This window comes from Microtus pennsylvanicus, chromosome 3, assembly GCF_037038515.1.
Source record: "Microtus pennsylvanicus isolate mMicPen1 chromosome 3, mMicPen1.hap1, whole genome shotgun sequence".
Lineage (NCBI taxonomy): Eukaryota > Metazoa > Chordata > Mammalia > Rodentia > Cricetidae > Microtus > Microtus pennsylvanicus.
In genome coordinates, this window is record NC_134581.1 from 24055518 (window position 1) to 24162819 (window position 107302).

At 40.1% G+C, this 107302-nt stretch overlaps 2 protein-coding genes across 4 annotated transcripts in view; one reads left to right on the top strand and one right to left on the bottom strand.

Annotated features, from left to right (window-relative positions):
• Positions 1-3901, bottom strand: part of Dbr1 (debranching RNA lariats 1) — an 11038-nt gene extending 7137 nt beyond the window's left edge. The window contains exons 1-3 of the mRNA XM_075964888.1: positions 3555-3901; positions 2944-3068; positions 1300-1380 (exon numbers count right to left, since the gene is read on the bottom strand). Of these exons, the coding sequence (XP_075821003.1) occupies positions 1300-1380; positions 2944-3068; positions 3555-3751 (403 nt within the window). The 5' untranslated portion in view covers positions 3752-3901. The remainder of the gene's footprint in view (positions 1-1299; positions 1381-2943; positions 3069-3554) is intronic.
• Positions 3902-12514: 8613 nt separating this feature from the next.
• Armc8 (armadillo repeat containing 8) lies at positions 12515-105606 on the top strand. Of its 3 annotated transcripts, XM_075964886.1 has the most exons (23): positions 12515-12638; positions 30763-30839; positions 44001-44072; positions 45172-45314; positions 45557-45654; positions 48724-48816; positions 52008-52088; positions 55375-55450; positions 55548-55638; positions 57097-57157; positions 59216-59416; positions 62856-62951; positions 77055-77137; positions 77434-77515; positions 80277-80363; positions 82109-82201; positions 84995-85144; positions 86061-86156; positions 93781-93876; positions 97617-97689; positions 99313-99406; positions 103115-103167; positions 105320-105606. In XM_075964886.1, exons 1-22 carry the CDS (start codon positions 12594-12596, stop codon positions 103146-103148), a joined length of 2022 nt encoding a protein of 673 aa, XP_075821001.1. In that variant the 5' UTR covers positions 12515-12593; the 3' UTR covers positions 103149-103167; positions 105320-105606. The 3 variants fall into 3 exon arrangements, with proteins under 3 accessions (XP_075821001.1, XP_075821000.1, XP_075821002.1); XM_075964885.1 differs by having other exon boundaries at positions 103115-105606; XM_075964887.1 differs by lacking the exons at positions 82109-82201; positions 105320-105606 and having other exon boundaries at positions 103115-103278.
• The last annotated feature ends 1696 nt before the right edge of the window (positions 105607-107302 follow it).

Sequence of the window (107302 nt, forward strand, 5' to 3'; positions counted from 1 at the left end):
TAACAAATAAACAAATTATAGATAACAAGACATGGCTTTCAAAAACATGTTAAACCTGGACCAACCTTGGCCTTCTACATACACGTGACAGTTGTGTAGCTTGATCTATCTGTGGGACTCCTAGCAGTGAGATCAGAACCTGTCCCTAATGCTTGAGCTGGCTTTTGGGAACCCATTCCCCATACTGTGTTGCCTCTCCCAGTTTTAAAAGGGAGAAGTTTAGTCCTACTTCAACTTGAGATGCTTTGTGGACATCCATGGGAGGCCGTCCCCTTTCTGAATAGAAAGAGAGGAGTAGACGGTGGGGGAAATGGGATGAGAGGAGGGAGGAAAAACTGTGGTTGGGAAGAAAAATAAATTTTATTGGAATGAACCTTGTAGCATGGGTTAGTTCAAAAAAGAAGGCACTCCAAGATGAAATTTTAGGGCCTATGTGGCAGCAGGAAGATCCAGCCTCTCTGATGAACTGAACCCCAAACAACCATACAAAGGTGTGTTTACTGATTGTTAAACAAAGTATTTGCTCATACCAAGGTCCCTAATCTAATGTATACGTCTTACTGAAGGGGAGTATCACATGCCCCCATTACTCCAGTTCTTTATTATGTATCATTTGCAATACACAATAATACAAGAGCCTCAGGCACACCCAAGGCATCTTGTGACCAAAGTCATGGGATGGCTGCAATGACCCTTCAGCAAAACAATCATTGTTTTCTACAAGGGTTCTTCAAGATTAAAGCACCTCTAAAAAGCAGCTGTTTACCCTAATGTCTACCCCAGATACAGGGACTGCTAAATTCCTACAACAAAAATCTAATTAATTAATTAATTAATAAATAATGCTAAAACACATTAAACCAGGAAGCAAGAAAAAAATGCAAGCAATAAGCTACATGTACACAGTGTAAAACACATTAAAACTCCTGCATATTCAGCAGTGACATGAAACCATCAAGTGAATGCTAAACACCCACTCGGAACAGCAATTCCCTGGCTACTGGAAGAGGGAAAGAAGAGCAGCATTGATAGTCAGGTCAACAGTGAACTTCAGTTTGATCTATATTGTTGTATTTCTTAAAAATCAAAATTAAAATTAGCAAATTGATAAAACTAGATCATGAACATAAGGATACGCTATATAGTATCTACAATTTCATGTGCATAAAATACTGAACTACAAAATTAAGAATAGCATCATTTATACAAGAAACCTGACAAGTCAAACTATAAATTTTGCTTATTTATTTTATTCATTTCAAGCTCTAATATATAAAAGTTGTTCACTCAAAACAATACCTTTTCGATAGTCATGAGATTTGAAGATGCCAGAGATCCCACCAATCCTTACACCTCGGTATTTTACTACACCAGCCAAACCTGAAAAATTATGCAATTCTGTAAAATGTTATAGGCCAAAGGAATCTACTAGGAGAATAAACCATTTAGAAGCCTGGAATTCCATATAGTCCTCAAAATATTTGAAACTATTTGCCATAATAAGGTTACTCTTCACACAGCTTTAATATGCTGATGATACACAAGACAGAGAAAGTCTGAAGTCAATCAGCCAAGAGACTCAGTGGATTCTAAAAGTTTGAATGAGGTAGGATATTAAAACCAAATAGAAGCACATGGTACCTAGCTGAACATCCAGTAAGTGGCAGGAATTGGAGAGAGGAGAAAAATGTCCTCTGGTGGAGAATTACACAGTAGGAATCAAGTCAACAGGTATGATGTATAAAGAATATGCAGTTTCTACATTTCACTTTTGACTCCTCTGAAAATTCACCTTTTCTTTTTGTTTGTTTGATTCAGGCCTCACTATGGAGCTATGGATTGCCTGGAATTCACAGGCTGGCCTCAAACTCCTAGAGATCTGCCTTGCTTCTGCCTTCAGAGTGCTGGGATTAAAAGCATGTGCCAGCATGCCTGGACCAACTTCATCTTTTCATAATACTGAGGTTGTTGGAAGATGATAAATCAGTAATAAAATAGAGAAACAAAACTCCCAAAGTTATGATTTCATCACTGGAAAAGCCTGAAAATTACCTAGAAACCACCTACGTTTAAGTAAAGAGGTGAAAGGATTGCAAACTTTAAAGATGGAAAATGAAGAGAATAAAAGGAACATTACAAATGATATCATAAGGAATCCATTCAGCTAAATCCAGAATGCAGGAGATGCCACAAGACAGTCTTTCATTTTCTGCAAAAGAAAAACTACATGGCAAAAAGAAAGAAAGAAAAGAGAACCCACTAGAGGTTAGAATAACTTACTTTGTTAGGTATAAAATGGTACTGCATGTGTTTTTTTAAAAAAAAAAACACTCAAAATTCACACACTTAAAAGATACAAACGAATGGCACATGCCTTTAATCCCGGCACTCCAGAGGCAGAGACAGGCAGATCTCTGTGAGTTTGAGGCCAGCCTGGTCTACAAAGCGAGTTCCAAGACAGTCTCCAAAGCTACAGAGAAACCCTGTCTCTAAAAACCAAAAAAGAAAAAAAAATCTACAAATAAAATAATCTAGTGGGTAGGATTTGCTATAAATCTTCCAGTCCTCTCCCACAGGAAAAGTTTAAACTATACTGAATAACTAAATACAGGGGAATAAGGTATAACAGAGTAATAGTTGCCAAAGCTAACAAGTGATGAAATTTACTATACTACCTGGTATTTTTGTGGATGTTGAATATTTTCCATTATAAAATCTGATTCAAAAAGAAAAAACACTGCAAATAGCAAAACCTTCGTAATCATACTATTATTTAAACCATTAGAAGAAAGATGGATATATGTTCATGACTGGCCATTGAATATTTTAACACAATTCTCATGATTATATAAGTTAATGGCATCCCCCAAATCCATGTCTTCTAGACGTTGCCCAATGGGTACAAATTCCGACAGGACAAAAAAAGTGTACATAAACACATACCTAAATAGTAAATATTTGGTGCTACCCAGCCACCATAGGGTAACTCTTGCAAATGGTTTGAGGCTTCATGGTTTCCTCCGATGAAGAGTGTGAGAACTGGGGCCTTTTTCTCTCCAGAGTAGTATCTACAACATAAGGGTAAAGCTGTCAGGAGTCAAATTAGCAGCAGCAGAAAAAGCAAAAGAGGATCTGAAGGAAAAGGCTGAGCTCAAAAACCGTCAAACGGACCCCAGTACCCATCCCTGACCTTATGAATGAATGAAATCTTGAGCTCACGCCAGTCTACACCCATTAAGGTCAACAACTTTGTGAAGTGCACGGCAGACTATTTATTCTGGGCGTCTAGAACTCACCAAGTCCAGTAAAAACTGGATCATTAAATTAACTAATCCTAGAGTTATAGCAATTACAAAGTGAGTATCTAAAACTGCTGGCGTCTCTCCGATCCCTGGGAAGAAGGTATCTACGGAAAGGAGGAAAGGGACATTTCCTAAGTGCCAAGTCCTCCAGGCACGGGGGTCAGCGGCAGGAGGAAGCTCACGCGAGGCCGCTCCTGCTGGCCGTCTAGGCTGCGCGCCGAGGGCTCCGAGGCCCGGCCGCGCGCTCCTTACCTGTAGAAGGTCTGCATGTGACGGTACTTGGGAGGCACCGCCATGCAGCGCAGGTCGGCCTCGTTGCGCACCGCTTGGAAGTCGCCGCAGCACAGAAGGACATCCACCGGACCCGGGCCGCGCCGCTCCGCCAGGGCCAGGGTCTCGTAGATCTTGTCCAGTTCGCCATGACAGCAGCCGGCCACAGCCACCCGCATCGTGCCGACGGGCCGCGGAACTCCACCGCGACGCCCTCGATCACCAGCAGCCCGGACCCGATGGCCGAGAACACCGGACAGGTCCCACCCGGACGGCTCCCGCCAACTTTAACACAGCCGCGGCGAGTTCGGAGTCGTTGTGTAACTTCCGGTTTTCAAGTCTCGCGAGAGAGGGGGTGCGAACGACCCGGCGGGTACAGAAAAGAAACTTTACCCTTGTCTTAACATAGGCGTTGTCTGGCTTCTGGAGATCGTTGAGTCCCATCAGTCTGATGAGTTTGATAGTTTAAAACTAGAAAAGGACATAACCAGCAAGGATAATCACCTTAAAAATAAATTAGAAAGTAAAAAAGATTTTTTTCCGTGATGACATTAAAAAATTTTAAATGCAACTTCGAAACTTAATGATTATTTTAAAACTATACCCCCTTGGAATTTCTAAAATTATTGTTATTATTATTGCTAAGGGGAACGGGAATTTTTATGCCAAATTGTTGTTTGTCCTATGATGCAAGATGAATGAAAGCAGGTATCTCGGAACTTCTGGAGAGAAAAGATGGCAACTAATCAACGGAGGATGAATAGCAAAGAAGGAAACCAGTAAAGAAAACAACCGAAAATTAATCAAGAAAAGAAAATCAAGGTGATACAGAGACTTACATGTCTAAACAACTGAAAAACTTAATCAAGAACATAGGTCAGGCTGTAGTGGCACACACCTTTAGTCCCAGCACTAAGGAGGCAGAAACAGGCCTATCTCTGTAAATTTGTGGCCAGCCTGATCTACAGAGTGAATTCCAGGATGACCAGGATTGTTACTCAAACCCAATCTCATAAAACAAGACAACAGCCACCCCCCCCCAACAACAACAACAACAACAAAATCCACAGAGAAATTGTCTCAAAAAAGAAAGAAAAGACTATTCAATCAAGGTTATACAGAGATTTATAAATCTATCTCTACTTCTTTTTCCTGTGTCTGCTCTCTTTGTTTGTTTGATACAGAGTCTTTCTATGTATTTCTGGCTGACCTGGATCTATGTAGATCGGATTGGCCTGGACCTCAGGAATCTGCTTGCCTCTGCAAGTCACCCATTTCGGGAGGCAGAGGCAGGTGGATCTCTGTGAGTTCGAGACCAGCCTGGTCTACAGAGCTAGTTCCAGGACAGGCTCCAAAGCCACAGAGAAACCCTGTCTCGAAAAAACCAAAAAAAACAAAACAAAAAACAAAACAAAAAAAAAGTGTAAGCTGCCATGAGTGGCTGTCTGCTCATTTAAAAACAAAGCAAAACAAAACAAAACAATGTCCTAGGAAGAAAGACACCAAAGTTAATTCTAAATAAAGCAAGACATGTAAGCCACCGAGGATAGTTGAAAGGTTCTGGAGTGACGTCCAAGACTAAATACAGGAAGCCAGAGAGGCTGCTGGTTAGAGGTGGTTTTTATGTTGTTGGTTTTTTGTTTGTTTGTTTGTTTTTAATATTATTCACCATCCTGGGTATTGGGTAGATCTCCAAATAAGTTAGGATGCCACTTTGGAGGGCAGAGGGTTGGAATGTCTGAAAGAGAAGGGCAGTGAGATGCTGTTGCGGGAATTCCTCCCCCGACAAGCCGACAGTAAGCACCCACATGCAGAAAGTCACTGAAACCAGCACCAATGCTATAGCTTTGTTAAGTTATTTTGTTTTTGTTTTTTGTTTTGCACTGCAATAGGCCCAAAGCAACTTCTTTATTAACCGATGGTACTCACAGCGTGCAGAGGGGAATCCCACACCTACTTTCTCCCAGCGTTCAGTTTCGTTTTCTCGCCTAGCTCTATTCTGCCCTATCACAAGCCAAAGTAGCTTCTTTATTCATTAATCAATAAAAGCAACACATATACAAAAGGACTTCCCACATCATATTGGCTGATTCCAATTTTCACTGTTTTCTGGAAGGGAACACCATAGCAGTGCCTACATTTAATCATATCTTTGGGCACAAGCCCAGGGGAGCAGTCCTCATGTAAAAAGAAATTATGCAAGCAGGGCAGTAGTAGTACACATCATTAATACCAGCACTCAGGAGGCAGAGGCAGGAGGATTTCGGAGTTTGAGGCCAGCCTTGTCTACAGAACAAGTTCGAGGACAGCCAGGGCTACACAAAGAAACCCTGTCTCAACTATACAAACCACACATACACACTTTGGAGGTGGCCACCTTAGACTATATAGTGAGACTCTGTCTCCCTGGGGAAGACTATTTCTCCCATTCTCGACATTTCTTAGTTGCTTGTCATCTTTTGTCTAGGTTAGAGATCCTGTGGGATTTTCCTCTTCCATGTTATCATATTCATTGTTTTGTGTTTGTTTTTGTTTTGTTTTCTGAAATATTATTTTCTTGTGTAGCCCTGGCTGTCCTGGAACTCAGTGTATAGACCAGGCTGGCCTCAAGCACACAGAGATTTGCCTGTCTCTGCCTCCTACATGCTAAGATTAAAGGTGTGCACAGCCACTGTCCAGCATGTGCCTTGTTTTGTCAGCCAGGTCAGTGAGATTTCATGGGTGTAGCTTCTCTGACATTTCCAGGAGATGCAATCGCACAGCACAATTCCTCTGGTTCTTTAGTCTTTCTCCCTTTTCCACCTGAGCCAGGGCTGTTACACAGAGAAACCCTATCTTGAAACACCAACGTTAGTAATGATGATGATGATGATGATGATGATGATGATGATGATGGTGGTGGTGGTGATGAAGTCAGGAGGTGACTCCTGAGCCTTAGTTGAAGAGGCTCTGCTATGGTCCTGAGTGAATTTGTATTATTGGCATGAACATGGCCATGTCAAGGATCCCAGTGTCTTCGACCCATGTAAATGACAAAGCCTTCCCCTGGTCCAAGTATGAGGAAAGATTGCCCTTTAGCTAAAAGTTGTGTATGCAGGAACTATCAAGTCTTAAAGGACAGGCTCACAACCAAAAATATGAGGTTGTTTTCTATTTTTGTTCAAAGGTGTTCTAATTTCGAAAGATATTGCAATGGCTATGTAGATTGCTTTTGGTAGGACATCCATTTTTACAATACTAATTTTTCCAATCATTTAGCCTAGAAGTCTTTCCACCTTTGTCTTCCTTAATTTCTTTCTTCAAGGTTTTAAATTTTTCATCATAGAAGTCTTTCACTTCCTTCCTTAGATTTATCTGATTTTTAAGGCTATTGTGCCTGACATTATTTCATTATTTTCTTTCTCAGTATATTTATGTATCATTGGTGTACAGGAAAACCACTAATTTTATGTTAATTTATTATTATTATTACCATTATTATTATCGTTGGTTTTTCGAGACAGAATTTCTTTGTGTAACAGCTCTGGCTGACATGGAAATCACTTTGTAGACCAGGCTGGCCTCAAACTCAGAGATTTGTCTGTCTCTTGCTGGAATTAAAGGTGTACTCCATCATGCTTTTAAGTTAATTTTAAATTCTGACACTTTACTGAAAGTGTTAATTACCTCTAAAGTTTTCTGTTGGAGTATTTACGGTCTCTAATGTATAGAATCCTGTTATCTGCAAGAGGCACATTTTGACTTCTTTCCTTTTTAAGATTGCATTGTACTTTTTTTAAATTAATTTATTTATTTACTATGTATATAGTATTCTGTCTGAGTGTATGCCTGCAGGCCAGAAGAGGGCACCAGACCTCATTACAGGTGGTTGTGAGCCACATTACAGGTGGTTGTGAGCCACCATGTGGTTGCTGGGAATTGAACTCAGGACCATTGGAAGAGCAGGCAATGCTCTTAACCGCTGAGTTTTTTCAGACAGGTTTTTTTCTGTATAGTCTTGACCATCCTAGAACTCAAAAAGAGATGGCCTACCTCTGCCTACCCAGTGCTGGGATTAAGGGTGTGTGCACCAAGCCTCAGTCTATGGCCTTGAACTCACTGAGATTCACTTACCTCTCCTAGTGAGTAAGTAAAGGTAAGTGCCACTATGTCCATTTTTGTTATTCAATTTTTTACATTATTCATTCTTTTATTTTATTTATGATTTGTGTGCATGTATACCTTCGGAGGTCTGAAGAGGGTGTTGGATCTTCTGGAATTTGATAACTACAGATGTTCGGGAACTACCATGGAAGAGCTGGGAATCAAACCCAGGTCTCTGCAAAAGCTACAAGTGCTATGATGATTGATGAGCCATCTTTCCAACATCTTTTATTATGTTTATTTATTTATTATTTATTGTGTTGTTCTCTCTCTCTCTCTCTCTCTCTCTCTCTCTCTCTCTCTGTGTGTGTGTGTGTGTGTGTGTACTCACACACACGTGCATGCAATAATTCATGTGTGAGATCAGAGGACAACTTGTTAGAATTGGTTCTCTCCTTCAACCTTTTTTGGGATGGAACTCAGGTTGTTGGGCCTGATGAAAAGTACCTTCACTTTCTAGGCCATCTCGCCTGCCTGAATTCTACTTTAAAAAGTCTAGTGGGAAGATCTACTTCCAATCAAGATCTTTGAAGTAGGGAGATATAGCATTAATCTAGACCTTTTGATCTTGGAAAATCCACCTCTAATTTGGGCCACACTTTCTGCTTGAAGCTTATATAGTAAGGACATGGAAGAAGGAACCTTTTGCTCTTTGCTTGCTTGCTCTTGCCTCACTACTGTGGTAATATTTTGTTTGTGCTTTAATAAATAAAGCGAAGATCAGAGTGTGGAGCTAGCCACACAGGTTCGTCACAGAGGCAAGGCAGTGGTGGCACACAACTTTAATCCTAGCACTCAGAAGACAGAGGAAGGCAGATCTCTGTGAGTTCAAGGCCACCCTGGGGTACAAGAGATTAAATCAGTCTAAAAAAGAAACAGAGACAAGTGGTGGTTGCTCATAGATAATGGTGGAAGTCACAAAATAATCCCACACTAGTTCAGAGTTATGAATAATAAAGGGTTATTTATTTAGGGGAGACTTACAGATCACTGTCCTAGATAACAGTCCTCTGCATGAACAGGGAACAAGAAGAGAGTAGCAAGAAGCCAGAGTGGAAAGCAAGAGAGCGAGCCTTTACAGCTGCATTTATAGTATAAAAGAACATGCCCAAGTGGGTTGGTATGTTAAAGGCTATTGGCTGAAGGAGTGGAAGGAGCTCCCATAGCACACACCTTTAATCCCAGCACTAGGGAGGTGGAGATGGGAAGGGATATGGCTGCGCAGAGAGAGGAATATAAAGTGGGAGGACACAGGAGCTCTCAGGATTTAGTCTGAGGTTTTGAAGGGATGGCAGTCAGTCTGAGGAGTTGTAGAGACAGGATACCTCATTTGGTCTGAGGATTTCATAAATGTAAGAACTAGTGGCTGGCTGCTCTGCTTCTCTGATCTTTCACCCCCTAATATCTGACTCTGGGTTTATATGATTAAGACCAATTAGAATTTGCACAACACACTGCCAAGTCTTATCTTTAACTGGCATTAGAGCCTACTTCTTTGGATTCTGGCATATACTGAAGACCAGTTGAGACAAGTAGCCTCATGGACTGAACAATTACTGGACTCTTGGACATTTATAGCTAGCCATTGAGCCATTTTTTGATTAGCTGGACCTCAATCTGTAAGTCATTCTAATAATGCCCCCCATTCTCATTCATTCTCTCTCTCTCTCTCTCTCTCTCTCTCTCTCTCTCTCTCTCTCTCTCTCTCACACACACACACACACACACACACACACACACACACACATAAGCAGCACCCCTTCATGGCTCTGCATCAGCTCCTGCCTGCAGGTTCCTGCCCTGGTTGAGTTCATGTCCTAACTTCCTTTGATGATGAACTATGTTGTGGAAGTAAAAGCCAAATAAACCATTTCCTCCTAAAGTTACTTTGCTAATGGTTTTTTTGTTGTTGTTACAGCAATAAAAACCTTAAGACAAATATTATTATTTTTTTTTGGATATAGGGAGAAGTGTCATTCTTGTTTGTAGAAGTTCTGAAATGTTCCTTGGGCTTAACATGGCCTTTGCTGTCTTAAATCTATAACAGCTTCATTACTAACAGGAGATGTTCACACTAACATTCCCTTTTGCAGGGAATGGAGGGCTCATGAGGTGCTTGAGACAGCGCAGAAGTGTCTTACAAGGCTGGTTCCTTGAGTAAATATAGACAGTTAGCAAGTGTTGAGAGGGCTTTGTGAGTGGCTGTCCTCTGAGCCAAGCAATTGACATCTTAGGCATTATGGTGGCCAGGTTGCAAAAGATCATCCCAGCTGGGTTGCTGAGGACACACACACACACAAACACACACACACACATACACACACACACACGGTGGGGGGCACAGAGAGAGGTAGTCCAGAAGGCAGAAAACTAATAGGATTTTCCTGGGGAAATCCTCAACTAACATAGTGGTGAACACTTGTTCCAGCCTCACAATGGATAATCCAGAGGCATTCTGTGTATTTTCTCAGAGGGGCTTGAGGAATAAACAAGGATCTCAATAGCAGACTCTAATGCTGGCTTTGGTTTTCTTTCTTTTCTCTTTTTGACTCGGGGATTCTGTTCTCTGGAAGTACTTCCAAATTAAACTACCTATACTCATATCTTATCCCAGGATGAAACAAAGCCAAAAATGTGTATTTAATAAACATTTAACACATGCCTATTGTAGGCAACAAGATAAAAGACTAAGAAGATAACATTTTTGGAGTGAATAGTATAAAGTTACTTCTCTCAAACATCTATAATCAATATACATAACAATTTCTCTAACAATATATTGTATTATATATAACAATATGTAGGATATATTGTTAATAACAGTATATCGGACATATTGTTATATATAATACATATTGTTATATTTTTGAATATATATAGAGAGTATATTGCTAGATATATTATGTTACAGGAAAGAAACAACTGGTACCTGAAGTTAAAGGATGATGCAGGCTGGGGAGATGCGCCAAGTACTCTTGCCACTGAGCCTGATGATCTGACCTTGATCCCTGGAACCCTGGATAAAAGGAGAGAATCAGCTTCCCAAACTGTTCTCTGGCCGGCATGTGCACGCACACACACACACACACACCCCAAAATGTAAAATTATTATTATTTTTTAATATTTATTTGCTTATTATGTATACAATATTCTCTGTGTATGCCTGAAGACCAGAAGAGGGCACCAGACCTCATTACAGATGGTTGTGAGCCACCATGTTGTTGCTGGGAATTGAACTCAGGACCTTTGGAAGAGCAGGCAATGCTCTTAACCGCTGAGCCATCTCTCCAACCCTGTAAAATTATTTTTTAAGAAAAGAGGTAAGGAATGAAGTGTAGATCACATAGCTATAGAGACCATGTGCCCAGTTACAATCTGCCTGGTTGTAACAGGCATCCTAGGACATGATTCTAGGTGCTAGGTGGATGGACATTTAAATAATTTTGTATTTATGAGCCGGGCGATGGTGGCGCACGCCTTTAATCCCAGCACTCGGGAGGCAGAGGCAGGCAGATCTCTGTGAGTTCGAGACCAGCCTGGTCTACAGAGCTATTTCCAGGACAGGCTCCAAAGCCACAGAAAAACCCTGTCTCGAAAAACCAAAAAAAAAAATTGTATTTATGAATGAATAAAAAGGAACACAACAAACTTGATTTCACCGATTATGGTTTAGGAAAAAGTTAAAAAATTTAAATTTAAAACTAAATTGAAATGACATTATTGGATGAATAATACCCGGGCAAAGACTGGCAAAGATTGTGTAGTTAGGATGAAGATTACAGAATTTAGGATAGAATATATTGTTACAGCAGGAAGGTTCTCTTAAACTTCCAGCCTTCCAGAAGTGCAACATTTGTAACAGACCTATAAGCAAGGGTGATGAGTGATACAAAGAACTTAGAAAGTACAGGAGGAAATGAGGAGCAGTGAGAAAGAAACGCTTTTGCTTTAACAGCTTATGGCTTTATCCAGAGGAGCGGTAACAACCTGAATTAGGTATGACTTCTCTTCTCGGACTGTTTTAGTATGAAATATTCAGATGACCTTCCCCCATATGACTCAGAGGCTGGAAGAAGTCTAATATATAGGCAGCACAATGCTTTCCACATTGCAGGCATGTTATTTTGTTTATTGGTTCATTTATTCTCATTAGCCCTTATTTTACAGTCAGGAGAACGGAAATATAAGGAGACCAAGCAACCTGTTCAAGATAATGGTGCTAACTAAAGTAGCAAGGATTAAATCCAGGCGTCTTACTAGAGTGCCCATTCTTAACGCACTATACCAGAATAAGTAGGTCGGACACACAAGGTTAAAGCAGGTTGAGCGTTGAAGCATGAACCGACCGTTCTTATTGGTGGCATGACCCGGTTTTGAGACCAGTTTCTCCAGCCTTAAGATGGAGATAGTACCGAAACTAGGAGTTTGGTGTAGAGTGAGATAGTGAATGTGAAAGTGAACTTCAAACTACGTAGGTAACTCCACCTACTAGCATTTAGGAAAGAGAACCTGTAAACTGAAATTTACGAGCGCCGACAGCTCGTACTGCCCGGGTGAGGCTCCGCCCCCAGCCGGGGGAAGGTGGGGCAGGCAGGCCTTTGCGCATGCGGAGGCCGCTGCCCGCGCCCACCTCTGACCCCAGCGAGAGTAGCTGCTGTTTCTGAGAGGACGATTCGTAAGCTGGGGGGTCCGGCGCGGTTAACCATTCTCCTCTCTTCTGCCCAGTCCTTCAGTGCTCGAGCGACGCCCGGAGCTTGGTCGGTTCTGAGAAGCTTATCTGGCTTTCTCCAGAGGATCCGTCTGCTGGCCCCATCTGTGGCTGTCGAAAGTGCCGGCCTCGCGCCGGCGCCGGCAGCAGCCGGGTGGGAAGGCTCAAGATGGCGTGCCTGTTGGAGACCCCAATCCGCATGAGTGTCCTCTCGGTGAGTGACCCGCTCTGCGCAGGCCAACCCGGGCCCTGCCCACAGCATTACCCCGGTGCCGTGAGCTTCCCTAGCACCACGCCCTGCGGTGGCCTTATGTGGGGTACAGGCCACCCGGGCCGAGCCGGAGGCGTCTCCCACTCGCGAGCTCCCATCGGTGCGGATTCCCAGGACGACGTCCGGCAGGCGGGGAGGTCGGGCTCTAGGCAGCCGGCCCATGGGCGCGGCTTGGGCTTGGCCGAGCATTTCCCCTGCCTCCCTCTCTGCTCGGTTGCTTCTCTGGACCCAGCTCGCTGCCGGCGGCTGTTCAGGGCAGGCCTGGGACCGAGCGTCCACTCCATTCTACCGGGCTGTGGCTAGAAGAGGTGTGAGCCGTCCAGCTGCCACAGCACGGAGGTGCCAGGCTAGGCGTCTTCTGTCACGTCCCTACACCCAGGCACCTGCCAGAGCCGCTTGCTTTTTGGCAATGGGGGTTTCCGATCAGCTGCAACTCTTGCTATAGTGTGTGGTTATTTAGACCCCCTTTTCTCTGTTCTGCTCCTGCGGTCGCGGCTCTGACACTAGAGAAACTATGTTTCTATTGCCCGGTGTTCGTTTTTCTTTAGGGAGGGCAAAACATTTTAGAAGGAGGAATCAAAGGAGGGGAATAAAAAGAAAAAAAAAGACTAGCTTTCCACATCTTGATATGCCAAGAAGCCATACTATTTCGTTTTTTTTTTTAAGTTAAAAAGAACAACAACAAACCAAGGAGAAGACATTCACCTTGCACTATATTGTCCTTAAAAGAACAGGACCAGCAATGGAGTGAACAGGAATGAAAGTTGCTGGGGGCTAACTTTGGAGGGTTTTGCAACAGATTTTAGCTGTTGGTCTCCAATGATTCATTTGTTGTTGTTGGAAATAAAGGAGTATGCAGGCAGAGTGATTGATCATCTAGTAGACTTGTTGAAACCTATTGAGATGATAGTTGAATTCTAGATGACTTAAGATACCTACAGTCTTGCAACTCCAGCCGGTACCTTTTCTCTTCTCTGAACTCTTACACAAACACACTCGCGTGTCCAGAGGCACCTAGTTCTTCACTCCACTCAGGTTTAGAGCCACGCAGTAGCGTGCTATCTAGAAAATACTCAGGTTACAGTACAGTGCAGAATGTAATTTTGGGAGTTGGTCAACAGCTCTATCCCTGTACATGATATGCTGACCTGTTTACTTTAACTGCAACTAAAGAAGTACTGTTCACCCAGTTGTTGCGCACATTAATCTGTTACTCCACTGACCATGTCCACGGATGTTTTGTGGGAGAGCAGACCAACGACTTCTCTCACTGTATTAAAAGGCAAAAAGGATGTATCGTAACGGTTCAGTTCCCCTTTGATTGTGTCATTCAGTTGCAGTTTTCCATTAGTTCATCTGAAAAACTTTTGGTTGCCCCCGCCCCACTAGTGATTGACCCCAACCCTTTGCGCACACTTGGTAAAGTGCTCTTCGAATACACCTAGCTCCACCTGTGACTTCTTTACTTTTTGTACATTACCAGCTTCTATAGTATATATATAATTGAAGCTTCATTTGTCTCACTTTTCCAGTAAATGCTTATGCTCTGTTTATTTCACTCAAAAACTTCTTGAAGAATATTTTCCGTTTTGAGTTAGAATTTTCTTTAGCAAAATCTAGTCTCATTTGGGAGCCTAAACTCACTCTAGTTTTCCAGTTCTTCAGTCATAGGGCCTTAGGAAAGCAGAACTTTGGACAAATGCTTTCAAATGTCTGAACTTACTGATCTTCCATGCTAAAGGAAAGGTGTTCCCTTTCAAACAGCTAACTAAAGCACCGTTTCCATATTATTCATTAGAAGCTATCGGGATTGAGGAACTGGCTCAGTGGGTAAATTCCTTGCTTCACAAGCATGAGGATTTGAGTTAGGATCTCCAGTACTTACATAAGAAGCCACACATTGCAGTCCATGTCTGTGACATCAGTACTGGGGGCAGAGCCTGGAGGCTTTCTGGCCAGTTGGTCTAGTCTGAACACGGAGCTTTAGGTTTAGTGAAAGACCCTGTCTCAAAAAGTACAATAGAAGCAGGAAGATATCAGATGTTGATCTCTGACCTACACACACACACACATACACACACACACACACACCAACCACACCACACTTGGGTGAATCCCTATATGCCAGTGAAGTACAAAGCCCTGTGTTGTGTACTTTAGCAAATGCAAGGGTTTCCAAAATGCTCTGAAGGCGCTCATAGTCCTGATGACTGGAGTGTGGTAACTAAGTTGACTAATGGGAAATCAAATTGTTTTAAATGATTTCCATCTATAGTCCATTATACTTTCTTCCTGAGAGACCTCAGTTGCATGCTTAATCTTAACTACTCAATCCACACATCTACATTATCATCTTGACTTTCCGCCCACATCTAGTCTCAAATCTTTGTGTGGATGTCATCCATAACATCTAACGAGGCATGTTCTTTTTTCTGAGAAGACTTAGTCATGACTTCCCAGTTTGAGACTGTCTTTCACTCGTCATTCTGTTAAACTTCGCCGAATCATCTTCGTCTCTTTTTTCCCTCATACTTCTGTTTGTTATTAGTGTTGCTCACATCTTTTTGAATGAGGGCCCTCATTCAGGACACATTGCTTTGTGTATTCACTATCACAGTGTCTTTAATTATATTTATTTATCATGTGTCTGTGGGGGGGAGTGAGGTACATGTGTGCCACCGAGCGTATATGGAAGTCAGAGACAACTTGAAGGAGTGTGGTGCTCTCATCATGTGGGCTCAGGATCAATTTCAGGTTATCCGGCTTGGTATTCTGCCAGCCTTTGGTTATTTCTTGAGAGAACTGTCTTGTAATATTGCCGGTCTTGAACTTATAGGCTCCATCTGTCCTCCTGCCTCAGCCTCCTGGATAGCTGAATTACAGATGCACCTGCTGCATCCTTCTTCAGTAATTTTTCTGCCTCAGTTCAAGCCCATTTCTGCGTGGATTTCATAAAGAATACTTTGGAGACCACTCCTTAGTTTGAATTCTTCAGAGGGCTCTGGCTTTGGAAGGGGTGATGTTCATAGATAATTCTGAACTTTAACATTGTTTATCTCCCATAGGAACTATCCATTTCATAGAAGTGGATTTCTTAGGTTGAAGTTGATCATTAATTCTTCCAAATTCCAGTAACATTGTGCACTCATTGTATGTAATTGAAACTTTGTATATATTTTTGTTGTTGTTTGTTCTTTTCTTATTTATTTTGAGAGACAGTCTTATTGTGAAAGACTGGCCTTGAATTCAAGGTCCTTTTGTTGGAGCTGAAGAGATGGCTCAGCCATTAAGAGCACTTGTTGTCCTTGCAGAGGACACAGGCTTGATCCCCAGCACCCACATGGCAACTCAGCTCCAATTCCAAGGGGTCTGACACTCTCTTCTGACCTGTAGACACCAGGCATGCACATAGACACACATGCAAGCAAAACACACACACATAAAAAACACCTTAAAACAACAATAGCATTGTTTTGTTTCAGCCTCCAAAAGTACTTTACAGATTTTTTCATGTAATGTGTTTTGATCTTCTGACATTTGCTAAGTACGGCATTAAGTTAGGGAAAGCAGTGGTGAGCTACACGTACCTGTCTGTGTATTTGGAGGTTTTAGTTCAATAATAACACAGAATCATGGAAAGTTTTTCTGGAGACACTGAGCTGAGAGTTCAAGAATGAGTTAGAACTAACTAGGAAAAGACGACAGAATAGCAAAACAGTCAATAGATCCCCTCAATTATTATTCTGCAGTAAGTTTTTAAAGAGTAAATTAGTTCAAAGATAAGTGCTTGACTTTTTTTTTCTCAATCCTATTGTTAGGACTTTTTTTTTTTTAAGTACAAGGTACTTAATAAATGCTTGTTGAAGGAGGTGGATAGATTCAGCTCTCTTTGTACTGTACCATGGTCATTCCTGTTTAACCTTGGCCCTTCAACCTATTTCCCATGTTTTAAATTTTTTTCTTTTTTTCTCCTTCCTTCCTTCCTTCCTTTCTTCCTTCCTTTCTTTTTCTTTTGAGACAGGATTTCTTTGTGTAATCCTGGCTGTCCTGGATCAGGTGTCTTTGAACTCAGAGGTCAGCTCAGCCTGCCTCTGTCTCCTGAGTGCTGGGATTAAAGGTGTGGGCCACTACCTCTCAGCCATAAATTGTTTTGTATTTTTTGTGTTTATTTTTATTTATTCATTTATTTATTATGTATACAATATTCTGTCTGTGTATATGCCTGTAAGCCAGAAGAGGGCACCAGACCTCATTAAAGATGGTTATGAGCCACCATGTGGTTGCTGGGAATTGAACTCAGGACCTGTGGAAGAGCAGGCAGTGCTCTTAACCTCTGAGCCTTCTCTCCAGCCCTTGTTTTTATTTTTGAAATAAGTATAGGCTCACTGGAAGTTGCAGAGACGTCGTGTGTAACTCTAACTCTGGTTACCCATTGGTTATATTTTACATAATTACAGAGCCAGGAAATTGGTATAGGTATGTGGATATTTTTGTAGCATTTTATTACTGCTGCTGTTAAGATACAATAGTATCCATCACCATGAAGATTTCCTTCATCTACATCTTTAAAGTCACACTCCCATCCTTAATTTCTGGTGGCAACTACTTACCTTTTTTCCATTAACAATTTTGTAAGTTTTCTTCATTGTTACGTGAGCAGAAACATACATTCGTGGCCTATTGGGATTGAGTTTTGTCACTCAGCATTATGCTTTTGAGAGTCATCCAAATTATTGCATATATCTGTAGTTCGTTTCCTCTTGCCAAATAGTATCCTGTGAGTGGATGTCCAAGCATTTATTTATAATCAGTCATCTATTGAAAATTTTTGTTTCTAGATTTTGGCTATTATGACCTATTGTGGACAGTCTCTGACAGGTTCTTTATGTGGATATGACTGAAAGAAATACCTAGAAGTGTAGTTGCTAAAAGTATCATTTTACATATGATAAATGTGTGTTTAGTTTGTCAGGAAACTGATGAGCTTTTCAGGTTACCATTTTATATTTCTGTCAGTAATGTATGAGAGAGTAATGTAATGTATGTCAGTAATGTCAGTAATTTCTCAGTCCTTATCCATCGTTACTGTTAGCTTGCATTATAGCTTCTCTAATAGCTGTGTACTGATACTGTACTATGTTCTTAATTTGTGTTTATTTCCTTAATGAATAACAATGTTGAAATCTTTTCATGGAGTATAGGGAAATGTTTGTGTCTTTTTAAAAAAATGTTCTCTAATTAGACTGCTTGCTTTTTGGTTATTGAATTTATATGTTTATTAGGTGGGTATTTACAAGTACTTTATGTGGTCTTTTCTTCCTTTAGCTATAAGTGAAAAATGAACCTTGGGGCTGGTGCTTGTCTCTCAAAAGAACTTTGGTCTTAATCTCATGCCTTACACAAAAAGTAACTCAAAGAAGAGGTTTATTGTAAAAAATTAAAGAAACAAAACAAAACCAGCCAACGAAAGCCAATGCTTTACAATATAAAGCAGGAGGGCTGGAGAGGGCTCGGTAGTTAAAAACTAGACTCACAATCAAAAATAGAATAAAACAGGAAAAAATTCATGGAATCTTGTATTTGGTGAAGAATTTTAGACCTGTTGAAACAGTTGATAAGTTAGACTTAACAAAATGAAAATTGGCAAAGACCTTGTTGAGAAGGTGATTGCTGCAGGCGGTGGTGGTGCACATCTTTAATCCCAGCACGAAGAGGCAGGCGGATCTCTGAGTTTGAGACCAGCCTGGTCTACAGAGCTAGTTCCAATACAGCCAAAGCTACACAAAGAATCAATCTCTCTCTCTCTCTCTCTCTCTCTCTCTCTCTCTCTCTCTCTCAGAAAAAAAAAATGATTGTATTTGGTTTGGTCACTTTATAATTGTTTGAGGGAGGCGTGGTAATAAAATGCCTTTGAATTTGCATATCTGGTATAGACAGCTCAGGAAATTGTTGGCTTTAATTGGTTCCTTTACAGTCTTTCCCAGAGGTCAGTGCGTCCTTTTTAGATGGGCATCTTTCTTTCATTATATAGAGTTTTCAAAGTCTATAGATACCGTTCTGTTTTTGTCTGTTCAGTTCTTGACAGTTTTCTGTTTGGTGTTGCCTATTGCTGCCTATTGATCTGCTCTCTTTTGTGAGCAGTTGGCAGTAATAAAAAACTCTGTGATGTTAAACCCAGCTGACCTCTAAGCATAACTTCGTCTTCCTTTGGTTTGAGTAATAAACACAAAAAATGAAATCCGTTCATGTTTGCAGAGTTAGTGTATAAAACACCTCAGGGTTTGTAGGGTTTGTCAGCAGAGGTCCTAAAGGATATTGTTGATATGAACGTCTTACTCTTTAGTGGCAATGGGTGGCATATGAGGGCTGCTTATTTCATGTTTCAGGGCATTTTGTGGCCACCTGAATTCAGACACTTGTTGCTCAGTAAATCTTCTAACCTATGAAGACTCAGAAACTTCTTAATACAGTCTTCAGTTGTATCTGGGAAACTAGCCTTTGGATTGATTCTTGGATTTTGGCTCCCTGCCCTCCAGCCCCCAGTCCAGGGTTGTGTGCATGTACTGTCACTGAAGTTCATCCTCTATTTTGATTTTTTTTTCCCTTTCTGGTTTTTCAAGACAGGGTTTCTCTTGTGTAACAGTCCTGGCTGTCCTGGCCTGTTCTAGAGCAGGCTGGCTCATAAACTCATTGAGATCTACCTGCCTCTGCCTCCCGAATGCTGGGATTAAAGACGTGTGCTTTAACCACTGCCCAGCTACATTTTGATTTTTGATTTAATAGTTGCTTTACAGTAAATACTATCTACCAGGTTGATTTGTGGGTAAACATTCTTATTTGGCGTTATGTCTGTTCCCTTCTCATTCACTGAGTATCGGTGCTGTGATCCCTGAAGCATGGTGGGGGGTTTTAGCTTCTTAAGGATTAGTATTACCCACCCTCTTCACAGAAGATCATGCATATGCCTAAAGAATCACACGGTTTCTAGGGGTTCGAGGTTTCTCTGAAGCCTGCATGTTGGTCCTGAGTTAACTCCTTTACCTGTCCCAGTGTCAGACACCAAAATGTGCTATTCAAAAGCCATTTTAATTAGTTTGGAATGGTAAGAGTAAAATTAACAGTGTTTAAAACTCAGTTAAGGTTTCATGTTTGGGACATGAATCTGAGGAATCTTAACTTTTTTGGTCCAGATTTTGTCAGTGAACTCTCTCCCAAAGTGAACTCTGGCCACCGTAAGGGTTTCGTGTAGGAGATGGTATAATGGACTTTGGAATGCAAAGCTAGGTTAACTGGAGAGTCACTCTAGAAGAAAGTAAGATAATTGAGGGTTTCAGCACAGGCAAAAATGGAAAAACACATAAGAAGTATCTCATGGTATTGACATAATTTTTACAGGCTACAATGTAGATAACAGACAGGTAGATCCAGGGAGAAAATATAATGGAAAAGCTCTTGCCTACTGTAGACGTGAGGGCTGAGTGTAAATAAGCACCATGGATAGCTCCATGACAAGGCCACTTCTGCCTCTGAGAGGGGAGGCAGCCTGTGCACAGCAGTACTTTTGAGGTGCACCGAGAAAGACTATACCCAGGATCTTGAAGTCACTACACTGTTGCAATCTTGAATAACTTAAAAACTATTGTATGGTACAAGGCAACATCTATTTGTGTCTAAGTAGCTCACTTTTTTTTCAAAGCCCATCATCTCCGAAGTAAATTGGTACTACCTTGAGCAGATGTGTCTCATTTTTATTAAAAGCCCTATGTTAGCAAAACATTATATTTGTCATTCTGTAGGTCTTTGAAGTGTTTGAAGATCACCTATCTAAAATATATCTATTTCTGTTTGACCTTGAAAACATATATAACGCGTACAAGTTTGATTGTTATAGGTGACTATTAACCTGCATTTCTTCTTCTTTTTTTTTCCCCTCAAGACAAGACAAGGTTTCTTTGTAGCTTTGGTAAATGTCCTGGAACTAGCTATTGTAGACCAGGCTGGCCTTGAACTCACAGAGATCCGCCTGCCTCTGCTTCCAGAGTGCTGGGATTAAAGGCCTGCGCCACTACTGCCTGGCCCCTGCATTTCTTTTTTTTTCCTTTTTCTTTTTGCTTTTATTGAGCTATATATTTTTCTCTGCTCCCTTTTCTCCCCCCCTCTTCCTCCCCCACTTTCTACCCTCTCCCATGATCCCCATGCTCCAAATTTACTCAGGATAGCTCACTTTTTTATGTCAGGATTGAGATATAGGCATTTGCTATATCTTAGACGATTGCATTGGCTGTCTTATTGGTGGCATGTGAATAACTTAGCCAATCCAGAAAGTATCTCTGTCTTTGTGATACTCACAGTCCTTTTAGCCTCTGGTGCTATCAGAGACAGTCTTTATTCTTTGAATTGCCACGTTATGGTGTTTTGCACCACAGGTCTGTGTAGCTTGTTCACTCTGTCTAGGGGCATCACCTAACACCTAATTTTTTTTTTTCTTAAAAAAGGTGAAGGAGCATTCAAGATCAAATAGACCTATATGACTTTTTGTGACTTGGATTTAAAAGGATAGACATCATAGTGTTTGGTTTAGAAGTACGGATGCTACTTTTTTTTTTTTTTTTGGTTCTTGTGAGCACTAAAGCAGTTGTTAATAGTGTATATCAGGGCTGTAAAAATATATTATTAAATTAGAAACTCACTACAGAAAAAAAAAGGTGCTCCTCATATGACCTTTATTCTAACTGTGCACTGGCTTTTCTATTGTGAGAAGTTCTGTTGTGTATGAGTAATAGAGAATATTTTACCTGGAAAGACGCAGACAATCTTTAGTTCATTCTTGTCAACTTTTATTGGGGAAAAACTGAGAACTGGATGTATTAACTTTTTCACTGTGGTATGCTGAGTGCCCAGCTCAGCTCTCCAAATTCCTACATTTTAAAGTATGAAATTGGGGCAATGAGCTGGTTCAGGGAAGAGGCCCCTGCTACTAGGCCTGACAGTGTGGAGTTTAATCTCTGGGAATGACTCCTGCAAGTTGCCTTTTGATCTTACACATGCACCATCATGTGTACTGTGGTATATGTATGTGCCCCTCCATAAATAAATGAAAAAGCCCAAAATTGTGTTCTTGGATTTATAGTTTAGGAGTTTTTTTTCTTTTTTTTTTTTATTGAGAAAAGGAAAAAAAATAGTTTAGGAGTTTATGTCCACATTTTATGAACACTTACTGAGATACTTCTCATAAACTCTGTTGATGTATAAAGCCTGGTTTTCTGTATTCATTGTGAGATCAGGGTTCCAACATAAAAGATCAAAGTTATGTATTTGGTATTTCCATGGTGATGTTTTGAATTAAAGCAAATCATATTTTAGTGGTCTCAATTGCTAGACAGATGGGGCCCAGCTCAACTGCCAAGTGTCGTTTTAGAAACTGTCCGTTACTTAAGGTTTTAGGAAAGTGGAGTTTTGATTAATCTGGAAGGAAAGGATGTTGTGAAACTTTAGAAATAACAAAGAATAATCTTGTAAGAAAAAAGCCTAAGGATAAAAATAGCTGCAAATGTATTATGTGATCAGGAGGCAGAGGCAGGCAGATCTCTGTGAGTTCGAGACCAGCCTGGTGTACAGAGCTAGTTCCAGGACAGGCTCCAAAGCCACAGAGAAACCCTGTCTCGAAAAACCAAAAAAAAAAAAAAAAGTATTATGTGAAGTGTCTGAAAAGAATATTATGAGTTTGGTTGGGTCCTAATGGACCAGAAAAGCATAAAGCAAGACAAACATAAAACAAAACACAAAGCCTTGGACTTAAGTAGTATGGGGCGGGGCAGCATTTTTTTTTCCCTCCTTTTGGAAGTGAGTTAGAACTTTGAAATATATAGTAAGAGCAGGATAGTGATCTACACATGAAATGTCTATCTTTGTTAATAATGTACTTTTTTGGTAGTATTTCAGAAGAGTCTAAGTTATTCTCTCAAAATTAGGGAAGACTTATTTAGCATTTAGTTTTGTCTGCTGATCTGATAATTTTTTTTGTCTGAAATTAACTATTGGGCAGAGAGATACTTATTTTCCCATAACTCTTCAAATGATAGTGAGGAATGAAGTAGTATTAAGGTTTTTAAGTCTTTTATGTTCTTAAAAGAACACAACTTTGTTGTAAGAGCCTTCTTGTTTGATTCTGGCTGCCCAGCAACTCAGCCCGGAAATAATCACACAGAAACTATATTATTTAAATCACTGCTTGTCTCATTAGCTCTAGTTTCTTATTGGCTAACTCTTACATCTTATTTTAACCCATCTCCATTAATCTGTGCATCACCACGAGGTCGTGGACTACCAGCAAAGTTTCAGTCCTCAGTCTCCAGCAGCAGCTCCGTGGCTTCTCCCTGACTCTGCCTTTCTCCCTGCATTCATTTTAAGGCCCTCCACCCCCAGCTCTGTTCTCTCCTCAGGCCAAGTCAGTTTCTTTATTAACCTATGGTATTCACAGCATACAGAGGGGAATCCTACATCACAACCCAAACCAGGAGAGAAGTGTATAATTTGAAAAGAGGCATAGTTTAGTAAAACACCGCTCTCAGTATTGGTTTTCAGTATTATTGAGTATTGAATTCCTGGTTTCTCCAGGGACAAACATAAGCACAGTAAGTCCAGGGCTTTAAAATGAATAACTGAGAATATTTGACTGATCTAAATAGAATTTCTTTGATATTCCAGGATATTGATGTAGTGACAGAAGGGTGTTAGTTGTTTTTGTTGTTTTTCTCAGATGTTTTTGGAGACACTGGAAACTCATTTTACACTGTCTGGGGGATGGAAATGTGTTTCTGGGGTTCCCTCTTTGACTGGGTGGGTCATTACAAGCCATGGCAATTAGTTGTTCCCAGCCTTACCAAACTCACTTTGTAGTGATAGATGTTTACATACTGATACCTTTTGTTTGTAAATGAAAGTGTTAGCTGTATTCGTGTATAACTTGAAAGTTGGCATAATAGCCTCACTCTAGTAAATGAAAAAGAAAACTGATTTAGGATGCCATGTAAAATTGTAAATATGCAGGTGTATTTATACCAAGAATAATTGTTTCCAAATGTGCTTATTAACTACTTATGTGACAGGCACACTATAGACTGATAAAGGCTTTAAGATTACTTAAATGGAATCCTTAGTGATTTTTATGTAGCCTCTGTAATGTCTGAATTTTTGGTAAAAGGTCCTAATAAGACAAAGTATGACCTTTATAAAGGTGCTGCAGTGATTGTACATTAAGGTAAAACAAAATATACTTTAGGTTTATATGTAGGATGGAATTTGATTCTAAGTTCAGATAATTAAGACTTTTTTTGTTTTATCTTGGTAAATGGATAGTGTGGATGTGGGGAGGTGGGATATAGGTGATGAGCCTGCTATCTCATGGCATATACCATCCTTAGTCCTTGTCAATTAGATGTCAGGTGTGTTTTTACAGATTTATAAAATACAGCCTAAGGAGTAGTTTTACTTTGGAACTACTAGGCTTTCCAAATGGTGTATATAGCTTTTTGGCTCTAATTCCCATTGCTTCCAGCTTGTCACAGTGTAGTTACAATAGAGGGACATGAAAATAGAAGTGTATGTAATCTTGAAGACATAGGTAGGTACTGTTATCTTTTTTCTACTCCATCTTCCCGATTGTCTGAAGAACCATTTAAATCTTTGTTGTAACTTCAAAAATTGTTTTTTTTTTTTTTTGGGGGAACAAATAAATGGGAACACAAAACAAGTATTAAAACATTTTAATACTAAATTGTATTTTCTTTCCTAAACATACCTTGTGTGTTATTTCCCCCTCTTCATCTGATAAGTTAATATTAGTCTTTTAGATTAATTGCCCTAAATATTATCTTTCAACCCTCTCCCCTTTTTAAAATCGTGGGGGTTTTTTTGTTTTGTTTTGTTTTGTTTTGTTTTTTAAGAGAGTTGCTTGGTTTTGGTTTTCAAACTGTCTCAATATTAGTTCTCATTGGCCTGGAACTTACTGTGTAATCTACCTTGGCCTTGAGATCACAGAAATCCTCCTGAGTTCTGGGCTTACAGGTTTGGGCACCACACCCAGCTTCTGTTGACTTTTACATTGACAGTCTCTCTTGCTACAAGTCAGCTTGTATTTCACTCACTTGTGCTGGGACTGCATTGTGGGTAGGAAAGCCTGTTTTATCTCTCTTCCCAGCTTCCAGCACAAGGCCTGGGAAATTAGTGATAGGAATGGATTTCAAACTGCAGTAAGTTTAAAATGGAATTCTCTTCAGAGTTCAGATATCATGGGTTTTAGTTTGTATTTTTTGTGTCTTTCTATAAACGTGTCTTCCTCTGAAATGATAAACATTGTGAACAATTTGAAGTTTCTATCATTTTTTTTATTAACTGCTGTTAAATTTTGCTTAGTTGTCATTGGTTTAAACTTTCATTTTTTTATGGGATCAGAATTCCACAATGAGGGGGAGGGCGCTGGAGTGATTAAGAGCACTAGCTGCTCTTCCAAAGGACCTGGGTTCAATTCCCAGCACCTTCATGGTGGATCACAGCTGTATGTAACTCCAGTTCCAAGGGTTCCAAGGGATCTGACACTCTCAGTGCGGGCAAAACACCAATGCTCATAAAATAAATATAAATAAATCTTTAACAATTCTTTTTTAAATTTATGTATGTATGTATGTATTTATTTATTTATTATCTATACAGCTAGCCAGAAGAGGGCACCAGACCTCATTACATGTGGTTGCTGGGAATTGAACTCAGGACCTTTGGAAGAGCAGGCAATGCTCTTAACCATTGAGCCATCTCTCCAGCCCAATCTTTTTTTTTAATATTTATTTATTATGTATACAATATTCTGTTTGTGTGTCTTCCTGCAGGCCAGAATAGAGCATCAGATCTCATTTCAGATGGTTGTGAGCCACCATGTGGTTGCTGGGAATTGAACTCAGGACCCTTGGAAGAGCAGGCAATGCTCTTAACCGCTGAGCCATCTCTCCAGCCCCTGCAGCCCAATCTTTAACAATTCTACAGTAGAATCTTTTTTTAAAAAAAGTCTTACATTCCTGAAGACCATATGAATTAGAAGTTCAATAAGAAAATGTGTTTTAAACTGTAACATACTAAAAATGTGTTTATTTTTTGCCAATTATGTAGGTTCTGAGATTCAGCTGCTGTTACTTGAGGACAGGTGTCCTTGCCTGAAGTTTGACTTTAATCATGAGTATGAGCAACTATAGGGCATTAGTAGACTTAGCCAGTTGTTCATTTTCTTTTCATAATACACACAAGAAAATAGAATTCTTTAGAAATGAGTAGTATACATTCACCGTGTATAGGGGATTTTTGTATATTATCTTATTTAAGCTATACTCTTAGCTCTGTGTAGCTATTTTATAGTAGATACAGTCACAAAATTTATTTTTTTGTCTGCCAAATTATCTAATCTTTTTATTATTATTCCTTGTTTTTTGTAATTGATTTTTGTTGAACTCTACCACAAAATTTAATTTTGTACACACTTACATAGTGGTAAAGCTAGGGCTCAAATAAATCTTTGTTTTTTTCTACTCCATGGCATAAATAATATTATATTAACATAATTGTAGAAATAAAAAAACCTAAACAGCAGGAGAATAAACTAAAGAATGGGCAGTATATTGAGCAGATATTCCTTAAAAATGAAGCACAAATGACCAGTAAATACATGAAAGAAATGTTCACCATCAGGGAGAGGCAAATAAAAATGACATTAAGGTCCCATTTTAAGCCAATCAGAGTAACTATCATTAAAAAAAACATAAATATTGATAAGTGTGGGAAAAAGAATGACTGTCACCAAGAAAATGCAGATATTTATGTGTGGGAAACAGGAACCCTTATACACTGTAAGTTATTCCACCTACTGTGGAAATGGGTAGGGAGGATCCTCAAAGAATTAAAAATAGAATTACTATATGATTCAACTATACCGCTCCCAAGTGTGTATTCCAGGGAGTCAAAGCTGTCTTTCTGTAGAGATACAGGCATACTCAGGTTGTGTTGCAGACTAGGAACACACTGACAGCATGGGTAAAGACAGTGTAGAATACACACACACACACACACACACACACACACACACCTATTTTTTTATTCAGCCATAAAGAACAAAACTTGTTATTTACAGGAAGATGGGTGTAACTGGAGATCATTCTGTCAGGTGAGATAAGCAAATTCATAAAGCAGAAAAAAAAACCCATGAAAATAAAAAGGGAACCGTTACAAGCGAGAAAGGGAAAAGAAGCGGGTTTAAGAGAAGATAATAGAGATGGGGTCTAGATCAAGGTATCTGGTAGGAAAGTGTCACAGTGAGACTCGTTGCTCGTACAGTTGTGTGCCCCAGTGAAAAGTAAAGAGGCTAAAAGTAAAACAACACATACGAAAGCAGTAATAAACTAGAATAACTTTGATATCTTACTAGCTATAAACATCTTTCATTCTCTGGTAAACTAATAGTTTAGCTTATTTAGCTCAAAACTCAAGTTGGATACTTCTCTTCATTTATAAGTTGCCTTTATTTATAGCAAGTCTGGGCTTTAGCAAACTGTCATTTCAGACTTTTCCTGAAGAGTTTTATTTATTTATTTTTAATTGATTTTTAAGAGAGAATGACTTGAATTTCTCTTGTTCGTGGGTGGCTCAAGAGGTGCACTTAGAGCCTGTTCTGGTTTGCCTGTTAAAATCTCTGACCAGTTTTCTGAGCTATTGAGGAGATGCTTCTCTTTTATTGCTACTAAAGAAGTCTAAAACCTGGGTGATTGCACAGGCCAGGTTGTCTCCAGTACTCTCAATTTGTTTGTGTTCTGTGCTGATTATTAATTTCTTTTTTACCTGTAAGCAAGTCATTCTGATTTAAATGATACATCAGTACATTTAAATATCTGTTTGTGTGTTTTTGTGTTTGTGTTAGATATGTGCCAAAATTTAGCTGCTTAAAAACAATATTGATTGTCTCTGAGTTCCTCACTTGGGCTGTTTTATAGGGATTCTCAATCCTAGTATATCTGAAGCCAAAACTTTTATTTGTGATAGCAAGTCTTGGAAGTAGTGTGCACTTTATATAGTGCAGAAATAATTATTAGAAATACTTGGTTTTTATTTCAGTTTCCCAAAATTTACAACTGAAAGGGGAGACTCACATGCCTACAGGGAACTCCAAATATTCTGGAAAGTTTCCTAATAATGGTTTTAAACTTTTTAAAAACTTTTAATTAGTTTTAAAATTGATAAAATTCTGTTTCTGTCCATATTTCATATGATAAAAACAGCCATGGGAGGCTGGTGACCGCCACGCTGACACAGCAGTTCTTGCCCAACATCTGTGTAGTGGATCCCCTCTCCACTGCTTTCTCCTTTGCTCATTCTGCTCCAGCTATAGTGGCCTCCTGTTCTTTCATTGTGACAGACACAGTTGTTTAGAGCCTTGTGTTTGTTTCTCTCTTTGTAAGGACCTGCTCTTCTTTAGGCCTGTACTCAAATACCACCTTCTTATCATTACTTGGTACCTGGCCTCATTATCTTCATTCTTCTCTCTTCATTCCCAGACTGCTTCCTAAAGCAACAAGAACTATGTGGTGAGGGGACCCATCTACCGAGAAAAGCAGTGAAATGCAAGAATTGCTCCATCAGGCAAGGGCATGAATATGTAGGAAGTACTCATGTCCTCTGTTTGCTTTCTGTCATGTTGGCTTAGGGGATTATCTTTTTGTGTACATGGTTGACTACTTACTATTGGAAGCTTCTTAGAAGGCTCTTCATTCAGTGTCTTTGGCATCTTCTTTGCCATGGAACAGAACTTTCAGCAGAAGGCAATGTGAAATGCTCAGTGAGAGCCACATCTCAGCTACCCTTTGTCATTTATAGGCTGCAGTCTTCTCTAGCCTCTCTGTTCTTGCTCAGTACCAGCAGCTTGACAGGCTACTTGTCAGTGTTGGCTTTCTAGGTTCTGTGACTGTGATCCTGACAGTGACTGTCTTCCCATGTATCCTCTCTGCTGCACAGCACTCTTTTTCTAAGACAGTCCTTCCAGTGTGTTACATAAACTTCTCTTTTCTATTTCTAGTAGAAAACACAAAACTGTAAACCGTGGACATGAGTTCTTCATCTTTATTGTGTTCCTCACTACTGTGCTTGGTGTGTTGAATGAACCAGGCACAGAACAGGAAAGAGTTGCTCTTACAGGAGGGAATTTTGAATAGCCCAACAATTTTGGAAAAGAATTACACAGTTGGCCAGGGAAAAGGGCACACTCAAAACTTTATCATTTAAAAACTTACTAGAAAGCTGTGGTAATCAACACTGGTACTGACACAAGACTGTAGATTAGTGAAAATGAAAAACAGAAATAAATCAACTTGTGGGCTTCCCTCAGACCCTGTAAATAGGATTTTTGATCAGGACACCAAGACAGTCAATGGATAAATAGTGTCTTTCCCCAAGAGGTACTGGGACAACCAAATATTCACACTTTTTTAAAAGTGTGAGGAACTCATTTGAGTTAAGATATATCACCTATGTACCATAGCTTTTCCTTCAGTTGGTTTTAAACATATTGAGAAGCAACAGAAGACGCACAGCTGTGGAGTAAAGGGGTGAACTGTAAAACCATATGTCTGCCTCCTGGTAGGAGAGTCTCAGAGTTGGAGAAATCCGGAAGAGCTCACTCTTGGAAAGCCAGGAAATGGGTGGGAGATGGGGAGGTGGCTTAGTTGGCAAAGTATTCACTTCAAGAATGAGGGCCTGAGTTCACTGAAGTAGTGGGCATGGTGGCATACGCTTTAATTCTAGCACTGGGGAAGTGGATCAGGAGGCCCTGAAATTGGTAGCCTCCAGGTTCAGTTAGAGACTCTCTCTAACTTAAATGGTGTGGCATAACTTGTATGTTTGTTTTATAGATTTGCGTAGTTTACCCTAGCTTAGAATTCTTTTGTCATGTCTGTGTGTCTGTCTATTTCTGTTTTATGTGTACAAATGTTTTTCCTGCATGTATGTCTGTTCATCACATACATGCCTGGTACCCACAGAGGTCAGAAGAGGGTGTCTGATCTCTTAAAACTGGAGTTACAGCTGGTTATGAGCCATAATGTGGGTGCTGGGAAGTGAACCCCAACAAGTGAAAGTGCTCTTAACTGCTGAGCCATCTTCCCAGCCTTGTGTTTGTCATCTTGGTCAGCTTGGTAGCAGTGATGTTTCCTGTGTCTGTCTGAGGGATTTCCTTGGAGCTCTGACCAGGAGCTGTTCTCCTATAGTGGGTACTAGACAGAAGAACGGGCCCTCAGTGTCACTCACAGACATATGCAGCACCCAGCTGTCAGTGGAGCGCATGCTTTCGTGCTGACAGAGCTGGTGGGACTCGGGTTAGTTTCTAGTGGAGCCAAGTGTTCTCTTTCTCCCCTAACCTACAGGTTTTTCTCAGAGAGATTTAACAGACTAATTACAAAAAATAGTATCCTCCTTTAGTTCTAACTTTTAAATGAACCAAGTTACCCTGTTGATTCCTCAAACTTCTTTACCAGTTTCAGTACCAAGCTTAAGAGTGTTTCATGTCATGGACTTTGTTATTGTTTTTTTTCTTTAAATTGGGTGGGGTCTTAAAAATGTGATTGACTGGGCTGGAGAGATGGCTCAGAGGGTAAGAGCACTGGCTGCTTTTCCAGAGGTCCTAAGTTCAATTCCCAGCAACCACATGGTGGCTCACAACCATCTGTAATGTAATGAGACCTGGTGCCTTCCTTGCCAGCAGTACATTGTATGCTTAATAAATAAATAAATCTTTAAAAAAATGTAATTGATCACTGGCATCTTGAGCTGAATACTGTAGTTTCTAGTTATTTTGATAACTAAGAGAAAAAAAATTCCCTGCTAACATAGCATTTTAGGGAGCAAATAAAATGTGTTCTGGAAGGAGCCCCATTCACTTCCTTGAGGTAGACTATTCAGCTATTTGGTGTTGTGGGTTAATTGCTCTATGATTTGTGATTTGCTTGGCTTCAGATGTCATTATTTTTCCCCTACTTTCTAGGAAGTAACAGCTAGCAGTCGCCACTATGTTGACAGGCTATTTGACCCTGATCCCCAGAAAGTTCTCCAAGGTGTCATGTAAGTAGTATGCATTTAAGACTTTATCAAAAAGTCTTGTTTGTCTTCATGTTTTGATCTGTCAAATAATATAATTATGAAAATGCAGGTATAACTTCTTTCATTTGGCTTTATTTATGTGATGGATTGCTTGATGTTCATGACAATATTTTATTATATAGATTGATCTGTTGATAGTTATTAACTAACATGATTGACTTCATTTTTCTTCTAGAACCCTTGTTTTCTGTTTTAAAATCTTTCCTTTGGGTAATGCTTTTACTTTTAATATCTATGAAAGCAAGGTAAAAATTGATAGCTAATAGTTGGAAAGCAGTGGGAAAATAGGTTAGTATGATTTTGTTGTTTTGTTTTTTTTAAATTCATCAACTGTCATCAGAATTTCCAAGTGATAAAAAAGCTAAATATCAACATTTAGAAAGCAGTCCTTAGAAAATTTAAGCTCTTGATAACAGAGAGCATGGATAACCTTCTTTAATGAGGGGAAACATTTTTAATCAACACACTGATTAAAGTTGGACAAATGGAATAAGATTTCAGGTAACTGAAAAGTGAAATTTTTGCCCTTTTGAGGTTCATAGGCTTTTCCTTTTAACACATTAGTTCTGAGCAAGGAGCCTTAGGCTGCTTGTGGAGTTGGGAAGCACAGGACTTACAGACCTCTGCAAGGCTCAAGGCTCAAAAGAGGGTTAGGATGAAAATGCCTTTGGGGTAGCCATCAGGCCACAAGCAGATAACTGTCCTTCCTTTCTTCTCCCTTACTGATATTTTCAGTCAGATGGTACTTTCAGCTTTATTCTTGCTCAGCCATGTAAGCTGAAATGCTTTGCTTATTTTGATTATAATTCTTTTTTAAAAATAGCGACATCTGGCTGGGTGGTGGTGATGCATGCTGTAGTACTCTGGAGGCAGAGGCAGCCAGATCTGTGTGAGTTCAAGGCCAGCCTAGTCTACCAAACAAGATCTTAGACAGCCAGGGCTACACAGAGAAACCCTGTCTTGAAAAACAAAAATTACATGTATGTGTGTGTGTGTGCCTGAGTATATATATGTGCATTTTATGTATGCAAGTACCTGCAGAAGCCAGAAGAAGGTCCCTGAAATTGGAGTTATTGGTAGTTGTGAGCCACCCAATGTGGGCTCTGGGAACTGAACCCCAGGCCTCTGCAAGAGCAGCAAGTGCTTTTAACTGCTGAGCCATCTCCCCAGCCCTTTGACTATAATTTTTATTCAAAGCTAGGGAAGCTGGCTAGTGAGTTTTAAGAACTCACTTAAAATTCTTGACAGTATTTTTGCCCTTTGTTTTAGAGAAACAAGAAGAGACGATACCCCTCTGCCCATGTTAACTTTGCTTTTGTCCCCTTAACTTAGAGAATCTATGACAATTTAATCAGCTCTTTTAAAGACTAGTTTGAATGTTCCCAGAAAAAGTGGTATAAAAGCCTCCATTGAGTTTTGGTTATGACTATATAGGAAAATTAGTTAAGATGGACATTTAAATACCATAGCTTTGTAGGCAAGACAGACACTCCATGAAATAGACAGCTCTGTAGATAGAGAATACTAAATATTGCTTAGGATTCTTCAGTTTAGTTTAAAATGCTCATTGAGTATTTAGTATATATTAGAAGATGATACTTTCATTATTATTACTGCTTGTTAAGAGAAAGCTAGATTTACTAGTCAGTGATCTTACCTGATAAACTTGTATTCTGGGTCCTCTCTGATGTGAGTAATTAAACTCAGGTGCTACTTGTCACTTCAGGAAAATTTTAGTTTACTAAAGACCACTATAGCTTTCGAAAAGTTGACAGGTCAGAGAGTCAGAGCGATGAAAGGACAAGGGAGCACTGCATTGTAGCCCGGCAGCTTAGGTGTAATGTGATAGATAGCCTCAGTGCCTCTTGGAAAGCTGGCGAGGCTCAGACACGACTAGCTCTCAGGTTAGGCAGACAAAGGGTATTTGTTTATATGAGGGGATGGATTGAGCATGAGCATTGGAGTTGACCAACTGTAGGTTAAATCCCTGATTGGGACATTTCCTGGTGGGGTTCTTTCCAATCTCTATGTTTGGGCCAATTACTCAATTTCCTTGAACCTTTATTTTGTCATCTTAAAGAGAAAATAACCACCTGCCAAGTTGTTGTGAGAAGTATCTCAGAAAAATAAATTTCAGTGCCTGGTGTTGTGGTTACGACCCATTGTCATTTAAGTGGTCAGCTTTTACTGGCCTAGTTAAAATAACTTTAAAAACCGGGCGGTGGTGGCGCACGCCTTTAATCCCAGCACTTTGGGAGGCAGAGGCAGGCGGATCTCTGTGAGTTCGAGACCAGCCTGGTCTACAAGAGCTAGTTCCAGGACAGGCTCCAAAACCACAGAGAAACCCTGTCTCGAAAAACCAAAAAAAAAAAAAAAAACTTTAAAAATGGTGTGAAGGGGCACTGACGTCCCTAGTCTCCCCTCTGCTTCTTGGAGGTTTTTTCTCTCTGTGTGTTTGCTATATGTGTGTTTCCTCATTCCTAATAAAAGCCTTTCTTCAACTGATGAGAAAAAAAGATATGAGTCTCTTCAGAAAAGAGAAAGGAAAGTTCAAGTTTTAAAAAAATCAGAAACAGTACAGTTTGAACTGAAGAGAAGAGGGAGAGGAGCTAGAGGACCTGATCGGGTGAGAGTGCTCCCGTGCCAGAGGTGGCTGCTCACATCTGCTTACAGCCTGGAAGGAACATGTCACCAGCCATTGTTTGCCACTCTGTTTCAAAGTGAAGCTAGTCTTACAGAGGCATATTCACTGAGGTTTTAATAAAGCTTTTTCTCTACGTACAAATATTTATTTTTCCTGAACAATGTTACTGTCTGAAAATTATAACAAATTATAGAGTAAAAAGTGAATTATAGTTTTAACATTTTATTTTTAGATACATTTGTTCAGTACAATATTGATAGAGAAAAAGGAAACCACAGTGATATTTAGGAAAAGGTGCTCATTTTTATAACATTATATATGGAGTCATATTGTATACAGTAGATATCTATAGGAAAATATCTAGAATAGAACCAACCAAAGAGAACCTTTTAGTTTTAGGTGAGGAACAGAAACTGAAGTAAATGCTTATATATGCAGAATCCAAATGGAGAAACAGAAAAGACTGATAAGAACTATAGCTTAATCTACAATTCAACAAAGTTTTATTTTTATAGCTCCATTAAATTTGTTTTTCTCACAAAAGATTATGAATATAAATAACATAGGAAAAACAAAGTTGAGGAAATTAAACGTAAGCTGCTCGTAGATAATGCAGAGCATGAAGGAGCATGTTACCTAGTTGGTGATTGCAGCCGTATTGGAAAAGTTATAGTAAGAATTGGTACTACTTGACAGTTGTTAAAGAATGAATCTTTTTTATTTTATTTTATTTTGAGTTTCTCTGTGTAGCCCTGGCTGTCCCAGAACTAGATCTATAAACCAGGCTGGCCTTGAACTCAAAGAGATCCTCCACCTCTGCTGGGACTCAAGGTGTGCACCACTGCCGGCTACATCTTAAAGTCTAATGTATATTACTTGGTTTGTTTTGTTTTTAGAGACAGGGTTTCTCTGTGTAGCTGTGGTCTCCGGAACTTACTCTGTAGACCAGGCTGGCCTTGAACTCAGAGATGAACGGACAGTTATCTAATGTAACTTTTCCTTAATAGTATAACATTCAGAATAAATTTGAATGATCCTACTGTATCAAAGACTTGAATACAGAACCCAGTCCTTTTTTTCCCCCTAAAGAGCCAGTTTCAAATGCATAACTGAACAGAAGTTAGGTGTGGCATGAGATGTGCAGGTGGGATGGTACTCCTGTAGGCCATGAGTTATGGTGGAATTTACAGCTGTAGAGGAAGCAGGCATACCAGACAAACTAGACTACATTGCAAATACTGAGCTTTCTTTAGTATGGAGATCAGTATATGACTAAACAATTGTAGCTATAGAACACAGAAGTAATGAGTACCCATAATTCTAGTGCACAGGGGCAGAGGCAGGAAGAACTTGAGTTGGAAGCCAGCTTTGGCTTTAAAAGAAGTTCAAGGCCAACCTGGACTGTGTGATCCCCTGCTTCAAAACAACAGCAGTAAACAAAAGACAGTTGCAGTACAGTTTTTGGCAAGGTTATTGTGGTATTGGTTCAGATTATCTTAAACTCATAGTTGAAGTGTTCAAAATTTTGTAGATCATGAATCAAAACTATTTAAATGTTCCCCTTTCTTCCCCGATTTACCATGTGTTCAGAACATGTAAATTAGACTCCTGATCTGGTTTTATTGTCATGGTTCTTTAAAAGAAGATCAGTTGATACTCCATGTGACCCTGCATTTATATTCCTATGTTGAAAGGCAAAGGTGATCCGAACAAACATGGCTGGCTCTGTAGTTTCAAGGTTGAGTAGAATCAGATCTGGCCTAGATTCCTCAAGGAATTCACAGGTAATTGTCAATGCCATAGTGTGATTTGTGAGGTTCTCACTAAGATCCAGTTTCTGAAGTGCTTTCTAAAGTATTTTAGTGTACGACTGAGATGAGATGGTTTTGGTAATGATTACTGTTTTCTGGCTCCAGAGAACAATGTCTCTGCTTTTGATATAGACAGGGTCTTCTTTTATTTGCTAAAGGAACCAGAATTAGTAGTTCACATAAAAATTAAGTATTTGCTTCTTGAGAATTTTTAAGGTTACAATGTTAACTTTTTGGTCAATAAATATATAAAGCAATAGTATACTAGAAGAGCAGTGTGCTAGAATAATCCTGAGTCTTAAAAGTGGTGTTCTAAACGGAACTTAGCCTGGGAGTTACAGCCGACAGTGGGATTGCCATAGTGCCTTAGCTCAATTTGACATCATCTTTGCTAGCTATAGAAAGACCTCTTTCTATGTGTATATGTGTAAGGCTGACTGTGAAGGCCTGCTATGTACTTGTTTATATCTAATACATCTTTTCATATGTACAAGGTACCTGTTTGCTGCCACATTATTCTGTAATGTATTAATATACTCTTTGATGTTCTTTGGAATGGTTGAATTTAAAATGTTAATATATTTCAAAATGTCGAACATTTGTTGCAAAATTATTATTATGTTGTATACTTTTGTTTTTTGGAGAAAGTAAGGTGATTTGCAGTCATGTTGGTAGAACAGAGTTAGATCCAGTAAATAGTCTAATTTCTGAGGCAAATATTTTTCAGAATTGTTCATTCATTAGGGAGAAATATGATCAAGATATATTGTATACATGTATAAGATTATCAAAGATAAAAGAAATTCTAAAAATACTTATTTGCTACTAATGATTTCTAATGCTGTAGAAAATTATATATTTACTATAAAATATTTTATGTAAGTTTTTAAGAAATTACATTTTAAATATCTGCATCACAAAGTAATTTATAAGGATGAGCAAAATTACTGCCAGTTTTCAGGCCTATTCTGTTTGCAAATATGGTAGGAATATGGTTTGTGTTTAAGTTGACTTGAGCTGAGCTTCCTATGAAAAGTTTACTGTCTTGACCTGAGGATGCAGCTTGGTGGTAGAGGGAAATTGTTTAGCATCCACAAGACCCAGTTTTATCCAAGAACTGGAAAAATAAATTGATTCCTGATTCAAACTTACAATTTCATAGTGCTAAATCATCATTGAGCTCATTTTAAAATTGTCTTTGGTGCTGAGGGCTGATTCTAGTTGAGCACTCTCCCTCGTCCCTGAATTCTAACTAGCATGGCAGCTACAAATGGCTAGTTGTTAATCTGAAATATAAATATTGTTTAATTGGGATGTCAGTGTATGCACCTCATTTTCTAACCATGCTTAGAAATTGAAAGCTCAGCCAGGCACGGTGGTGCACGCCATCAGTCCCAGCACTTAGGAGACAGAGACAGGTGGATCTCTGAGTTTGAGGCCAGCCTAGTCTACAGAGTGAATTCTAGAACAGGCAGGGCCACACAGAGAAACCAACACACACACACACAAAACCCAAACAAACAAAAAGCAAAAAAGGGGGAAGAAGTTGAAAACTCATCTTGGATAATGTAATAAGATATATTATATTGCCTTTTTTTGAAGATTATTGTAGGTGGAGCGCGGGGGCTGTGTGCCGCCTGGCTAGCTTAGCCCCCCCGAAATAACAACACAAACTGTATTAATTGAAACACTGCCTGGCCCATTATATCAAGCCTCTTCTTGGCTAACTCTCACATCTTGATTCAACCCATTTCTAATAATGTGTATGTCACCATGAGGTTGTGGCTTATCGGGGAAGATTCAGCATGTCTGACCTGGCAGCTTCATGGCGGGCGGCTCTCTGACTCTGCTTTTCTTCCCAGCACCCAGTTCTGTCTTCCCCACCTACCTAAGTTTCTGCCCTATCAAAATGCCAAGGCAGTCTCTATTCAACCAATGAAAGCAACACATCCTACACCAGAAGATATTGTTTTATTCTTAGCTATCCACAAATATGTGGCATTTTTCCTTCTGAATTTACAGCTTATTGTCTTTAATATGTCTCCATATCGAAGTGGGCCAAATTTTATACCAGAGTGTAGTTTATAGTACCCAGGCTGTTATTCGGCTGTTTCTTACCATTTAGAACAAAAATGATTAGAAAATAGTATTTTCTTCTAAGCGAGAGCTGTCTCAGTAACTGAGATATAACACTGGTTCAGAATGAAACTGGTGTAGCTGATCTTTCATCTGGAATGCCAACTTTAAATTACTTTATTTTTAGATGATGATAGGTTCAACTTTGCGCTATTTAGAAATAAATATAGGCTTATTCCCGATTGAAACTTTGTTTCTTCAGCCGCTCTAGATTCCAATTACTTTTTTTCTTTCTTTTTTGACACTATTTTAACAGCAAGGTGTGTGTATGTGTGTATATATATATATATATATATATATATATATATATATATATACTGTTTATCGTCTCTCTGTGTTCTGTTTAAATGTCTGCTTGGTAGGCACCATACATTGTGTTTAATATTTGAGCCCTTTATCTCTAATCTTTTTCAGAACAAAGAAAAAGGAAATGAAAGTAAAAAGTTTGATCTCCATGTAATACTCTGTGTTTCCTAAAACCATCCATTGCTGTGCAAAATTGAGATTGTTCCTGAACTCTTTACCTGGCAAGTGCATTAAGGTGCATTTGTAGTATTTTATTTTATTATTTTTTAAAATTTATTTATTTATTATGTATACAGTGTTCTTTCTGTCTGTTTGTCTGTATGCTTGCTGGTCAGAAGAGAGCACCAGATCTCATTAAAGATGGCTGTGAGCCACCATGTGGTTGCTGGGAATTGAATTCAGGACCTCTGGAAGAGCAGTCAGTGCTCCTAACCTCTGAGCCGTCTCTCCAGTCCCCGTGTAGTATTTTATTACCGACTCCTCCCATCTCCCCAAATGGGGTATTTCCAAAACATGTGGTTTAAACTTTTCTACCTGAGTGTTCTTCTGTTTTCCTTTTGTTTGTTTTGGTTTTGTAAATATTTATTTTTGACAGTTTGTATGTAAACAACTTACCTTGATCATACCCCATGCCTAGATATTCTTATTTTAACTTTAACTTAGTATGTCTGAAGTCAGAGTAGACCTTTGTTTTCTGAGGGATTTCTTCTTTAGATTCTTATGTTTTATTATCCCCAAACATGAAAGAGTTTGTGTACCTGCCAAGTGCCAGACACTATGTTGTGAGTGTACATAATAGTGAATATAGCTTCTGTCTAGAGGATTCAGAAGCCTAACAGAGTCAAGTAACTACAGACACAATCAGTCTCCCTTTTACCTGATCATAAAGTCCCACGATGACGACTGGTGTCATTCACTTAGTTGCCCCTCTGGACTTCTGGCTTCTCAGTGCACCAACCTATCTACCTTTAACTTACCTTCCTTAGGCACTGCATTCTTCATGCCACTTCTGTGATCACTTTATACAGAACACTGTATACATAATAAATAAAAAGTCACAGTTCCTCCCTAGTCCTCCGCTAGTCTCTCTCTTCTCCCTGTCACTTTGGTTTCACGCCACCCTAAAGTGAGCCTTCTTTTTTCAGATTATGTTTCTGCTGTCTTCACTCCCATCATAATCTGCCAATAGGCTTTTCTTTTGCTCTTGCCAACTGCTTGCCCAAGTTCTGACCATTTTCTACAGTTCAAGTTAGCTCCTCCCATTGCCTCAAAAATCTTTCAAGTTTAGCATCTCTTTTTAAACCTATACTATAAATACTAAATTTATAATTTGGCTGACCTGACACTGTTAGTAATATTTTTTGTTTCTCCAGGGAGATTTTAGCTCTTCAAAACAGGCATTGCATTGTGTGATATTTTGTAACTTCCAGAACACCTAGTACAGCACTGAACTTGAGAACTGGTTGTTGACTTTTAGAAGAATATAATCAGGCATACCCTTCTCCCAAGCATCAATAGATAAGATAGGCAAGAAATTATTTTCTTTTGATCTCCTGGGAAAAAGATGTCTGACTAAAAGTTAAAAATGCTTTTATTTTGTATATAGACATAGAAAAATAAAAAGAAAGATACCAAATTTAGTTTTTCATCAGGTTGCTATAAACTCCTTATGTGTAGAAGGAAATGGAAAAAGCAGTCATCTGCCATAGAAGACATGAATTGATTCTTTTGTTTAGTTTTTGTTTTCATAACAGTTCTCCCTGAGTAGTCCAGACTAGTCTGAACTTACTATGTCGTCTAGACTGGTTTTAAACTCATGATCTCCCTGTTTCAGTCTCTTCAGGTGTAAGCCCCAACCCTGTTGTCACCCTTGGATCTGTCCTTTAATATGGGGTTCTTAAAAATAAGCAAATACACAAATCTGAGTTTCATCTTTCTTGTGGGGTTACTCTTATTCATGGCTGCCATGAAGACGAAACAGAACAGTAGGTGTGGAGTGCTATGTAAACTTGGAAGGTAGATGGGGTGGGGAGGTAGAGGTAGGTGGAGGTAGATCTTGCATAGCTTTGTTATTCTGAAATCTTCATTGGGTTTGCTTTTTATGAAAGTATTTCTCTGGCATACATTTTAAAGAATTATTATAAGTAATGATCCTTATAGTAACATCTCTGATATTTCCAGGTCAGACTTACATTCTTGTCTGTAAAAGGGAATCATAACAGAGTGAAGAGTGTTCTTTAATTAAAGGCTCCCAAAGAAACACCTACCCAAACCTGGAGCTGTCAGGTCATCCTGTAGGGAGTGACAGTGACCTCAATATTAGAGCAGAAGACTGAGGACAGGGATGAGTAGATGATGACAGGCAGACTGACAGACACTACTGTCCATAAATGAGGTGATTGTCATGTCTGTCCTGACAGTTTCATGAACCTGCTAGGTTACTAGAGTAACAACTGAATGTATTTAATTTTCTGGCTGTTAACATTTCTGTGCAACATGGATATATTTACTTACTGAAGCTAAAGCAAAAATCCCTTTTTTCTTAAACATTGATAACAGACTAGTAAGAGAATTAGAAAATTGGTTTTGCTAGTTTGTTTGTTTTGTCTTTTGTCTGTAATGCACTTTACTTTGGTTTTGGATATTTGGGATGTCTCTACAGACTAATATAGGGATAGACATCTCATTTTTTGCTTAGTTTGGGAAGGGGAAACAAGGAACAAGGATTGAGAGTTCTATAGTAGAAAACCTAAGTAACACCTGGCATGACAGAGACTGAGCAGGTGGGTTCTGGGTCGGCGAGTGTGCTGCACTTAGCATAGACTGAAAGAAAACACCAAGGGATTTGATGAAAGTGTGTGACCAACTGGTGGGTTAGTGTGGCAGTGATTCAGAACTGTCTCTAAGGAGAAAACAGTAGGCTTTGATCAGGAAGTAGGAGCCCAAGTGTACAGTCTTCACTAATTGTTCTTTATTGAGGCTTTAGTATTCTACTGTTGTATAACTGTATGTCAGAATTTGGTTTAAAAAAAAACCTTAATGAATAGCGTTAAGCCTAATAGCCTCATAGTGAATAGTTAATTATCTGTTTTAAATCATCCAGAAGATCTGAGGGAAAGTTTATAGATAGGGTTAGATCAGTCTTTGTAAGACTTACCCTCAGATATTGAGCTAATGGAAAAGCGAGGAGTTTCAGTGTTTGCCTCAAAACATAAAACTATCAGAAATGTGTGGTGACATTAGCTTTCAGTTCATCTCTAAACATAAACGATCCCCTCGTGATAGCTGAAGGATTGCAGAAGAAGGCTAGTTAACCCTTGATGTGTCTTCATTAAGGCCTTGGGCAGGTTAGGCAAGCTGTCTGCCATAGAGCCATACTCCCAGCCAATAAATGTGGTTGGTGTTGGAAATACATATTTGTTGATTTTTTTTAAAGGTTGCTTTCACCTCCCCTTTCCCCCATTTTACTACCAGATCATGTTTTGCTAACCGTACAACTTTTTCTAGGATGGTAACTTTCAAGGTTACAAAATATTCTTATATATAATAGACCTCTGCTATCTAAAACAGGGACAAAGTGTCTGGGAGAGCTTATTTTGTGAAACAAAAGAGATGAGTGAACTGCAAACCTGAGCGCTACTAACAGTGGTCTTAACTTCCTGATCTAATTTCCCCTCATTATTTGGGAACTGTTATACTATCTTTTAGACTCACAGTATCAGCACCAACTTAATACACTTAATCCCCAGAAGAATGTAACACCTTCCCTGCTTATAGAGGTAAGATGATTTATAGTATAGTATAGTATAGTATAGTATAGTATAGAATATATGCTTAGGTCTACTGCAGAAACCTGAGGTAGTTGATTGCAAGAACTTCTAGGGTGTCCTGAGACAGCTTGTTTCTTGTGTTGATGACTCAAATACAGTGAGGTATTCCTGGACTGGTTCTAACTTCCCAAAATGCTGAACTTTTTTTTTCTTTGTATTTAACTCATTTAACTAGCAGAAGGACTGTGATCGACATAGAATAGACTTTTGTACATTATTCTGCTTTGTGCCCTGTTCCCATAGCAGTTTGCTTACTCTCCTGAGGAGAAGGGATACTTCTGCCTGCCTAATGAATGCCAGGGGCAAAATGCTTGCTTTCTTTACTTTAGCATAGTCAAGGACGTAATGAAACAGCTCTAAGACTCTCTGCCCTCTGAGCATACCCGGGCAAAGTGATGAGAACTCCTTAGTGTATCATCGGTGCTTCTCTGTCCCAGCTTTGAGTCCTGAGCTATTCTGGAGTAAAAACCTCCCAGAAGCCCAGTAAAGGGCTCTTGAGAAGTATGACCAACAGTCCCCTGGGTCTGGTGAATCTCAAATTCTTCTTCAGTTCCTCAGCACTGGCCACTGGAAGGTCATGCTGAAATAGGTTTAATAGATACAAAACAAGTTTCTTGTATGTACAGATGGAGCTCAGTTATACTCCAGAGAACAGCCATCTGTTGTTTCTGTTGATAAGGAAATAGTCTCTGCACCATTTTAAGGTTAGGTGGTTCAAAGACAGTGAAAGGGGAGATAGGAGACATGTGTACACAGTCAGATGGCCCACAAGTTTTTACCTCAAATGCTTAACTTTCGACTAAAAAAGAATTCTCTTTTATGTATGTGACATATACACTCCTGGAGGGAAAATGTCATTTGCTTTAAATCTGTACAAAAAGGGGTTTCCACTCATTTGTGGAAATGACTGGGAGTCTCCCTGGACATCCTTGTAAGAGTCTGAGTGCCCTTGGGTGTAGTAGCGCTCCTTCCCCACTGCAGAGCATTGCTCTTTAGGAAACTGCCCTCTTGTACTCTGTACCAGACAGTTCTTAGCAATTAAGGCAAGTACTTTAAAAGCATTTGATTGGTAATTTTGAGATTGTTTTGCCATATTTATATTTTCTGTACATATTCTTTGGGGCCATCCAAGAATATAAATTTATAGAAGTACTCTTATTTTGGAATACAATTTTACTTTGAAGTAAAGAACTTGGCTTTGTGTGGCTAGAATAAAAGCAAATATAAAAATATACAAAAATTAATGTTTTATCTTCTTAAAAGATAATTGGATACCTAAGCAAAAATACCAATACTATGTAGTGTGTTGTTTCTAACCAACATACTGCAAAATGTATGACCACAGCAGTACACAGAAAGGATGGAGACGGAAATGTATTCACCAGTCTTTTCTGATGTTTAATGGGATATCATATGAAGAAAAAATGTAGGAAGTGAAATATTGCATTGGAAATTTTAAAGAAGCCATCAAAAAACAAAATCAAACCCAAAAGGGATACAACTAATAAATTAATCAGGCAGATAAAATGAAATCAGAAGAAATGTTCAGGGCCTAGAGTGATTTAGAATGCTTGCTACTTTTCCAGAGGACTTAAGTTTGATGCCCAGCACCCTTGTTGGGCAGTTCATAACTACCTGTAATGCCAGCTCCAGGAGATGAGATACCCTCTTTTGGCCTCTGTGGGCACCTGTACTCACACACACACACACACACACACAGAGAGAGAGAGAGAGAGAGAGAGAGAGAGAGAGAGAGAGAGAGAGAGAGAGAGAGAGAGAGAGAGGAGAGAGAGAGAGAGAGAGAGAGAGAGAGAGAAGAATTACCACATTGAAACATCAATCAATATAACATATTCAAATAACTATTCCCCAAATCCTTGCCCTCCACCACTCATGATCATCTCCTTTATTCTAAGAATCTTCCTGTTTCCTAAGTAAACGCATGCTACACACACACTCACATGTGCACACACACACAGATATGAATGAAGAGAGGGAGGTGGAACAGAGTGCTCCTTACTACAAAGTTAGGTAGGTTCTATCGGCTGGTGGTTTGTCTTCTACTCCCAGAGCTGTATTAAAGGTGGCCTAACATACTCTTGTATTCAAAGGATTGTTGCCCATGTTAGAAGAAGCCATCTTGTTTTTAGTGGAAGTCTTTACCAGGACCGAGGATTTAGTATCCTTGCTGCCTCCTGTTGTACAGTCCTGTAGCCAATTAACGACTTACTCTGTCTCCTCTTTAGCGCTGTAGGTGGCAAGGGTGAGGGGTTGAGGTTTGTCACTCACTTCTGGACTTGCATAATCCAAGATGTTGCATGATAAAGTGAATGAGTTGGTTTAATAATTTCCTATGCTGTCTCAGCATATTTGTTTTTTTTTCTTCTGAATTCAGAGACATGAAAAATGCTGTAATTGGAAACAATAAACAGAAAGCCAACCTCATTGTTTTAGGAGCTGTTCCAAGGTATGTTTACTAACTTACTTTTCTTCCATTCATACCAAGTTTGTAATGTACTTCTTCAATTATAAGATGCCCCCTTACTTATATTCTTTCTTGTTTTTTTTAAATGCATTTTTTAAAATAAATGTTTTAAAATACAGAGTCATCTCTAAGGAAGCACATACACATAAACACAAGTGTGTGTGTGTCTGTGTTTAGGGAGCATCAGGGTTCATAGAATAAGGAAGCTAGTCATAAGTGGTGGAGGTTGAGGATTTGGGGAGTAGTTCCTTGGCAAGCTGACCTCAACTGGAATAGGATAATTGGGAAGAGAAGAAAGCTTTCCATTCATGAAGAACTTCACAAGGACTCTGAACATTTTCGTTACAAAAATTAGTAAGAAGTCATCTTAGAACTACTGCTCTGAATTCAGGGTCCATTTCTACTTTGCATTTAAGATTCAATAGAACTTGGCATTGGTCATATTCTGACCCACTAGTAAGTGGCAGATACCATGGAGCATGGTGCCGTTTCTGTAGAGACCACTTGCTTACAACTTTCAGGCTTATAGTTTGGTAAACTGAGATATTTATCTTGTATAAAATAAGTCAGTTTCAAGGCAAAGACAGGCGGATCTCTGTCAGTTCAAGGTCAGCCTGGTCTACAAGAGCTAGTGCTAGGACAGGAACCAAAGCTGCAGAGAAACTCTGTCTTGAAAAAATTTCTTACTTGCCTGTATTTCTTTATCTAGGTTAAAGCCTTGTGAGATTTCCCTGTCCATGCTAACTTGTCTATTGGTGTTATCCATGTTTAGTGCATCATGTGGTGAGACCTTATGATGTAGATCTGACATTCCTAGGAAACACAGTCTCACAAGAGCCTCTCTGTTCCTCTGGCTCTTACAGTTACAGTCTCTCTGCCTACTCTTGTGCAGTGTTCCCTGAGCCCTGGGTGCATGGGTTGCTGTAAAAATATCAGTTGGGAGTGTGCTTTACAACTCTGCCTTTTGATTGCTTGTGTCCACCATATTTTTTATTATGTGGGATATATTTCCCACACTGCGTTGTTACATTAGTTACCTTTGTTTTTCAGTTTGTTTACCAAGTCCCCCTTATTTTTTTAGATTGTTGTATTTGCTTCAACAAGAACCCTCAAGCACAGAGCTGAAAACTGAATGTGCAGTGGTGTTAGGGAGTCTTGCAATGGGCACAGAGAACAATGTCAAGTCTCTACTAGACTGCCATATTATCCCTGCCTTACTACAAGGTAAGTAGAGAACCAGTTTCTCCAATATTATATTTACACTACTTTAAATGCTGGGTGAAAGATGTGTCTCATGCTGGGCAGTGGTGGCGCACGTCTTATATTCCAGCACTCAAGAGACAGAGTTCAAGGCCAGCCTGGTCTACAGAGCAAGTTCCAGCATTGCCAGGGCTGCACAGAAAAACCCTATCTCAAAAAAACAAAACAAAACAAAAATGTGTCTCACATGTAGTTTCTTTTAATAGGACTACTATCCCCAGACCTGAAGTTCATTGAAGCTTGCCTCCGATGCCTACGGACAATCTTCACCAGCCCTGTCACTCCAGAGGAGCTATTGTATACAGTGAGTTTGGGGTATTTCTGAGTCATAGTTTGATTTCTTTGTCAATTTATTTTGAATTTGCCTAATGTCTCCTAATTCACTATGACTGTTAGATGTGGAATTATCAGCAAGTATTTGACTTTCTGCTTATTTGGAATGTTAAATGTTCTTGACTTTGTAAATAAGCAAATGACAGTTTACACACTTTGAGAACTCTTGTTTTTAAGTTGTTTTTATTGAGCTATATATTTTTATTCACTCCTTTTCCTTCCTCCCCCTCCTCTCCACCCTCTCCCATGATCCCCATGCTCCCAATTTACTCAGGAGATCTTGTCCTTTTCTACTTCCCTTATAGATTGAATCCATGTATGACTCTAGAGTTCTTTGTTGTCTAGATTCTCTGGGGTTGTGAATTGTAGGCTGGGTTTTTTTCTTCTTTATGTCTAAAAGCCACGTATGAGTGAGTACGTATTATATTTGTCTTTCTGGGTCTAAGTTACTTCACTCAATATGATGTTTTCTAGATCCATTTGCCAACAAATTTCAAGATGTCATTTATTTTTTATTACACTGTGTAAATGTACCACATTTTCTTTATCCATTCTTAGGTCGAGGTGCATTAAAGTTGTTTCCAGTTTCTAGCTATTACAAATAATGCTGCTATGAACATAGTTGAGCACATGTTCTTGTGGTATGATTGAGCATCCTTTGGGTATATATCCAAAAGGAATATTGCTGGGTCTTGAGGAAGGCTATTTCCTAATTTTCTGAGAAATTACCATACTGATTTCCAAAGCAGCTGTACCAGTTTGCACTCCCACCTGCAATGAAGGAGTGTTCCTTTTACCCCACATCCTCTCCAGCATAAGTTGTCATCAGTATTTTTGATCTTCGCCATTCTGACAGTTGTAAGATGGAATCTCAGAGATGTTTTGATTTGCATTTCTCTGATAGCGAAGGATGTTGAGCATTTTCTTAAGTGTCTTTCATCCATTTTAGATTCATTTGTTGAGAGTTCTCTGTTTAGGTCTGTACCCCATTTATTTTATTGGATTATTTGTTCTTTTGATTACCAATTTCTTGAATTCTTTATATATTTTGGAGATCAGACCTCTGATGTGTGTTTGGTAAAGATCTTTTCCCATTCTGTAGGTTGCCATTTTTGTCTTGTTGACTGTGTCCTTTTTGCTTCTCAATTTCAGGAGGTCCTATTTGTTAATTGCATGCTGTTTTTAAAGGCTCATGTCTGTGTTGATTAAATGTAAATTAAGGGAGAATGTTTTTCTAAATTAGGAAACATTTTGATTTTATGTCTTGGAGATTTTCTATCATAGAGACAATAGAGAATTCAAAAGTGTTAAATGTCAGGCAGCAGTGGGGTGTGGTGTGGGCAGCAGCAGAGCTGTTCAGTGTGCTTAGCTGCTGGATCATGGAGAGGTCAGCTGTCAGAACTGCTCAGGCATTAAATAGACGCCAGTCCAGTGAGGAAGAGTGGGGTTTCTACTTTGGAATCCTATTTATTGAACAGGTAACAGAGGCAGTTATGTAACTTTCTTTATCATCTGTGAACTACAGTACAGAAATTCAGTTGGCAGAGAGGAACACATGTGAGGAAATGGATTGGGGGTTGTTGGACGACATTGGGGAATCAGAGCAGTAGAAGAAAGGAAAGAGGGAGAAGCAGGTTAGAAGTGAGCAGAGTTTTGGAATCTGCCTCCTGCTCAGCATCTCTTCCATCTGCTCATTCTCAGCCTCTGGGCTCTTCTGGCTATTTTGAGGTTTTAAGTTTTTTTATTTTGTTCTTATCTACTCACAACAACACAATCGATCATACTAAGAGTGCTGGTCAAGGGCTAAAATTCTACTTTTAGGGAAATTACAGCCTGTTTCCCTACTTAGCCCGTTTATATCTTGGGTGTTCTTTCTTCCTCACCTTCTGGTTTTGTCTATAGAGCAGCATAATTTCTTTGAGAAATTAATTAGGTTGCAGCCTCTTACGTCCCTCCTCCACGCTTACAGAATCAGAATCCGTTATGGAGAACATCCTTTGGAAATTTGTGTGCACATTTGTCCATGAATATGGCTCAGGAATGTGGTCCACTTTTCCTAGAAAGCTTGAGCCAACTTTCCTTTTTTTTTTTTTATCTGGTTCAGTGTAAAAATACCCTTTCATTTTGTGATTCCCTTTGCATTACAAAAAAAAGGAGTCTTGGAAAGCTTTAAAGCAGGATTCTCTTTTCCTTTGCCACCATGTGTCAACAATAAATAAGCTAGCAGGCTTTTAAACTATTTTTATATGTGTCTGTTTTTGCCTGTGGAGTTCGTGTGTGTGTGTGTGTGTGTGTGTTTGTATTTGTATTGGTGTTTTTGCACATATGAGGCCATAAATTGAACCCAGAGCCCATACATTGAGCTAGCTGGCCTGTTTTGGAGATTACACTGTCTGTCCTTAAACTGGGATTACTGGTGGATGCCATGCCTACGTGGGTACTGGGAATCTGAACTCTGATCCTCCTGCTTGCATGGCAACTTGCGCTGCAGGCACTTTACCCATGGAGCCATCTCTCCTGCCCAGTAGTGGGCTTTATGTGAGATGTAGAATAATCATTTGAAGTGACCTATCTTGGGTACATTGAAAATAGCTAACTCGTAATAACTGTTAGAGGTCCTTACCATAACATCACAAGACCCCAAATGACAGATTTATTTTGTCCAACACTTCTTCTGTATAAGCCATTTAACATTATCTGTGTTAATAAATCACCTCTTCACTTTTTGGTTTCAGAACTGATTTCTTCCTACTCTTTGCTATGATGCTGTTTTATAGCAAGAACATTGGTTACTTACAGGAGAGAAATTAAGTTCCTTCTCTTGTATTTTATTTTCAAGGATGAATATGAAAATATCCTTAACCCCTGCTTGAATAGTTCTGATGGCCATGACACTTTTGTTTTACTGGTCCTTAAGGAGACTTTATTTAATACCATTAAGATAAGAAGCTTTGATATGTACTTTCTTGTAGAAAGACTTGGTCACATATGCTTAACACCTAAGTTCTTTTTTGCTATCTGCTGCTTCCCTTCCATCCAGGATGCCACGGTGATTCCACATCTCATGGCACTGCTGAGCAGGTCCCGCTACACCCAGGAGTATATCTGCCAGATCTTCTCACACTGCTGCAAGGTAAGAACTAGAGTAAATGTTCTCACTGTCAGCTTGTGTGTCTTCCTGTACATGTTCTGGGGATCCAGCCAGTGGCTGAGGACAGCATTACCATCTTCCTACCACGTGTAACACAGATGCCAGGTGGGGAGCTGCCGGCCTCAGGAAGGAGGGAGTAAATAGGAGCACCTCCCAGCAGGAGGGTCGCTCTCTGTGCTGTTTAACATTATCTTACCAAATAAAATTAGTTCACCTGCTTAAGGAATGGCATCTACATTCTAATCTAATTATTTTAAACCCTAACTGATTATCAAAGCCTAAAATATAAGATTTTGGAGGGAAGTATCAAAAAATCCTATAGATTTCTCATCTTGTTTGTTTTGACAGTATGTAGGCCAACTCATAGATGAAACTTTGTTAAAATTTATTTGCTAACAGTGGATTCAAACACACAAGATGTAAGTATTAATAACAATAGAATGATGTTTTAGACCCATCCCTGTAAGCAGTTTTTGCGGTTTGCACCAGAAGTTTCTCAGCACCTGAAATTCCTCAGTGCTGTCTCAGCCACTATCCCAGAGGAAGGAGCCATTATATCACTGCTCCTTTACAGGGGAGATTCATTCCAGCCACCCTCCAACCACAGCTAAGAAACAATTCTATCAGAGAAAGAAACACTTTTGCTAATCTTTTTTTTTTGCCTGATAGTTTAATATTCTTATTAAATGATCACATTTAAGTATTCTGAGATCTAACTAAACCTCAAGGAACAGTATGAGCTCATGACAACAGTAATGACTCAAAATGTAAGATGAGCTTCACAAATACACAGTATCCTTATGTATCTTTGAAAACAATTGTCCATATGGTCTTTATATTGCCTTAATTACAAAAATGTTTTGCTTCCATGTTCCTTTTTTGCATATAGGTCCAAATAAATAAAATCTATAATAGAATTTTAAGACTCATTCATGGGGCCCACTTAGCTAAAATTAAGTGGAATAGGACTTAACCAATAGATTAGTATCAGCATTAAGTCAGTTCATATGCTTTGAGGAACAAGACAGAAAAAGATTACTATAAAGCACTGTGTTATAAACTAGTCATAATTACATGCTGGAATGTTGCTGAGTTATGAAGGTACAAAAAAGAAAAGGTGATAATAGTTGTTAAATTCTAATTTCTAAATTGTTGCTGCTTGGTAAGCAGTATCTCAGATTTCTGAGATTTCTTTGGTGTTTAAGTCTGAAAGGGCTTATGTAATCACCGCCTGGTGGCTGTCGCCTCTCTGCCTACCCACTAGATTCTTGCAGTGATGAAAGAGACACTTGACAAAAATCCAAGGTGAGCTCTCTTCTCCAGTTGGCGTTCCTTGTAGTTCTTTCCACAGCCCTGTGCAGAGGCTTAGAAAGAAGGAGACTTTGTTTGGTAACAACTATTTGTTGCTATCTCTTGAGATTAAAAAAAAAGTAAGGCACCTCAGCAAATAGGAAGTAATTCTGTGCGGAGGATTGCAGTGTGCTGGATCTGTTCCCTGGCATTTGTCAGTGCAGCTTTTGTTAGTACAACTGTTGAGAGATGGTTTGGACCTTAGAGAGAAATCAAGAAACTGTAAATCTAATAATCATAGAACATTTGTCTAATAGTAGTGGCATAGGACAAAAGAGAAAATACGTATGTTCTAATATGTTTAAGATGCATTGTGAAGAGAATTGAAAGGGCTAGAGCAGTGTATTTAGCATTCTACCATTTGAGTTTAAATGGGATAAAGCATACGCATGCATTGGTTTATATACAGTTTGTTCTCTTCTGCTCTGGGTTTTGTTGTTTGTTTTTTTGTTTTGAGATAGGGTCTCACTGTATAGCCTTGACTGAGAACACTATGAAGATCAGGCTGGCCTCATACTTAAAGCTTTTGTCTCTGCCTCCATGTGCTGGGACTGAAGGTGCACAGTCCCACACTTGAAGACTGTTCTGTCTTAAGACAGTCTTATTTTATAGCCTAGGCTGGTTTTTAGTAGTGATCCTTCTGTTTAACTTCCAGAATAGTGGAATATAGTTATAGGCCACACACCCAGCTTCCTTCATATTTAAGAAATATCTTAAAGAATAGAAGATAATACACTATAATTAGGTCTCCTCACATCACAGAAAGCTTGCTGTAGAGGAGGAGCAGAGAGGTACAGGCGTTTGAGGCAGTCCTCTTCCTATGTAGCCATTCAGATAGTCTCCACCAGTGTTTAGACAGCATTTTCTTAGTGTTTAGTGTTAGAGTTCTTTGTATAATCTAGACACTAATCCTCTGTCAGTTGACTAAGCTGTCCAAGATTTTTCTCCCAATCTATGGCTGCCTTTTCGCATAGTTCAGTTTCCTTTGCTGTACAGAAGCTTTTCAGTTTCATGAGATTTAAAATGAGAGAGATTTATAGGAGACCTGTTTTTTTCCTTGGCTCCCCCATAATATTCTCCACCAGCATGTTTATAATAAATAAGTTATTTCAAACCAGACAGTTGAATGAAAACATTTAGAGCAGTGCCTGTCACACAGTGAGTCCTCAGTGAGTAGTGCCCATAATTTTATCTACAGGTGTGTAAGTGAGCGGGGAGAAAGGAAAATGTACTTAAAACCTATGCCTTGAGGATGTTGTCAAGCAGTTATAAAGGATGTTTTACACCTTTACTGGTGGATAGCTGATAATAAGTGCACTGTGCCCTTGTACTCCTGGAATTTATCTTTGTCACCTAAGTTTCTACATAAGCATACATCCACTGTTGTAGCTCATCCTCCTAAATTGTGATTCTCAACCTGTGGATTGCGACTCCGGCCCCTTTTGGGAGTGATTGCATATCACATATTTACATTATATGTAAATATATGTAAAGTATCAATAAATAAATTGGTTGGGGGGTCACCACAACATGAGAAACTGTATTTAAGGGTTGCAGCTTTAGGAAGGTTGAACTATGAGCCAGATTCTTTTTCCCTTCTTTATTCTTCAGAAGTAAAGAGGGAGATGTAGACATGTCATGGTGGAGTTGTGGCAGCACTTTATGTACTAAGGTCTGTCTGTCTTGCTTTGGGGTTTGAGTTTGTTCAAGCATGGGGCAACTATGAAATCTATGCTGTAAAAAGCATAGTTTACTTAGATAAGTGTGGTTTAATCAGAAGCATGATTTTTGTTAATGTGTTACTCTATTCTCTTTTCTTGCAGGGACCAGATCATCAAACAATTTTGTTTAACCATGGGGCAGTTCAGAACATTGCTCACCTACTAACCTCACCCTCTTACAAAGTAAGATGAAAAAAGTTATGTCAGATTTTATCTTCATCTTCATTAAAAGAAAGACACCTACATATTTTATTGCTTCTAACTGTGATCAGTAGATTTCCATCCACCCATACAGGATGTTATCTTCCATCAGTCATACCAGGTGCTATGTTCCATCGGTAGAGTGGTACAGGGCACATGTTACTATAGTATGTTCTTCTATTGGAAAGACATTGTCCTTCCTTCTTTATTTTTTTTTTAGAACATTTTATGCCATGAGTTGTGGATTTTCATTTGTGAAATAGTATTTCAGGTCTCTCTGATCAGTTTACAGTGCTAAACCTGCTGCTCAAGGTGATGCCTTCAAGTGTGCAGGAGCAGTAGCTAACTTGCTGGGGAGACTTTGGGTTTTATATTTGGAATCTTTCTCTAGCTACACAAACTCAAACCTGCAGTATTACCTACATATATATCAACATTTAGAATGTGTAGCACAATTAATAAAAACCAGAGACAGGTATTGGGGTTAAGCCCGAAGATCAAAAAAGCAAAACAGCCAAGCCACTAGAAAGCTCTTACCTCTTTGAAATCTTCAGACTGAAAGAGGAGTGAGTTCCTCTCTCATTCCCCCTCATATTCCCCTAATATTCCTCTCTAGTGCTGGGATTAAAGGCATGTACTACCACCGCCCAGCCTCTATAGCTAACTAGTATGGCCACTGGGATTAAAGGTGTATGCCACCACAGCCTGGCCTGTATGGCTGACTAGTGTGGCTGCTTTGTGTTCTGTTCTTTAGGCAAGCTTTATTTGTTAAAATACAAATGAAAATATCACTATAAGAATGTATTCTGTTTTGTGTTTTGAGTTAAGATGTCAAAAGTTTTCAGGCTTAATAATTTTCTTTATTGTCTTTTATATAGAGATGGCAGCATTATAATCCATTATTAAAGATTAAGTCAAAACTTTAGCCGTTCACGGTTGCTTATGTATCAGGCTGTAGAAATCGTGGGATACTGTCCTGTGTCTTGTTAAAACTAAATAAGCCAGAACAGAGAAGCACTAATTTTTGCATCTGCCTTTTTGTCCTTCATTTCCTTTCTGGTAAGGCTCTACCTCAGGCATCCACCATATGGTTATTGGTCATGGTGAAAGTTACAGTATAGGAATTATAAGACACCAGCTCAGAACTAGCCAAAACAGGGCATGGAGCTATGTACTAAAGCCATTTCCTCTGCCTTGTGTCATATAGAGACGGTCAGAACTTGGACATCAAGAAACACTTAATACCTCCCTCCAACTGTCTGTGGGACTCACCACCCTGGCTTCCTCCCACCCTCATGCCCTCTGTGATGATGATGATATAATAATATAATATCATCATCATTGCTTCTCTGATCCAGTCAGTTCCGACCATGTGCAGATGGGTGTAGGGCCATGCATTGGGGCATAGGCAACCAACTAATTGCCCACATTCGTACAGAAAAGTGAGTTTTCCTTCAATCAGTTACCAAGAAAATGTAGCAGGAAGTAGATATGGCCAAATACATTATATGCATATATGAAAACTTCAAAGAATAAATAAAAATACTATTTTAAATAAATTATTTATAAATAAAATAGTATTTTTATTTATTATGTGTACAGTGTTCTGCCTACACACCAGAAGAGGGCACCAGATCTCGTTATAGATGATAGTCAGTGAGCTCCCATGTATTTGTTGTTGGGAGCTGAACTCAGGATGAGCAGCCAGTGCTCTTATTTATTTATGTGTGTGTGTGTTTTTTAAAGAAAACAAACTATCCTTTTTCACTGTACATACTAATCCAAGTTCCTGCTCCCTTCCCTCCCCCCACTCCCTCCACATACCCATCCAATCCTCAGAGAGGGCAAGGCACACTGCCCTGTGGAAGGTCCAAGGCCTTCCTCACTATATCCAGGCTGAGCAAGGCATCCATCCAAAGAGAATAGGTTCCCAAAAAGCTATTACATGCAGTAGGGATAAATCCTGTTGCCACTGCCAGTGGCCCCTCAGTCTGCCCCAGCCATGCAATTGTAAACCACACTCAAAGGGACCAATTTGGTCCCATGCTTGGTCCTTCCCAGTTCGGCTGCAACCAGTACTCTTAACCAGTGAGCCATCTTTCCAGCCTAGCAGTACACACCTTTAGTCCCAACACCTGGAAGGCAGAAACAGGTAAATCTCTGAATTAAGGGCGTCCTGATCTACAGAGCAAGTTCCAGGATAGCCAGGGCTACAGAGAGAGAAACCCTGTCTCAAACAAATAAACAGAAGAACCCAAAAAGCAAACAAAGCAGTTGTAGAGGTGCTGGTGGTTGTCTTGTTACTGGTCAGCCACATGCCCCTTGTGGTATTCCACATGGACTTTTCTAAAGAACAGAAGAAAGACCAACCGTTTTTTTAGGCAAGGACTCGTTTCTGCCATCCTCCAGCTCCATTTGTTCCCCAGTTTTCAGTTTCCTATCTTTTCTAAACTAGGTTTATTGACCATAGCAAATTTTAAAACTTAGGAGTTTGTGAGGAAGCAAGTGTCTGAATAATATGCTGTCGTTAGCATCCTGTAGGCTCCACTTGAGGGCACATGCCAACGCTGCAGAGCACTCCCAGGGGAGGGCAGGGTCACCCCATTCCTGCCCTGCTAGAGCCTGCCAACCTCCTAAGGGTCAGGCTCAGGGTGAGGATGTGTTTGGTCATCTGGTGAATACTCTGCTGAGGAGCCGCCAATGTCAACATAGGCTCTAGCTTCTCCTTCTCGAACTTTTACTCTAACATTGCTTTTTCTTTTAAGCCCCAATTCCATCTCACACATTTATAAGAATACTAACAAAACAAAACAAGAAACCCCCAGAAGCCTTTGCTTCAGTCCTCAGTACAGAAACAGACATGCCCACCTGAAAGGCACCTGGTAATTATTAGTAAGCTTCCTCTTTCTGCCTTATAAAACTTCCTTTTTCTATAATGTTTTTAGAGTTGATTAGGTATTTTTCTCTCAATCTGACCTGCTACTTTCTCACTTTCTCCTTTTCTATTATTTCAAAAATGATTTGACTTCTGCTATAGTCTTTGGGTATGCAAGTATTATTATTATTTCTTTGGTGCCGTTTTTTTTCCCCCACAGTACCAATGAATGAACTTAAGCCTTTGAGTGCTCTGAGTTATAGTTCGGTCTACTCATTATTTAAGTAGAATGAAATAATTATTCAGAAGAGAAGTTTAGATTCTTAAAAATCATATTTCAAAACTTAAATATATATATATATATATATATTGTTTCTTCATTTGTCTTTACAGGTTCGAATGCAAGCACTGAAATGCTTCTCAGTTTTAGCTTTTGAAAATCCCCAGGTATCGATGACCCTGGTAAACGGTAGGCTGGAACTTTTGGTGACACCTATGTGATTTAATTTCTGAACTTCTCAGATTTAGAGGACTTTCTTACTCTTTGTCTTTTGTTTTGTTTCCAGTTTTGGTTGATGGGGAATTGTTACCACAGATATTCGTGAAGATGTTACAGAGGGATAAGCCTATTGAGATGCAACTCACGTCAGCAAAATGGTAAAAGTCAGAACAGCACGGGAGGAAAATCTGCTAACACTGGAATATCAGTGTACTAGCATAATCTGCTCACTTCATGTCACCACATTGTTTTGAAACTTGAAATTCACTGGACTGTCTTATATGTTTCTAAACTGGACAGTTTTTTTAAATACCTGGTATGAGTAACAAGACTGAACTCTGAAATTGTTTACAGAAAATTATTAAATCCTCGTATGTTCTTCTTGTCTTTAGTGTGAAAGAACAGAATTAGGTCAGGTAGATACTCAGCTAGGAAGACAAATAAAGAGACATCAGTGTTGGTGAATACTATGTTGAACATGAGTGTGCAGAGTTCTGTGCTAAGTGTTTAATTCTAATAGAAAACTTAGACTTTTGTACTGTTTTTTGCTTGGTTTTGATCTTAAATTCAAACTACGTATTTGTCTTTTGTTAATAATTTAACAATATGTTAAAATAATTTTGTTAAATAAATTAACAATATTTAAATATTTTTTTTAAAAATGAAAAACATAATAAACCTGACAGTATGACATTACCACAAAAATTCCAGCCCTTTAGAATTTAAATAAAATAATTCTGCTGATTTGATGTGTTTTTGTCCCTGTCCCAGCTTCCTGAGGGACTCAAACTCAGAAGAGTTCACTATTTTTTTAATTTTAAAACCACATCTATTTATTTATTGTGTGTGTACATGTATATATGTGTACCACTGAGTACATGTGGCGGTCAGAGGACAACTTGTGAGAGCTGGCTCTCCTCGTGTGACCCTGTGGTTCCCAGGATGGAACTCGGGGTATCAGGCTTGCCTGCAAGTGCCTTTCCCTACTGAGCCATATCATTGGTCCATTTTGTTGGATTTGTTTTTGAGTTTTTCTTTTATTATATTTATTTTCATTCAAGGCTAGATACAATTATTGAGTAAATTATTTCTCTGTAGACTTCAATCACTGACCAACCCACAGAGCTGCTGTTGGGACCTCCAGATTCTCATTTCTGATGGAGAGCTGCCCTGTCGTGCTCCACTGTTGGTGGACTTGGACTATTCCTGCATAAGACCCCTAACCTTTTAACAGTGTGTTTTAACATCTCTTTCTCTTTTGTTAGAGAAATTTTTAAGCATTAGAAGTATAGAAGAAAAGCGAGAGAAGTATAGAGATAAAAGAACCCACTTTATGTACAACACCAGCTTCAAACATGCTGCTACTCAGCCTACTCATGGGGGCATTTATTTTGAAGTCTTGTTTGTTTTTGTTTTAGAGCTAGCCTACTGTTTATATAATTATGTTAGTTTATTTTAGAGCTAACTGAATTTCAGATAAGGAATGTCAGAATCTTATCATTTAAGTAATAGTGTATGGGTTTGTTTTTGTTTGTTTGTTTTATAAACTCTTAAAGGCAAATAGTATTTCTTTAACATTTTAAACCTCAAAAATAATTTGTGTCATTTTATTCCAGTTTAACTTATATGTGCAGAGCTGGAGCAATTCGGACAGACGACAGCTGTATTGTATTAAAAGTAAGCCAATTACTTCTCTAAGAATGTTGAATGTGAATGTTGCTATTCTTGTTTCTTTTTGCACACTTGGCACTATGGTATGAGTGCACTGCATAAAACAACATCAGACATGATGCTTTTCTGTGGGATGCCTTTTAGTCTAAAATTGGGTTTAGATGTACATGAATACCACAATAAAATAATTCTTTTATTGTTACAACCTTTCTTTTATGATAAGAGTATAAAATTGTAAAAATATGTAAAATTCCAATGAAATTTAGTATTGTTTGCCAATTACACAGATAAAGACATACCTCGCCCTCACAGCCAGAAATAAAAATGCATAATAAGAGAGTAAATAACAGAAAGCAGCTACCATCTGTGTTCCATGTCAGTACACCAAGAGCTTCTGACTAGCTTGAAATTCCTTACTCTCTTCAATTCCTGCATATGAAACTGGAGGCAATAATTCTCACTTAGCTATTTCACAGAAGTGTTGTGAGCCTAGCTATGTACTAAACACATTCCAGCGTCTTACGTGCTTTAAAGAACAAAACAAATGTATTGCCATTGTTGAAAAGATGAATCCAAAACTAAATGATCACTAAGAACATTTAAGTTTAAGCCAGGCAGTGATAGCGCATGCCTTTAATCCAGCACTTAGGAGGCAGAGACAGGCAGATCTCTGTGAGTTCAAGACCAGCCTGGTTTACAGAGCAAGTTTCAGAGCAGCAAGGACGACACAGGGAAAACCCTGTCTGAAAGAAAAGAAAAGAAAAAGAATGAGTCAGGTGGGTTACAAGCTTGAGGCCAGTCTGAATTACATAGTGAAATCCTGTCTGAACAAACAAAGCACCAAGAAATAATGCATAAGCGGATAAATTAGTGACTAGGTTGCATTAATATTTGGCAAAAGACTTAAGAACCCCCTGAGTAAATAAGACTACTAAGGGCTTTCTTAGAAATGACTGGCTTATTTATTTCTTTAACCCTTACATTCCTTATCATTGTATTGTTTTCAGATGCTTCAGGTGGGAGCATTGATAACCCATGAATTTATAGTATTGATAAATATTAGTAATTAGGAATGTTAGGAAAAGAATAAAATAGGAAAGAATAGAAAATCTTCCCCTCAGAAGCCTGGAGTTGAGTTGTAAAGCTTGAACTAGCCTAATAAGAAACAGTAGGAATTAACAATGTTCTGATTCTGTGGCAAAACTTAGAACAGGATGATGCAGCTCTCTTTGAAGCATTCATGCCCCTTTCAGTAACCTCAATAAAATTCATTGGTTTACCAAGTTTGGAGGGGAAGTGAACAGGAATCTAGAAAACAGTGAAGCACAGTTGACTGTGGTAGTCAAAGTGACTTCCTCTAAGTATCTACACTTCAGTGTCTACTTTGCATCAGCCTTAGAGATGATAGACACACGGGGTAGTTTGAGAGCCTAATATAGAGATGTTATAAGACCAGTGTCAAGGTGGTTGAAGCACCTCAGAAGTAAAATTGAACGAGTGTATATCACACTCATTCCAGCATGGTATTGAGAAAACTTAACAGTGGTTATTGATATGGTCCACTAAATTTTAGAGCTGGTGGACTCTGAGAGGGGTAAAAAAAATTTAAGCTATATTTAGCTTTTGTAACTGTAGATAGATATTAATTCCTAAAAACAAGTGAGTAAATAAATGTGATCCCAACCATATTACTAAGGAAATTTTGCTAATTAAACTGCCAGCTCTCTTTTATGGTGAGCACATAGGCAGGATAGATAGACTGTTGACGTGGTTTGATCTATCAAGAGTTCTCAAATATCTTTTCTAAGGTTCTCCAATAAAATTTCAAAGCAAGTTAGAGTTTCTGTTAACATAATTAAGAGTTTAGCATGCTAGAACAAACAATCTTCTGGATTTTGCTTGTTTTTACATTTAAACTTTTTTACTTCTAAAAACCAGCTGAGGAAATGTATCATAGAAACATGACTTCCAACCAATACCATTGGATTAGGTTTAGTTATCAAATGTTCTTCATCAAGCTTTTGCCTTTACCAAAAAACAAATAATTGATCTCCCTGCTTTCAGACTTTGCCTTGTCTGGTTCGAATGTGCAGTAAGGAAAGATTACTAGAGGAGAGAGTTGAAGGAGCTGAGACACTCGCCTATCTGATTGAGCCAGATGTTGAGCTACAGAGAATCGCTAGCATAACCGATCACCTCATTGCCATGCTTGCTGACTATTTCAAGTATCCCAGCTCAGTGAGTGCCATCACTGACATTAAAAGGGTATGTTCTTCTGGGTTTTTAAAGTGTTCTTATTGTGCACAGCTGTGAAACAATTGATTGATGGAGGAAGGTCATTGGTTAAATAAAAAGAAACTGCTTGGCCCTCATTGGTTAGAAGATAGGTGGGAGGAGTAAACAGAACAGAACGCTGGGAGGAAGAGGAAGTGAGCTCAGACTCCACAGCTCTCCTCTCGGGAGCAGACGCCTCAGGGAGACGCCATGCTCCCAGCTCCCAGGCAGCCGCATGCGATGAAGCTCCGACCCAGGATGGACGTAGGCTAGAATCTTCCCGGTAAGCGCACCAAGGGGCACTACACAGATGATTAGAAATGGGCTAAATTAATATGTGAGAATTAGCCTAGAAGAGGCTAGATAGAAATGGGCCAAGCAGTGATTAAATGAATACAGTTTGTGTTATTTCGGGCATAAGCTAGCCAGACAGCCGGGGTGTTGGGGACGCAGCCCCGCCGCTCCTATTACTACAAATGGCGCCCAACCTCCATCAATTGGTATTCCATTTGAGAGCCCATTTAAGTAAAGGGATCTTTATCTTTATTAACATAGATAATAGTTTGTGAGGTTTTAAAAGCTAGCTTGTTTAATGTTTATTATCAGGACTTTTTTTTTTTTTTTTTTTTTTTTTTTTTTGCTAAACACCAAAGCAAGAAGAAAATTACATTCTTGGCTCCCTTAACTAAATCTCCAAAATAGTAGGGTCCCTACATTGAGTGTTGACACATTATATATGTATCTAATTCAGTTCAGGGTCACAGAATCATCTCTGGTGCTACTTTCTTTCCTCCTTCTTCTTCTTCTTCTTCTTCTTCTTCTTCTTCTTCTTCTTCTTGCTACTTTCTTTCCTTCTTCTTCTTCTTCTTCTTCTTCTTCTTCTTCTTCTTCTTCTTCTTCTTCTTCTTCTTCTTCGTCTTCGTCGTCGTCGTCGTCATCGTCGTCAAGGGTGATATTTTTCTTAATTTCACCTGGTTGATCTCAGTTCACTGTCCACCACAATCTTTTCTTCTCCCTTTTCCTGTCTCCATTTGGTTTCACACTGTTCTTTCGGCCTGAGGTTAAATGCTATAATACCGTTTAACCTCAGTTTGGACCAGCAAGAACCAAGCCATGTTTATTTTTTCTGAAAACAACATTCCTTGGAGTTTGGTATTTCTTTGACTTTTTGCCTCTCATCCTGTTTGCCAAATCTATTTTGCTAAGAGAATTTATTAACATAACTTTATTTAAGGAGGTCATGGCAGATAGGATAGTATCATAATGACTCATAATGACTTTCGCTTGTGGTCAGGACCGGTGTATGAATGTGACCGTGGTCCCAAGAATGGCTGCTCTCTTCACCTTTCACACACTGATTCTGAATCTACTCGTCTGGCAGGCGAATGTTGGAAATGAATGATGGCTGTGTCTTTTCACTGTCTAGAAAGGCCTGAGGTGACAGGGTGCTACCATTAGTCAAATGCACTGTCTTCTGTTTTAAAATTGGGGCCAGGCCAGGCAGTGATGATGCACACCTTTAGTCCCAGCACTCGGGAGGCAGAGGCCGGTGGATCTCTGTGAGTTCGAGACCAGCCTGATCTACAGGCTGGACCAGCTCCAAAGCCACAAAGGGAAAACCTGTCTCAAAAAAACCAACCAACCAACGAATAAATAATAAATAAATGAAGTAAAGTTTGGGTTGGAAGCCAGGTGTGATGACACATGTCTGTAATTCTGACTCTTGGGAGGCTGAGGCAGGAGGACAGTGAATTTGATGCTAAATTGTGCTATATAATAAAAGATCCTAGCTCAAAACAGGCAACAAGATAAGTAGTTATGTGTCTACTTGTCCTTGGTAGAGTTCTTTTCCTAGTAAAAGTGATGGGTGCAGTGCCTTATCTATTTCCCTGGGACATTTGCTCACACTGACAAAATGTCTCACCAATAAGAAGTATGCAAGTGAGTCCTGACCCTGGTCTCCTGAACAGCCTGAGCTTTTCTCCAAAGCAAGGCAAGGAGAAAAATGAGCATGCCTCAGGAAACTGTCCTAAAAGGTTTATGTAAGCACTCGTGATGTACTTAACTCGTATGTGGAAGATTATTCCTTCTCTTCAGAATTGAATTGTTTTTCCATTTCAATTCTTCTATCATAAAAGCAGAATAATTTTTAAATGATCTCCAAATGATAAACACGAGTGAAAATATGATTTGTATAATTTTGGTGTTGGATTATCCAAAAATGTCTTAACTACAAAAGTATAGATATTAGACCTATGGGGAGAAATTATCATGTCAATAATAATAAGTTAATAATAAGTGGGTGATTTCAGTCCAATTTGTGTTGTATGGTGTAAGTTATGCTGGCATGTGGTTAAGATTTGTAGGGTCCATGCTCCTGAACTCAGAGCTAAGTGAGTGTTTTCATTGCAGAGCCCTTCCTCAAGCTGTCAGGGTTGGCACTTTTGGAGCTATTCTGATGAGTGTCTTCATGGCTGCCCCAAGTAGATACTGCTTACCTTGTGTTTATGGAACATTTGGTTGTCCTGAATCCTTAACCAGTGGCAGCTAACTTACAAAGTGTAGTGGCAAAGCTGACCCACTGTCTGGGCTGTAGCTGATTCAGTTAGAGGTTTCAGAAGAGGGTATGATAGTGCTCTTAACAATACCTGCCAACTAAGTAAGAGTTGACTTTCCCAAGATAATCCCTTTAGGAGGCGCTCCTTTAGCCCATTACATTATGACTTTTAGTTTAAAATGTTAGTGATACACCTTGTGTAGTTACAATTCATAGTTAAGGATCCTGAGAAAATGTCTCTATTTTAATTTTATGGTAGTTTGTTAGGAAACAGATTTTTGGGAGGATTACTAACAGTGCCGTTTATGTTTATTTAGCCATAGCCGTAATTATCTTATACCAACAATTAATTTTAATAATTTCTTTAAAAACTCTGGACATAATTTAGTAGCTAGTGATTGTTGGCTGAGGTTTTTCACAGAGGGCTCCCTATTTCCAAAAGCTTTTTAAATGCCAGGATTTGGTATAATAGAATTCAGTTTGTATAGCTTGCAGCTGGAGACTGCAAGTCTAGATGTGCCCTCTCTTTGTGCACCTCTGCCACTGACACTGCCATCTGGAAGTACTGAACTCTAAGAGTCCAACATGCACTTTTTTTCATATATCAATGCCAAAAGTTAGAGTAGTCACTTTTAGACAGAGGTAGACTGCATTTCAAGTCACACTGACATAGACACAGCAAAATTTCAGTCGTGACCAGAGCCCAAAAGTAACTAGAAAATTCATTTAGTGGCAGTACTAATGTTAATAGTTGCTACTTTCCCTGAAACTCAGTTATTTTGCTTTATTTTTATTATTGTATTAAATGTTCTATTTTATTAAAATGTAACTTAAGGACTAATTTGGAATTTATCCCTTCCCTGCTTCCTGTAGCTTGATCACGACTTAAAACATGCCCATGAGCTCCGCCAGGCTGCATTCAAGCTCTATGCCTCTCTTGGAGCAAACGATGAAGACATCCGGAAGAAGGTGAGTCTGGGAGAGGGGCGTCCCCCAGTCCTGACAGCCAGCAGGCAGGGAGTGACGTCAACCTGAAAGTCGTGGTGAAGAGCACTAACAGTGACTGTTTGAATATAATAAAGCAGAGTGACAAAAGGCATAATTGAAGAATGAATGGGACCTGGATTTGGGGGTTGTTTGTTTTTAGAACATAGAGAGGCATGGCCATGCTGGAATGATAAATAACTGGCCTGCTGTTTTGCGTCATTAATATGGATCATTATGTTGCACATTTTTGCATGTGTTCTGATAGAAGTCATTTCTAGCACTGTGAAGCTTTAGACACCTTGGAAGATCTAACACTAGAATTGTAAATGTTATTTATGGATATACCTTCTAATGCCATTGAGAAGTTCAAATCTCTATTGTATATTGTTCTTTAATAATGTGGCTTAGTTTTATGTTTTGATTTTTTAATTTTTATTTTATTTTTTGCTACTGTGCAAGTTTAATGTGAATAAAATCTTTGTGGAATGATGATTTTATGTTTAGTGAATGGTCATCTGAATTTTCCAGCTCTTCTAAAATGTGTCACTGGTCCCTCGTCCCCATGTTAGTCTAACACTAAACTCATGTTCTTTATGAAAGTAGTTCTAGGTAAGACGTACAGTGTAGTGTTAAATTCTAACCTGGCTCCCTGCACAAACTAAAAGGCTAGAATATACCACTCAGAAACATAAATCTAATAGATTCCACACAAGGGGATTACAGACATGAACCAACAAAACCACATGTCCTGTCCTGAGTGGTCATAGTAGAAGAGCAACTAGGCACTATTTATTAACCATGATGATTTCCTGACTCTCTCCATCTGTATTGGTATTTTAAGGAGAATGTGAGAGAAACTAAAAGTACTGGCACTCACCAGGATTGGAAGACTATGTTAGGCTTGTTAGAGACATAATGGAACCAACCTAAGTATGTTGGATGAAATAAATTGCACAAGAAACATCCTTGGAGAAACTGAAGTAAAAGCAATAAAGTTAGGGGCTTTGATTTTAAATCCAGTATAAAAAGCACAACTAACAGTTGATTTCTCCAGTGACCTCAGTCTAGTTTAACTAGCAAGAAGCTTTTGCTCTCTTAAAGTGTGTTAGTATATGACTTGTACATGTCATTTTTATCACCTGTGAACTGTTACTTCCAAGCAAACATTAGAGATGTGATATTACTTGTGTCTAGCCATGGTTTATGGATGTTGACACTGAAGTATTTTGTTCACTTTAGACATGTGGTGTATCACAAGAGAAGACTTTTTCTTGATAACTCATGAGATACAATTTATGACATGGACTATGTAACTTAAGTACATGCTGGTTTATTATTGGGTTATTAGGAAGCAGGAGGAATATTTTACCCATCCTTATATCTCCAAAAGACCATGTCCTAGACTAAAAGGGAGTTAGATAGATGGACCATGTGGGGATAGAATGTGCATTTGTACATTTCTTTGTACTTTTTTGTCAATAAATATTGTTTTGGAATTGATGACTTGATACGTGATATCATGTTCTAGAAGTACTTGAACCATAACAGTCTAATCAGTAGTCTACTAAACTTGTATTTACAATGTGTACAATTTCCTGGTCAGGCTGTTGATCATTTCTGTAGAAAGATAACAAATAAAGAATAAGTTATAATTATTAACTATAGTTCTTATGTGTGTGGTGAAGAAAAGTTACTGTGCTATTCTTATGTGGTGGGATTACATAGAGTTTTTAGGAAGTTATTTAATTCTGGGAAATTGGTGAGTAGTTTACAGTTCATAGAACTCACTGAAGAAATTGTAAAGTGAGAGTTATAAAAAAATTCCTAACAAAATCTGCTTAAAGGCTGGTCTTAAAAGTGGGAAACATCCTTATTTTTGGTATATAAAAAGTGATAACTTTTACTTGGAATGCATTTCTTTCTTTTTATTGAAATGATTATTTGGATAGGTTGAATTTACTTTTTCCGTGAAATATATCTTTCTCTTTTATATATATGCCCTATGTAATTTGATGGTATTTTTGTGTGTGTGTGTGTGTGTAGATTCGTAATGTACACTGTTACTTTTTTAAATGTAGCATTTATTCTTGCCAACACAGAATTTCAGTGCACTGATATATGTGTGGATAATAATGATAAAAAATTTTAAGGACTGTAAACCTACCCTCCCAGGTCCCTCAAAACAAGCTTTTCTAAAATTTATTTATTTATTGCATGTTTCAGCTGCAAAGATGAAATGTGCAGTTGGTCTGGTTTTCATATTGTAAACAGGAACATAATTCAGTAAATAATATGCGTCACAGTGTTTTATTATGTACAGTTAAGGAAAGGAGGAAGAATAAATACAAGAAAACCAGAGCAAAAAAAAGGGACAGTGAGTAGTATACACAGCTGTTAAAGGAGGACAGTGACCATCTGTCTTCCTAGAATTATCTCTCTCTCTCTCTTTCTCAGTGCTTTTAAAGATGGCTAAAGGTCCGTTGTGTTATCATTTCTTTGAGTCAGACAAAATGCAGTGTAAAACTGAACATGATCTCCATGTCAGAGATTTGTCTTCTTTGGAATCATGTCACTAACTCTTCCTATGATTTAAGAAGAACTCAATAACTACCCGTTGAGCAGGAGTTGGGTGTGGTCTTACACATATATAATCCCAGCACTTGGGAGGTTAGAAGCTGGAGAATCATGATTTCAAGGTCATTCTCGACTACATAGCAATCTTGAGGTCACTCTGGATTATATGAGATCTCGTGTTAACCCTCCCCACAACTCTGCAATAAATAATAAACAAATAGATAAATAAATAAAATGTTGAGTGAATATAGAAGCAAAACTGCAGAAATGATGCCCAGGGCGATGTGTCGTTTAGTATGACTGGGTCTTCCTTTCTCCTATGCATAGCAAAGTTGGTGTTTTTATTCCTGGCTTTTTAGCTTTTGTTCTATTACTCTGGCATACTTAGTAATTTCTTAACTGCTTGTAACATCTGGTCAGAAGGGTAAAAGAAAGACGGTTCTGACTGTAAGAGTGAAAAGTGTTCCCATTGATTGTGTCAGGAAGAGAGAGAATCCCAAGACAAAGTGGGAGTTAGAACTTGCTGAATTTAGAATTCAGCTTAACTATATCAAATGACCCTGATTCTTGAGTGGAGTATGTTAGAATAAGGGCATGGACAAGAAATGAGAGCTCAGTAGAAGAATCCAGAATTTTTTAGCTGTAACTAAATTGATAGTAACCCCAAGTAAGCATTAGATCTGGTCTCTGTCAGGGGCAAATCCAATTTCTAATGATACCACGTAATAATGGTATCTTTAATCCCAGTACTTGGGAGGCAGAGGCAGATGGATCTCTGTGAGTTTGAGGCCAGCCTGGTCTACAAGAGCTAGTTCCAGGACAGGATCCAAAGCTACAGAGAAGCCCTGTCTTGAAAAACCAAAACCAAACAAACAAACAGGAAAAAAAGAAAAAGAAAAAAAAGAAAGCAAGCAGAAATTCAGGTAATGGGCAGGACATCAAGAAATAGAGCAGTAAGCCTTCAGAGACAGGCATTGTCAGTGAACTGTTAAGTCTTGTAGAGCCACGAGTAATGAGCAGTTGTGTAGTCTTGAAACCATTTCCCTTCTAGTGAAGACACAAAGACCATCGCTTCATTTCATACTTGTTGATCATCAGGGGCTTTAGAAACTGAACAACTGTTACCTGTCTTTTAATCTCTTCAAGGAACTAATGGAATGTTTCACAAACTTAGAAAGTATTCGTTGATGAAAAATGGCAATGGCACAGAATAAGTTAAACCTCAAGGAAATTAATAAAGTAAGGATGTTGCTTTTGCTTTGGGTAAAGAAATATTAATGAAGTACTGATTGTAGTCACTGTTGCCTTTAGGGTTCTGACTAGGGGAGCCTTTCGGAATGCTTTCCTCTTATGTACAAGTACTTACCTTTTAACTGGAGATAATTTTTGATGAACTAGAATGTAAGCTCCATTGGGGCAGGGTTTTTTTTTTTCAAATGTTGTTCATTACTGTATTCCTAGCATCTACAACTCGCACAGCTGACAATAAACATTTGAAGAATGAATGATCGGTGAGCAAAGTAATCAAAGTGATGGATGAATGAGCTGTGTTGTAGAATTCCATTATTTTGTAATGGTTCTCAAATTATATGTCGACCTCACTCAACTAGGAGCTTTTCCAAGTTCACCAGCAATCACGTATAATGAGAAGAGAAGAATTTTAAAATGGGAGAAGTAGATACCTGCTCCTTATAGGCAAGGGCTTTCATTAGATACAGCGTAGAGAAAGTAGAGATGATTTTTGGTTTTCAATAGGCGGGTAATCCTAATCCTCAATGTCTACTAACCTGGCGTTTGAGTCAAAGAGAACATACTTTATGTCAAAGTACTCTTGACGATTGTATCCTAATTAGAAACGCAAGAGTAGTGCTGGGGTTGTAGTTCAGAACTAGCATGCCAGGGCCCTGTGCTCCATTTTCAGCACTGCAAGATGTAGAAAATTTTCTTTCTCTGTGTGATTTACAAAATAATCATAGAATGTATAATTGTGAATTTGGAATAAATTTCCTAGGGATAAACATATGATGTAGTATGTAGAGATTAACCTGACTGAGGATTCAACCTGTTTATTAAAGTGGTATCATACCTATGTGAAGTATCTTGCGGTTAATGAATGTCTGGCTTCTTTAAGGTCCGTTATACAGTGCTATCTTCAGTTATCCATTGACTAATTGAACTGCTGTTGTAGTTATATGATTTGCTTATCAGAGACAGGCATGTAGAGAGGAGATGAAGAGCAGTAAGTTGTTAGCTTCAAATGGTTAGACAGTGTCTGATGGGGCAAGAGGAATTATTTGGAACAAATTATAGTATACCTGTTGTTTTGAGTGAGCTTGGAATCTCATTGCTTCAGGGATGTCACTTTTAATGCTTTCTAAATGCTTTTTAGTTCATGTTTCAAGACCTGAAAACTCAGTTTGTCTCTTGGTCTGGAGAATTACAGTAGCTTTAAATGGCCTGAAGCAAAGCAATTAAGGCTGGGATTCTTTTTTAAAGTGACAGTGTCAGGCTATGCTGCCTAGGCTAGCTCGTACTCCTGGTCTCTCTTGCTTCTGCCTTCTGAGTGGCTGGGACTATAGATGACACCATTGCACTAACTTGTTTTTTATTTTTAAGTTGAACCTAAAAAAAAAATCTGAGAGGTATAATAGCAGAGAAAATAAAGAAAAAAAAAGAGGAAACAAAGAGAAACAAGAATCTCCTTCCTGTCCCTTTCCCTAGTAAGAAAGATTGAACAGAATGTATTTATATTTAGCATAATGTTGGTCACATAATGAGTACTCAATAAATGGCATCCTTTGTTTGATTACTTTAAATTATTACTTCATCAGAGAAATTTAAATAAATGCCATATATGTCTTTGTATATTTGAAGAAAAGATCACCAACATTCAAAATGTAAATAAGGATTTATAATGAAGAAAGTGACTTCATGATGTAAATTGCCCAAATTGTCATAAGTTCATTTCAGAAAAAGAATTCTTATATTTCAGAAACATACTCTTTCTATAATGAATCTCTTATGACAGATTTTTAATTTTAACTTTATTTACATTTAAAAATGTTGATTTTTTTTTTAAACGTTCTCTATGGTTATCTAAGTATCTCCCGCCTGATTGGCTCTAACACTGTTGCTCTAAGTGATCACCACCATTCCTAGGAGACAAATTCTCAAAAGAGAAAAATATGCATTTATTTCTCTATTTTTTAATGCTATAAGATTTTTTATAGTATATTTGTATTTAAAGTCAGTTTTCATATTTTGTGCTTTCTCCAAATTTTGTTAAGCATTCATCTTGAAAAGTTTTATCCTTTGTTATAGTTGGTCTTTTGGTTAAGAGTTTAAATGACCATAAATTTATGTTTTCAAGGTTTACAAAATGTGATTGTTTACATGGTTATTTCAGAGGCACAGTGTTGAATTCTGTATTTGTCCCTTTCCTGGGGCAGATGTAAGGAATTACTTTTAAGCCTTACCTGTGTACTGAAACAGGCACCTTGAATGTTCTGAGGATTTTCCATGGCACCACAGACAGAACATGCTTTAGGACTTGGCTTTGCTCTAAATACAAGTTCTGAGTTTATACTTCCTTAATTGGTGACTAAATTGTAAGTTACCTTCTTGAAGCTGACCTTCCAAAGAATTCTAAGTGAGCCCTGTGACGTTCATTCATGGTAAGTATTTCTAAAGAGATGACGGGTTTTGCAACATGTCCACAGTGGTGAGTCCCTTGACCTTCAGCACACTGAATGCAGCAAACCTGTGTGTGATACTTCTCTGTATGCAGTAGAGGTACTTACAGAAGACACAAAAGACTCACCTCAGAACTCACTAAATGGAGACCTGGAGTTATGTGTTTTTATACAGTTCATGGTGTGTAGTTGATAAGTTCTTTCTAATTTAGTTAAAAGACAGGTGGTTTGTAAACCAAAAGATGGGATAAAATTTGGTCTTTCCATTTGTAAATCAAATGGGCAACTTAGATTTTTCGGGAGTATTTGTCTGAACATGAAGTATTTGGAGTAACTAAGTACTTTGGAATAGCAGAGCTTGAAAAAATTGAGTTTGCCAAAAATCAGAACTGTTGTTACACTCTTCTCCATAATGAAAATGCCAGCATGAGAGTCTACAGGACATATACTTGTTAACCTGTGCAGCTCTTGCCCGTAAGGATGACTTTATGTTTTTAAGTGATTGAAGGAAGGCTCTCAGAACAAAAACACGGGAAGAGAAAATTGAGCTCAGACCTGTGCCCTTGAGGCTCTGTCCGAATGTAGCCATGCTCACTTGTCTTGAACTCCCAGGGCGTGTTGAGTAGCTGAAGCAGAAGTGCGAGCCCCTGTGGTTAAAGGACTTACTTCCTGTCTGACTTAGCACAAAGAGCTTATCACTCTGTGCTGACACTGCACAAAAGCCAACAAACAAAAAACCACCATAAACCGATTTGGTGGAAAATTTTGCTTACAGTTTGTCTTTGGTCTATAAAAGGAAATGGAAAAAAAAATGGGATCCACAAAACCAGGAGAGTAAGAGCATATTGTCTGCCTTCCTGAAAAGCCATTATTAAGCACCAACAGTGCGACATTGTCACTAGAGATTCCCTGCAAATCAGTTCTCTTATTTGAATGATGATGGCAACTGGGGACGTTGGACAAAAGAGAGGAAAAAATATGGCTTTTACTTATTATATAAACTGTTTTACTGGATTCTGTAGATTACTTAGAAACATTGCTTGAGTAAGATACTATATCTAAGAGAAAAGTAAGCGGATATCAAGCATGTTGGAGGGTCAGAAATCATACAGTTGAAATAATCCAACTCTACTATACTTTGAAGCTGAATTCCATGTGACTAGAACAGCCATTGAGAACTCACTATGTAACGGGCACTGGTAAACGGATATGTTCTTTCTCTCCCTTAAGCCTCACACCATCCTGTGAGATAGCTGTTCCACTATCTAGAAGCAAACAGTTTGCTAAAGGTGGCAGCTAGTAAATAAATCTAGAGTCTGAGATTGTCCCAGTCTCTCTGAAGCCAACACCTCTGCTCATTTAGTAGAGCCAAAGGATGATGCAAAGGGTAAGAAGAATGTGCGATTTGTCCAAAATGGGGAGCTTGGTATAGAACTGCAGAGGGTATGCTAGCAGATGGCACGGCAGCAGGTGGAGACACATGACAATTTTCTGTTTGGTACTAGGTAGATAATGAGATACAATGAGATACAGTTTATTCATTTGTGTGTTTGTCATTCATGATATATCGCTATGTAGCCAGGAATGAAGCAAAGATTAGTTTATACCTTGTAAGTTTAAAACAGACGAGAACAAATTGCAATAGGCATTCTTCCCGGGATTTCATGTGTGTACGGAAAGTCTTGTTCACACTGAATACCAGTTTTGCTGTGATTAATTAATACAGAATAAGAATGCCTGTAGAAGGACATAGCGGTACAAGCTAGTCAATGCTTGGGAGGCAGGAGGATCGTATAGTGAAGGTTTCATAGCAAAGACCACAATATGATTGTAATTAGGATGAACTGTTTCTAAGGGGTTTACAAAGGTTCTCTTATGAAGAACTTTTGTTGGAAAGCTTTCCCAATTTTCTACTTCTACATGTGAAAATGAGTTTCAGAAGATTGGGCCTATAGAGTGGGAAATCTTCATGCTTGTTTCTTTTGCTTTGATTTAAGTGTTTTCCAAGGGTACCATCTAAATGTGATTATCTTGGAAGCTAATTCTAGAGAGAAAATATTCAGATACTATTTCAATTTATGGTGTTTTCCTTTTAAATAATTTGTTTATTTTTATTCTTTTGAGGTGCTGGGATCAAACCCAGCATGTACATGCTAGGCCAACCACTCAACCACTGAATTACATCCCCAGCTAGAGGTACTATTTCAGAATTTTATTTTATGGACAGCTTCCTTATGGAATAGATTTAAGCTCGAGGTAACATGTGAGATCCTTTGATCTTTAATAGTCACTACTTTGTCAAGCTGTAATTTTCTTCATTAGAATGTAAGCTACATAAAGGCAGTACCTGGACTATACAAGTGTTAGACTTGTATTTGCTCTGTAAATTGTGTCTATTTGAACCTTAATAAGACTGTGAGGTGTATGGCTATACATATATAGAATAAGTTTCTTATATGTTGTATAATTCCTGGGACAGTGCACAGTTCACCATCCCTGGGATAGTGAACAGAAGGAGGTGGAGGAATGTTTATTGCTATTGAAATGGCGATGTATAGTGGCTCTATTTATTTGTTAAACTAAAGTGTACTTTGGTGGCTGCCTTGCTTCTGTGCTGATGTAAGCTAATGATTGAACTTAAAATTTGAATTAATGCATTGATACTTTTCATAGATGTGGATTTTTTTAATACAACGGGACACTTCTGACATCATAATGTTTGTGCTACTTTTTGTTTTCTGGGGGTAAGGAAAAGTTGAGCGGAGAGAGATAACCCACATTTCTCAAAGAATAGAGGTTAAAGGGTGTGTGTGTGTGTGTGTGTGTGTGTGTGTGTGTGTGTAGCACTCAGGTCAGTGTCTATTGTTGTCTATGACAACACTTAATAGACTGAAGCTGTGCAGTCCACGCCCACCAGCTCTGTCCTCTGGAGCAGGTCCTGATGTCCCTCAGCTACTGGCTGCCTGACTGGCTTCTTTCTCCTGCTGTCAATAGACTTCCCACATGCAGTCACCTGCCTTTGTAGATCTGGGAGGCTGCGTCTTCTGATTTTCAGAGTTTGACTCTAGCTCTTTACTACTGTGGTCAGCTTTGTCTTCTTTAGAACTCTGTCACTATACTTCATAGAACTTCTGGGAACCTTTCTCACAAGCTTGTTTGGAATTAAACTGTAAAATACCTGGATTGATGTTAAGATAATGTCTACTTGGCCATCTACCCCTTTGGCCCCAAACCCACCAATTTTAAGTTGCTTGCAAAGTTCACTAATACCACTAAAACCTCAGAGATATGAAGTTTAATTTTTATACAGTTTGCTTGACCTGTTTTAAGAAAAGTTTAAAGTTCAAACTTAAAATTTTTCTGGCACTTGAAGAATGTTTGATCCTGAGACTTACCGAGGAAGAATAATTGAATTCAAATGTTTTGCCTTGATTTGTTTGTTTAATAATACATGTATGAATGATCCTTCTAGATCTTCATAAACTCTCAGGAAAAGATGGCTTATGTCCTGATCTTATCTGGATTATGGGTCACCTGGAGATTTTTTTATTTTTGATGGACTGAAAGTTGTTGTATTTAAAGAACGTCTTTGGGTTGTTGACATTGTACAGTGAACCATCTTGGTGTTACATGGGTTCTGTACTTTCACCATTTCTTCCTTATGCCCCAAATCTTTTGTTCTGGTAACAGGGATTTCCCATCCTGTTCTACTAGATCCATGCCCATTCCTAGAAGAATTGCAGTAATATACAAATGCAACAGCATGTAGGTGTTGACTACAGATACCAGTGTAACACTTAGTCCAGCAATCTAAATTTTCATCAGTTTTAGATGCAGGGATTTAATTCTTTAGTTACATTTACAGTCCCAGTTCCTAGAAGAAAAAGAATGACTTCCTCCGCTAGAGAGATAGCCCATTACTAGTACCCCTTCTGGTGGGATGCAGTGTCTGTAACAGAGGACAGTATCTTTTACAGAATTTCCAACAAGACCTGTGGGTCAGTCAGAACAATTTCCACTTGTCATTACTTTTACATCCTCAGAGAACCCAAGATTCCATTCTGGGTGCTATGACTTGGTCTCTTTCAAAGCTTTAGAGCATGGAACGGGGGTCATTAAGAGGTATCATAGAGAACATGGTTTATCGCTCTTGCCTTTCCAACCCCAGGTCTATAAATCAGCGTGGCACTCCATTAGACTATCATGAGTCAGTGGACCTTGGCGGTAGTCACCTCTAAGCCCTTCCCTATTGACCTAAAAATTTGTTGTCAGTATTTCTAAACCTTTCCTTGAAGTCTTGTATCACATTTTTATCTTCGTTTTCATAATATTTTCACTATGACACCCCCCCTCCCGCCTGTTACCCCTGGAAACACGGCTTCAGTGCTCAGGCTGTGGAACTTTATTAGGTCATGTTCTTTTACATGAACTATCTGGATTCACTAGAGCAGCAATGGGGGTTGCCTAAGATTATATAGCAGATCACTCCATAACATTGTGTTTTACATTTTCCCAATAGGTTGACTATCCAGTCATTTTATTACGGTCAACACCCTGCTCCCTCCCCCTGGGCTGTTTGATTCTTGTCCTTAGTAACTTTAGAAAGGAGGTCATAACCTTGACATGGGGCCAGACTAAGCTCATAGAATTCTCTTGTCCATTTCTTATGTAGAATTAGGCTCTTTTATGAGGCCAAGCACTTTCAAACATTTGGTTATTTTCCATGTATTATTTCGGAAGTGTGTACACAAATATTATTTGTGTACATGGGTGCCATGATGTGTGCTTGGAGGTCAGAAGATAGTTTGTTGGAGTCAGTTCTTTCCAGCATGTGCCTGCCAGGAATCAAACTCAGGGTGCCAGACTTGGTGGCAAACATCTTTACCGGCTGAATTCAGGTATTTATGACCTGTTGCTATATTGAGATAGTCTTTATTAGATGTTTATATGATTGCTGCACTATCCTGTCACTTGGTAGATTTACTTCTTCAGCTAAATGTGGCCAGTAAATATTATCCATAAGTCTTTTTCAAGTCTTGCCCAAGCCTAGGTTTGCTAAGCACATGAAGTGAGTGCTGATAATGTTTTTTGGTTTTTATTTATTTTTTTTATTTAATTATTTATTATATATACAATATTCTGTCTATGTGTATGCCTGCAGGCCAGAAGAGGGCACCAGACCTCATTACAGATGGTTGTGAGCCACCATGTGGTTGCTGGGAATTGAACTCAGGACCTTGGGAAGAGCAGGCAATGCTCTTAACCATTGAGCCATCTCTCCAGCCCCCTGTTTTTTGGTTTTTAGAAAGTAATCCTGTATCTCATTCTCCTATCCATACGCAGCCTCTGATGAAGACACTTAAAGAGGGAAAAGTAGTCTAGGGGTCATGATAGAAGGGCTTTGAGCGTCAATATATATTCAGCATAGCAAGGTAAAGAGAGGAGGGACAGAATGGAGCAGTTCCAATAAGAAATGGCTTAGGCTTGTGGTCCCCATCACTCAGGGTTCTGGGGTGGCAGGATTACTTGGGCACCTGTTTTTGAGTTAGAGACTCAACTAGGGCAACATTAGACAGACTCCACCCCAAAAAGGAAAAAAGTGAACTGTTAACTGATGTCCCAGAGTAAAAGGAAGGTTCTTGTAAAGTAGAAGTGAGTGCAGAGGAACTAGGTATGGTGGAGCTAGGAAGAATTTGAAGTGGGAGATGGGTACCACAAGGAACATGAGGATCTCTTGCAGGTGAGTACAGGGCTGGGGGAACCTGTAATGAAAGTCTTGACAGGAGATTGTGTCAGCTGAGAAGTGGGCGGGCATCCACATTGGGAAAAATTATAGGAAAGTTAAAATAGGGTAGCTAGTCTGAGAAAGAAGGTATGTGGGAGGCTAGAAGTGATAACGGGCAAAGCATGGATGCTCAGAAACTAAGAGTGTGATTAGGGTTGCTCTGGCACAAGGAACGTACATATTCTTGTACTGTATGGTACATATTCTTGGGCTGTTTAGGCACTGAAAAACACTATGAAAAATTCCTTTCCTGACCTATGGCTAAAGTGTGGTTCCTTGTTCCCTCTTTCTCTCTTGCTCCAGGTGCATATATGTGTGTGTTATGTTTATATATGTGTGCATGTGTGTTACATGTATGTTTGTGAGGGGACAGCTAACAGAAGCTATTTCTCTCCTTCCACCCTGTGGCTTCAGGTGCTTGATCTCAAGTTGTCAACTCAGTGGCATGTACTGTTAGCCACTAAGCCTTCTCACTGGCCCAAAGTTTCCTTCCACCCCTCCTCTTAATGTGTGTGTGTTTTGCCTGTATGTCTGTCTGTACCACCTGTGTGTAGTGCCTGTGGAAGCCAGAAGAGAGCATAGAATTTCCTTGACTGGAGTTACAGACAGTTGTGAGCTGCCATGTGGGTGTTGGGAATCAAAGCCAGGTCCTATGAAAGAGCAGTGCTTTTAACTACTGAGTCATCCTCTGGCTCCAGGTTCTCTGCTCTTGATAGCAGAGGTCTGGTCACTGGTCACCGGTAATTGAAAATGATTTCTGCTGCATGGCTCTGAACATGCTGAGACTTCTCTCCTGCTCTGCAGTTCAGCTTCTGAATCCCATGCCACTCTAAGTTGGTGGTCTTAAAGCTTCAGCTTCAGTTGCACACTGGACTCATCTTTTAAAAAGACGGGTTCTTTCTTGGCAATAACCTGATTTAACTGGTGTGTCCCGGATATAAGTGCTATCAACAGCTCCCTCAGTGTTTTGGCCTGTGCTAGGTGTTTCAGGTGAGAGTACCAACTCCTCCCGATGATGGGTCATTCATGTTTAGAGCTATTTAGCAGAGCAGTATTATAGGTGTTGCTAAGTACATGGACTTTGCAGTCAGGTAACTCTTGTGTTATTTAGAATCCTCAACTTCCTAGTATGTCAGTTCATAATAACACTAGCAGAAGAGATAATGGAAGAGTCAGATAACCTTAGCAGGATGACTGTCACATACATGAACTCAACAAATAGCCATTGATGATGTTAATATTTTTGTGATTGTACTAACACTTAATAATAAGAAAGATCTATTTTTCTGTAGGCCCATGCAAGTTTAACGTAATTCCTCTGCACATTGTTCTTTTATCAGTACATGGCTTAATGAAGATGGATTTCAGGGTATCTTACTTTAACCCATAAGAAGCAAAGCTTAGTGATTGTTGGTGTCAAGTATCAGGGTCTGGTGGTGAAGGATTAACCCATAAGAAGCAAAGCTTAGTGATTGTTGGTGTCAAGTATCAGGGTCTGGTGGTGAAGGATTAACCCATAAGAAGCAAAGCTTAGTGATTGTTGGTGTCAAGTATCAGGGTCTGGTGGTGAAGGATAGCAAGGGTTACTTGTAAATATTTCACTTAATTTAAATTTGTTTGGTAAAGTGGAGCTGCAGAATAGCTGTGTCAGAATCTGTAGATTTCGTTCACTTGATGAGGACACTGAACTATGATTCTTTATCATTCTTACAGGGAACTGCCTCATAGTTTACTTATATCCCCTCACCCCAGACTGTTCATGCACACCTCTGTAGTACTTAGGCCATTTAGATTTTGTTTTAGGTATCTTTAAGGAGACATATTGTGCCTGTCATTTACCCTGACTTGTCCTTAGTGAGTGCTTACCTCGTCTTTCTAGTGAGCTGTCTGCCCTTCTGCAAGGTGACGGTTGAGAGGTAAATTCTTTTGCTGAAAACATTAAATTCTTAATGGACATTAACATACTCACATTACAAGCAGTGAAGTTTGTCACCTTCATGTTGTTATTTATGCAGCATTAACCTTTTTCTCCAGATCATTGAGACTGAAAATATGATGGACCGGATTGTGACTGGCTTGTCTGAGTCTAGTGTCAAGGTGCGGTTAGCTGCTGTCAGGTATGAGCTTTACATGGTCTGAATAAAAATCCCTTGCTGTGTGTTTAGCCCGTTTCATTTCCGGTCCTTCACTAAGTGCAGGATGCAGATGTTCCTGGAACATCTGCTCAGGTGAAGCCATGCAGTGTGCGGTGTGACCTAACTGAACCTGCAATGCCTGAGAGGTGTCTTGCTGTAGCTGACTTAGTATCGATAGCCATGTTTAACTGTACATTTATACTAGTGAAAAGCCGAGCGACTGATTTGAAATGTGAGCTGTAGCTTCTTGAGAAGCTAATTTTGATCATTCTTTGTAGATGCTTGCACAGTTTATCCAGATCTGTACAGCAACTTCGAACCAGTTTCCAGGATCATGCGGTGTGGAAACCTCTAATGAAGGTGAGAAAGCCACAGCAGTTGGCCCCGAGCCTGTGGGCCAAGCTGGCCAACAGCACCCGGGTCTAGGACTGCATCTGATTCTTGGGTAGAGTATGTTGATGTTCGTCTCAAGTCAGATGTTCCGAGCAGCTACAGACTTAGAGAGTGCGTTTCATGTGTGAGAGGGAAGCCCCAGCCCAGGTTTCTTTATTAGTTTGAGCTCTCAGTACTCATTTGTGCTTCTGTGTTTATTATTACTCTTTAAATTTAAATCTGGAATTTTCTGAGTAGCCTTTAGGTTATAAAAAAGAAAATAGCCGGTTGTGGTGGCGCGGGAGGGAAATGGGAGGCTGGGAGGAGGTGGAAATTTGTTTTTTTCTTTCTTTATTGTCCTTTTATCAATAAAAAAAAAAGATTAGTGCAAATCATTTTCTAAGGCAGGTTATCAATCCTATAATATTTAAGTAAAACTTACCTTTAAATGAAAAAGGTTGATTTAAAAGAAAAAAAAGAAAATAATTGGCTGGTTATAGATATAAAATAAGATTGGGCCATTAATTTTGCTTTGGGGCTCTCCCATGCCAGCAGGAAAGAACTGAAGGCAAATAAATCTGAACTAAAACTGAATGGGTGCTTGCAGTTAGCTGCCGCTAATGTGAACCCCCATATGGAGCCACAGTCAGCTTGGTTTTGAGGTTTTGTTTTTTTTTTTTTTTTTGATGTCTTAAGTGACTATGCATTTCATTTACTCAGTAGAATTTTAAAATTTATTTTGATTTTGTTGTTGTTGTTTCTTTTTGAGTACTTACTCCAGGTCCATTGGCCTTGCAATAGTGATCTCACCCTTGCTTCAGTTTAGAATAGGCATGTCAGTGTGGCAGAAATAAGAGAAACATCAAGCAGGACAGTTGTTGATTAGACTTTAAGAGAAGAACAGGATTTCTTTCCATTAGTAGAACTGTTATGAAAGGTGTAGGAAATAGCAAGGGTGCCTTCATGACTGTCATAGAAGGATGGAGTGTAGGTGGGAGCTAGGGGAGGCATGTCTGATAGCTTAGTAACTGAAGAGTAGAGGCAGGAAGACCATGAGGTGAAGCCAGGTGGACTGTGTAGTGAGACCTTGTTTTTGTGTGGGGTATTGTTTGCTTTTAAAGGTGGAATCGGACTAGTACTGAAGGCCTTGGGAATTAGCATGCGGAGGGATTCTTACGGGAAAGTTGATTTTATGGCAGAGTATATGATTTATTCTTTGAGGTCTTGAAATGAGATGATAGTCATTGTTTAAGAAACAATATGAGCTAGGCAGTGGTGGTGCACAGCTTTAATTCCAGCACTCTGGAGGCAGAGGCAGGTGGATCTCTGAGTTCAAGCCTGGCCTGGTCTACAGAGTGAGTTACAGGACAGCCAGGACTACATACTTGTCTCAGAAAACCAAAAAGAAAGAAAAAAGAAAAGAGAAAGAAGGAAAAGAAACAGAATGAACCCTCGAACTATTCAATGGAAGGCATAACAATATTGAGTATGTGATTTGTGTTTAGGTTTCTGGAAGGATGTCGTGATCCAGCCTTATGAGGCTTATCAGGACAAAATATTCCTTCAATTTCTCCCTTGCTGAGGGCCTTCCTTCTCAGCGTGTGACCCTGCACATTCCCATCCATTGACACTGTTCTCTGCTTTTCTTTCACCTGATTTCCCCATTGGACATATGGAGCCCCTCTGAACATGACTCATTTCCTGCTGTAGTTTTGTTTCCTGAAACTCACTGAGAGCCCCCAACCTCAGAAAGGTTATTTGCCTACTCTATAACCTTAATGCCTTTCCACACTGGTAAGGTGCTGCCTCAGGGGTGGACTGGTTCAGGTCAACAGAAGTCTGTTTCAGACTCACACACAGTCTCTTATCGAAAACCAATGGAGCCAATTTGACATTCTTAGATTTTTGAAGGCCCTCCTCAGTTCATGTTTTCTTTTATAATTCCTAGTCTTTCTTTTCAGGGTTTTGTTTTTGTTTTCTGGTTTGTCCATTTGTTTTTAATTATAGCTTTTAAGTATAGCTAAATCATAATTTATTACCAATTCAAGACTTTTAAACTATTTTCTGTTTCCCAAACTAACTACTTTGTGTCTGGAGCCCTTGTTTGTCTCTGGGTGCTCAGCTCAAAATCTCTCTGTTATATACATCAAGGATAGAGCAAGGTGATTTCTGTCTATTTTTCCAAGGGCAAATGTTTGATGAGCAGCTTAGAAGAGTTTATACTCATGGCTATATGTGGGTTCAACTCTCAACTCAGGACTTAGTTAACACATTTCAGATATAATACTAGATACAGGTACTCATACTCAATTTGATTTTTCATAGTTGAGAAGCTGCTTATGTATCTAATAATTTTTCTTATTTGCCTTTCCATATACTTTAATCTGTTGACTAACAAAACACAAGAGAATAGTCATTTAATTTTAATAAAAAAATTTTGTGTTTTAATTTTTTCTGTTTGGGTAAAATTCATATGTATATATGTATGTATATAATTTTTTGTTCTGGGATCAAACCCATGGTCTCATACATACTAGACAAGCACTCTACCAACTAAGCCATACCCCTAGTCCTATTTTATTGCTAAAAATCTATTTGCTAGACAGTAAAGGTCAGCTTCTGAAGTGCAGTATTTTTCCTACACATACTCTCCAGTATGAAAAATCAAATTGAAAGACTTTTACTTAGTCATCTATGACCTCACCTTCAGCATTTCAGAGTTAATGACATCGTCCTTTTTATTCTATAGGTTTTACAAAACGCACCTGATGAAATCCTAGTAGTAGCATCTTCCATGTTATGTAACCTTCTTCTTGAATTTTCTCCAAGTAAAGAGGTTAGTATTGACTTTCTCTTAATCTGGCTAAAGTTTAGTCAATTGCTGTTATTTTCTTTTTTGCTTTTTATTTATTTATTTTGGCTTTTTCAAAACAGAGTTTCTCTGTGTAGCTCTGGCTGTCCTGGAACTCACTTTGTAGACCAGGGCCTCAAACTCACAGAGATCTGCCCGCCTCTGCATCCTGAGTACTGGGATTAAAGGTGTGTGTCACCACCACCCAAGTTTTCTTTTTTATTAAATATAAAGTTGGTGTTGAAACTTGTGGATTGGGTTGAAGAACTGCTTCTAAATAGTTTGATTTGGGTAGAGAAGGAGACAAGTCACTGGTTTTTCAGTACTGGAATGACTTCCGTTACTTTGTTCATCCTACCTATCATGCTCCACTTGCTTCATAGATGTTACGAAGCCAAAGCCGCACGGTGGCATTCACCTGTCCTCTCGGGTGCTTGGGAGGCTGAGGCAAGAGAATTGATTCCAAGAGCCCAAGAATTTGAGGCCATCTTGTCTATAAATAACTAAAAGATATCATAGCATATAATCATTCTATGTTGAAATTGCAAGTAAAGAAATAACTATAAATCTATAAATAAGACTATTATCAAACAATATTTACTAAAGAATAAATTAAAAAAACAAGTTGTCTTTGAAAATCAGGATCGTAAGTCATTTCAAAAAAATAATTCCTTGCATCAGAAAGTAATATTAAGTGGTCATTGTTTGGGGAAGAACAAATATAGGTTTTTTTCCTATTTCTGTTCTTGACAGTTTTCTGCATCTACAATGAATTTCAGTGGTTTTCACTGTTCTTCTGGTCTCTCACCTCCTCCCTCTCCTACTGAAACCCTTCTTATCTTCACTCTCTTCTTCACCTACTTTTGTGTGTGACCCACTGTGTTTGATTAGGATTGCTTTCATGACCATGGATGGAAGTAACTTATTAGAGCTGGGCAGCTTGACTTCTTCCCCAGCAACATTAGACAGTAGACCCTCAGGAAGGGGTAGAATCTTGTAGACCCCTTCATGACCTTGATACAGTGTTGATTGACAGCCCAGTCTAGTGCAGCTCTTATGGTGGTGTCTCCAGCTGCAGTATGTTTGGTAATGGTTCTTTGATGACCAGAAGACTCCTTTTGATGCATATGTCCCTGTCCTTTGGTTCTTGTGTTCTTTCTGGCACTTCCTATTTATGCAATGTCTCTGAGTTTTGGAGGGTTCCCTTTCTATAATTTTTAAGTTTTTTGAGTTCATGGGGTTTTGTTTTTAATAAAGAGGAATCAATTTAATAAAGGATAGGTGAACCTTTCACAGTTCTGCTGTTACAGTCTTTCTGGTCTAGGGCATTGTAGAGCATGGTTACACATGTAAGGAAAATGGATTCAGTCTCTAGCAACAGCAACCGAAAGAGTGAGTGGATGTGTGTGTGAAGGGCATGCATGCATGCATGCATATGAGAGGGAGGGAGGGAGGGAGGGAGGGAGGGAGGGAAGGAGGAGAGAGAGAGAGAGAGAGAGAGAGAGAGAGAGAGAGAGAGGGAGAGAGAGGGAGATAGAGAGAGATAGAGAGAGAGTCTTGCTCAAGGTATCTTTTATGGTGCATTAATTCCCCACTTCGAATTGGTGAGTTGGGGAAGAGATTGTACAATGAGTGGTAGAGCAGACACTGTAGTTTGCATATCTGATATGGACTCTGTTTCTCATTGTTATTTATTTATCATTCTTTCTTGCTCCTCCTTTTCCAATCAGCCAATTTTGGAATCAGGAGCTGTAGAGTTGCTTTGTGGATTAACACAGAGTGAAAACCCTGCTCTACGAGTGAATGGGATTTGGGCTTTAATGGTATGTTTCCTTTTAATGTCACAATTTATAAGAAAACTAGGGGTATTATCAAAGTTATGACTATGGCATATGTTCTGGAATTTTCTTTTTCTTTTTTTTTTTTTTTTTGAGATAGGGTTTATCTGTGTAGCTTTGGCTGTCCTGGAACTCTGTAGAACACGCTGGCCTTGAACTCATAGAGATCAGCCTGCCTCTGCTTCCCAAATGCTGGGATTAAAGAAAGGTGTGTACCACCACTGCTCAGCTAGAATTTACTTTTTAAAAACATAGTCCAGTTGTCTAATGACCTATAGCCTGAAAGATTCTGTGTTCATCTTTCAGGTTCAGCTATCAAGGATTTATTTGGTCACCTAGCAGTCCCTCATTTGGGAAAAGCAGTCTGTGTTTTTCTGAATACACTACTCCTCACAGGAGCTGCTTACTTCCTATGTGCATATAGGGATATTGTTTTTATTCTTTACAGATAGTAAACCAAGGCACTGAATGATTGCTGTTCAAACTGACACATAAAATTTCATGTTTGTGGTGTACGTTTTGAAAGATAGATATTCTAAAGTAGCTGGATTGACCTGATGTAAGCATTACCAACGTAGTTAGCATATTTTGTAGAATAGTTACCTTGCCAAAATAACACACAGGTGCATAAATACTTAGTAGTTGAACAATTTCTAGTAAATATAAAAATAGCTTCTAAAATTATGAGATGGGAGTCATTTTTCTCAATTATTAAAGTAAGCTATTAAATTTTGAAAAGGAACAAATCTACATGGATTTTGAAAAGCATACTTAGAATATTTACATTTAATTGCTGTGTATCAGACCAAAGATGGGTGCTTTATATTTGTAATTGCTATTTTAAAAACAGTATTTTATTATGCTTATTTAGTACGGGAGTGTGCACATGTAGCCAGAGACTCTGCTTTTGTTTCCCGGCTGCCCAAACCCAAATAATGACATAAAAAATATATTAATTAGGACACTCTTTGGCCAACCGCTCAGGCATATTCCTCGCTAGCTCTTAGATCTTAAATTAATCTATTTCTATTCATCTGTGTATTACCATAAGGCTGTGGCTTACTGGTAAGGTTCTGGGGTCTTTCTCCTTCGGCAGCTACGTAGCGTCTCTCAGACCCTGCCTTCTTTCCCCATGCATTCAGTTTAGTTTTCTTGCCTAGCTATATTCTGCCCTGCCATAGGCCAAAGCAGCTTCTTTATTAACCAATGGTAATAAAACACATTCACAGCATACAGAGGGGAATCCTACATCATGCATACATGCTGTAGGTGAGAGGACAACTTGGGGTTGGGGGTCAGTTCTCTCCTTCCACTAGTGAGTCCAGAGACTCCAGCTCAGGTCATGAGTCTGCGTCTTTACTTACTGAGCTGGTCCTGTGCTAGGTTTTAGGTTCTCTTGTGAATGACCCACCTTACCAGTGGGAAAGTGGGACTGGGATGTGTGGAGGTTGCTTTCCAAACTAATGAGCATTGGAAATGGGTTCCAATGGTGTCCATGCCTATACTCGTCTCCCTGCTCCACAGTGTATCTGCTGAGTTATTGACATAAACTTGGGGGTAGAAATAATAGTCTGATAAAACACCAAATCCAATTATTTCTTAGTAGATTTTCTCCTTAGTACAACTTGTAGCTCTTCTTGAAACATTCCCAAGACTTTTTTTTTTTTTAACCTTTCTATTATCCTTTTTCTACCTGACCTCCTTTTCAGGACTATTCTCCCAATGTCAGTTCCTAGTTTCTATTTTTCCTTACCCTTCAGTCTGAGGAGCCCTTCCAGTAGAAAAGCTCACTCAGAAACCTTTATGTCTACATGGATATGACTATCCCCAGATCTTTCACCTAAATAGTCTGTGGGACTTGAGTTGAGAGCTCCCTGACATGCACATGCTTGTTGCTAAACAACAAATTAATCATCTCATTCTGCAGTCCAGAGAAACTAGAACCTTCTTGTTCTAATCAGTCTCATATCACCAGCCTCTGTAACCTCGGTTCATAAAACAGAAAGCTGTGGATTACCGTGGCCTGGGTCTCTGACGGCAGCAAGTGCACTTTTGACTCTTTCATTGCCCTGTATCATTGATAACCATGCTCTCTGAGAGGCCTTAGTTACTTAATTGAAATGAACACCTGACTAGGGGCAGTAACTACATATAAACCACTACTTTATAAGAGATTTTTGCAATTTTTTTTTTAAAGCAGAGTTTGGAGTAAACTGGGCTGATCTATTATATGAATTAGAAAAGAAGTAGAGCCAGGCTGTGGTGGCGCACACCTTTAATCCCAGCACTCAGAAGGCAGAGGCAGGAAGGTCTCTGTGAGTTTGAGGCCAGCTTGATCTACAGAGTGAGTTCCAGGACAGGCACCAAAGCTACATGGAGAAATCCTGCCTCAAAAAACAAAAGCAAACAAACAAACAAGAAAAGAAACAGAAACAAAGTAGCCACTGGCCTTCTGAGTTGCTAGTATGTTAGGGCATAGCTCCTACTAATAATGCATGCCATCATAGCACGTAGCATAAAATACATAGAAATATTCGCACAGGTAATAAGTGAGTTTGTTTTGTTCAGATGCCCACGTCAGTAAGTGTTATATTCCTCTTACAGATGTAGACTTAAGAGTGGATATTAGTTATCTCTATAGGTGAGTAAAAGGAATCAGAAAAACAGTATGACAAATACAGCTTCTGTCTTTACTTTGAAATGATCAAAGTCCTAGTAAAATAAAATTTGATACAGTGACCATAGACATGATTCTTGTAATGTCTTTAATCCTTTCAGAATATGGCATTTCAGGCTGAACAAAAAATAAAAGCAGATATTTTACGAAGCTTGAGTACTGAACAGCTCTTCCGGTTATTATCAGATTCCGATTTGAATGTGCTGATGAAGACATTGGGGCTTCTTAGAAATCTCCTCTCCACTCGACCTGTAAGTAATGCCCCAGGATTCTCCATTGCTCACATCTGTGCGCGAGTACAATGCTGTTCATTCCAGAGAAGCAAGCTCACATATGGGATGTCATTTACACCAGTGCTCTGGAAACTGCCACCAGCACTGCCTGCATGGTGGGTCTCCCTCCCTCCCTGGTGCTAGATGTATGCCTGCCTCGGCTTGTCACTTTATTTTATCTGCCCGAATCATTGTCTCCTGAGGTCTCTGTTTCTCTTTTGAAAAATCCTCTGAGTGTCATCATACAGACCCTACCCCCCTCACACATATTGATGTCATTGTAGAGAGAAATGGGAGCGCGAAAGATACAGTATAAGGCTGAGCCTTGCTAGTGCCATCCCTGTGGGCGTTCTCTGATGTCCCCTGACCATCACCGTCAGTGGTTCCTGACTAGATAAAGAACACAGTGGACCTTTCTCGGCCGTACTTGTTCTTTCAGTCATCTTTACCGCATTGGTATCCTAAGGCCATAGTAATGACCCAGATCATATTTTCCATGTCTCTGACTTCCATTCATTTTATACTTCTTGGTCCCTAGTGGTTTTTGTTCTCTTCATAATACACACTTAGAGAGAGAGGGAGGAGGGGGAATAGGAAAGGAAGAGAGATGACTTCAAAACACAATAAACCCTGGTCTTTGGAATCTGGTTCTATATGCTGTGTTGTTCTGCTCTGTGTTGTTCGTGTAACTTTGAGAAACTTTGTGTAAGGCAGGTGTAGTGATACATGGCCTGTAATCCCAGAACTTGGGTGGTGGATCAGGAACTAAGGCTCTTGATTAGCTGCATGAGACCATGTCTCTATAAACTAAAACGAAAATGAAAGAAAAAGAGGCCTCCTGTGGTCTCTTCCTATGTTTTCTAGACGTAATCATGGATTTCCCATTGTTTTGCAGCATATAGATAAAATAATGAGTACGCATGGGAAGCAGATTATGCAAGCTGTCACTCTGATCCTGGAAGGGGAGCATAGCATTGAAGTTAAAGAGCAGGTACGTGCTGTAGAGAGCCCCTGATTGTAAGCACAAAGGGACATCTGCAAGCTTATGAAATATGTCTGTCGAAGACAAGAGGAAGGGTCTTCTGGCACCCCTTCAGCTCTTCCGGTGATCTCTTTCCCTGGAATAGGAAACATGACCAGTCTGTAGCTTTCTCCTTTGTGTCACATGCCATGTGCGCTGTCCCTGTCCCTATGGGAACAGCCTCATGCTTGATTTAATGCTTTCCCCACAGTTAACTGGAGATAAGCCTTCTCTGTCACTACACCCTGAACTCCAAACTCAAATTCCTCCAACTCCAGTCAGATAATTCCTTATCCTGAAGGCAGTTTTGGTTTCTTTACTCTTTGGCGTCTTCTATTCTTGGTTAGCATTTTGAACCTTTATTTTCTATGGGACATACTGAGGGAAGGTGTGAAAGTACAGCAGCTGCGTTATCAGGGAATCACTTGGAAGTCACTTTCTGCATTTTCTAGAATTTATCATGGAAGTTGTATACATTGCATTTTACCACAAAAATAAAAGTGCCCCACCAAGATGGTAACACAGAATCTGAAGCACTGCTAGTGTTTGTTTTCCTGACAAGTTGTTTGGCTCCGTGGCTCTGTTCATATTTAGAATTCATTGAGCTATGTATGGGTGTGTCTGTGTGTATACATGAACACACACATACACACATAATATTATGTATGTGAGCGAGCAAGATAAGCAGAAAGTTGCCTCAGATCGTTATGGAGAGTTGACTTGTCCTTTGTGACCCTGACTTAGAACAGTCCTAGATATCAGAGAGCTTAGGTCTTGAGAGCTGGGCCTAGATTTAACAACAAAAAGAGTTGACTAAGTCATTTTAAGACAGATATCTTAAATGATTGAAATTAAGAAATAAGCTTTAGTAAGGAGTAATTTAGCACTGTAAAGGTATAATCTAAGCATCACTGGGATACAAGAATGAAGAAATACACTATTCAAGAAGCTGGTTCTGGAAAGTGCACTAATGTGTTCTATCTGTGAAGACAGCTCACCTTGGTAGAATTCCATCATCTGAAAAGCAGCGAGGCAGAAAGGCCAGGCAAGATTTAGATGTCGGCAAAAGATCAACAACAGTGTGTTTTCACAGGACACAGATATAGGTATGGACACTCACAGATGCCTAGTTGTTAGTGGAAGTTCAGTTCTCAAAAGCCTCTAGTAAGTGATTTTTATAGGGGCGTACATTAGCTGCATCCATTTGTATGTTTTCACAGGTGCATTTATCCATGAAGCTACCTGTCTTTTTAGGGTTTCTATTGCTGTGAAGAAGCACCATGATCATGGCAACTCTTATAAAGAAAAACAGTTTATTGGGGTGGCTTACAGTTAGAGGTTCAGTCCATTATCATCCTGGGGGGACATGATGGTGTGCAGGCAGACAGTGCTGGAGAAGGAGCTGAGAGTTCTACATCTTGTTCTGCAGATAATAGGAAGTATGCTTCTGGGTATAGCTTGAGCATAGGAGATCTTAAAACCCACTCCCACGGTGACACACTTCCTCCAACAGGGTTATACCTACCACAGCAAAGCCACACCTTCTAATAGTGCACTCCCTATGGGGGCCATTTTCTTTTAAACCACCACACTACCACTACAGTCAAGATGTCAGTATACCTGCTGTTGCCCTTTGGTTGGGAAGAAGACAAGTTTGTCAATTCATACCACTCCTCGTCCACAGGGCACTGCAATATGGCAAGCAAAATAAGTAAGGCACAAGATTGGAAAGGATGAAACAGAACCATTCTCCAGACATGAAGGGCTCATTAAAAAACAAAAATCTAGACCTAAGTTAAGCAAGGTGTCAGTATAGAAAAATCAGTTATTTTCATATATCAGCAGGGAATGGTTAGTAATAATGCTTAAAAACAACCCAACAGCATTAGAAGGAGCTTGAAAAAATAAAGTACTTAGATTTTGATCTCATTAGGGTCTGTGTACTAAAAGTTATAAGGCTGTTAGCAGTAGAACTATGACTAGGAGTCAGGCCAACAGAATGTTAGCAATGTCGACTCTCCCTGAGTTGGTAACGGTAGAGCTAAATGACTAGGAGTTAGGTCAAAAGAGTGTTAGCAATGTTGGCTCTCCCTGAGTTGGTTTGCAGACAACATCATGCCATTCGTGGTCCCAGAATAAATAAATATTAATATGCTTATGAATTACAAAAGTCTTTCAGTTGGAAAGTTTAGAAATAGATCATGGTGATAACTGATTGAGGTGATTCAGTAGGAAAAGGGTGTCATTTTTTTAAGCCAAAAAATTAAGTTTGAACCTTATCTTACACCTTTGATAAAAATGTTTTCATAAGTCTTTTATGAAGAGTAAAATTATAAAACTTTTAAAATACAATAGAAAAAATAGAAAATTTTAAGATGTGACTATTAAAGTAGCAATTTTGAATGGCATTTTTTAAAATCTGTATTTCTAGTAAGATAAAAATACTCATTGCTATTATATGGGCAATTTTTGAACATTGATTTTTTTCATTGTTTACTCTTAAAACGTTTTTGTAAGTTACTTTGAATTTTCTATCTGTAAATAAAAACAACTTAACATATATTGTTTTTGTTTTGTTGTTTACCTTGAGTGCCCAGTATAATGGATGTGTAGGAACTAGTAAAAGTGGACATATTTGCCTTGTTCCCAGTATTAGAAGAAAACATTCTCTTTCACTATAGACTATGAGAAGTGTAGGTTTCTGACAGATCCTCTTTATTAAGAAATATTTTATATAGTTCATTGAATACTTATCAATGAATAGATACTGGGTTTTTTTTCCAGTCAGTTTTTCTGCACCTATTGTAAAAACAAAAAACTTTTGTTTGCTTTTTCAAGACAAGGTTTCTCTGTAGTTCTGGCTGTTCTGAACTCAATCTGTAGACCAGGCTGGCCTTGAACTTAGAGATCTGCCTTCTGAGTGCTGAGATTAAAGGTGTGCACCACCACCAGTGGGAGAAACGTTTTTTAAGTCTGATGAATGTGATGGGTCTGTTTCTTGGTTTCAAAGATTCAAAACACTTGGTCATTTTGTATTTTTCTTTACGTGTGGTGATGGGCTCCCCTGACTGAACTGTGGGAAGGCATACTCCACATCTGTGTAAGTGCGGGACCTCAAGAATCCTCTCTTGTAATGTTTCATCTTGTTTGGTTATAGGAGAGTGCTGGCTTTGGGGATGAGGTGGAGAAGAATTTTTGGAGAACTGATGCTGTTTCTTTCTTGTGTCTTAGTGGAACATTTGCCCTTTGGCCCCTGTGTTTTTCCCATTCTCTTACAAGGCTGTTTCTTCTTACAGTGTTATAAACCTTTCAAGGAATTTTTCACTTCATCTAAGATTTCAGATTATTGCCATGAAATTGCACTCTCGTGTTGCCTTTTATAAACAGGCAGTGTTCCATAGTGTCGCCCTCTCTTTTGGGGGAAAGGGTGAGACAGTGTCTTACTCTACTTTAGACTGGCTTAGAACTTCCCTTGTAGCCCTGAGTGGCCTCAAACTCTTGGCAGTCCTCCTGTCTCAGTTTCCCAAGTGCTAGGATTGAAACCACCATGCCCGTCTCCTCTCTTGTCCCGTGTGTTGCCATGCCTTTCTTACAGATGAGTCTAGCTAGAACAGTTTAATTGATCTTTCAAAAATTGTTTTCAGTTGCATTTTTACTCTTTTTCTGTTCTCTAGACAAGGTGTTGGATTGGCTCACAGGCCATGATTTGCCAACCTCTGCTTTCTAGTGTTGATCTTCAGTTGTTGATGCTAGTGGATTATGCATGCACAAGTGTTGTGCGCATGTGTACATGTGTGTGTACGTACTTTGTGTGTGTGTGTGTGTATGGACGTGCATGTGTGTGTATGGGCATGCATGTGTTTGTCTGTAGCTTTTATCTGTCTGCTGCCTAGTTCATATGTTGAACTGACTTAGCTCAAGAACTAATTGAATGTCTTTGGTTTTCTTGTGTCCATAGAAGTATTTATGGTAAGAGTTTTTTTGAGGATCATGGATCTATTCTGAACCTCCCAAAAAACAGTTCCTCATCTATCTTACTGAATTCTTCTTTATATTCTTTCTATAATTCTTCTTTATATTCTTTAGTAGGTAAGAGAGGGACAGTTCTTTCAAGCCAAGGCTTAACATGTTTGCATTTCTTCCTTTCCCTGAGAATATTTAAAATTCTCATTACTAGTCCCTCACTTCCATTATTTCCTTTTAGGCTGCTCTGGCCAGCTCAATACTGAACCTTTCTGGGGAGAAATGGGGAAACAAGAACACAAGAGAACCAATCTATGGCTCTTCTGTATTCTTCCCTTTTCCCTTCTCCCTCCACCTCCCTATGCATTGCTTGACCTTGCTCTTGGCATTTTGGCTTTGTCTTCTTTAAGGAGGGATTGACTCACTAGCACTAAGGAGTATTACCTTGTAGGGCTTGTAAAATCATTCTGTAATCAACACAAAGGAAAAGCTGAAGTGGAAGGAAGGAATGTGTTTCACAACTGATTTCAGTGTGCCTGCATTGATGAGTGCGGTGTAACAGATCCGGATGGGAAGACTCGAGTAATAGAAGAGGAAAGAAGACAGGCTGTGGTGGCGCATGCCTTTAATCCCAGTACTCAGGAGGCAGAGACAGGCAGTTCTCTGTTAGTTGGAGGCCATACTGATCGATAGAACAGTTCCAGGACAGCTTGGACTATTAAACAGGGAAACCCTATCTCGAAAAGCCTAAAAATAATAATAATAATAATAATAAGTAAATGAGAGAGAGAAAAGAAGGGATTGGACACTCATTATTTTTTATATGCAATAACCCTGTCCTGTTGGTTGAACTGAGACCAGAATGTGGGTAGAACAACTGTTGCTTCTATGGTTCCAAACTTGAATCCCTTGAAGCCAGTTGTTAACAACCTGTTTCCTAATTTATTACCCCTGTGAGTTAAACTAAAAAGAGTACAGATCCAAGCTGCCTCTAATCTCAACGCTTGGAAGGTTGAGGCAGGAATATGGCTGCAAGTTTGAGGTCAGCCTTAGATACATATCTCTCCTCTCTGAATATGAAACGCAAACAACACATGCACACATATCAGTGAGGCCTGTGAGACTCGTGGGTAAAGGTATTTGCCTCACAGATCTGACAGTCCAAGTTTGATCTCCAGAATCCACATAAAGGCAGAAGGGGAGAACTGACCGCACACAGCTGTCCTCTGGCATTCACACACTAGTCATTTTTTATAAGAAGGAAAGATATTTTAAGAACAAATCCATCATTACTGATCTTCGTAGGATACTATCTAATAGTTTGTCCCATATCAACACATCTTCCACAAGCCATCACTGCACTTGATGATCCGGATTATACAAGTTGTATCTTGTGTCTCTTATGTCCCAGAGGCAGCCTTTGGTTCATACCTCAGATCTCACTCCCTAGTAATCTAGTCACAGACATGTGTTAGCAGAGTGAAGTAAAGCCACAGGCCGGTCCTTTAGGGCATTTGAGGTCTTGGACCTGAGTAAGAAAATAGTTTCTTCCTTGTCTTAGTTCCCCTAAGTCTACAGCAGAAAGGTGTAGACTGGAGGGGTTGTGTCTGTGCCCCATCCTCAGCTTTCATGCCTGACTTTGATTCTTGGGCTTCAGGTTCATGTCGCTTCCTCCCAGAAGCTGCCCCTGCCTGCATTGTACCCAACAACCTTTGTTTTCTTGGTTCCTTTTGCTTCTGTGAAATATAGTTGTTTATGTAACAGTGTCAAAGTCGGAGTGTGTGTGCCTTATTCCCACCTCACCTGGATGCCCTGCAGAGGATGGACCTATGGTGGGTTCCACCTGGCCTTGTCTTGATTTTCCTGCCAAAGTCCTTTACCTTAATACTGATGGCAGGAGTGGAGCATCTGGTAAGAGCAGTCTTTTCTACTAGAAGCTGGAGTTGCCAGTGCCCTGTCAAGATATACTGTCCCACCGCTGGCGTAGGCTCCCTCCAGTCTCCTCATCAGGCCAGCTTGGACCAAGCTTGGAAGCAAGTTACAGTGAGAGAGGCCTAAGGAAGGGAGGGAAGTTGCAGCTCCTAGGAAACTTCCAACAAAGAGGCTGCATCACTGAATAAGATGGGGCCAGTCACAGCAGTTTCTCTTGGAAATGAGTTTTAAAATTGGTTGTTTTAGTAGCAGGAGTTCGATGATGCCAGGATTTAAACAGGTTCTTCGTATGCTAGTCAATCTCTAATTTACACTCCTCCTACCCAGGAACCACTTTTTTTAAAAAAATATATAACGTAATTCTTTATTGGTTCTTTGCGACTTCACATCATGCTCCCCTAGTCTCACCTCCCAGTCCCTCCATATCCCCCCTTCCCGTGCAGTATCCCCCCCCCAAAGAAACTCCTCCAACTCTAAAAAATAAATTGAAAACAAAACAAGTGAAATAACCCACCATTGCGCCTCCGTCTTTCCAGCACCTCTTCATTCATCCTAGTAGCTTTGGGTGTCGCGCTGTGTCACACTGTAGACCCTTTTTGCAATCAGCCCCACCCACAAAGTGTTGGTTGCAGTGAGGTGGTGGTCTGGTAAAGGCCTTTGTCACACCATCATCACTGAGCACTCACCCAAACTCCTCTTGGATGTCCTGTCATCTCCCTGAGTCAGGGATCCTGTGGTTATCATTCTGCAGGACCAGTCCCTCTACACACTCCAGCAGGCCATCGATGGGGCCAACTCAAGGCCCAGGGTGTGGTCTGGGCCACTGGGGCTGCCCTTAGATAAGGGGTAGAGCCAGCTCTCCTGGGCCCATGCCATCAGATCCAGGCCAGCATGACCCTTGGATTTCAACATGCATGGTTTCTATGACCCCCTTTGGCAACACAGGTCATGAACATCACAGACCCCAGCTGTAGTAAGAACATGGACCCAGACATGGCCAGCAGCTTGGGCTCGGACATCACCATCAGTGGCAGCATAAGCCACCTAGATCAGTATGGCTCTGCGGCAGCAAGGCCCTCAGATACCAACATGGTCTCAGATGTCTGTTTAGACCCCTGGAATCCTCACAGCTCTCAGTGGTAATGGGAGCCACAGATATCAGCTCAGATCCTAGCTGCTGCTGGGCCATGGACAGGAAGCACATTTTTAAGAAAAGATAACTTTAATGTGGTGATGCAGCAGCCTTTACGTAACTATGGCTGAAAGCCCAGTAAGAAATGACCGAAGTGTTTGAATCCTTGTTTGTATAACATAGGTTTTCTCTTGGACATGGTTACTGTGGTTGACAGCAATGACAGGAGATGAGAATCAGTGCGTTCATGATAGAACCCATGAGAAGCTGTGCACCTTCAGATGAGAAATTCCCCATGATTTTCCGGAATCTTCATTTTTAAATTTTATGTGTATGTTTTACCTGAATCTGTGTTTGCACACTGTGTGTATACCTGGTGCCCACAGAAATCAGAAGAGGGCATTGGATCCCCTGGAACTGGAGTTATGAATGGTTGTGAGCTATCATGTGGATACTGGGAACCAGACTTGGTTCCTCTGCAAAAGCAACATGTGTTCTTAACCACTAAGCCATCTCTCTAGTTCCCTGAGGGAGCTTTTTTGATCCCCGTTCTTTATTCTTTTCCAGACGCTGTGCATCCTAGCCAACATAGCAGATGGGACAACAGCAAAAGAACTTATTATGACCAATGATGACATCCTACAGAAAATCAAATATTATATGGTAAGCCTTAGTCTTCCTGGCTACAGAATTAGAAGACAAGGGCTCTAGCATTGTAGCTGAAAACAAACTGTAGAAGAATGCTCACTACTCTAACAGAGTCAGAGAGTTTTATCCCAAAATAGAAAAAGCAAGCCGAGCTTCTAAAAATGTGCTGTGGGCACTGTTAGTACTACCACCCAGCTCCCACCTGGTTGTTGCCCACCACCTCCCTCTAACTGAAGACTTGAACTCCTGGTTCTCAGTCCTGTCTCCCTCAGGTCTCTCAATCTCATGGTGAGTGAGTCCTCTAGACAACTGGTACCTTATTTCTATGTTTACTTTTTTTTTGTTTTTTTGAGACAGGGTTTCTCTGTAGCTTTGGAGCCTGTCCTGGAACTAGCTCTTGTAGACCAAGCTGGTCTCAAACTCACAGAGATCTGCCTGCCTCTGCCTCCCAAGTGCTGGAATTAAAGGCGTGCGCCACCACCGCCCGGCGACATGTTTACTTTTAAACATACCTTGCCACCTACTGCTATGTCATGTGGTCATCATGGAACACTGTCAGTTTAGCACCAAAATCTGATGTTCACCACCTCCATCTTCTTTGATTTTGTCCATTTTCACCATAGCATTCCAACCATGAGGGACATCTCCCCCATCCTTCCTCCAGCAAAGCTGTCTTTCCTTAGCTGCACATTTCATAGTTAATAATTGCAGAAACAAGCTGGGGGGAATTCATGTTTACAAATCATCTTGTGCCCTTCATGCATTTCCTAGTAAGCTGTGCCTCCCTTTTCCCCAGAATAGGTTCATACTTTTCTTGATCTTTTAACTTAACTCTCCAGTCCCCATTGCTTCCTGTCGCCTTATTCTTTATTGTACAGAAGATGAGATCCACATGCCCTGACACCCCCAGCTCCCAGCTCCTTTGAGTCAAATTCTGGTACATACTGTGTGGCCTGACTCACGGTGTCCCTGATTCATTCTGTCCTCCTCCTGTTGTTTACTACATGGCTGTCCTCTAGCTCCTAAATGAAGTCACATTCCTTCCTACCTCGGGTCCTTTATCTGTTCTGACTTGTCCACCTGGGACACTTCCCTACCCACCTCCTCACCCTTCAGATCTGAGCTGAACTGATACTTTATCTCGGGCCCCTCTTGTGCAAGTGTTGTAGCATTGTTTTCTTCAGAGCAGCTCAGTCTATTAGTGATACAGCCCTGGGTATCTACTGTCTCTGTCATAGTGAGGATTGAGTTGTTATGTGCACCCTTTTATATCTGCACCTCCATAGCACCTGGCCCAATACCTACTCAGTGGTTGTTGATTAAAAACCTATTCTTAAACTGGTAAATCCCTTGTCTTTCAATTACCACATAGTGTCTTGTGTTTTGAAAGTTCCCTTAGTGGTAGACCATTGCCAGTGCACATGCCCTGGGCTCATTCTGCAGCACTGGAAGGATGGAGCCTAACTTCACCGTCTTTGTACACCAGTGTCCCTACTGCTATTCAAAACCCCCCTTTTCTAAAAGCATCTCTGCATATTCTCACTCCTTTCTTGCCTCCTCATTGACTCTAACCTACTTAATCCGGCTTCATCCTTATCACTCAACTGCAACGATTCCAGTGAAGGTCACCATGACCTATGCGATGCCCAATCTGAGAGTTCTTTTCCTTCCTTGTGCTCTCTACTGAGAGCTGACGAACACAGCCAGCTGTTTCCTCCTGGAAACATCTCTTCCTCTTGGCTTCCCTGACACCATACCCCAGACGGTCCCCTGTCTGCTCTCCTGCCGCTGCTTGTCCCTAGCTTTGTTTGCACAGTAGAGAGCCCCCTAAGGAGCTTCACAGCTTGCCTTATCCTTGCCCTCCCAAGATTCTCATCTAATAAAAAAGTCAGGGATATGTCTTAGTTACCCAGATTTTTAAGTGATTCCTGTATATGAATGGAGGAAAGCCACTAGCCTAACAGACTCTCATCTCTTCCGTTGTTTTTCTTTTCATCTCTGAGTCATTTTTGAAGGTTATCCAAAGCATGGTGTATCCAAGTCCCTTCAGGACTCTGGACTTGGTACCCTCCTGCCTACTCAACATCTTCTTTTGTGCTGTCCGACAGCCTTTTGGACTGTTTATAAGTCGGTCTTTCCTAAACTTACATGTCTCCCCCTCTGCCATCTCCTGCAGTGCTCAAATCAGATGCTACTTTGATTTCTCCAGCCCTGTCCACATGGTTGTCTAGATTAGCATGCCCTGTGAACCCTTTCTCAAAACCAGTTTTGAATCTGTTCACATCTTCCTTTTGCTGCTGCCTCTACTGGTGTCCAAGCGCTTGCCTCTTCTGTTTGATTGCCTTCATGATAGAGGTAGCCTTAGAACTATACTCTAATTTCCCCAACCAAAGTGATGCTCTAAAAATGTAAATCTAATCTTGTCTCTTGTAAATCTTCAGGGACTTCCTCTAGATTCAGAATGGAACCCGCAGTCCCTACTCTAGCCTACAAGAGCCTACAAACTCTTTGAATGTGCACCCATCAGATCCCATCAAGAAGTTTACTGTTTGGAGCTATAGCCCTGTGATTTTTATACATCTAGCTCCTTCCTTCTCTTTAACTCTCTGTTTGAATGTTGCCCCTTTAGAAGAGATTGTCTGTGTATATTCACCTAAGCTAAGTTCCTAGCACTCCCGCTTTCCTTGTTATTGAATGAGTGCCAAATTAATTCCTTAGTAGTAAATGCTCTAAGTCCATTTCTTCAGTTTACTATTGTTAGCCAGAGGCTGGAAGCAGATGACAAGTTTATTCTCTTCTGGCTTAATGAGCCCACACTGAGAATCACTGAGTATGTCTTTAAACCCGCTGACAGGCAAAAGAAGAACCACCAAAATTTCTGGTGGAGGAAGCCATGCCTAGTTCTTTGGGGTTTTTTTGTTTGTTTGTTTTTGTTTTGGTAAATCTGTAGTCCTGCCTGCAGTGAAGTCCACCTTAGCCTTCCAGAAATCCTTAAGCATACCATGCAGTTGGTGTTCGGATGTACAGTAATTATTTAAGGCCCTTGTTTGTTTGTTTTTTGATTTTTGAGATAGGTTTTCTCTGTGTAACCTTGGCTGTCCTGGAACTTACTTTGTAGACCAGGCTGTTCTCAAACTCACAAAGATCTGCCTGCCTCTGCCTTCCAAGTGCTGGGATTAAAGAGAATAAACTATCAAGTGTGCTTAAATCTGATTGTTCATGGACCTCCTGACCGCAGCTTCATTTCCTATCCCAGAGGAATTTAACTGGACTACTTGAGCAGGATAGTAGCTGAAGAACTAATATGAAGCCTGCATCAGTTCATCACTGCAGTGACTGAGAGAATGGGCTGTCTGAGAGCATAGACATGTTAGGTGCCCCGGTCCTTGCTGCCAGTAACTTAAGAGAGAGAGCACAGGCAAGTCGACACATAGAGCTGTTAGGTACCTTTGTTTCTGGGCACATGCTTCAAAGCACAAACTTCTCACCCGTAGCCTCAGCTGTTTCGTTTGGCCACTGGATGATTTTTAAATTTTCATCTTTTGGCAAGGGTTGCACTCTTCAGTTGGTGAGATTTCCCACCACTTCCTATGCTTTTAGGCTGACCTTTACCCTCTTTAATGTTAACTTTATAGCTCCTCAGGTTTGTGGCCTGTGACTCAGAACTGTGGGCTCTTGGAATTACCTATCACGAGAAAAATGATGTGCTGTGAAATTACCCCATCTTGATTTTTATTCCTTTTCTACATCACTAGGGTCACTCACATGTCAAACTGCAGCTTGCCGCTATGTTTTGTATATCAAACCTCATATGGAATGAAGAGGAAGGTAAGATATTGGTGAGGTTTGTCCCAAAGAAAATTTTGGAAGGAAATGTTTATACAGGGAAAGCAGAAACCCCACACACTTGGCCTAGCTGGTTCCTAATATCACAGAAACAGCTTGCTGTGAGAATCAATAGTATTAACCTAAGATGTGGCCCCACCCCACACTTCAAGCTATCCTGGTACTAGATTACAGGATAAGTATGAGAAGGAAGCACTAGTCCCTACCTTTGAGAGAACTGGTGAAGAGAGCACTGAGTTGCCTTAGAAGAAGGTGAGAGGGAAGATGATCCCATGTTGGGCCTTTCATTCTGTGCTGAGGATGCACATTTAGAGACTATCCAGATAACATAATGTCCCTGAGGGCCATGGCGAGGCAGTGCAGGGACCTTCTTATGATGAACCTTCTTGAGTGAAAGGTTTTCACCTAACCTCCATAATCCGTTTTTGCGCCAAGCCAGTTTAAATCAGAAGCAGGCTCTGGGAATGGATGGTTCTTCGTGCTTCCTGGGTTTCTCTTTATGTAACCAAGGCAGGAGTCAGACTGCAGAGAGCATCTCAGCTCCAGGTTGGCTATATTAAAGTCAGCTGGGAAAGCCTATGAGTACGGTTTCTGGAACCTGGCCCTAGAGAGTCTGGGTCACTGGGTGTAGGGAGGGAGGTGCATGTACAAGTCACTAGGCTGTTTAGTGGGGAAGAAACTCCAGGGAGCTTCATGTACTTTGCATTCAGAACAAGGAAACAAAACCAGATTTAACCCACAGGCCTTGATACTAAGAGTTGTATGTAACCCAGGACACCAAAGCCAGGCTTCAGGCTAGTAGTAGTCTAATTGGAAGTCAGAGCAGTATGAGATTAGAAATGTCATGTGTTCAAAAAAAAAAAAAAAGCCGGGCGGTGGTGGCGCACGCCTTTAATCCCAGCACTTGGGAGGCAGAGGCAGGCGGATCTCTGTGAGTTCGAGACCAGCCTGGTCTACAAGAGCTAGTTCCAGGACAGGCTCCAAAACCACAGAGAAACCCTGACTCGAAAAAACAAAACAAACAAAAAAAAAAGAAATGTCATGTGTGGTATCACAGAGGCAACAAGGAGTGGAAAAGGAGGACCAAGGCATGCTAGAGACTGTTGGCTTGTCCTTAAAAGCTGCTTCCTAGTGGTGCAGGGTCTTGTGCAAGGGGAAGAATGTGACTGACTCCAAGTCCATGCGAGAATTAATTTATCAGCTGGAAAGATGGCTCAGAGGTTAAGAGCACTGGCTGCTCTTCCAGAGGTCCTGAGTTCAGTTTCCGGCAACCACATGGTAGCTCATAACCATCTATAATGAAATCTGGTGCCCTCTTCTGGGGTGTGTGCAGGCATGCAGGCTAAATAAATAAATTTGGTTTTTTTTTTTTAAAAAAAAAAAAAGGAATTAACTTATCAACAGAACCCAGGGTGGAGTTGACGGAAGTGGGGTTCAGGAGGCAGAGAAGCCAGGTAGGAGGCTGTGAGAAAGTTCTGGTGTGAAGGACTCCAGCTCCATGGGGGAGGCAGGGGACAGAAGGGTTGGAGTGAGTGACTCTGGTGAAGCTGGAGGAGAGCGGTGGCCTGCACCATGTCCAGTAACCTAGTAGTTTCAATCTTTTAGGTTCCCAGGAGCGCCAGGATAAATTACGAGACATGGGCATTGTAGATATTCTACACAAACTGAGTCAGTCGCCAGACTCAAACCTTTGTGACAAGTGAGTATTAACATAAAGGGCCTTGCTTTGGGCCCCCCTCAGTTCTGTTGTGAAAGGCTTGAGCTGTTTTAGTAACCCAGTCAGCCAGCCTTTTGATGTTTTGGGTTGTTGTATTTCATTTTTAACTGTGAACTAGCAGTGACATTTGATTTTTTTACATTTATTTATATACATACTATGGTTGTGTGTGCAGGTGTGCCATGGCACATATGTGGCAGTCAGAGGACAACTTGTTTGGGTCTCTGTGGGTGTAGAGATGGTGGTCAAACTCCCGTTGTCATGCTTAACAGCAAGCACCTTTATCCAGCGGAGACAGTTGAGACGTAAACACTCATCGTATTCAGGAAGAACATGAGTTTGAGCCATCTTAGTGGTTATCTGAAGAGGGTCCAGTGGTGACTCCCTACACTCCCTTGACTGTTACAGTAGAAATGCATGTGGCTTCTTTAGGGAAGTACAGAGACTAACAGTGAAACACTCATTGGCTCAGAGCTTCACTGAGCTCTGCCTTATGCCATTGCAACAGGGGCCTCAGTCTCAAGGAGCTCACCACTCCTGGGAGGGGTAAGAGAAATAGAAATCCAGCCAACTAAGAGATGCTTTTCCTGTTCCTGTCCCTGCCACCCACCAAAAGATGCTTTTCCTATACTCCCTTATAACAGCCTCACTTGTGGAGTGAACAGCTAGGAATATCCGTTCTTACTCTCTGCATGTTGAGATAGTTCAGAAGCCCTCGTGCTTTCTGCCTTTCACACCCACACCTATCTCGTGCCCACCCCATAATGGCGTCATTCCTTCAGGCATTACACATTCTGCCCCATGTGATTTGCCACCTTAGGTGTCTCCCCTTCATGTCTCCATTGTTCAGTGTTTTCAAAAATTACCCACTCTGTATTCCAGTAACTTCGCTGTTAGGTATAAACTATAAAAGGGGTGAATATCTTGAAGTACTTGCTCATGTGCAACTTAGATCCTAGTACAAAAGCCAGATACTATGAACAAATAGATATATATCCAGTGATGGCAGGGGACATAAAGAATAAAGAACATTTCTCTCATATCGTATAGTTAGAAAAAGTGCCTGAGGGTGTGGTGGCTCATCATAGGCCTGGTTGAAAAGTGCTATACACAATTTAGAGGGAGAATATTCCAGGCAGGGAGCCCAGTTAGTCAAAAGGCCATGAGGTACAGGGGAGAATTTCATATCCTTAAGGACAGATATACAAGAAGAGCAATAGAGTCATGAAGGGGAATGATCACAGGGAGAAGGGCCAAACCCAGCAAATCTCTGAGAGCCTTCCAGGCTCTTCAGGAGGCTCCGAGGAAGGACCCTGTGGTAATAAGGACTTTGGCTTTTAGAGAGCCTTGAGGGAAGGAGACAAAAGCAAGTCTGCAGAACATGAAGTCTTAGAACAAGAGCAAAGGAAGGTGTCTGGGTTTGACCCTGAACAATGAGGTAGAGGGCACCAAGATGACGTGGATATGGGGAATTAGGTGGACAGACGGGATTGAATTCCTGCCTGGATATGCCTACTGTAGGGTGCATGTCTGATATCCAAGGATTCGGGGAAATGTGACTGGTGTAGATTTGAATGGTGTTCAGATGGAGCTGGAGAAAGTCATTGAAGGAGAGAGTTATGAACAAGATGAAAGGGAAGTGCTAAGAATTGAGATCCAAGACCTGTCACCATTTATGGCAGGTGAGAAAATTCCAGCAGAGAGCAGAAGGAACAACTAGTAGGGCAGGCAGATAGGCAAGCAAAGGGGAGACATGCCCAGTGACAGTTATTCTTCAGAACTCCCTCAGCGACCATGCCAGCACCTTCTCTGCTCCCATAGTACCTGTAGAACATTCATGCTGTCTTAGTTATTTTGTCTAGTAGTTCTAAACTCCCAAAGCATACAGAGGAGACTGGGCTTCTGCCTCCCTGAAGCTTATTGTCCTGTAAGTTAGATAAGTCTGAGTAATTTGTAGCCCCAGGTGCCAATCAGATGAGCAAAGAACCAAATGTAAGTGAGGTCAGCTGCAGATTGGAGTCTCTGCCTTCCCTCCATGGCTGCTGGCTCTCACTGAGAGCCGGGCTGCTAATTGGGAGTTTTGCTCAGATTTGCTTGGAAGAGAAAACCTACTTAAAATTGTCTTTGGGGGATCTCAAGTTCAAAACAGACTTGATGAACATGAACTGGGATAGGTGTGGGTTCTGGCCTGTATTGCTTTTGGCCAGTCTGGTGCTGTGTCTCCAAATTTATGTGGCATATGTTTTGGGTTTCTACGTTTAAAAAGAAAAGGTAGCTATCTGGGGTTGGGGTGCTCACCTGTGACCTCAGCACCCAGGAAGCTGAGAAGAGGACCGTGAATTTGAGGTCAGCCTTGCTGCAGTGCAAGCTGATTTATGTGGCAAGAACCTGCCTTTGGGAAGAAAAAAGGAGTGAGCCACTCAGCCTGTCTGTCCTGAAAGACTCCTTAGATAACAGGAAGTCTAAACACAATGAGCACACTCTGGAGCCCCCTAGGAATCAAACAGCCTACTAGGTCTAGAAAGATCTGACAGTTGAAGCAGCAGGTTCCCTTATTTTGGTGAGAGATCAGTGTCTCACCCTGTCCTTCTCCTGCTCATGTCTCTAGTGCTGTTACAGATACACACCACCACATGGGCTGAATCAATAGTTTTATAGACTATGTGTACAGGATGACCTGGCACATTAAAGTCTGTCAACTAAACGAGGTAATTCTTGAACTTTGCATGTAATCTCAGCACTGGGGGGGGGGGGGGGCGCATGCACAGGAGGATCATTGCCAGTTCAAGGCCAGAACAGGTTACATAGTGAGTTCTACGCCAACTAAGACTCCAGAGACAGTAACTTTGTTTCAAACACACATGGAAAAACAAACAAAAACTGTCAGGCAATGCTGGCGCATGCCTTTAATCCCAGCATTCAGGAGGCAGAGGCAGGCGAACTCTGTGAGTTCGAGGCCAGCGTGGTCTACAAGAGCTAGTTCCAGGATAGATAGGACTGTTACACAGAGAAATCCTGTCTCGAAAAAAATAAAATAAAAATAAAAAACAAATTAAAAAAAAAAACTCGTAAGACTCTACCTTTGACTTTATAGTAGTAGCTGCAATTGAGTCCACTTTATCATTGGCCTAAGCTATTAGTACCGCTTTGATCAGCTAATAGCAACTACCAGTTTGGGCTTTTTCTTTTAAGCTAGGCAGGGAGACCATTTCTAAAGACAGACTGGCCTAATCCCACAGTTGTATCTTCTTTGTAGTCTGCCAAACTTTAACCTTCATAGTCCTGGGGCCTTTGAACCAGGACCTCACCTGACAGGCTCTTGGCCCCCTTTCAGGTACCTCAGCACCTTCCCCTTTTGTCAGCTTCCCAGTGTCCTCCCCTAGACCTAGGCATTGCTACATAACATGCACACAGCAGTAAGAACAAGTCAGGATTCCAGACCATCTCAACTGTAGGAACACCGTAGAGCTGTCCAAGAGAACCCCAGGGAAATGTCTGCTGATGATAGCTGTTATCTCTGTGTAATAGCCCTAGCTATCCTGGAACTAGCTCTTGCACACCACGCTGACCCCATAAGGTAGGTGCTCAACTGGGCTCAACCCAGCTCCCTCCTAACTACCATTAGTCACGAAGATACTCTCCTCAGTTCCAGTTGTGAGATGGTGGCTAACGGGAACTTTGTGATTTCAGGGCAAAGACGGCGCTGCAGCAGTACCTGGCATGACGGGAGAGCCCGGGCACCTGTGAGCACCCCCCACCTTTGTTTAAGGAAGTGCAGGAGCTAGCCTCATTTGACTCCTTCTATTTGCACACGTCACCTTGGACTGCAGGGAGCTGTTTTGCAAAGCAGTTTAGTAGGCTTAGATCTCAAATTCATCTTGAGAACATTTTTTTGAGGTAGTAATTTCCTCAGAGGATTATTGTGTTTTGTTTTGTTTCTGAGCTACCTGGACTCTTTATTAGAACAATCAATCATTTTCCTTTGGACCTACAATTTTTTGCCTATGCTGCAGCCACTTTGTGAGCAAGAATGGTGTGTGTGTCTGTCTTGTCTGTGTGTGTGTGTCTGAATGTGTGTGTGTGCATGTGTGTGTGTACATGAGAGTTTGAATGGCTGTGTGGGTGAAGGATACCTCAGATTTTTCTTTTCTTATTTTGTGTGAAAATCTCTTTTCTACAGATTTTCCAGGGTTTAAGCATTGCTTGCTGTATAAAAAAAACTTTACTGAATTATATACAGTTTGAATGAAATGTTATTTTAAAAGCAAAACAATTGTTTAGTGTTCCATAAAAGTTATGTTGAATTTTGGTCAGATGAATATTTGTAAGTAAAAAAATATATGCATTTCTGAACCTCAACTTACATAGATTTTCTTTATAAAAACAAAAAAGAAAAAAGAAAAAAAAGACAAAGAAAAAGTTGGCTACAGTTCGCCTGAATAACAGGCGCTGTACATGGTGCTGTGCAGATAGTAAGCTAGCCTCTTACTGCCGTTAATATTCGCAGGTACAGTTTTTTGTTGTTCTTGTTTTGTTTTTTTTTCAGCCTAATTTGATAAGCTCTCAGGCTTCCAAGTCAGAAGGACAGTGGAATGGAGAGTGAGGCAACAGTCACTAGGGTTCTGAAATGTCAGAGGGAGATAGAACTACTGATAGTGGAAGCCTAGAGAGGACCAGGTGGACCGCCTTTGACAGGACCGGGGACCGAGAGCCTCCCAGCTCCCCTAAATCCTGTCTTTAGTGTAGCAATGTCTGGCAGGGTTTAGAAACAGACCTGGAGAGCAGGTCACCCCCTCCTGAAAACAAGCCAGATCACTTTGTGCTTCCTGCGGCAGCGGATCTCACTGTGAGACCAGCTTGTTCTGCAAACAATCCTAGAAAGAAACAGTAAGATAGGAGCAGCTTCCTTCTAATTCCAGAAAGCCTCTTCTTGACCATCCCAGCGAGGCCACATGGTAGCTGGGGATGCCTGGTTGTTATGCTCTGCTAGAATGAGATGGGAAGTCTTTTCCTGAATGAAGCTAAAATGCGAAACGTTGAGGGAAGGGAAGGGATTCTCCCCGGGATTACTGAAGATGACTTCTTACTTTTATTTTCATTATTTTATTATTTTTTGCATCTGCTCTAACTTCTGGTCCCTTCAAGGTGAACTCAACAGAGGTAGAACCAGTCTTCCTTTCCTTTTACTAGAAGGAGGCCAGAGCATGGCAGACTGGTGTGAGGTCTGTGGTCCTAAGCTTGCAGTGTGTGTGTGCAGCTGCCGGGGTCCACACCTTCCCATCAGCCACTCCTGATAGGGTTGCCCACCTGCAAGCTGCTCTGTCACCAGCCTACACCTTCCTTGGGAGACTTAAATCTGGTTTATTGCAAATGAATGTTTTTAAATGTATTTAATGCCATGTTTCCTGTTCTCCATTTGACCACGCGAGATGCAAACACAGAGATTTCCAAGGTTTTTGTTTTGTTTTGTCATCCCCCCAACATCACTGATTTAAAAGCTGTCACACAGAACTTGGGTTTTGTGCAGGTGTCCTGAGTGCTCATATGGGAAGACTAGCTCAAAGGAAACCTAGTGTACTGGAGTGAAGCCTTAGAGGGCCCGCTCATTGCTACTTCTGGTCTGAGACTGTACCCTTGTGTAGCATTTGTAACAAATGCTACAGCGCAGTTTTAGAAAGTACCAGTACATACAAAGAAACCAATAGTACGTTGCTGAGACAATCTCAAACCCAAATAGCATGAGAGGGCTGAAGACGCCTTGAACTCTGTGGATAGATCTTGCCTGTGGGTATAAGCAATGGTCACATAAAAAAGTGCTTTACTATAATTAACTTCTCTGATTTGAATGAAGGGAAATGTATTTATTAAAACAAAGCTGTTTGCTGCTTTATGCAGGTGCAGTGTTTGGTCAGCAAGGAAGTGGGGAAAATGGGACATGGTCTTATGTCTGCACCCAAGTTCTTACTGAAGCTTCTCGCTCTAATACTGCATTCTGTTTCTCCTTTGTGCCCTGATTGTAACCCAAAATTTATAAACTAGAAAAGAATGTCCAATTTAATAAGTTGCATTTTTTTTCCTTAAGCACTTTATTCAGAACAATATGTGTTCTTCTGGTAGTGTTTGGATAATATGATTTTAACACATGCTAATAAAAGCCAAGAAAAATCATGGCAACCTCTTAAAAGGAGTCTGTTTTCCAAATGTCTGGAGCATAAGGAAATGGTAGAAGGTAATGCGGACTGGCTTTCAGAGGCTGTGATCTGTGGTAAATGAAGGTCGCGAGGTGGTTTTGCATTGCAGAATGGAGAGCAATACCTCAAGCCAGTTATGGCTCTCAGAGGCACCTGCATAGTCTGAGGACTCCTCTGCCTGGCCTGCAAACCCTTTATGGTACCCATTCCCAACCTGCTGTGTCGTGTCTTCCCCTTCACCCAAGCCTCTTACGCCATTGCCACCACTTGCTGAAGTCAGACTGAGTATGACAAACGAGCGACTGCCGTCCTTCTGCAGGGACACACAGGTGTCCCTCCCTTCTGTACTGTGCTGCCTTCTGAGTCTAAACCTGACCACAGCTCCCAGTTCAAGGCCTCACTGGAAATAGAAGTCCAGGGACACCTGCCCCAGAGCATGAGGGCAGAAAAGGAAGACAATGAGGTTGGTGTTAGGGAAAGAGAATTTTGGTGGTGTGAATCTCTGGGGTACCCAAAGTGACCATAAGTGGAAAGCCAGGTGGCCAGCCCCCCTTTTCATTACTTCCGTAGGGAAAATAAAGCCCGAGAAAGGGGATATTGCCACTCTAGGTTTTGGTGGAGACCCAGCAGGAGGGGTCCCAACGCCTTCTAAGCGGGGTAGGTCTGTCTTCTCTGATCCCTGAGCAGAGGCTCATTCATTTACCCCATGAGTCAAGCTTTTCTTCAGGACCTCTCCTGAAGGAGAGCTGAGCACTGTAAGGACCGAGGATGGCAGAGCCGTCCATTCTGTCTCTGCCGCTCCAGGCTTCTGCTTCTGGTGTTGCCAGCACTTACGAGTGGACCCACCCCTTTGACTCCACATATCAGGTACTTGAACAGAGGATCTGCGAGATCCAAACGCCCTAACAGCCATCTATCAGCTGCTGAGCACAGTGTCATGAGGGAGCCCAGGACAGATCCTGAGGAGGATCATGGGGTACACATCAGAGGTGGCCTAAGGTTATGTACTTTAAGCAGTAGGCCCCACATTGTGTCTCATGCCTTCAGGCAACTTGGGCCATCCTTTTTAGAGCCAGTGCAGTGCTCGGCAGAATTCTCAGGTTAGGTGGACAGAAACCATAATGCCCCAGTGAAGAGCTGCCTGCTGCGAGCCTGAGTCACAGGGGTGAACTTCTCACCAGCAAAAGAGAGTGCTGGCGTTTTCCTCATGGTGTGGAAGAGCATAGCCTTCCCTCAGAGTAGAGTGTGCATGGGCTTGGCCAGCGCAGAAATAGCACACGAACAAGGTGGTCGCGGGTGGGTGTGCATGAGTGGTAACACCTGAGTTACTGTTTACTAAACTCTCGCATCCCTCAGAGGAAGGGGCAGCTGAGGCAGCAATTTAGTGAAAACCGAAGGCTGCCTGGCCCCACGGGAGCACATGGTTAGGGCTTAAAACTGGACTTTAGCCCAGTCAGAAGCCAAAGAAATGGAGGAAATATTAGATTAGCCCCGTTCCCTGTGTAACAGCGCTATGTTAGGAGCAGGCCGTAGTGTGAACTGCAGTGGTAGTGGCTGCCTCGTGACTTAAGAGGTAGCATGGGCAGTACCGAAGCCTGTTCATACCTGTTCTGTGGCAGTGTCATCGCCGTCAACAACAGCTGGTTCCAAGTCTCAGGTTACTAAACTGGGCCTGCTGAGATGACCC

What these genes read in the sequence shown, in the direction of transcription:
- Armc8 (XM_075964885.1), top strand. Translation starts at nt 12,594, where the DNA reads ATGGCGTGCCTGTTGGAGACCCCAATCCGCATGAGTGTCCTCTCG. An exon ending in TCTTCTCACACTGCTGCAAG is followed by an intron (nt 48,817 to 52,007) that starts GTAAGAACTAGA and finishes CTTTTCTTGCAG; the next exon opens with GGACCAGATCATCAAACAAT. An exon ending in GCATTGAAGTTAAAGAGCAG is followed by an intron (nt 86,157 to 93,780) that starts GTACGTGCTGTA and finishes ATTCTTTTCCAG; the next exon opens with ACGCTGTGCATCCTAGCCAA.